At 41.3% G+C, this 144,179-nt stretch overlaps 2 protein-coding genes across 3 annotated transcripts; both read right to left on the bottom strand.

Annotated features, from left to right (window-relative positions):
* Positions 1-21,694: 21,694 nt before the first annotated feature.
* LOC105915360 (tubulin beta-1 chain) lies at positions 21,695-24,236 on the bottom strand. The gene is made up of 4 exons (XM_012849434.3): positions 24,094-24,236; positions 23,174-23,282; positions 22,934-23,044; positions 21,695-22,844 (listed from the first exon to the last, which is right to left on the bottom strand). The coding sequence occupies exons 1-4, from the start codon at positions 24,148-24,150 to the stop codon at positions 21,784-21,786; spliced, it is 1,338 nt and encodes a 445-aa protein (XP_012704888.3). The 5' UTR covers positions 24,151-24,236; the 3' UTR covers positions 21,695-21,783.
* Positions 24,237-58,404: 34,168 nt separating this feature from the next.
* Positions 58,405-116,902, bottom strand: glipr2 (GLI pathogenesis-related 2). Of its 2 annotated transcripts, XM_036144701.1 has the most exons (26): positions 116,832-116,902; positions 116,619-116,645; positions 116,285-116,494; positions 115,911-115,988; positions 108,274-108,423; positions 70,863-70,940; positions 70,010-70,036; positions 69,638-69,847; positions 69,255-69,332; positions 68,651-68,800; positions 68,077-68,154; positions 67,224-67,250; positions 66,852-67,061; positions 66,469-66,546; positions 65,865-66,014; positions 65,290-65,367; positions 64,437-64,463; positions 64,065-64,274; positions 63,682-63,759; positions 63,078-63,227; positions 62,480-62,557; positions 61,627-61,653; positions 61,255-61,464; positions 60,872-60,949; positions 60,268-60,417; positions 58,405-58,632 (listed from the first exon to the last, which is right to left on the bottom strand). In XM_036144701.1, exons 2-26 carry the CDS (start codon positions 116,623-116,625, stop codon positions 58,628-58,630), a joined length of 2,622 nt encoding a protein of 873 aa, XP_036000594.1. In that variant the 5' UTR covers positions 116,626-116,645; positions 116,832-116,902; the 3' UTR covers positions 58,405-58,627. The 2 variants fall into 2 exon arrangements, with proteins under 2 accessions (XP_036000594.1, XP_036000593.1); XM_036144700.1 differs by lacking the exons at positions 108,274-108,423; positions 115,911-115,988; positions 116,285-116,494; positions 116,619-116,645; positions 116,832-116,902 and adding exons at positions 71,437-71,586; positions 72,041-72,118; positions 72,424-72,633; positions 72,800-73,673.
* Positions 116,903-144,179: the final 27,277 nt, after the last annotated feature.

Here is a 144,179-nt window from a genome sequence, read left to right as displayed (position 1 = left end):
AAATTTTACTTTCTACTGTACAGTAGATGTGCTGCATGTCAAAGCTGGGCATTGTGTGTTATTTCCAAGAGGAAGTTTTTTTTCATCTTAAAACATGCGAATGTTCACTGCTGCTTCTCCAGACCCGTTCACATCTGTCACATGAGCTCAGAGGGAACCTGTTCTCATCTGTGAAAAGAACGCGACACCAGAGCTCAACCTGCCAATTCTGAAATACCAGTCGAGCTCCATGATGCCGAGAAAAGAGCACAGGTTCTGATGGAGAATGTCAGGCCACACTTATGAAGTTTGTTTTTAATGGTTTGGTCAGAGACATTTACACCAGTGGTCTGCCAGAGGCCACTTTGTAGGGCTCTGGCTGATGACTTCAGACCTCAGATGGTCATGTCCAGCTCTCCTAGACCAACTGCCTGTTTCCTGGAATCTCCTCTATGCACTGGAGACTGTGCTTGGAGACACAGAACATCTTCTGGCAACGACACTTATTGATGTACCATCCTGGTGGAGCTGGACCACCTGTGCAGCCTCTGTAGGGTCAAGCTATCGCCCCACGCTACCAGTAGGGACTCTGACCCTGGTCTGATGCTAAACTACTGAATAACTGATGAAAACAATGAGAAGAGGAAAAATTTATGTGGCCTCCAGCTGCAGAACCACTCCTGTTATTGGGGTCGACTCATTATTGCCCCTTTAGTTCACCTCTTGTTAATTTACTTACCACCAAAACAGCTGAGACTGATTAAAAACCTTCTCTACTACTCAGCTAACCATAACAATGTCACAGAAGTTTAATTCACTGGATATTATACTAATTATAATTTTTTTGAACAGTGTATACTGTATGTAGTATTTGACGTCTTTTTTTAACTGAGTTACTCTGTAATCCAAAATAGAAGTACTGTCTAAGTGAATAGACAGAGCTCCAGAAAATGTAAACTTTGAAACTGTTTTAAAATCATGGAACTTAGGGACATTTAATAGCTTCAAACAAGCTTACATCGGAGGCAACTGCACTTTGGCTCAGTTTTTCTGAAAAAGTTTCAACATGGTTCCAGGAGTCTTTGTCAGCTCTTGTGGCTCATTGTGGTCAAAGCAGGCAGCTTCTGTAGCTCAAACCTAAACAACAGTAGAACACATGACACTGAAATCTTCTGCAAAACTAATGAATGAAAGATTGTCTACATTCTCTGAATGAAGATTCCAAAATAAAAAACTGCATACTTTTAGCAAGAAATGTCACCAAATTGCATATAAATGCAGATGTTTTCCTTAAATGTTTTTTGTTTAGAGGGAATGTCTGCGCAGGTCGGTGACACAGAAATTGCGTGACCTGGTTGCAACCCAATATAAATTAATTGGCCAAATAAAACATAAGACTGAAATGTATTGACGAGCCACTCTGTGATATATAATAGTATGTTTTCCCCATGGACCAACAAAGCTATTACACATTTTTCAATGAGACTGGGTTGCTGCATCGGGAGACTCCATTAGCATCACTAGATGCTAATAGGAATTAATTGGAAATTCATGCTCTAATTTTTTAATTGAACCGAGGATTAGTGGCAGATTCACAACACAACCACATATGTGGACTTCACTGTGAGTACCCAGATGTACAAGCATAGTGTTTTAATACTAGGATTTCATAGATCAAGATGAAATGAAAATCATTTGATAACTGATTTACTGATTATTCAACTCAATATACAAAAATACCACAATCGCTGCATGTCAGCATCCATTTACCAAAGATAAACTGTTAAAGTTAGCTGTGAAAATTAAAGGAACAATGAGTAATATTGGCACCTAGTGGTTAAAATCAGAACAACACATACACAATGTCTTAAATGGAGACCCCCCATGTATTCAAAGGTCTGTTGTTGCACTGAATTTTTACCAACATAGGAAAGGTATTGTCAGGGTTTAGGTTTTGATCAGGCTTTTGTTTACTATTTTTTCAGTTTTTCCTTGTTTGGGCTTTAGTTATGATTTGACTTTATTTTCTGTTAGTTTTCAGCTCTTCCTTCCCCTCACTTAGCTTTCCCTTCACTCCCTCTGCAGTCAGCCACACCTGTTAGTCATTAACCAGCCAGACTCATTTCACCTGCCAGCCTCCCTACTTAAGCTTCCCTCTGCTGTCACTCCTCCTTGCCTGTCTACCTAAGTGTTCTCTGCTTGCTGCTGGAACCCTGCCATCTCTGCTTCTCTTATACCTCAGCTTGCCATGCATAATTTCAGTCTCATCGGTGCAACTATCCTGTTAAGACTCTACCTGCAAGTATTCACCTTACCAAGCTATTTAATCCGGTTGTTACTCTGACCAGCAAGTAGTGATGGTGAGATGAAGCCTCATGAGGCATTGAACCACTTGAGCCAACTGGTTCGAGAAAGGGTTCGTTTCTTGATGCTTCATGTGCACACGACACCACCTACTGGCCAGGTGTATAATCACAGCCAGCTGGATCTTAACACGTGTGATGCATTGATTTTTTGTCTATTATGACTCTTGGAAATGACTTCACAAAAGGTGTAGGACGAAATCATTTGTCTACATAAATTTTGTATACACATGTGTATAATAAAATATTGTTTGAATGTATTCTCTGTGTGTAATTATTCCCAAAATAGTAGTGACATGATATGGCATGTTGTGTTATAATGTTTTTCTATGACTCTAGAAAAATGGCATGGGCTTAATCAGGCAGAGGACAATGAAAGTGCTTGTGGAACTAGGCAGGGGGTAGTGAATAGGCTAATGCTTGTGTAACTTGGATGATTTCATGCATTTTTATTAAGAAACAACAATTTCCCCATAGTTTTTGGTTTCAAATGATTTCTCTTTTTTGATACTACTTCTCCAACCTTTGAAAAGACACGCTCACATGGCACAGATGATGCCGGGGTGCATAAATAAATAAGTGCAAGTATGTACAGATTGGGGTACTGTGACCAATGATTAGCCCAGTACTATACGGTCCCACAGTTTCCCCTCAGCAGCAACACTGAAGCACACAGAGGTTCCCGCTGCGTCTTTACGCACGATCCAGCTGCTGATGTCTCCTCTCTTTTCAGCTCAATGCAATTCTAGACAGTAACAGTTTATAACCTATATCACCTTTCACAGCAACAGGTTTCTCATCTCAGTCGACCAGACAAATCTTTATTGCTCTCCTCAGTGCGCTCTGGGCGGTGAGGTGGGAGGATTTTACCCGATGGTGCGCTGCGTGCGAGGGATAAACAGGGTGGAAATGCATAAATAAAAACTGTAAAGGGCTCCTATACAGTGATCATAGGAGCTGACCGGTCTGAGATCAGCCTCCTGATGTTACAAGTTCTTTAAAATGAAAGCGCACGGCAGAAGCGCATCGAAGCGCTGAGGCACAGAAATACGGTGCATGTAGTTAAAAAATGCAGAATTAATAAAAACAACTTATAACCAGACGTAGCGTTTTAAACTGCATCTGGTGAGCAGAACTGTTTTATGATCCAGAGTGCAGCCATCACTGGTTCTGAATGAAGGCAATATCTGGCAGCAGCTCTCTGCCCCCCTCCCCTCCTGTGTACGCGGTACAGGACCTTACCGGCTTACTTTCACCACTGTTAAGACTAAAATTATTCATAACTCTGATCGCTCCTCCTGCTGCTCTGTTAACATGAACTGCAGCAGGAATGAGGGCCACAAGCTGTGAAAGAAGCTGAAACAGCTCAGCAGAAGGCGGAGTTTTTATCGTCCGCTGCCCAGATGGGCGTTGGGATTTTTATGCGTGAAAAATGCCATGTTTGCGTGTGACCGTGTGAAGTCAGTGACGGTCAATGCGTGATAGTTGAGAGCACTGATCTCCTATCTATCTATCTCTCTCCTAAACTCTCCAAACACCAAACTAACTGTCTCAAACTAAATAACCACTATCCAAACTCTGCTATCCAAACTATCAAAACTCTATCCACTCTCTCAACTGACCGCAACTCGCCTACAACAACCCACATTTTGAATGGAGCCTGTGGGCTTTCTAAAAGCTGTCGAAGCCGCGCCAACATCTGAACCACTTCCTGAAGCAGTCACGTGGTACAGCCGGCCAGCGAGGCTTCGGACGTCATCGTTTTCGGTTCCTCCCCTAAATGAAGCAAGCCTCGATACGCGCGATACTCCATTACTCAACACACGCCTCAAAGCCTTGGCACATCACGTAACATCACTACTGTTAAGACTCTACCTGCAAGTATTCACCGTACCAAGCTATTTAATCCGGTTGTTACTCTGACCAGCAAGGTTCCCTTACTGCCGTGCTGTGGATTCTACTGCTGTGCTGGGAATCCTGCTGCTGTGCCCTGGTTCTCTCTCTGCCGCACTGTGGAACCTGTTACTGTGCTCTGGTTCTCTCTCTGCCTTCCTGGGGATCCTGCTGCTGTGCCCTGGTTCTCTCTCTGCTGTGTTGTGGATCCTGTTACTGTGCTCTGGTTCTCTCTCTGCCGCACTGTGGAACCTGTTACTGTGCTCTGGTTCTCTCTCTGCCTTCCTGGGGATCCTGCTGCTGTGCCCTGGTTCTCTCTCTGCTGTGTTGTGGATCCTGCTCTGGTCTCTAAGAACTCTGGTCTGGGCCGTCAGCTCCTGCTCTCATCTGCTCCCCTGTTTCTGTGCAGTTCTGCCTCTCTGGTCATCATCCACAATCCCATCTACCTTTCAATAAAAACTCTCAATTTTAGTCCCATGTGTGTGGTTCTGGGTTCATCAAAGACAAATCGTGACAGGTATATGATGTTGTATTTTGCTCTATTTCTGGTCCGCTTCTCTTACTGGCTCCCATGTTTGCAGGCTGCAGCTCTTTTGCCAAAATAAAATACCAAATGCTGCGCTCTGTGTTGGGAACTATCATATGATTGGCTCAGGGAGTAAACACAGGCTACACTCTGAACCGTAGTAGTTCCGGAACGTATCTCTAGGTTTGAAAGGAGAAAAACTTGACTAAGAAATTTTTGATTGAGAGGACTGATTGTTTATAGGGAATGTTAATTCCACCCCAGGTAATAAATGAGAATGATTTAGGTTGATTTTACAGTAAATATCTTAATTATAGCTCCTTTAAATGGTCCTTTGCTGCTTCCACAGCATTTAGGAGGTAAACCAATAAATGCACTGAACTGATCATCACCAATTGGGACCATTTCTTTAAAACCAGGACATGTTTCATTTTCTTGGCAAACCATCTTAGAAGCAATAATGAAGTAATTTTCCTTATTAGTTATTCAATCTCTGCCCTCTGTTTATCCAAAATTATTTCAGTTAATTTATTTCTGCCCAGCTCTACTAAAGTACCAGCAGTGCATTTGGGTCAAGTTAAAGTCTGAACTTTGGGCCATTGCAACACCTCGATTATTTTTATTATTTATTTATTTATTATTGATGTGTTTAAGGTCATTGTCTCTTTTCATGAGACAGTTCTTCAACCCTCAAGCAGATTGCCCCATACTGGATTCTAGAAACTGTACTGTAGAGCTTGTGGTGCATGTCCAGGTCCTCTGGCTTTAAAACAAGCTTAAATCATCAGTAGACAATCACCATGCTTGATAATATATGACGGGTGCAAGCTGATATACTGTGTTTGGCTCTCACCAAACATAGGCTACTCCTGTGCATTTTGGTCAACAATCTTTTTTTTTTATTCGTCCAGAAAACATTGTTCTGAAAGTCTTGTGCTTCAGGGAGATGCAGCTTTCTAAATGAGATGTTCAAAAGCCTGGATACTATCAATTAAGTATTATACTTAGTCAATATGGAATATCCATCCTGTCATGCTTGGCTTGATGTGTTTCACCCACATGCAGAAAACACTCGGGAAAACAGGTAGATTAGAAAAGGTTTATTGAACTAATTTGAGTACTGTCTGAGCTGAGCTGAGTCGGGACGGGAACCAAGTGGTGGCAGGACCGGACCAATCTGGGAAAATGGGAGAAGAATTAACAACTGGAGGGGACGAGGGGAATGTGCTGCTGGACGTAAGCTTACCACTAGGTTTGAAAGCCAGACCGGGGAGGAGGAGGTGTGGACTCAGCGCTTGCTTGGTGGCGGGGCCACAGGCGTCCGTGAGACCAGAGAGCGGAGGCAGAAGTGGGTCCGAGCAGCACCGGGATGTCCAGTGGTCCAGAGCAGCACCGGGATGTCCAGTGGTCCAGAGCAGCACCGGGATGTCCAGGGTTCCAGAGCAGCGGGAGTCACCAGTAGATGTCCGGAGGAAGCTGGATCCGGGAATGAGGAACTGACTCGAGAGGAACCCAGAGGAGCTGACACGAGCGAAGGACTTGGAGGTGTTTGACACAGGAGGAGGACTTCAGGACGAACAGAGGAACCTGGGGAACACAGAGGTAAGAGCGTTTCATTTCTTGCTGAGATCACGAAGCTAGAGGCCACGACTGGTTGCATACCACGACGGTAACACTCTGGCATCTTCCCGCTGTCTGTGAGCTACTTAAATGGAGCTGTCTAGTGCTGCTCAACCATCCGCAGGTGTGTGGGCTCCGCCCACTGGCCAACACCGAACACCTGTTGGAAAAAGCAAGGGCAGCAGAACCGGTAGTAAGCTACACAGCCCTGCTGACGGAGTCCTGACACATCCATCCATCCATATTCCTACATGCCTACCTTATGGGGTCGTGGGGGTTGCTGGTTTCTATCTCCAGCAGCCAATGGGCGAGAAGCAGGGTACACCCTGGACAGGTCACCAGTCTATCACAGGGCAACACAGAGACACACAACCATTCACACACACACTCACACCTAAGGAGAATTTAGAGAGACCAATTAACCCAACAGTCATGTTTTTTGGACTGTGGGAGGAAGCCGGAGTACCCGGAGAGAACCCACGCATGCACAGGGAGAACATGCAAACTCCATGCAGAAAGACCCAGGGTCGGACTTGAACCCAGGACCTTCTTGCTGCAAGGCAGCAGCGCTCAATATGGAATGGAGCATGTCTATTTGTATACTTAAGGATACATTTAATCAACCATAGAACCTGGTGAGATCAGATCATTTAATTTCACTTTCTATTTTGATTTTAGGATTTTGTTTTAAATGACCTGAGAAAAATGAAAACCACCCAGGCTGTTGACCCAAGTAGCAGAATGAAAGGGTGTTTCATCAAATCACCTGACCTCTACGACCAATATGGATGGTTTGAAAAGACATGGACACATAGATTGAAGGATAGAAGACGCTTCCAACCAAGAATGACAGTGAAAACAAAAGAGCAGGTGAGTTTTTGTGAAAGATCATGTGTAGCAAGAATAGGAAATGGTTGATGGTCTCCTTTACTAACAGTGGTTCTACGGAGTCACAAGTTATATTTTTAATCCAATCATTTCCCAAACACAGCGTGTGTAACACTGCAAGATTTTTGTGTTTGCGAGGCAGTAGAAGACAAGAAAAAGTAAGAGAGATCATAGACAGTCTCACTTCCTCCCACCCCAGGGCCCCATAATTGAGTGGAGGGGTTTGTTATATAAACAAGTACAGCTCAAGTTGAAAATGTAATAGCGGGAGAGCATGCATCATGCATTTGGAAAATGATATGTTCCAGTGGGTGAATGCTAGTGTCAAAAGGGTGTCGATGAAGAGCTGGTTATCGGCATGGATTGCCTGCGCTCCATGAATCCTCACCTCGCCTCTTCTTCACGCCACTGAACACAAGCGTCTCTAACTGTTCTATTTCTGTACCTTCTAACTGTATCACACTGATGCTCACCGTTCTACATTTGAAAAGCTTGCTAAAGTGTTAATCTGCAGGATCTTTGTCGTATTCCTGTCTGACGTTGTCTACATGTTTGCTGCTAAGTGCTCATTACTCCGGGTTTTGCTCTGCACTCCCCCTGAGATAAATTACTGAGTCTCGCACCCAGGAGTCTTTTTCCATGTCTTTCTGAAGTCTGTGTTTCTCCCAGTGGCAAGTCTTTGTGTCCTCAATTAAGTGGATACTGTTTCTCAACTAGTTTGCGTTTCAGGCAGAGCAGAAACTCAGAGGGAGAAGAAAGTCAGCCGTGATGACAATAATTACTCTGTAGAGATAGACTGAACATAAATATACTGTAGAGATAAGATAATGAACTAATTGTCTCATCCTCTAGGTGAGAAGAAAAATGTCAACATATTAGGAAATATAAATGGAAGAACTTTCTACACCCTGGCAGTGACGGGCTGAATCACAAACGTTCCACAGCGTTTAACTCAGTAATAGCAGTACCTTGTCACGGAGAAGGAAGGCCTGGTGATCAAGGATCACTGACAGCAACATAATCCTGCATGCACACAACTGGATTTACAGGAGAAAAGCAACCGATATCACTGAACCGTGGTGAGAACATTTTTTCACAAAATGGAGAATACATGGAACAGTGGTGAACCTTTCCAGGATTAAGCAGCCTAACAAAATTCAAGGACTCATCCTGTATGTCACCAAAGATCCTAAAATGACATCTAAAAAGCAGAACTTTGTGGATGGTTTGTACTCCGCTATATGTGGTGTAAACTAATGCAGCATTTAAGATAAAGAACATCTTACTAGGCCTAAAAGACTTGCTTAAATAATTAATAAGCTTAAGAAGCACTTTCTGCGGTTTGACCAGCCATCTGGACAATGTCTTCCACCCCATTCATGGAGCTGTTGCAGAGCAGGACAGCTCTTTCAGTGACAGACTGCTGCATGCTAGATGCTCAAAAAGAGCGCTTCTGCAAGTCGTTTCTCCCAGTTACTGTTAGACTTTATGATCTCTGCTGCTCACAACTAAATCAGTAAGTGGTTAAAACTTACTGATTTAGGTTGCATGGGTTCTGATCTGATCATAAATCATGGATCATTTACACCTTCTCTCAAGTGCTAATGTTGATTTGCAAATGCTTTAGCTACTCTAAGATGTTGCTGTACAGTCATGCATATTTTTCTGACATTGTTGTGTAACTCAGCTGCTGTATTCCTTACGAACTGAGCTCAGACTGCCGTAACATAGGCGCATATAATTCAATTCAATTCAATTCAATTTTATTTATATAGCGCCAATTCATGAAACATGTCATCTCGAGGCACTTTACAAAGTCAAATCAATAATATTACACAGATTGGTCAAAAATGTCCTATATAAGGGAACCAGTTGATTGCTTCAAACAAACAGCATTCACTCCTGGAGAAGCGTAGAGCTACAGGAAGAGTCATCTGCATTGTCCATGGCTTTGCAGCAATCCCTCATACTGAGCAAGCATGAAGCGACAGTGAAAAAATAAAACACCCATTAGCGGGAAGGAAAACCTCCAGCAGAACCAGGCTCAGTATGAACGGTCATCTGCCTTGACCGACTGGGGTTACAGAAGACAGAACAGAGACACAACAAGAGAGACAAAAAAGCACAGAAGCACACATTGATCCAGTAATCTGTTCTACATTAGATGGTAGTAGCGGGTGATCTGTCTTCTCTGGATGATGTCACAGTTAACAGAACGCCAGACCAGGTGTACCTACTATGAAGATAGAAGAGAGAGAACAGAAAGTTAAAAGCTGAAATGACAACAGTAATTTCAACAGTATACGATTGGTTATTTCGCTACACTTGTGGGGCTCCTTGAGTGACAGCCCCACAAGTGTAGAAGAAGAGAAATTATACGTTCTGTTGGTGGAAATGCACTGTTAAATTGTCCGGGTTCAGTTTTGATTTGGGTTTTTACTTACTATTTTTCAGTTCTTCCTCCTGTCTGGGTTTAGTTAGGTTCTGGCTTTTGTTATGGTTAGTTCAGTTTCCTCATACCACTCCCACTCAGCCTTCCCTTCACTCCCGCTGCAGTTAGTCACACCTGCCAGCCACTAATTAGCCAGACTCACTTCACCTGCCAGCCTCCCTACTTAAGCCTCACTCTGCTGTCACTTCTTTGCCGGTCCGTCATAATTCTACACCCTCTCTATGCCTGTCTGCTTGTTTGCCTTTTGGAACCTTGCCACTTCTTCTTCTTATGCAAGGTTAGTTCTGTTACCATTCTCTGGGTGACTTGGTGCCGAACTATGGACTCCAGCTGCGGGTCTCTGCGGGGCTGTGGATTTCAGCCGTGCTGTGGGTCTCTGCCGTGCTGCAGGTCTCTGCCGTGCTGAGGGTCTCCGCCGTACTGTGGATCCGTTACAAGTCTTCCGTCATTCACATCATGCCTCTGTCCCTGTCCTCCCGTCTTGGTCTTCGCTTGTCCCGTTCCTGGTTGCTGCGCTGCTGGACTCTGCACCTCCACTCCCATATAAATGGACTCTGGCTTCTCCTCTGTTGTGTAGCAGCGTAGCTTTTCCCTTCAGACTCTCCGCTCTGAACCTTCCAGCCAGCTCCTGCATCCTTCATCTCTGCCTGATAACAGATTCTGGTTTATCATGTCATCATCCATTCTTACAATAAACTCTCTAAAGACCAGCTCTGTGTGCGTGCTATGTCCGGGTTCATCCATAAACAAATCATGACATAAATGTGAGTCAGTTGATAGAGTCAATTAGTAGAAGTGTTTTAATAATTCTTATTACATGTTGCCACGTACTATTAAGTAAAAACTGACATTAATAATACTGAAGCGTAACAAAAAAGTAAAAAGAGTAGGAATTTTTAATGGGGCAAATACCTTTTCACAGCTGTATATGTATATATATATTAGAGGCACAATGACAATGCAGCCAAGTGTAACTTCAGAAACAGATTCTAGAGAACAGCAGGTACGTGCAAGGAAAAATGCAGGAATCATAGCGTCACCTTCCAAAAATAATGGACTAAATCATAAGTTGCCAAAGATTATCATTTTGTCTAAATCCACTTAATAAATTATTATTTGTGTGTTTTCTGAAAAAAAATTACTTAGGCCATTATTTAAGTAAGATGACGAGAACTACGGTTTTCATGGTTGATAGTTTAAGTTTAAATATCTTGGAGTTTTACTGAAAGACTTGAAGCACACTTACTTTTTGTTTTTGGGTAACGGGCAGTTCAGTTAATTAGACACTCAGAATCAGAACAGCTTTAATTTGAGACACATCATCGACCAGCAACACACACACTCGTCCACAAAGGCAAAAGAGTGCTCCTCTACATGTTAAAATAGAATAATGCCGTTTAACAATAACCACCTCTGCGGTTTAGCTACTATCCGAAAAGCTTGCACAGCATAGCACTCGGTAAATTGGAGATGGAGAGTCTGGTGTGAATCGATAAAAGCCATCAAACACCTGAGGGGTCCCCCAATTTTCCCACAAACCACTCCACCCCCTGGGCAGGGGGGGACAATAGCAGGGCATCAATACCTGCAATTGGGGAAAGAAGGGCAGAAAACAGTGGGCAAAGCACACAAGTGGGTAACCTCTCCTTCAGACAGCAAATGGACACACGATCGTTTGCATCAATTCAGTCCAATAGGAGATGGAGGACAGGATGGGTATGGGGTGCCATTAGGAGAGTATTGGTGTAGAAGGTGGGCGCCAGAGAGAAAGAAGGGGTGTGAAGGTTTTTAAAGCAGATAAAGATGGAGACGCGGGGGGGATTTAGGTGTTTTCAATTACCTCCAAATTCAGAGCAATTTCCTCCTCTTTCTGACCACACCTCCCACTGCGAGACTGATGAGAGTCCTGAACAAAGAGGTGTGGAGATCACGATTGTTTGACTGCAGGTTGGTGGGGAGAAGCAGGAGGAGGTCGGTTTTCATCTGTCTGCTTTGTTCAACCTTTCTCTGTCACCTTGCTTCTTTTACACAGGGGCCTTTTCTCTTTCTCCTCTCTCTCTTTCCTTTGCAGCGGACAGAAACTTCAGAGAACAACTCAACTTCTGTGGAGATGTTGATAAGCCACTTCCTGAGAGAGAGAGAGAGAGAGAGAGAGAGAGAGAGAGAGAGAGAGAGAGAGAGAGAGAGAGAGAGAGAGAGAGAGAGAGAGAGAGAGAGAGAGAGATACTGTGCAGCCTAAAGATAACATGCAAACTTTCATATGCAGATTATTCTCCATTCAGTAGGAAACATACTGCATCTGAATTATGCAGTGTTTGAGTTTGCTCCGAAGAGCGGCATTGAATGCCCGATCTCACTCCTCTTGATAGCATTCAGATAAAAATAAAAAATAAATAAACTGAAAAGCAAAAGGCTGGAGAGGTGTAATGTTTTGTGATTTAAATTCCTCACAGGAGGAGAAACAAGGAAATTCCACATTAAGGTTTGGTGAAACATATTGTAAAACAACCTTTTCTCATTTTTCTCACTCTACTGATTTCTACTGTTCTCCAGTTTTGCATTGCATTGAAATGACTGTTGTCATTTCAGCTTTTAACTTTTTGCTCTCTCTCTTTTTTCTTCATAGCAGGTACACCTGGTCTGGCGTTCTGTTAACTGTGACATCATCCAGAGAAGACGACTCACCCGCTACTACCATCTAATGTAGAACAGATTACTGGATCAATGTGTGTTTCTGTGCTTGTTTGTCTCTCTTGCTGTGTCTCTGCTCTGTCTTCTGTAACCCCAGTCGGTCGAGGCAGATGACCGTTCATACTGAGCCCAGTTCTGCTGGAGGTTTTCCTTCCTGTTAAAGGGGAGTTTTTCTTTCCACTGTCGCTTCATGCTTGCTCAGTATGAGGGATTGCTGCAAAGCCATGTACAATGCAGACGACTCTCCCTGTGGCTCTACGGTTCTCCAGGAGTGAATGCTGCTTGTCGGGATTTTGAATGCAATCAACTGGTTTCCTTGTATAGGAAATTTTTGACCAATCTGTATAATCTGACCCAATCTGTATAATATGATTGAATTTGACTTTGTAAAGTGCCTTGAGATGACATGTTTCACGAATTGGCGCTATATAAATAAAATTTAATTGAATTATTTATTTTTTTTCCTAATTGAGCTTTCAGTGTCAGTTTGTGCATCGATGGTGGGTTGTGTCTGTTGGAGTGGTGACCTGGGAGGCCTCCGACTTTCACCCACTGACTGCTGCGGTGGGCTGCAGCCCGGCTGGAGGGGCGTTAAAAGAAGGGTACAGGAAATGGATGGATGTTGGGAACACAATATCATGACACAAAACAAGGCTTGTTGTCTGTTTCAGGTTCTAACATTATAAGCAATGTTCTCCAGCAGGTGGAAATATCTCAGTACCTGAATAACCCATCTGCTGTCACCACATGCTTGCTCAGGATGAGGCAATGCAGCAAAGACAATTGCTTAATGCAATCAACTGAGCTTGGCTAAATAAATAAACTTTTTACCAACAACTTTTATCTTCACAACTCTCCTACTAAAAAAAAGTACATCTGCAATTGATAAATACTTTGTGTAAGTCTATCTGTTCTGTTTCTGGCCTCAGAGGTTTCTTTGAGAACTGCCTCTTCTCCTGTAAATCAGTGTGGTGTTAAACAATACACAATTCTACTCATGGGTAATAAGAATGGTTCCCTGTTGCACACAAGGGCTGTCACTAAAAGCTGTAAACACTTAATGAACAGTCTAGTTTATAACATTGGTGAACAAACAGTATCATGAAGTCCAAGGAACCCAACAGACAGGTCAGAGAGGAAGCCTGCAGCTATATGTTGGAGAAAAGTTATGCTGCACATTATTATTATAATGCTCATCGTTCTGAGGTGCTTTTCTTCAGTAGGGCTAGGTAAACTGGTCAGAATTAATGTAAAGATGGATGGAGCTAAAAACAGGGAAATTCTGGAAGAAAACCTCACAGAGGACGGAAAATAATTGAGACTGGGTCGAAGGATCACCTTCCAGCAGGACTATCATGCTACATATGGTGTCAGAACTACAACAAAACAGCTTAGATCAAAGCATGTTGGAATGGACAAGTCAAAGTCCAGACGTAAACCCAGATGATAGTCTAGACATGAAAACTGATGTTCACAGATGCTCGTTATGTAATCTGACTGAGTTTGAGCTATTTTGCAAAGAGAAACGGTAAAATCTTTCATTTTTCAGACGTGCAAAGCTAGAAGCAAACTATCCTTAAACATTTGGCGGTCATAATTTCAGTTAATGTGGTTCTACAAATCATCGACTTTGTGAAGTTGAACACATACAGTGATTTCCAGATTTTTATTTATAAAACAGTATAAAAAATATCCCTTATTTGTATTTCACTTCATCACCATGTAATTCTTGATAATTATCTTTCACATAAAATTGAAATAAAAGACATTAAGGTTTTGTGGCTGAAACATGAGAAAATCCGTCCGTCCGTCCGTTGTCTTCCGCTTATTCGGGGTCGGGTCACGGGGGTAGCAGCTTCAGTAGGGAGGCCCAGACGTCCCTCTCTCCAGCCACTTGGGCCAGCTCCTCCGGGGGAATCACAAGGCGTTCCCAGGCCAGCTCCTCACCCTATCTCTAAGGGAGAGCCCAGACACACTACGGAGAAAACTCATTTCAGCCGCTTGTATCTGGGATCTCGTTCTTTCGATCACGACCCAAAGCTCGTGACCATAGATGAGGGTAGGAACGTAGATCGACCAGTAAATCGAGAGCTTCGCCTTTTGGCTCAGCTCTCTCTTCACCACAACGGATCGGTACAGCGCCCGCTTCACAGCAGACGCTGCACCAATCCGCCTGTCGATCTCCCGCTCCATCTTCCCCTCATTTGTGAACAAGACCCAAAGATACTTGAACTCCTCCACTAGGGGCAGCACATTCTCCCCAACCCGGAGAAGGCACTCTACCCTTTTCCGGTTCAAGACCATTGTCTCGGATTTGGAGGCACTGATTTTCATCCCGGCCGCTTCACACTCGGCTGCAAACCACTCTAGTGAGAGCTGTAGCTCACGCCCTGATGAAGCCAATAGGACCACGTCATCCGCGAATAGCAGAGACGCAATCCTAAGGCCACCAAAACGGATCCCCTCAACACCTTGGCTGCGCCTAGAAATTCTGTCCATAAAAGTTATGAACAGAATCGGTGACAAAGGGCAACCTTGGCGGAGTCCAACTCTCACCGGAAACGAGTCCGACTTACAGCCGGCAATGCGGACCAGACTCTGACACCGGTCGTACAGAGACCTGACAGCCCTTATTAAAGGGTCCGGTACTCCATACTCCCGGAGTACCCCCCACAGGATCCCTCGGGGGACACGGTCGAATGCCTTCTCCAGATCCACAAAGCACATGTAGACTGGTTGGGCAAACTCCCACGCACCCTCCAGGGTCCTGCTGAGGGTGTAGAAAATCCATGAGAAAATCATTGGATATAAATCAGTTCTGTTTTGTCTTGTACAGTGCCTTGAATTAATTTTTATGAATTTGAAAACTTTGTAAGTGTGTGGGTTAAATTGAAGAAATTAGCCGATCCTAATCTGACCTGTAAAACTTCAGCATAACCACTTAGGTCACCATGATTTCTTTTTCTAACTGAGAAGGAGAGTGGAAATGGAAAATATGACCTGCTGCCAAGATGCGATTGGACAACTTTGGCCTTTTTAGATGAAAAAACAAACAAAAATAGACAACATTCTAACAGCGATGCAGTTACAGGATGTTTCCAGGTAATTGTGCTCCCTTTTCTCCAATGCAGCCATGCAGACAGACAAGAACCCCTCTACAGGAGACAGGAAGTGTCGTCTGCTTGTGTGCATGAGCATGCGAAACACCAGGTAGGAGTCTCTAGAAACTCCTTATTGCAGAGTCTGCCACAGACTCTGCAATAAGGAGCGTGTATGACTTCATCCTTCTGCACATTACCTGTGATACTACACAAGTTATTTTGGGATGATTGAGCTTATCTTTTCTCCCATGCACTTTCACATTAAACGCTAACCCTAACCCAGTTCCAGGGAGAACTCACAACTACCGATTTATTCATTTCATCATACCCCTTCTCCTTCTGTAAATCAGTGTGGTGTTAAACAATGCAAAATACTACACATGGGTAATAAGAATGGTTCCCCTGTGGCACTCAAGGTCTGTCAATAAAAGCTGTAAACACTTAAAGAACAGTTTAGTTTATAGCCATAGGTGCCTGGGACATTTCTGGAGATTTCAGAGAAAATCTCCAGAAATGTCAACACATTTACTAAATTCCAATTAGAATGCCTCTCCTGCCTGAGAGTGCATTGGAAATATTACATAAAATAGAGCTGACATGACTCAGTTGGCCAGACTTATTTATTCTAATGGGCTTTCTGAATAAGGTGCAACCATGACAAATTGAAAACAGATGTATCAAAGTCTGGCAACCTGCTACGGCTAAACATGCAGACATGTGTAAAAATGCACACATGAAAATGACACGTAGCCGGTTTCAAGTTACAGTACTTTAGTGCTCCCATGTGGTGAAAAGCAAACACGGCAGTGTTTTGTGAGGGCGCGTGAAGTCAGCCCTGAAAAAGACACCGGTTTATTTACATGTTCCAAGGCAACATGGCTTCTTTCTACCAGATCAGATAGAGAATGAGTTTTTGTGAATCAAATAATTTTGGCATGCAACTCTAACTAGTATAGAGATCACTTTCAGCAGGACAGCAACACTAAACATCCATCCATACATCTTCTAACACGTCTATCCCCTGTGGGGTCACATGGGGTGCTGGTGCCTATCTCCAGCTGTCAATGGGCGAGAGGCGGGGTACACCCTAGACAGGTCACCAGTCTATCAACACTAAACATACAAATGGAATATCTCAGATCAAAGCATAGTGTGCATTGTTAGATTTGCCCAGTCAAAGTCCAGACCTAAATCCAGCTAGAAATCTGTGGCAGTGTGTGAAATGAATGTGCATAGATGCTCTTCCTCTTCTTCTTCTTCTTCAAAGTGCTGTACACAATCATAAAATACAATGCAATTATAAAATAGAAAGGATTGAATATAAAATACATATTAGTATACAGACACAATAAAACTACGTGAAACCTCTCAGATTGTGCCAAAAGCCAAAGAAAAAAGATGGGTCTTAAAAAGAGACTTAAAAACAGTGAGTGAAGAGGCCTGCCTTATGCTCAAAGGAAGATTATTCCATAGCTTAGGAGTTGCCACAGAAAAAGCACGATCCCCTCTGAGCTTGCACTTTGTCTTTGGGACGTTAGATAGGGAGGGGCAAGGCCATTAAGAGCTTTAAAAACAAATAAAATAATTTTAAAATCAATCCTAAAATGTACTGGCAACCAGTGTATGGAAAATAAAATAGGGGAAATGTGTTAAAATTTTCGTGTACCTGTTAAAAGACGTGCAGCAGCATCCCAAAAGACCTGTAGCTGTACCTCCAGTGAGTGCTGGTTCTACCCAGTACTGACTCAGGGGGATTGAATATGATTGGACACTTCCATTCCAGGGTTTTCTTTGTAAAATGAAACATATCGTTTTCCTTCCACTTCACAAATATGCACGCATCGTTGTTTTTGTCAATGCCATTAAATCCCAATACAAACCTATTCAACTTTGAGGTTGTAGAAAGAACAACAACCTGTGACAACAGTCGTGTCCTTTTTGAAAAAATAGGCATTCCTGCAAAGAATGAATAAATACTGCAGAAGAATCTCATGTCTGGATCATTGTGTCCCACAAATGTGGAGGTTGGGTAACTATCTTTCATTTTCACCATATGACCACAGACACTGAGTTAGTCTATCCATAATGTCAATGAGTGGACGGGTTGTTGTAATTTAGAGAATTAACTGTTTGTGTTCCAATCAAATTTAGCACTCTGCTTGATTCAATAAAGCTCTAAACTACAGAATGTGTCAGAAAACTCAGTGTTGTTCTGAATCCGGTACCAAATGTTAACCGGCACATAATGTCCATTACAAAATCAGCCAACAATCATCCTAAAAGGATGGCAATAATCAGAGGATTTCTATCCAGGCCAAAAGACTATTGCATGCCTTTATTTTCAGTAGGTCAAATTGCTGTGATGTCTTTTACAGTTGTCAGTGAAAAACCTTCAGACACTTGCTGCTTGCCCAAACGGCTGCTTCCAGAGTCCTGACCAACACCAGGGAAAGGGATCAAACCCAGTAAGTCTTAATTCACGGCACCGGCTCTCCATTCAGGGAAAGGACTGATTGTAAACTGGTGTTATTGGTCTATAATGCACTGAATGGTTCAGACACCAAATCCATTTCAGAGCTGCTGGTTAGGCGAAACCATGTGGACCCCTCAGGTCTTCAGAGACCTGTTCACTCAGTGGTCTGGGGACCAGAACTGAGCAGGGTGAGGCAGCATTTAGTTGCTGTGTGCCAGGGATAACTTCCCGAGGTTCTGCAGAAGATGTTGGCTCCTTCTCCTAAAAGGAAAAAAACCTGCCTGGTCAGGTGATGTTACCTGGGTGAGGTCTCAAAATCCCATGAGCTGAACCTTTCAAAGCCAGAGTATTCCAAATTGATTTGAAGAGGTTAGCTCCAGGTAAGTCTGGCATACCAATATAAACTAACAAGGCAGAGTTGTATTGATCTTTTTTAGGGTAACATTTCTATGTGCAACCTGTGAACAGGCTGTTAAGATGGTTGCTTGAAGAAGCCCAATCTTTAAATGTTCTTATTGCTGTCTTTGAGTTTACAAAGACAGCAATAAGATACATAAAAATTCTAATAATGATTAAATAAAAGCTACATTTGCTTCTCCAGTGTAGTAAAGCAGTCATGTAAAATAACACAATGTGACCACGGTATAACGGAATAAGAATTTTACACAAGTTTAACTTAGTTTGCATGGAAGGTTGCTTTGTGTTAGCCTCATATTTCATAAGATCTTTGTGAAGGATTCTGATGATTGAACAAGATTTTAGCCTTATCATCTAAATAAGTTGAATTGACTTTTTCTAGTAAACATTACAGAATTGTTTGGTTTTAACCCGACAAACATACTTTTATGCGTACACTGGAAATTGAATGTTAACATAAAGTGAATATCTGGCCTGGTTCACTTTTTATTAGGGCTTGGACCTGCTGAGGGTTGACACACTGGAACCTACAAAAGCCAGCTGCACTCTCATGGAGAGGGAACATTTTGAAGAAACAAGCTCACCAGCAGGTGGCGCTAATAGAATTAGACTTCTGTTCCACTCTCATAAACTGAAAACATTCTGACTGACTGACGGTTAAATATGCCTTGGATAGTGGGGACTTTCTTCTTGTTTTACTCATGCAGGTTTGTAGCATTTGGGAGTTCATCTAACATTTTTATTCCTATCCTAACAGATAATGTGTGAACTGAATCATGCAAATAAACACAAAGAATTTATTCCGTTCAATTGCAAAATATTTATTCATCTCAAAAGGGAAATTAAATGCTGTTGTAACTCATGTTATTAGGGTTTCTTCGCCGTTTTGTTGCAGATGCTGATTGCTGCAGGCAGGAAAGATGAAGATGTTTAGTTAGTTATTCTTCATTTTATGAAGAATCCCTCTTTGTCATCTCCAGAGGTTCTAGAGGAGTCCCCAGACCAGAGCCGGCCTTCAGCTTCTTGAGCTTCTTTAAGTCAGCTGCTCTGATGCGCTGCCCCAACAGATGATGGCAGAGGAGGTCATACTCTCCACAACAGACTTACAGAAGATCATCAGCATCTTGCTGCAAACCCTGAAGGACCTACATTTCCTCAGTACAGTAGATAAATTAATTATTTGTGTGAAATATTGTTTTTGGAAATTAAGTTAAATTAAATTAAGTCCCATTTGTTTTCAATGCGTAAACTGTTTGTTGTACTTCAATTAAGCTCGTCATTATTTAGGTTACCTAACCTGCCCACTGCCCACTACTAGCTCAGAGTGATGCAGGCTTTCTCCAACTGCAGAACAGAGGCAAAATCAAGCAAGTGTGAAGTGCATCTCAGGGGTCATCTGTGCATAAAATGGATGGGCTATTGTCACATTAACTACGTTTACATGGACAAAGGTAATTGGAATAAAGGGCCGATCGGAATAAAAATGCGTCATGTAAACAAGCCGATCTCAATATTTTTGAACGGATTAAGCTCTATCGAATGAAAATGTATTCCGAATGAGAGGGGTGGTTTATGCCGATTGATAATCCGATCTACAGGCACGCAAACGCTGGTCAGAACCAAATGTGGCAAACTGACAAACTGAGTGCGCATGCGCTCCCGATGTAAATGTGACGTGTTTCTGCATTCTTGAGTGGCGGATATACGTCGGGAAGCAAAACTGTCGGGGCTCCCGATACAACCTTTCTATTCAAAATATTCAAAGAGCTCAGAATTATTTATTCAGTAACGTTTCAATCGTAATTAGATGCTGGTGCAAATCCAGGGTAGGGTACGGGCTCTCTGGAAATGAATGGGAGATGAGGAGAGATTGGAGTGGAGGAGCTGGGCGATGATTAATATCCTCAATCAAGCATAAAATAGAAACAGGAATAGCTTTGGTAATGAGCCAAAATGTTTTGACAGTGCTACAATTACCGTATTTAAGACAGAAATCACTGTATGACAGGATGGGCGGGGCCTGTAGTATCAATAAGGTATTGAGACCAGATGCCGTTATCCAGCCAATCATTCTAAAATATATTATTCCATATTGGAGGATTAGGAGTAAAATTATGGTTTTACAGCAGTTTGATCTCAAACACTACTGCTATGTTTGCTATTTTTGTTGTTCTACAAAAGCAGAAGTGTTTTTTTTAGGGAAATTTAATAACTGCGCATGTCAGATAGGTTCTATTCTGAATAAAGCCAGGTGCATATAAACGTACATCATTGGAATAATCAATTGCGTGCCCATGTAAACGTTACAATCAGGATTTTTATTTTTCTTGGGGGGGATGATCCGAATACGTTTCAATCTGCTCGTGAAATTTTGTGCATGTAAACATAGCTATTGTACAGTTTAAGTAGCCTATTCCCACTGTGCCGTGATTTGAGACTGGAAATGGAGCTTGCAATATTTTAAGCGTAGGGGAATCAACCCTGAAAACTGATACCTAGTTGGAGCGAAAATGTTTGGCCATTCGTACAGCGCTGACCCAGAGGCAACAATACCATATAGTAACCCGGTCAGACTGTGCAGCCTGCGCCTTGCTGGACCTGCAGCCTCCATCTTAGCGGTGCAGGAAGTGAACACAGCAAACCCCCAACGCCGCTCCCCAGAGGCTCTGCAGGGAACCGCCCCGGCCGGAGCAGCTCAGTCTGCTGGGAGGGGCTCCATGGCGCGCCAGGCATATGCAGACACTGAATGGCTCCATTCATGCATAGTGTAGCAAACGCTGTCGGCTTATTGGCGCAGACATTAGCTTATAGAACGAAAAATACTGCGTTTTCCAAGCCACAGAATATAGCCCTAGTTTTACCTCAAATTAACCAATTCGACTGGGCTCAATATCAGAATAAGCTTTATTAGCCCGATATGCGCACACGAATTGGACTTGACCATACCATGCACATATATATAATTCAGTGTCAAATTCCTTTAAACCAAGGCTTAAAAAAAAAAAAAAAAAAAAAAAAAAAAAAAAGTTGCCTTCATGTTCAATTTAAACTGTTCATTGAAACTGTTTTCTCCACTTTATTTAATTGCCATGTACTTTACATGGTTCATGTTCAGGACTTTGATCTTGTTATTGAAGTGTGCTACAAACAAAGTTTAATAAAATTAAGCTTTCCAATTATGCAGAGGCTTGTAGAAGTTTTTAGGGGAAAACCACTGCTAATGCATGTGCCCTCCACTGTACCCCTGCTAACCGACAGAAATGCAGAATATTAAAACCCAAGAAGCATTCCAATTCTTCGAGAACTTCTTTATTCAGAACACTGAAAAAAATGCAACAGGTCACAACTCAGAACAGGACAGACAACATCAACAGGAAAAGTTAAGCCAAATCTTCCTCGCCCTCTTCCTCAAACTCGCCCTCCTCCTCAGCAGTGGCATCCTGGTATTGCTGGTACTCTGACACCAGATCATTCATGTTGCTCTCTGCCTCAGTGAACTCCATTTCATCCATACCCTCCCCGGTGTACCAGTGGAGGAAAGCCTTGCGCCTGAACATGGCGGTGAACTGCTCGGAGATACGTTTGAACAGCTCCTGGATGGCCGTGCTGTTGCCAATGAACGTGGCGGCCATCTTGAGCCCACGGGGAGGAATGTCACAGACTGCGGTCTTGACATTATTCGGGATCCACTCGACAAAGTAGCTGCTATTTTTGTTCTGCACGTTGAGCATCTGCTCGTCCACCTCCTTCATGGACATGCGGCCCCGGAAGATGGCCGCCACGGTCAGGTAGCGGCCGTGGCGCGGGTCACAGGCAGCCATCATGTTCTTAGCGTCGAACATCTGCTGAGTGAGCTCTGGCACAGTGAGGGAGCGGTACTGCTGGCTGCCTCGGCTGGTGAGGGGGGCAAAGCCTGGCATGAAGAAGTGCAGACGTGGGAATGGCACCATGTTCACAGCCAGCTTACGCAGGTCAGCATTGAGCTGCCCAGGGAACCTCAGGCAGGTCGTGACGCCACTCATCGTGGCCGAGACCAAATGGTTGAGGTCGCCGTACGAGGGAGTTGTGAGTTTGAGCGTACGGAAACAGATGTCGTACAAAGCCTCGTTGTCGATGCAAAAGGTCTCGTCTGTGTTCTCTACAAGCTGATGGACTGACAGAGTGGCGTTGTAGGGCTCAACGACGGTGTCGGACACTTTAGGGGATGGAACTACGCTGAAGGTGTTCATGATGCGGTCAGGGTACTCCTCCCGGATCTTGCTGATCAGGAGAGTACCCATGCCAGAGCCCGTGCCACCGCCAAGGGAGTGCGTGAGCTGGAATCCCTGCAGGCAGTCGCAGCTTTCGGCCTCCTTCCTGACCACGTCCAGGACAGAGTCCACCAGCTCTGCGCCTTCTGTGTAGTGGCCCTTGGCCCAGTTGTTGCCAGCACCACTCTGACCTGCAAAGCAAAAGATTTACATAATACGTTTCGCTGTAAAGGACCTTCGTTAGTGCATCAAGTCTGGGTTTTAAATCCAAGTAACTCACCGAAAACAAAGTTGTCAGGCCTGAAAATCTGCCCAAAAGGTCCAGACCTCACAGAGTCCATTGTACCTGGCTCCAGATCCACAAGCACAGCACGGGGCACATACTTTCCACCTGCGGTCCAGACAGCACACGGTAAGGATCACGTATAACAGCAATCCAAAATAAAAAAAATTAATAAAAAAAAAAAAAAAAAAAAAAAAAAAAAAAAAAAAAAAAAAAAAAAAAAAAAAAAGTCCTTACCAGAAGCTTCATTGTAGTAGACGTTGATCCTGTCCAGCTGCAGGTCACTGTCTCCATGGTAGGTACCAGTTGGGTCGATACCATGCTCGTCGCTAATGACCTCCCAGAACTGGAATACAAAAGAATATAAATAAAAATTCTTAACTAAGCCGCTACAAATTGACCTAAAAAAAATAAAAAAAGGGGCAAAAAAAAAAAAAAGGGGGGGACCGCCATCTAGAGGCTGGCGTCCTTTCCCGCCGCGGCGCGCGCGGCTTAACCTATTGGCTGAGGAACTTATGAATTTCAAACTTCCCGGCTACGTCACTAACCGCCCTCTAAGATGCCGGGCGCCATTCAGCGCGAGCCGGCCTCAGACAGTGAGTCGACAGAAAAATCCAGACAATATAAACTCGACCGTTAATTATCTTTACATATTGACAGGAACGTCCAACAGACTGCACATCACGCGCCTTGAGCCTCTTGTCATATTGACGACCAGTTCAGCCCCCCCCCCCCTTTTTTTTTTTACGTCGATGTTTGAAAAGCATCCGAAGATTAAAAAAAATAAAATAAAAAATAAATAAAAAAAAATAAAATAAAAATGATAGTTGATAGTCCAGTGGTCCAGAAAATCAGTCACCTACTGTGATTGATTTCTGACCACAATGCACGAAAAATCGTCGACAAGGCAAAAACAATATAATAAATGAAATACAATCGAAGAGTTTTATCTTCATATACTTCGATACAAACAACAGTCTCCATGGCTCCCCATAAATACATTTGGTTTTAGAGAATGTTAACGGTCAATTCGAGGAAGCAGGCCGCAGTGATATTCCCAGGGTGTGGTTACTGCGCAGGAAGCACAAAGCGCCGCTTTTCCAACAAAGAGATTTTTTTAATAAACTCTTATCTCCAGCACCCACGACCGCGCTTACCTTGGCACCAATCTGGTTTCCGCACTGGCCGGCCTGAAGATGCACAATTTCCCTCATTTTGCAGATATCTTGTTCAACCACGACGACAACGCCTGTAACTGTTTCCCTGGAACTGCGCAGTCACTGACTCGGTTCCCTTCTTTATAAGGATCAACGACCGCCTGTCTCACCACGCTATTGGCTATCTGGCGGGTCTGTTTATGTACGATTGGACCAGTGAGCTGTCAATCAAACTCCTTGCTGCGACAACTCGACTCCTTCGCCAGCCAGCCCCGCCCCTCCTAACCGATGATGGCAGAACGGAAATGCTACGCGGCGAGCAGATTTTACTCGGTTTTAGGAGCTGCGCTGCCGCTGGCTCGAGCTCAAAGCAGCGTTTTTTAAGTGTCCCATCTTATTGACCAAGACACAGTGGCTTTGTTTTTTTTTACCATTCAGTGAAGAACTAAGTTAGATGCATTTTCATTTCCCCACACCACGTGGCTGACATAGCACAAAGGTCCAATTCAGAAACGTCATTAGCGGAAGTTGTTGCAATAGTACTAGCCATAGAGGCAGTAGACTACATGGGTTCCGCCTTGATCCAGTCAGTCACATTTCGAGTAGAACTACATGCTATTGTCCCACAATGAGGACGTTTGGGTGTAACAATGGCAAAAACACAGCCATACACTAGAATGGCAATGAAAGACAAGCTAATATAAAGTTAGATTTTAAAGCAAAAGGGAATTAATTTATCAGAAAGGCAAACGGAGAAAAAAAGAAAATATTGCACAATTATTAATAATATGTCATATTCAGATACAAATAATCAGATACTTATGCAATATTTAATCTAGTGTTCATTTTTACTTTATTTAGACCTTTCTGATGAGCTCGTTCTCTGTTGCCTTAGAGCTTATTGGATTAGCTTTTTTTGTGCTTGTTTTTTTCCCTGTTACTGAAAAGTGCATCATAGATAAACTCGCCTTGCCTTACTAAAAATTGTTTTTAACTGTCTGTGTCTCTGCCACTGTCACCCCCAAATTTCCCCATTGTGGGACAATAAAGGAATATTTTACCCATACTCTCTTAAATGCAATATTCATGTTATATGGGGGAAATGCAGCAGTCGATTTACACAGCGATGTGAGAAAATTATGCAATATCTATCATTCTACAAGTGACACCTCAGAGAAGCTAAAATGGGAATTAGTATCTGAGAGACAGTGTAAATGACCTGATCAGATCAGAACCCTTGCAACCCTTAACATGTTTGTGAACACTTATTACTTTGTGAGTGGCAGAAATTATAAAGTCTAACAGCAGCAGCTGGGAGCAAGGAACTGCAGAAGTGTTCCTTTAAGCTTCTAGGATACAGTAGTCTGTCACTGAAAGAGCTCTGCAACAGCTCCATGCATGTGGCAGGAGATATTGTCCATCAGTGATGTTATTTATCTTACAGCCCTTTTGTCTCCCACTTCAGCAGCTAGCTGCTCTAACAGACCACACCATAGAAGATGGCTGATGCCAGCACAGAGTCAAATAAGGTCTTCAACAGCACCCTCTGCACTCCAAAAGACCTCAGCTTCCTCAGCAGGTAGAGTCTGCTCTGACTCTTCCTGTAAAGAGCATCAGTGTGTATCATTTCATTGTAAGGTATTTAAATATTAATTGGAGCTTTACCTAATGGGTATGATCGATCTATCTATCTATCTATCTATCTATCTATCTATCTATCTATCTATCTTTATTGTTATTACTACGACATTGTAGATACATAGTGAAGAGAGCAAAACTATAAAGCAAGAGTTTACAGAATTATGGAGCATAATGTTTAAAAACATTAAATACCTCAAGCAATGTTTTATATTTAAACACTCCTACTGTGGTGGTGTTGTGGGCTAAGTTTTGATACAGAGGAACTGGGTTTTAATCCCAGAGAGAGGATGGTGGTCCACCACAGCAGTGTTGGGATTTACCTGAGGAAAAAAAAACAAGATTACATGGAGCCCAAAAGCCAATCTGCCTGGCTCATCCTAGAAGCACCTGAGGAATAGCCTTTTATCGTACCCTAAACAGGTATATGGGGAGTGGTGGCTTAGTGATTAGAGAACAGGGCACTTGTGTCCTGGAGGTGCCGCAAGGTGCTGGGTTCTAATCCCATGGACTGCCACTCTGGTCTTGAGCAAGACCCTTAGCCCCAGATGCTCCCTGGGTGCTGCACGGTGGTAGCCCCTGTCCCCTATGGGATGGGTTAAATGCAGAGGACACATTTCATGGTATCTTGCAATTAAAAATAATTTTTGCAGTAAATCATAAGAGACAATTTCTCACTTTGAGCACACGAAATGCGTGTGTCGTTTATTTCGATAGGAAAAACACTGCACGCCAAAATGGCGCTGTCCAGCAACAACAAAAGCCTGGGGCTACACGTCATCACCCTTCTTAACATTTAAAGGGACCGCGATCCCTGAACAGCTATACTTACATGAAGTAACTACAGGCAGAACAAAGTGCTGTGTCTAGTATGAAAGGTATGTAGAACCATACTTAATAACAAAGGTGAATTATGTCGATCACATTCACTACACGTGATTATAATAATCTTTGTACAAAAAAGACCAGCAACAGGCTGGGTGAGGTTTAAATATCGTCATCAGTCAGTCAACTTCTCTTTTTCTTTCCAACAATACCCACTTTTTACACTTTTTCTGCACACCTTTGTGCCTATTTAGGTTTTTTCATGGACCCGCTAAAACAAGTAGCACAGAACATTTCCTGCGTACATTTTTATGTAGATCAGTTCTTGTATGTGCATGTTAAGTCTCATTAAATCTGATTCTATGTTCTGTCAGCGTAGGCCTGTATGTTTCAGCAACCACATTGCTGGCAATTCATGCCTGACAGTATGTTAGGCATGCTCATGATTTACACTGTCTGCATTGTAAGGTGATCCACAAAGGCCCTGTCTGTTAGCTCTGTGTTATAGCGTTCACAGAAAGGATGAGTCAAAACTCAAGCAAATGAACAGCTAGTTTCCATATCTGCACTTTGGCCTGGTCTATTCATGTATGTGTGCTGAAATCTCTCGATACGGAGACACTGGGGAGGGACGATCACAAAATGTTGCCCTTGGATGTTGCAGCATAACCAATATAGTTGGAAACCCGGGACAAATCCACTGGATTCCCAACGTTATGTCGATTGTAATACTGTTTAGACTACAGATCCAAATTAACGTCCTGTTCCATGTTAGAACACTGGCAAGACTGTTCAGATAATCTTACTATACTTTCATTACAAATGGAGTCTTCTCTTTTTGTCTCAGGAACCGGTCATTTTTAATGATCCCAGCTCCTTTTGCTTGGTTGCAGACTGTTTCCTTTGAGCTGAGCCTATTCAATTATTCATTGATCTTTCTCTGTGGGGAGGATGTGTTTGTGTGTGGTGTAGGTTTACAGCAATGGTTTGAATCAGGCCAGCAGGAAATTAAACAGATGAAAATTTTTTCTGAGAGGCAAAATATGTGCTTCCAATACATGAGTTAATCTTCCTTTTTAAAACTGAGCACAGTGCTGCGCTGCGATGACGGAGCATGTCCAGTGCAGAACGTCTGCAGTGGGAAACTGCATTGATTTAGCTACACCTCATGATTCAGCATTTCTCAGGACACTGCAGCATTCCGCACTCCCACTCTAACAGCATGAAATAAATATTACAAAAGACACTTAGACGTGCATCCGGGTCCTTCCAGAACTAGACCACTTTGACTGCTCAAACTTGATCCCTGTTGTTCTACATTAAACAGAAATACTTAAATACACAGGTTGGGATTTGTGAAACCCTCATTCCAATAATGGAAAAAAATGAAGATACTTTAGTTTTTCTAAAATATTGTCATAATATCTTGTCGCTTCTCATGAACCAATACCATGGATATATTGTATTCTATCATTTTACTGCTAGCCACGTAGGTCCTAGTTTGCATGTAACAGGAGGATAAATGTGTTCTTTATGCTGTTGTAATAAATATGATAACAATTCTAATTAATTTTTTTCTATTGGTCAGTGGCATCTTGAGCTTTAGCAACCATTGATAGAAGCAGGAATTTGTTGTGTCACACCCGTAATGTGTCATGCACCATCATGTTTAAAAATTAAATACATGGATTTGGCAGAAATGTAAAAGGAATGAAGCCCTAATAGTAAAATAAAATCTGCATGAAATTTGGGATACAGAATGGGATAGCCAGAGCAAGGTTCTGTTATGTGGCTCTTAAGCAGTTGGAGTGAACAGGCATTGTAGGGAGCAGCTGGTGTAATGTCAGTTCAGGGAGGCACTGAGTCACTGCAGCAGGAAAAAACCGGTCTGACTAATGCTTTCAAACCACAGCCCTCTCAGGCCACACGAGACCCCAGTAAACACATGTTTGGACAATGTGTTTTTGTCTTACTGCAGGTTACACCCTGGGAGCTTTTAAAACCCCCTGGGAAACACAACAGCTCGTCTGGAGAAAAGCAAAACTTTAAAGAAAAGCATATCTGACCTATGAGAACTCGTTATCATTTGGATTGAAAAGGCTTTGAACACAGGGCATTCGTACTGTTTGCTCCAGATAGTATTGTTTGGGTCTAGAAAACTAGCTTCAGACAGTTATAATACTGTAACAATTTTAAATGGGTGGCCAGGCAGGGCCATGTGACCACCAAAATCACGAGTCATAATTTCATTTAAGGAGTTTTATTATGCTGTTGTCATATATACATTTGCCCTCAAAAGTGTGCACAAGTCCTCATGTCAAAGTTTTACTTTTGTAAATAGATTTAAAACCTTTTTCACATATATAATGACATTTCCCCAGTACAATTCAAATGAAAAACAAACAAATGTATTGAAGTAAAAAAATTATATATATAAAAAAAGTTAGAATAACCTGGTGTGGATGCTCTTAAGCTAAAATCGTTTTAATTTCAGCATTCATGATATTTGAGTTCTCTTCTCATCGAATAGAGACAGTCTGATGAACCTGGGATACATGTCAGCTCTCTGAATAAGATTTCTCTGACATTTGCTCACATGCATCCTTTGACTTCAGCCTAAGGATGCAAATGAGCAAATAAGCAAATAAGCACTCTCCTGACACGGGAAAACAAAGTTTCAGCTCATAAAACAAATTTTAATATTAAAAATAACACACAAGTACACACAAAATGCAGTGTTCAAATGAAAATTGTTCATTATAAAGGGGAAAAATCCAAACATTGTCGTTTTGATTGTTATACTACTGATCTCAGGGGCCATTACACTGGAACCCTTCCACACCTGCTGCTGGGGTCTGGCTGACCCTGGCAGTCTCAGACCTCCAGAGCCCATGGCTGCTCCTCATCTCAACCTTCTACTGAATTAGGCACAATGATTCATCTCAATGCAAAATGCAACAGATCGGACGAAATCCATCGTGAAATAGTGAAGAAGAAGTTTAGAGAAAAAAACAAAAAAAAAAAATATATAATATCTTCATTCTGTCTCACGTGTTTGTCCAGCTTTTGGCCGCTTTGGTGCTTCATGACCTGGAGGCGGAAAGGAGAGAAAATATAATATAAATATAAAGAAGACATGCTGTACTTTTAAACTCCTTGCTGCAAGTAAAAAAGATCTGTGTCTAAATCTCCCCCAGGCAAGCATCTGTCATTTCTGTTTTTAGTACAGTGAAAATTAGAATTTCCCCACTGAGGTCCGATCAAATAGCACAATTTGTTGCTGCTGTTGTTCTTAGCTTTTATTTCTGAATCTAATTTCTTGTCCTATATAGGAAAATGTAAGTTTGACTTTGAACAACTGAAATGCTGTTCATCGTCAAGCAACCAGAGACTTGTAACTGAAAGAAGAGGGTAAAACTTCTTAGCACTGCCATTTTTCATCTAATATGCTACTATGCCATTATCAGTAACTTAAAATATGCTTTAAACATTTCTGACTCAAACTCATTAACTCAGGCATTACTTAAAAAAACTGAATTGTAAAATGTGTTGTTATTGTGTGTTATTTTTAATATTAAAATTTGTTTTATGAGCTGAAACTTCGATTTCCCGTGTCAGGAGAGTGCTTATTTGCTTATTTGCAGCAACTTAAAAAAATACAAGCTTCCACAAAAGCTGCAGATCATATTGTTTTGTTCACATTCATCACTGTATTGTTTGGCTCATCCACGAAACAGAAGCGGTCCAAACTACAACTAACAATTACGTCTGCATAGACAGGACCTACCTTCCCGCCATCCTCGACTTGTGCAGATCAAGAAAAGGGCAGCTGACATCTCTGCAGACCCCACACATCCTAGACAAAGTATATATATATATATATATATATATATATATATATATATATATATATATATATATATATATATTATATATATATATATATATATATATATATATATATATATATATATATATATATATATATATATATATATATATATATATATATATATATATATATATATATATATATATATTTCCCTTATTATATATTTATAGTCAAAATATCTTCATTGAGATAATTGATTCTGAAGCTAAGTTCATTGTGTGCACAAACATGGAGATTAAAGATGATTGTGATTTTAAGATCTGCTACACCAAAAATCTCTCCAAAAAGATTTTTCTTTAAAATGTCGAAAAGTGGCAGGGGTGACACTTCTGCCACTATCATCAATAACTTTCAAATATTTCCTACCATTAAATTCCGAAAAAAAAAAAACCAAATGTCCACCAATGTAGAACCATTTGTTTAATCACATGTTCAGGTGCCGTCCTGTCCCTATGGTTCGGGCATTTGTCAAGCTTTACTCCACAATAAGTCTCATAAACACTATGGCTGGCCTTGCAGCACCTGTTCAAAAACCATCTGCAGCAAGCTGTAGAAAGATGTAGCCACTTTAAAGAGAAATACACAATAAAATCAGAGAGGACCTTAAGTTAAAAGCTGAAAAAAAACAGCTGGTAATAAAAAATAGGCAAGTAGCAGGAGGATGTAGTGTGATGAGAAAGTGGTCATCATGTCGTCTAGTGGCCTATAAGTCTATAACAGCATAACTACAGAGATAGCTCAGGATAACCTATGTCTTATCAAAAAGGAAAGTTTTAACCTTTAGGAGGAAAGTTTTAACCTCCTAAAGTTTTAACCTCCTAAAACCTGAACTCGTTTGTGACATAAATTTAAAAGAGGAGCTCACAGTGGAAACTGTCAAGTACCCAGACGCAAAACTTCCTTCGGACAATCAGCTTTCACTGTACAAGGTGCCAAAACATGGAATACATTACCTGCAGAACTGAAGGTGTCATGGTTGAGTTTTGGTTTGGCTTTGTTTTTCTGTTATTTTCATTTTTTCATCTCTTTTGGGTTAGGTTTGACTTTATTTATTGTTAGTTTTCAGTCATCAGTTATTTTCTGTCATTTTTCACTTCACCTCCTCAGCAGTCAGTCACACCTGTTATCATTTACCAGTCAATTAGCCAGACCCTGTTTCCACCTGTGAAGTGTTCTATTTAAACCTGCCTCTGCCTTCAGTTCAGCACTGGGCCGTCATCATTCCACACCTCTCCATGCCAGTCCCCGGTTTGCCTTGGAAGCTTTGTTTTGCTCCTGTTGTTAAGGTTAGTCCTGTCAGTCACTCTAAAGACTGTTCATTCACTGTTTGTTCCTGGAGAGGTTCTGCTCTGTGTCCTGGTGTCTCCAGAGAACTGCTAACTGGACTAGCCATCCTGGAAAGGCTCTGCTCTGTGCCCTGGTGTCTCTCAAGTTCTGCTAACCTGACTAGCCGCCCTGGTGAAGCTCAGCTCTGAGCCCTGGTTTCTCTCAAGTTCTGCTAACCTGACTAGCCGCCCTGGTGAAGCTCAGCTCTGTGCCCTGGTGTCTCCAATGAACTGCTAACCTGAGTGCTATGAGGCCTGCTAGCCGAGCAGCACCTAGCAAGTGTGGACTCTCTGTCTCCGGGCCGTCAGCTCCTGCCATCATCTACATCCCTGACTTTCTGCAGTCCTGAACCTCCGGTCTTCATCACTCATCACCCAGCACACTTCTTTCAATAAAGTCTCAAACTTTTAGTTCCGTGTGTTTGTCCTGAGTTCATTGGTAAACAAAACCCTGACAGTACGGCCCAGTCAAAAGGTGAACTCAGGCGCCATGCGGAACTTACCTGCAGGAGTTGACGACCCGGACATCCTCGCATATGTGGAGATGTACGAACGCCAGATGAGGGAGAGGTATGCCAAGATGGCTTCCGCCCGGGACCCTGCGCCACCCGTCCGGACCGACTCCACTCCCCAGGTGGTTTACGTGGGCGTTGTTACGGCTACCCCGGAACCCAGGAAGAGAAGCCACTCAGCCTCTCGTCGTCTCGGTCATCACCTCCATGACTCGCAGCTGGCCCCTCGAGTGAGGCTCATCGTTCCACCTAGCGGAGCTCCACGCATCAAGGAGAGCCAGCTGTGGGATTTCTTCTACGGTGACCGAGACGACCTTCTGCCCTGCTGGCCAGCTGCCACCCCCGAGATTGCCCCAGATTCCTCATCTGTCCCCTCCCGGCGAAGACAGCAGAACCACCGGCACGGAGGGTCCGTCAAGGCTCAAGAGGAGGATCCGCCTCCAACCCCGGCGCCGCTCTCTGAAGCCTGTAGCCCGGCGCCGCCGCCCTCCGAAGCCTGTTGCCCGTCACTGCCTGAAGTAGCCGAGGAGATGGTTCTGCCGGCCACCGTAAGCTCCGCTCTGCCGGCCACCATAAGCTCCGCTCTGCTGGCCACCGTAAGCTCCGCTTTGCCTCAGTCCGAGGCCTCCGAGGGAGCCGTTTTGCCTCAGCCCGAGGCCTCCGAGGGAGCCGCCTTGCCTCTGTCCAAGTCCCGTGAGGAGGTCCAGGAGGACCTGCCTCCGCCCAAGCCTCGTGAGGAGGTCCAGGAGGACCTGCCTCCGCCCAAGCCTCGTGAGGAGGTCCAGGAGGACCTGCCTCCGCCCAAGCCTCGTGAGGAGGTCCAGGAGGACCTGCCTCCGCCCAAGCCTCGTGAGGAGGTCCAGGAGGACCTGCCTCCGCCCAAGCCTCGTGAGGAGGTCCAGGAGGACCTGCCTCCGCCCAAGCCTCGTGAGGAGGTCCAGGAGGACCTGCCTTCGCCCAAGCCTCGTGAGGAGGTCCAGGAGGACCCGCCTCTGGCCTCGGTTTCCACCGAGACCTGTAGCTTGGCACCGCCTCCAACTTTTCTGTTCGGCTGGAGCCGCAGACTGCGGACTTCGAGCCGCTCGACTCTGCCTCGTCGGGGCCGTCCACCACGGCGCCCGCCTCTGACTTCTCTGTTTGGCCGGAGCCGCAGACTGCGGACTTCGAGCCGCTCGACTCTGCCTCGTCGGGGCCGTCCACCACGGCGCCCGTCTCTGACTTTCCTGTTCGGCCGGAGCCGCCGACCGCGGTCTCCGGGCCGCGTGACTTTGCCTCGTCGGGGCCGCCCTCCTCGAGGGTTTAGTCGGGCGATGCTGCTCCGCCGCCTGCCTCGTCCAGGACGACCTCCACAAAGACTTTTCTTTTTTGCTTAGCAGCCGCCTTTGCCTGCGCCCTTAAGGCCAGTGCTTGTTTGGTGTTTTGTTAGAGCTCGGCCTTAGTGTTGATTTATTTAGCATTCATTTGTATGAGAGTTATTTCGGAGGTTTCCTTGTTGTCTCAGAGTTCTTAGTTTTTCCATTGCTTTGTTTTTTCTAGCACTGTTTAGTATTCTAGACCTGCCTTTAGTTCCGGGTTTGCTCTAGTATCCTTGTTTGTTTTTTGCCTTAGTCTTCCAGTTTCTGTTTTGTGTTACTTTAGCTATCTAGTTTTTACATTAGTTTACCGTTTCGCTGAAGTGGTCCCGGCCATGGGCCCTGAGGGCCAGAGGCCCCAGGGGCGCCCCTCCCCCGCGACGAGGGCCCCGGCTGCCCCCCGGGGGGCCAGGCCCCGCGAAGAGGCCGCCGGGAATGGGCCGGCGCACGCCCGGGAACCCGCCCCGAAGCCAGCCAATGTTAAAACCTTTAGTTCCCAGTGCTCCTTAGGCTTCTTATCCCTGGTTTTGAGCTTTACGCTCCTTACTTTGTCTGGTTCGAGCTTCCTTGGTTTTTATTTTGGCCTCCTAGCTCTTAGTCCCCTGGCGTGTTTGACGCTCTCCATTCTCCGGAATTTTGACGCCCTTAGTTCCTGGAATTTTGTTTCCTGGCGTATTAGGATGCCCTTTGTTCTTGGTTCCCTGGTGTTTAGATTTCTAGCGTTTAGATTTAGTGTTCCCGGCGTGTTTAGACGCGCTCTGTTCTTGGTTCCCCGGCGTGTTAGGACACCCTCTGTTTTCGGTTCCCCGGCGTGTTAGGACACCCTCTGTTTTCGGTTCCCCGGCGTGTTAGGACGCCCTCTGTTTTCGGTTCCCCGGCGTGTTAGGACGCCCTTTGTTCTCGGTTCCCCGGCGTGTTAGGACGCCCTTTGTTCTCGGTTCCCCTGCGTGTTAGGACGCTCTCTGACTCTTGGTTCCCCGGCGTGTTAGGACGCCCTCTGTTCTCGGTTCCCCGGCGTGTAAGTACGCCCTCCGTTCTTGTTCCTAGGCGTTTTAGATGTTCCTGCTTCCCTCACATCCCGACGTTCTCTTCCCCAAGCCCCGGCGTTTTCCTCACGCCCCGGCGGGTTTCCCTTTGGCGCTGTCGTGCGCCCATTCCTTCCCTTTGGCGCTGTCGTGCGCCCGTTCCTTCCCTTTGGCGCTGTCGTGCGCCCGTTCCTTCCCTTTGGCGTTAAGTACGCCCGTTCCTTCCCTTTGGCGTTAAGTACGTCCGTTCCTTCCCTTTGCCGCTGTGGTGCGCCCGTTCCTTCCCTTTGGCGCTGTGGTGCGCCCGTTCCTTCCCTTTGGCGTTGTCGTACGCCTGTTCTTCCCTTTGGCGTTGTCGTACGCCTGTTCTTCCCTCTGGCGTTGTCGTACGCCTGTTCTTCCCTCTGGCGTTGTCGTACGCCTGTTCTTCCCTCTGGCGTTGTCGTACGCCTGTTTCTTCCCTCTGGCGTTGTCGTACGCCTGTTTCTTCCCTCTGGCGTTGTCGTACGCCTGTTTCTTCCCTCTGGCGTTGTCGTACGCCTGTTTCTTCCCTCTGGCGTTGTCGTACGCCTGTTTCTTCCCTCTGGCGTTGTCGTACGCCTGTTTCTTCCCTCTGGCGTTGTCGTACGCCTGTTTCTTCCCTCTGGCGTTGTCGTACGCCTGTTTCTTCCCTCTGGCGTTGTCGTACGCCTGTTTCTTCCCTCTGGCGTTGTCGTACGCCCTGTTTCTTCCCTCTGGCGTTGTCGTACGCCTGTTTCTTCCCTCTGGCGTTGTCGTACGCCTGTTTCTTCCCTCTGGCGTTGTCGTACGCCTGTTTCTTCCCTCTGGCGTTGTCGTACGCCTGTTTCTTCCCTCTGGCGTTGTCGTACGCCTGTTTCTTCCCTCTGGCGTTGTCGTACGCCTGTTCTGCCTTGTGACGTTGTCGTACGCCTGTTCTGCCTTGTGACGATGTTCGCCTGTCATGCCCGTTTTTGCCTGGTGGCGATGTTCGCCTGTCAACGTCGGTTAGACGCCTTTTGTTTTGCCTACCAGCATCTGTTAGACATCCTTTTTAGTTCGCCCTAGTGGGTAGTTTTGGTTTGATTTTAGCCCACCATCCTACTTTCCCTCCACCCACCCAGGTTAGATCAGCTTGGTTATGACTCTTGCCCACCATCCTGCCTTCCCTCCACCCACCCAGGTTAGATCAGCTTGGTTATGACTCTTGCCCGCCATCCTGCCGTCCCTCCACCCACCCTGGTTCGGTCACTTTGTAGTTTGTTTTGTTTGATTTTAGGCCGTCCGGAGTCCGGCCTTGAGGGAGGGGGGTAATGTCATGGTTGAGTTCACCTCCTCAGCAGTCAGTCACACCTGTTATCATTTACCAGTCAATTAGCCAGACCCTGTTTCCACCTGTGAAGTGTTCTATTTAAACCTGCCTTTGCCTTCAGTTCAGCACTGGGCCGTCATCATTCCACACCTCTCCATGCCAGTCCCCGTTTTGCCTTGGAAGCTTTGTTTTGCTCCTGTTGTTAAGGTTAGTCCTGTCAGTCACGCTAAAGACTGTTCATTCACTGTTTGTTCCTGGAGAGGTTCTGCTCTGTGTCCTGGTGTCTCTCAAGTTCTGCTAACCTGACTAGCCGCCCTGGTGAAGCTCAGCTCTGAGCCCTGGTGTCTCTCAAGTTCTGCTAACCTGACTAGCCGCCCTGGTGAAGCTCAGCTCTGAGCCCTGGTGTCTCTCAAGTTCTGCTAACCTGACTAGCCACCCTGGTGAAGCTCAGCTCTGTGCCCTGGTGTCTCCAATGAACTGCTAACCTGAGTGCTATGAGGCCTGCTAGCCGAGCAGCACCTAGCAAGTGTGGACTCTCTGTCTCCGGGCCGTCAGCTCCTGCCATCATCTACATCCCTGACTTTCTGCAGTCCTGAACCTCCGGTCTTCATCACTCATCACCCAGCACACTTCTTTCAATAAAGTCTCAAACTTTTAGTTCCGTGTGTTTGTCCTGAGTTCATCGGTAAACAAAACCCTGACAGAAGGGAGTGTCAAACTGGGTCCTTTTTAAATATCAAACTTAGGGCTGGGCAAGTTAACGCGTTAATTTCGCGTTAATTCATTAGACTATTAACGGCGATATTTATTTTATCGCGCATTAACGCATGTTGCTCACATGCTTTCAGTCAGTGTCAGTCAGCAGGCGCTCACTGCAGCGCGCTGTCACGGCAGCACTCTCCCGCTCCCCCTCCCCTCTCGTACATGGCTCAGCGGTGCCAGCCAATCAGCACGCAGGCTCAGCCTGGCCCGCCCACTCAGCTCTCACACAAACTTAACAAACAAACAGCTGAGAGAGACCGCAGCAGCGAAAAAACATGAACAGGGGAAGTAGCACCGTTTGGCTTTATTTTAATACCGTAAATGAAATCAAGCTGTATGTTTTGTAAAAAGCCGGTTCATTTCAGTGGAAACACAACAAATTTATCTAAGCACGTGAAAAAACATGAAAACGTCGAGCCCCAGAAACGGAGAGAGGAGACGAAACTTCTCTCATTGCCCCGACAGACCCACAGACGTCTCTGACTGAGGCGTTTCAGTCCTCCAGGGAACATCCAGGTAGATCAGTGGATGGATGGATGGATGTTACTGGAGCCCACACATAACATGTAATCAAGACCTTGAAAGAACCCAGTACATATATTAAAGTGTTATTTAAGATAAGATAACATTAGCTAATCCTTTTTTTATCCCACGATGGGGAAATTTATAGGATTAAAGCAACAGGCAGGTGCACACAACACAGACAAAATTACATAAGGATTGAAATATATAAGAGGTGGATTAGCGAAAAAACACTGAACATAACATTATTATTATTATTATTATTATTATTTAATTGTAATAATAAAATAAAAACCACAAAACCCAAAAGGTCAACAGTTTCATGATACATCAAGCTTAGGGACTGGCTAATATACAGTAGGTCAAAAAAGGTCATATTTTGGCTGCAGTGCTTGCTGTTCTCTTATGAAGAAAAGATCAACTAGTGCACTAAATTCAATAGATGGGTTGAAAATATCCAGTATAAAATAAGTGCTACAAATGTTACAACACTTTTGTTCATATGGCAGCAGAACATTAAAATAAAAGTGCTCTTTACACTACTTTTGAATTCATTCTTGGAGTTTGTAAATACAATGCGATTAATCGCGATTAATCAGGGCGATTAATCGCGATTAAATATTTTAATCGTTGCCCAGCCCTAATCAAACTTAAAGACTTTTTATTGAAAGGTCTGGTATGTGAACATTAATAATTTAACTGACCTGATTTTCTATCTGTGATGTTTTAGTATGTAATTTGTTTTGTTCTGTTGTGCCTTGTGTACAGTCACTGTGTTTTGTGTAAAATCCTAACTGGGGACAGGTATTGAGAATTAGCCTTAGCTAAAATGTGGTAGTGTGTGACATGTTTTATGAAACATACTTGTCCCTATCAAATAAATGAATAAATAAATAAATTAATTAATTTCTTCTCGCTGTTTGGGCTGATTGGAACCTGTTAAGTGTAAAACATTCTGTCAAGGAGTGATATTGAAAAACTAGTCCATGCATTTGTTACTTCAAGGTTGGACTATTGTAATTCTTTTTTTTTTTTCTCAGTGTGGCAATAGGTCTCAATGTCTCAATGCCAGATAGAGCTCGACAGATTTTGCTTTTACAAGTGGAGCGAACAGCTTTCGCCATAGTGCTCTACTTGATTTATGCTTGTAAATAGCTTTATTGTGATTCCTGCAAGGAGAATTTCAAATTATATGGACATTACAATGGGAGAGTAAAGGAAGAACAAGAAGTGAAAGAGAAAGAAAAGAAAAAAAAGAGTAGAGGTGAAAGAAGAGATAAAAGGGAGAGAATGATAAAACCTTCTCCGTCTGCTCCGTCACCTGGAAAGAGAGATGCAAAAAGAACAGCACAACCAACAGACATAAAGCAACAGATACAATCGAATAACACCTAGATGCCATTGCTAAATCATATATATTATTATGTAAGCTGACATGTGTAATGTGATACTTGAAAAAAGAAAGTGAAAGAACTTAAATAAATAAATAAATTATAAGATTACTGTATATAAGTGAACACTTAATACCTGGGACCCAGCACCTGTGGGAGTATGTGAGAGTGCACTAGTTTAGGTGAAAATTATCCAGAAGGAAATAGCTTGATAGTTGTTGTGGAGAACCAAAGGCCCACCTTCCCCGAGCACAGAGGCAGGAGTCAGGGGACCCATAACCCCGGACTCCCAAAGGGGTCCCTAAAGCAGGGTGCCCAGAAGGGGCCGACACAGGATATCTGCAACCCCCCCCCCCAAGGAAAGAGTAGAGACAACCCCGAGGAAATCCCCCAGCCACCGCAATGCCGACGCCCCCAAGAGCCGCGGGGACGAGCCCGTGGGCTCCGCCGGCAGCTAGCCCCGCTGAAGTGGTCCTGGCCATGGGCCCTGGGGGCCAGAGGCCCCAGGGGCGACCGGCCCCCGTGAAGGGGGCCCCGGCCGCCCCCCGGGGGACCAGGCCCCGCGAAGAAGCCGCCGGGAGTGGGCCGGCGCACGCCCGGGAACCCGCCCCAAACCCGAAGCCAACCAATGTGCCAGAGGGCCAAGGCACCTGCCAACGAAGCGGAGGAGGGCAGGATGTGGGGGGATGGGCTCCGCACCTAGTGGAGACTTGAGATGTTCTTGGGAGAGGGAGCGGACCACACCCATACCTGAAAAAAAAAAAAAAAAAGAAAACTCATTCGCACCATCCATCCCTTGTGCCCCACTCACCACACACAGATAAAAAAAAGGACGCTGTACACACATGTACACACATTCCCACATAACACTCCAACACTGACCAGAGGGGGGGGTCACCCCAAATCGACTATACAACTGCTTGTGCCCGACACCCGGCCCCACCCCCGGACCAGATGCCCCCCGGACCGGGCCCCCCAAAGAGGGCGGGCCAACACGACCCGTACGAGCCACCCAGCCAGAGCCCCCCTTTCCCCCTAAATACCTAATAAACCCCCTCCATCCCCCACCATACCCTTGCCACCCCTGCCCCCCGCCCCTCCTGGGGGGAGCGGAGGCGTCAGCCCCAGACCAGGCAAGCCGCTGACTACCAATTGTAGCCCCCAGCCAAGACCCCGGACACAGTGGCCCGCACCTCCTCCGGGCCCCAGACTCCTTGCCACCATCGGAGAACGGGGGTGTGCAGAAGACCCCGATCCTCCCTACGCCCGCTCAGATGTTGTGTTGTTGCATGTTGTTCTCAAGTGCATTTAAAAACTGGGAGCGCCGAAGGGGGTGCACGGCACAGCCCACCCCCCTCCGGAAGGAAGCTGGTGCCAGCGCACCCCCTCCGGGCAACTGCCCAGAACCCTCAATGTCTAAGTGGGAGAGGAGGTGAAGGGAGCCGTCCGAGGAGAGGCTCACACAACATAAGCCCCCCCCCCCGACGTCTTCCCCCCACCCCCCCATACCATGGCCTACATGAGTGTGTGTTGTGAAAATGTTTGGAGTGAAAGTGTCTAAAATTGGGGAGAGGGGCGTCACCAGAAAGTGGCAACCTCCAGTAATGCCCTCTCCCCCAGGACCTACATGTGTGGCGGCGTGATGGAGCAGGCAGAGGGAAGAGTCCGGGGATGGGGAGCAAATGACTGGGAAGCTATCCCAGGGAGCCAGCTCCTCTACTGACTCCAATAGGCACCCCCGCTCCCCGAAAGCCCCACCCAGAGAAGGGGGCCTCACCAGCGGCACCACCGTAGCCCGGGGCCAGGGAGAGGCCGCAGGGCCCGCCAGCCAACCACCCACCAGGACCAACACCTCAACCCCCCCCCAGCCCACTAACCAAGCATACTGGGTTTACCCCCCCCCCCAAAAAAAAGAACTAAATAAATAAATAAGTAAATAAATAATAATAATAATAATAATAATAATAATAATAATAAATAAATAAATAAATAAATAAATAAGAGGGGGGGACCCTGGCCAGCCAGCCCGCACGAGCCATCCCAAACCCCACCCCCCAAGCAAAACCCGCACCGGAAGACGACACGGACCAGGACCGGGACAGGGGGCCGGACACAAGCCCACCAGAACGTCCAACCCCCCCCCCCCCCCCCCCCCCACACCCGTAGATTTAATCCCTCCCCAACACTAACGTTCAAACAACTCACCATACATTCAATAGTAGACATCCAGGCTGGGTAGGTCCCTACTCCCCCTCCTTCCCCCTCCCCCCACTAGCAGAGTGCCTATCCAATGAAGGAGAAGAGCATCTGCCCTGAGATGTTAATGACCATGCCCCCTACCAGCTCAACAGGCCCTGAGGCCCCCCAGCGCACCCGAGGCCCCGAGGGCGGCGCGCCCCAGGGACCCCTCACCCCCAGACCCATCCCGGCCCCACCCAGCGGCAGCACAGCTACCAGGTCAGTAACCCACGTCCTTCAACACGCAGCTCCCAAAGAGCGCCGCAAGCGGCTGCTGTAGGCCACCCGTAGGCCTCCCAAGCTCCTCCCAGATGGGGGCAACAGACCCCGGAGTCAGATCCACCAGGCGCCCCACTCCAAGTGCCCCCAGAGCCCCAGGAACCCCTCCAACCAGCCACTGTGCCCTGCAGGAAGCAACCCACCGCCCCTTATTCCACTAAGTGATGGTGTTGATCAGAGGAGCCCAAAGAGACCAATCAGATGTGGAAGCAGATGCTGTCTCTAGATTAATATGATCCAACAAAAGATCTCTATACTGATTGATACTGAGATTTTCTTTACTTTTCCAATTCATGAGGATAGTTTTCTTTGCGATACATAAAGCAGTGAAAACCATGTAAACAATTTCTTTTTTCTCAGGACTTTCCTCAAAATTACAGAGCAAGCAAACTGATGGGGAAGGTGTAATTTTACAGCTCAAGCACTTTGATAAGTCCTTACATATCTGTGTCCAGAACCTCTGGACTGGTGTGCATAACCATAACGCATGAATATAATTATCAGGATGATTGCCTATGCAGTGTGGACAGATATTAGATTGTGCCAACCCCATCTTGAATAATCTTTGTCCTGTGTAGTACTCTGTGAAGGATTTTGTATTGTATTAGTTGTAAGTTGGTGTTTCTAGTCAATTTGAAAGTTCTTAGACATATCTGAGCCTAGAAATTTTGTTCAAAGGTGCCTGATAAATCCTTTTCCCATTTCATAATGGGAAGAGATATCGAATCATCTATTTTAGTCAGTGTCCTGTATGATTTAGATAGTAGTTTGGGGGGGTTAAATCTAGGAACTCTAATATATTAGTTGGGATTTGTAAACCACCATTAATATGCTTAGATTTATTTTTAATTATAGATTTAAGTTGTTCATATTCCAAGAATTTATTATGACTAATGCCATATTGCATATTGAGTTTAGCAAAATTGATGAACTCGGTTCCGTCAAGTAGATGTTCCAGATATTTAATACCTTTATTCTTCCAGTATGTAAAGTTTATCATTTTGTAATTTTGTAGGATATCTGGGTCATTCCAGATAGGTGTACGACTGCATGGGATAAGGGATGACTTTGTAATTTTAAGGAACTCCCACCATGCTGTCAGAGTAGAACTAATGTTGATATTTTTGAAGCATGTATGCCGTTTTATATTTGAGCTAATAAACGGCAGATCTGAAATCATGATGTTATTGCACATTTAAAATACTCATCTAAAATACTTTTTTTTATCCATTTAGAGATGTATTGTAGCCTATTTGCTAAGTAATAGTTATGGAAGTTAGGCAAATCTAATCCTCCCCTGTCTTTAGTCTTCTGTATTGTCTTTAAGCTAATACGTGGGGGTTTATCTTTCCAAAGAAATTTAGAAATGGCAGAGTCTAGAGATTTAAACCAGTCAGATGATGGTTTATTGGGGATCATTGAAAATAAATAATTAATTCTAGGTAGGACCATCATTTTTATTGAAGCTACCCTACCCATAAGTGTGATTGGAAGCGATTTCCATCTTTCAAGGTCCTCTTCTATCCTGTTTAAAAGTGGGGCATGGTTAAGTTTAAGTAAATCCGTTAATTTAGACGACACAGTAATACCTAAATATTTAATATTTCCTGATTGCATTTGTAAATCTAGGGAGTTTTCGAGAGAGCAATTAATTGACAGTACCGTAGATTTAGACAGGTTTAACGAGTAATCTGATAGTTTAGAGAAAGATTCTAGTATTCTAATTACTTGTAAAAGAGAATTATTTGAATGCTGGAGATAAAGTAATACATCATCCGCGTACAGACTAATCTTATGCTCTATTTTCATGCATTTTATACCTTTTACAGCTTTTGTTTGTCTGATTGTTGCTGCTAGAGGTTCTATAAAGATGGCAAAAAGTGATGGAGAAAGAGGGCATCCTTGCCTGGTGCCCCTCTGTAGACAAAAACTGGAAGATATTTGATTATTTGTCCTGACACAGGCTGTTGGAGAATTGTATAGAATTTTTAACCAATTTATGAATAAATCGCCAAAACCGAATTTATGAAGAGTAGCGAATAAAAATTTCCAATTTACTCTATCAAATGCTTTTTCTGACTCTAAAGACAATATATTGGTTTTAATGTTTTTACTGTAGGAATAATCAATTAAATTAAGTAATCGGCGTGTATTTGTGGATGACTGCCTTCCTCGGATGAAACCAGTTTGATCTGGATGTATTATGAGAGGAGTTACTTTGTCTAATCTTTTTGCAAAAGCTTTACAGATTATCTTAATATCCACATTAATTAGGATATGGGATGATAACTAGTGAGCAACACAGGATCTTTGTCTGGCTGGAGCAGAAGGCTGATGGTGGCAGAATTCATATTAGCTGGAAATCTACCTTTTTCCTGTATTTCCTGCAATATTCTGTGGAACGTTGGAGCTAGAATATTCCAGAACTCTTTATAAAACTCAGTAGGGAATCCATCTGGACCTGGAGCCTTTTTATTAGACATGCTTTTAAGAGCTTCCTGGATTTCAGCTGTTGTCAGCGGGGAATCCAGTGTCATTCTTTGGTTATCTGATAATTTAGGAAGTGTAATTATATCCAGAAATTGCTTAATATCCTTCTCTGATGGATTTATCTGTGGTGTGTATAAAGATTTGTAGAAATCGCGGAAGGTATTATTTATACACTCCGGTTCACTTACTGTATTACCAGTTGAATCTGTAACTGCAAATATAGTAGTTTTCTCCTTATTTATTTTAAGCTGATTAGCTAGGAAGCTTCCTGACTTATTGCCATGTTCAAAATTTTCTTTTCGAAGTCTTTGTATTAGAAATCTATTTTGCTTTTCAATATAGTGGTTTAGTTCTAATTTTACTTCATGGATTTTACCTAACTTTCCTTCTTCTTGAGAGGATTCTAGTAACTTAAGTTTTTCTTCTAATTCCTGAATCTTTTTGTTTTCTTTTTTCTTTTTATGAGATGAGAAAGAAATTATTTTACCTCTCATCACTGCTTTTCCAGCTTCCCACAATATTGATGCCGATGTACCTGGTTGATCATTGTATTCTAAGTATGAAGCCCACTGTTCTTTGATGAATTTAAAAAATTCTTCATCTTTAAGCAGTGATGTATTAAATCTCCAGCTTTTGTTTTGTGGGGTTATTTTTTTTATTAATTAAGGTGAGAGTAACAGGAGCGTGATCACTGATAGCAATAGGATGAATTACCGTCTCTGAAACAACCGACAGCAGTGAGCTACTTATTAGAAAGTAGTCCAGACGAGAGTACGAATGGTGAACATTTGAGAAAAAAGTGTATTCCTTACCATTAGGATGAAGAGAACACCATGCATCGCAAAGACCAAAATCACTCATGTATTGTTTGACTACACTTACTGACTGCCATCTACGCTGAGACCCTGTTGTATTCAACCTGTCTATATCGTTATTTAAACCAAAGTTGAAGTCACCTCCTATAATTAGTGAACAATCCCCGTGTTTTGAAAGTGCAAGGAAGAATTGTTGGAAAAAAGAGGGGTCATCAACATTTGGACCATATATACTGACAATACATAGCTTCTGGTTATGGATAGCTATTTTAATTATTATGTATCTACCTTCAGGATCTATAGTTTTATCTAATATTTTAAAACTAACGTTTTTGTGGATTAAGATTGCTACACCTCTCTGTCTAGAGTTATAGCCGGCCGCAAACACATCAGGGAACTCAGTTGAATTAAGCTCACTTGCATTTGTAGCTGATTTGTGGGTTTCTTGCAATAAGACAACATCTGCCTTTAATCTAGTAAGCTGGTTAATGATCTTCATTTTTTTCTCTCTGGTGCCAGCCCCATGCACATTCCATGTCACAAACTTTACATTCGCCATAGATGTAAGTGAGAAGTTAGAAGGTGCAAGCCCTTGAGAAAATAGTCATACATAGACCCAGGTAGCATCATATGATGTGCTATTGTAATTCTTTACTATCAGGAAGTCCACAAAATGCAGTTCAAAGCCTTCAGCTGATCCAAAATGCTGCAGCAAGAGTTCTGATGAAAATCAACAAGCGGAATCATATTTCTCCCATTTTAGCTTCCCTTCATTGGCTTCCTGTTAAATCAAGAATAGAATTTAAAATTCTTCTTCTAACGTATAAAGCCCTTAATAATCAAGCTCCATCATATATCAGAGCTCTGATTACCCCGTATGTTCCTAACAGAGCACTTCGCTCTCAGACTGCAGGTCTGCTGGTGGTTCCTAGAGTCTCTAAAAGTAGAATGGGAGGCAGATCCTTTAGCTATCAGGCTCCTCTCCTGTGGAACCAACTCCCAGTTTTGGTCCATGAGGCAGACACCCTGTCCACTTTTAAGACTAATCCTAAAACTTTCCTTTTTGACAAAGCTTATAACTAGAGTGGCTCATGTTACTCTCAGCTACCTTTATAGTTTTACTGCTATAGGCTTAGGCTACTGGAAGACATCAGGACCTAACTTTCTCACTCTATAGAGTTCTACTGTTCTTCAATTATGCATTATGTGTTGTCATTTCTGCTTTAACTTTCTGTTCTCTCTCTTTTATCTTCATAGTAGGTACACCTGGTCTGGCGTTCTGTTAACTGTGACATCATCCAGAGAAGACGGCTCGCCCGCTATTACCATCTAATGTAGAACAGATTACTAGATCAATGTGTGCTTCTGTGCTTTTTTGTCTCTCTTGTTGTGTCTCTGCTCTGTCTTCTGTAACCCCCAGTCGGTCGAGGCAGATGACCGTTCATACTGAGCCCGGTTCTGCCGGAGGTTTTCCTTCCCGTTAATGGGGAGTTTTTCTTCCCACTATTGCTTCATGCTTGCTCAGTATGAGGGATTGCAACAAAGCCATGTACAATGCAGACGACTCTCCCTATGGCTCTACGCTTCTCCAGGAGTGAATGCTGCTTGTCGGGACTTTGATGCAATCAACTGGTTTCCTTATATAGGAAATTTTTGACCAATCTGTATAATCTGACCCAATCTGTATAATATGATTGAACTTGACTTTGTAAAGTGCCTTGAGATGACATGTTTCATGAATTGGAGCTATATAAATAAAATTGAATTGAATTAAAAACAGAGAATAATCTTTTTACATGGTGTAGATTCTCAGGAAAGCAATGTCCACATATGTTTACGTAACCTTTAAAATTCAATACATCACAATAAAGTCACAATTGATCAATGTTATTCAAAACTTTTTATTCAGTGCCTGAACACAGTAATATTTTTCCTGAGTTCAACAAAAAGAAAATTGTGCCATTTTAAACAACATGGCTCTTTCAATTGCTGTCCAAAATTGGAGGGAGTTCACATATGTCTGTAAAAAAAGTAAAAAACATTCCAAACATTTTGTATTGCATCTTAAAGAACAAAATGTAGTATTGTGGTCTAGACAACCCGAAATGCTATCTCCACATGTGTAAAAGCCAGGTCCTAAGAGGTTAAGCCTAGTCTTAAAAGTAGACAGGGTGTCTGCCTCACGGACCAAAACTGGGAGTTGGTTCCACAGGAGAGGAGCCTGATAGCTAAAGGATGTGCCTCCCATTCTACTTTTAGATACTCTAGGAACCACCAGCAGACCTGCAGTCTGAGAGCGAAGTGCTCTGTTAGGAACATACAGGGTAATCAGAGCTCTGATATATGATGGAGCTTGATTATTAAGGGCTTTATACGTTAGAAGAAGAATTTTAAATTGTATTCTTGATTTAACAGGAAGCCAATGAAGGGAAGCTAAAATTACAGAAATATGATCCCGCTTGTTGATTTTCATCAGAACTCTTGCTGCAGCATTTTGGATCAGCTGAAGGCTTTGAACTGCATTTTGTGGACTTCCTGATAGTAAAGAATTACAATAGTCCAGCCTTGAAGTAACAAATGCATGGACTAGTTTTTCAGCATCACTCCTGGACAGAATGTTTCTAATTTTGGCGATATTCCGGAGGTGAAAAAAGGAAACTCTGGAAACCTGTTTAATATGGGATTTAAATGACAATGTCTTGGTCAAAAATAACACCAAGATTTTTTACTTTATTACCAATTCAATTCAATTCAATTCAATTCAATTTTATTTAAATAGCGCCAAATCATGAAACATGTCATCTCAAGGCACTTTACAAAATCAAGTTCAATCATATTATACAGATTGGGTCAGATTATACAGATTGGTCAAAAATGTCCTATATGAGGAAACCAGTTGATTGCATCAAAGTCCCGACAAGCAGCATTCACTCCTGGGGAACCGTAGAGCCACAGGGAGAGTCGTCTGCATTGTACATGGCTTTGCTGCAATCCCTCATACTGAGCAAGCATGAAGCGACAGTGGGAAGAAAAACTCCCCATTAACGGGAAGGAAAACCTCCGGCAGAACCGGGCTCAGTATGAACGGTCATCTGCCTCGACCGACTGGGATTACAGAAGACAGAGCAGAGACACAACAAGAGAGACAAAAAAGCACAGAAGCACACATTGATCTAGTAATTTGTTCTACATTAGATGGTAGTAGCGGGTGAGCCGTCTTCTCTGGATGATGTCACAGTTAACAGAACGCCAGACCAGGTGTACCTACTATGAAGAAAAAGAGAGAGAGCAAAAAGTTAAAAGCTGAAATGACGACAGTCATTTCAATGTAATACAATGCAAAACTGGAGAACAGTAGACTGAAGAACAGTAGAAATCAGTAGAGTGAGAAAATTAGACCCTGATGTCCTCCAGCAGCCTAGGCCTATCACAGCACAACTATAGAGATAGCTCAGGGTATGAGCCACTCTAACTATAAGCTTTGTCAAAAAGGAAAGTTTTAAGATTAGTCTTAAAAATAGATAGGGTGTCTGCCTCACGGACCAAAACTGGGAGTTGGTTCCACAGGAGAGGAGCCTGATAGCTAAAGGATCTGCCTCCCATTCTACTTTTAGAGACTCTAGGAACCACCAGCAGACCTGCAGTCTGAGAACGAAGTGCTCTGTTAGGAACATACGGGGTAATCAGAGCTCTGATATATGATGGAGCTTGATTACTAAGGGCTTTATACGTTAGAAGAAGAATTTTAAATTCTATTCTTGATTTAACAGGAAGCCAATGAAGGGAAGCTAAAATTGGAGAAATATGATCCCTCTTGTTGATTTTCATCAGAACTCTTGCCGCAGCATTTTGGATCAGCTGAAGACTTCGAACTGCATTTTGTAGACTTCCTGATAGTAAAGAATTACAATAGTCCATCCTTGAAGTAACAAATGCATGGACTAGTTTTTCAGCATCACCCCTGGACAAAATGTTTCTAATTTTGGCGATATTCCGGAGGTGAAAAAAGGAAACTTTGGAAACCTGTTTAATATGGGATTTAAATGACATGTCTTGGTCGAAAACAACACCAAGATTTTTAACTTTATTACCAGAGGCCAAGTTAATGCCATCCAGATTAAGTGATTGATTAAGAACTTTATTTTTTGAAGACTCTGACCCAAAGATTACAACTTCTGTCTTGTCAGAATTTAAATGCAGGAAATTTAAAGTCATCCAGCTTTTGATGTCATCAAGACATGACTGCAGTTGAAGTAACTGATTGGATTCATCAGGATTTATGGATAAATATAGCTGAGTATCATCAGCATAACAGTGGAAATGAATCCCATGCTGTCTGATAATTTTGCCAATTGGAAGCATATATATAGTAAATAGAATTGGTCCAAGGACTGAACCCTGTGGTACTCCACAAGTGACCCTAGAGTTTGAGGAAGATTTATTATTAACATGAACAAACTGGAATCTGTCCGACAGATAAGATTTAAACCAGCCTAATGCTTTTCCCTTAATCCCTACAGTATGCTCAAGTCTTTGTAGGAGAATATTGTGATCAACTGTATCAAATGCAGCACTGAGATCTAACAGGACAAGTATAGACACAAGTCCATTATCTGAGGCCATGAGAATATCATTGGTGACCTTCACCAGAGCTGTTTCAGTGCTATGATGAGCTCTGAAGCCTGACTGAAACTCCTCAAGTAGGTCATTACTTTGTAAATGTTCACATAGTTGATTAGCAACTACTTTCTCAAGAATTTTAGATAAGAAAAGAAGATTAGATATAGGTCTGTAATTTATTAACTCATCTTGATCAAGAGATGGTTTCTTAAGTAAAGGTTTAATAACAGCTACTTTAAAAGCCTGTGGTACATATCCATTTACCAAGGACCATTTGGAGTAAAACTGAGAATGTAAGAGGTTTTTGATGTGCAACTCACAGAACACAATTTGTGTACTTGTACTTAAAATTTGAACAGGTGTAAAAAAAATAGTATTCTACAAATACAAAACTTAGAATTTAACTCCCTCTGGAGCTTGATTATTAAGGGCTATACACACGAGAAGGTGAATTTTATTTTCTATTCTTGATTTAACAGGAAGCCAATGAAGGGAAGCCAAAATTGGAGAAATATGATCCCTCTTGTTGATTTTCATCAGAACTCTTGCTGCAGCATTTTGGATCAGCTGAAGGCTTTGAACTGCATTTTGTGGACTTTCTCATAGTAAAAAATTACAGTAGTCCAGCCTTGAAGTATCAAATTCACGGACTAGTTAAAATAGAGAAAGGGTTCAATACTTTTTCAAAGGAACATTAATACCGTTTACATTACTTTTGTTACCTTAATCCCTACAGCCTTTATAAAGGGACGATGACTGATCGTATCAAAAGCAGCTTTAAGATCTAACGCACAGTTCACAGAACGAATACAGAGCTTCATGTTCAGGAAGCCTTTTCTGCTGCTGTAGAAGCCACTAGGACATACCAATGAATAAAAGATGCTAAAATTACAAAGTGAAAAAGAACACAAAGCATAAAACACAATTACCACAAGAAAGCAAATGAGCTCAACATTTTAGAAGCATCCTTTGATCTTAACAATCCTATTGGAGGGTGTGTATGAACATTCAATATTTTGTGCAGGTTCCGGTAGAAAATAAAAACCACAACACATGGGACCAAACCCACCTCAGCTTTGTTGACTTCGGTTGTTCTTTTCATGTTTTTGTGCGTCACATAATGGACTGATGGCGGTAAAGACCACGACTGAAGCATCTAAACATTAACTTTTCTTGGTGTATGGAGTGGCTAAGAGCTTCATTTCTGAGCCCAGGAAGCTTCAAGTGCAGGTACTGTGTCGCAAACAGCTGAGTACCTATGAGGACTGCATGCGTTAATACTTTAAAGGGTATAGCATCTAGAAGAGCTAGAACACTTTCCTGAGAACATGCAATCTTCTCTGAGATTCTTCAATCGTATCATCTGAGTTATTTTATCTGGGGGGAACTAAAAACATACAGACCAGGAAACATTTGTAAATTTTTTTTACTCCTTTTTTTATTCCCAGGCTTTGCCATTTAATCCCATCCTGCTCCCATTTCATGTATTTCTACATTTAACTATCAGGTTATTTTTCTTTTCAATTAAGCAATATTTATGAATTATGAAGACAAATATTATTATTGCTAATGTTTCACATTGAATTTAACTAGAATAAAAACAACACTTTCTTTACATTCTATTTCAATAAATTTTGTTTTTTGATCTTTATTTGGCCATATTGACACTCAATTTTGCCCCTGATGAAATCACTGCTAGTCAAAGCAGGTAACATCCATGAGGTGCACACAAATGAACAAAAGGTTTAAAATCAAAATAAGTAAGTATGAGTAAAGAGGTCACGCAAAGTAAGATAATATAACTGCAGTTTATGTTTATAGAAATTATGGTAGTTTGGAAAATAGTATTGTGGCCTTGACTCATTGTAATATGCGCTACTGAATTCCGGAGATACCCTCAGTGTCCTTGTCATAGTATGAGGTAAGATCACTTTCAAAATAGACTTGTACATAAAAGGACAGATGTGTGCATATTAGTCAGAAGTTGTGCATAACAAACATTTGTAAACTCATAATAATTGAAATCTCATGCAAAAGATACAACATATATAGTTACAAATAGTTATAAATAGTTACAACTTCAATAACTAATAAATACAAATTTCAAGTTTAAATTTATGCTTTACTCTTCATGAACACAAACAGCAGCAGCTGCTTGACAATACAGATTTTTTCTTTGAGAATACAAATTCACAACAGTGGTCTGACGTCACGGTTTTGAAGGCTGGTTAATCGAGCACAGAGTGCGAAGATAGGAGCCGCGCATGCGTTCCTCAGACTGAACTTTCCCAGAATGCACCGCGGCCGCAGCTTGATTCGAGACAGCGCAGAGATCACAGTGGTAAGTTAAACACTCCCTTTTCTGCTGCTGTTCTTCAAAAGTACGTTTGTAGATTGTTTGAGGTGAGAACATTATACTTTTAAGCTTCCCTATTTACAGAGTTGTTGCGTAATTTAAAAAAAGTCTGATTTATTTGTTTTGTGTTTATCAGACTGATGCGTGTTGCTTTATTAACTCAATAATTGCTGGAATAAATTGTAAATGTCTCCCAAGGATGACAGCAGCATATAAAATAGGGCTGGACGATAATTTAATAACAATATATATCAATCGAAAGACTTGCGGCACAATAGGGGAAAAAGGGTCGATAAAAGTTGGTTTTAGAGACAGTTTTCCTTCCTTCCTGTTGGCCTATTATATTAGTTGATGCTGCAGTCACTGCTTCCTCTCAACCAATCGTAATCGCGGACCCAGGCCCATCGTCACAAAGCGCCGCCCTCTCAAACCACAACACAACCCCATCTTGAGTTGACGACCCGGAGATCCTGAAGCAGCTGGAGGAGTGCGAGCGTTTCTGGAAGAGGACGTGGCTCAAGAAGGCTTCAGGCCAGGTTGCCGCGCCACCGACTCCGCCCCTGGTGATTTCCTCAAGCATTGTTACGGCAGAATCGGACCACAAAGAAGCTAGCTACCCGGTAACTCGTTTTCTCGGTCACCAACTCCGTGATTGTCAGCTGGTCCCTCGAGTGAGGCTCGCCATCCCCTCCACAAGAGCCCCACACATGAAGGAGTACCAGCTGAGGGACTTTTACTACGGTGACCGAGATGACCTTCTGCCCTGCTGGCCAGCTGCTACACCTAAGACAGCCCCGGATTCCCCATCTGGCCCCTCCTGGCGAAGACGCCGGATACGGCAGCGCGAAGGGTCCGTCAAGGACGCGTTTCCGCTTCAGCTTCCGCCGGAAGTCGCCGAGAGAATAGCTTCACCCTTGTCCAAGCCTCAAGAGGAGGTCCAGGAGGACCTGCCTCCGTCCAAGTCCCACGAGGGGGTCCCGCAGGACCTGCCTCCGTCCAAGCCTCAAGAAGGGGTCCAGGACGACTTGCCTCCATCCAAACCTCAAGAAGGGGACCAGGAGGGCGTGCCTCCGTCCAAGTCTCAAGAAGGGGACCAGGAGGACACCAAAACCCATAGCCCAGCAGCTCCTCTGACTGACTGGTTTAGCCGGAGCCACCGACTGCGGTCTCCGGGCCATCTGACCTTGCCTCGTCGGGGCCGTCCACCACGGCGCCCGCCTCTGACTGACCTGTTTAGCCGAAGCCACCGACTGCGGTCTCTGGGCCATCTGACCTTGCCTCGTCGGGGCCGTCCACCACGGCGCCCGCCTCTGACTGACATGTTCAGCTGGAGCCGCTGTCTGTGGTCTCCGGGCCATCTGACCGTGCCTCGTCGGGGCCGTCCATCACGGCACCCGCCTTTGACTTTCCTGTTCAACCGGAGCCGCAGATTGCGGGCTCTGGGCCGCTTGACTCTGCCTCGTCGGGGCGGTCCACCATGGTACCCGCCTTTGACTTTTCTGTTCGGCCGGACCCGCCGACTGCGGCATCTGGGCCGTCTGATTCTGCCTCGTCGGGGCCGTTGTTGCTCCGCTGTCTGCCTCAACCAGGAAGACCTCCTCGAGGACTCTTTGTGGCTTAGAAGCCGTCTTTTGCCTGCGCCCTTAAGGCCAGTGCCTTCTGTTATTTTTTGGGCTCGATTTCAGTTTTGGTTTGCTTACGATTTTTTGGGGTTTAGAGTTATTTAGGGGGTTCTTTGTTTTCCTTAGAGTACTTGAGTTTCTATTTTGCTTTGTTTTTCTAGCTCTGTTCTGGTGTTCTAGGTTTGCCTTTAGTCTTCCGGTTTTTGCTTTGATTATTTCAGTTTTGCTTTAGAATCCTATTTTTTTTTTTTACCTTGGTTCTCCAGGTTTTGCTTTGTATTCTTTTTCTAGCTTTAGTTATCTAGTGTTACATTGGTTTACCTGTTCTTGCCCTAGTTTCTTTGTTTTGGTTTTGATTTTCTAGTTTTGGCTTTGGTTTTTCTATTGTTATCCCTGCCCTAGTTTTCTGGTTTTGCTTATAGTTTAGTTCTTGCCTGGTTTTCCCGGTTTTGTGTTTAGATCCTTATTTTGTCCCAGCGCTCTTTAAGTCCCAGCGCTTTTAGGTTCCAGCACTCCTTATTTTGTCCCAGCGCTCTTTAAGTCCCAGCGCTTTTAGGTTCCAGCACTCCTTAGGTCCCAGTGCTTCCTCAGTTTTGTTTTGGCCCCCCTAGCTCCTTAGTCCTTAGTCCCTGGCATGTTTTGACGTCCTTCGTTCTCTAGTATTTAGATGCCTGTGTTTTTGGCGTGTTGATGCCCTTAGTTCCCTGGTATTTAGGTTTCGTGTTTCCCGGCGTGTTGGGACGCCCTCTGACCCCTGTTTAGAATTTGTGTTTCCCGGCGTGTTAGGACGCCCTCTGACCCCTGTTTAGATTTCATGTTTCTCGGCGTGTTAGGACGCCCTCTGACCCCTGTTTAGATTTTGTGTTTCTTGGCGTGTTAGGACGCCCTCTGACTCCTGTTCAGAATTCATGTTTTCCGGCGTGTTAGACGCCGTCGTCACCTAGTATTTAGATTTCTTGGCTCCCTGGTGTTTAGATTCCTGGCATTTAGATTTAGTTTTCTCTGCGTGTTTAGACGCCTTCAGGTACCTATATTGTTAGGTTTGCCGGTTTCCCTCACGTCCCGACGTACGCCTGCCCTTTGGCGCTGTCGTGCGCCTGTTCCTTCCCTTTGGCGCTGTCGTGCGTCCGTTCCTTCCCTTTGGCACTGTTGGCAGTCCATTCCTTCCCTTTGGCGCAGTCATGCGCCCGTTCTTTCCCTCTGGCGTTGTCGTACGCCTGTTCTTTCCCTCTGGCATGTCGTACGCCTGTTCTTTCCCTCTGCGTGTCGTACGCCTGTTCTTTCCCTCTGGCGTTGTCGTGCGCCCGTTCCTTCCCTTTCGCGCTGTTGTGCGCCCGTTCCTTTCCTTTTGGCGCTGTCGTGCGCCCGTTCCTTCCCTTAGGCGCTGTCGTGCGCCTGTTCCTTCCCTTTGGCGCTGTCGTGCGTCCATTCCTTCCCTTTGGCGCAGTCATGCGCCCGTTCTTTCCCTCTGGCGTTGTCGTACGCCTGTTCTTTCCCTCTGGCATTGTTGTACGCCTGTTCTTTCCCTCTGGCATTGTTGTACGCCTGTTCTTTCCCTCTGGCATGTCGTACGCCTGTTCTTTCCCTCTGGCATTGTCGTACGCCTGTTCTTTCCCTCTGGCGTTGTCGTACGCCTGCTCTTCCCTCTGGCGTTGTCGTACGCCTGTTTTGCCTGTCCTGCCAGTTTTTGTCCTCTGGTGTTGGAACCCTGTAGACGCTCTTTGTTTTGCCTGCCATGGGTTGTTAGAAACCCCTTTTGTTTGCTTCTCTTTGTTTTGTCTTGGTCGGGTAGTCGTATTTTTTTCTCTTGCCTTGGAAGATTTGTTTGCTCTCTTGTTTAAGGTTAGTCCTGCCAGTCTCTCTAAAAACTCTGTTCTCTGCTGTTTGTTCCTGGAGAAGCTCTGCTCTGTGCCCCAGTGTCTCCAGAGAACTGCTAACCTGACTAGCCGCCCTGGAGAAGCTCTGCTCTGTGCCCTGGTGTCTCCAAGAAACTGCTAACCTGAGTAGCCGCCCTGGAGATACTCTGATCTGTGCCTGTAGTGCTACGAGGTCTGCTAGACGAGCAGCACTAAGCTTCCCTGACCACCCAGTTATTAAGGACTCTCGCTCCGGCCCGTCAGCTCCTGCCATCACCTACATCCCTGACCTTCTGCTGTCCTGAACCCCCGGTCTTCATCATCCGGCATCCAGCTCACTTCCTTTAATAAAAACTCTTAAACTTTAGTCCTGTGTGCGCTTCCTGAGTTCTTCAGTAAACAAACCCTGACAGCCCTGGCAATCCTTTTTAACCTTACTGTGGAAAATGGAAATCAGCCTTTGTTTTTCCATTTTAAACAGGTGGTGATACAGCAATTTTAACCAATCATAGGTCAATATCTAATCTTTCAGAGCAGGATTTTTTTTTAGAATCGCTTATAAGTTACCAAGTAAAAGAGGTTTTATATCACAATAACATCATCTCATCTTTTCAGGTTTTAGAAAGATGCATAGTACCACAACAGCTGCGCTGAAGGTGGCTAACGACATGATTGTTGATCTTGACAAGAGACATTGCTGTGCAGCTCTTTTCATAGATTTGTCAAAAGGATTCAACGCTGTAGACCATGAATCTTTGACAGTCGGACATCTTTTATTTTTTAGTAGATCTCAGAGATAGAACACAATGCATTAAATATGAGGATATTCTTCCCGAAGCTGTAGCTGTCCACAAGGTGGTGCCACTGGGCTGTAAATAAGGTAATCTTTTATTCATATTCAATATATGACAGTAATTTCACAAACAATATCCATCCACCCATCCATCCATCCATCCATCCATCCATCCATCCATCCATCCATCCATCCATCCATCCATCCATCCATCCATTTTCTGACCCGCTTAATCCCTCATGGGGTCGCGGGGGGTTGCTGGTGCCTGTCTCCAGCGTTCACTGGGCGAGAGGCGGGGTACACCCTGGACAGGTCGCCAGTCTGTCGCAGGGCACAAACAATATCCTTAGATTTCTATCACCTGAAGAACATTTCCAGGATTAAAGGACTAATGTCTTAAAAGGATCTGGAAAGGTTCTAGTTAAACTGTTCTACTGAAACAGCATTAGTTAAACTTTTTTAGTCCAACTGTTTATTGATGTTCTTTTTTTGTTTCTACATTTTATTCCTACTTGCTTATATTCTGTTTTATTTTCCTGTATTTTAATCATGTAAAGCACTTTGCATTGTCTCTGTACTGAATTGTGCTATACAAATAAATTTGCCTTGCCTTGCCTTAGTAGAAATATCAAAATTATAAGACTGGTCAATCATCAGTGAAACTAAACAACTGCAAGAAACATAAAATACTTGTGGTGTCACAAATTTAAGGCATACATAGACTACAACCAGATCAGATGATATAACTACGTATTAAATAAATACATGAATATACAAACAGCAGCACATTAGTATTTTTTACCAAGTATTTTACAAACATTTTCATAAAAGACTAATTATTCCAATGTTATTGGAGAAATACTTTTAATTTAGCACATATCAACACATTACATAATTGCACATTATCTTTTATAATGAATGTCAATACTTGGTTGTCTTTTCACATAACCCGATTTTATTAAAGTGATGCTTGTACCACTAAACAACTGTTCTTTTTAATTTTCACCATAATACATAAACATTGATAACAGGATTTGCACAATGCTTTGGATAACAACAACCGTAAATTTTCTTAACTGACATGTAATGTTATTTGTTACTTTGATAAGCGTTGAGAAAGTGTCATTATAAGCTTAGAAACCCAACATGAGCTAATTGTTTCTATCATTTACAGTAATGAGTGTTTAGTATCTGATACAATGGAGCTGGACAGTGAACATACGTGGTCTAACTATCGAGTTGCATTTATAGCTTTGTGAAAGCCTGTGGGAAAGTGGATGGTTGTTATAAAGCTCAGTTCAGTTCTGATTAGAGAACGTCTGGCCAACTTCTGCATTGTGCAATTGCAATATTTTCTTCTGGCATATTAACACTAATCACTTGTCTCAATCAAGTGTGACAGTGAAAAAATGCTTCCATCTTTAAGAAGGACAACAGAGTTGTTTCTTTGTTTTGTTTCATGTATGTATGACCATCAACCACAGCACCATTTATAGCTATTCTCTTGTACCACAGAGTTTAAGGGAACCTCTCTCACTGTGTGGAGAGAAGCTTAGTCACTGGGAGATAATAATCTTATGTTTGACCAATGACAGTTGCCTCAGTTAATTTTTTTGTACTGATATGTTGGTTTTCTCATCTCATTTCATTGCAGAAATCTTTAACTTCTGCAGAAGTAACTGCCTTCCTAAACAAGGGAAAGCACTTTTATTTTTTTTAGTATTGGACTATGGAGATTGTTCGTATATGATTGCTTTGTCACAATGTCTTAGGATTCTTGACCCCGTCTATCTCTCTTCTCTGAGGTTCATTGCATACTGCAAAACATCAACAATTCCCAAAATATCAACAATTGGACTTCTGCCGGCCTATATCTGTATTGTAATTGCACAGAGAAATGTTGACTCATGTAACTTTTGCCCTAACAATTTGCTGCTTCTTTTGATTCCTTTTGCTCGGACTGAATTTGGGAAGAAGGCTGTTGTTCACTGTTGTGGGAAAGATAACTGATTCCCCAGTTACCTATTGAATAAAATGAAACAGTGATTCCATCAAGTTCCAAGAATAAGTTGAGAAATTGAGAATCAGAGCAAAGACAGAGAGAGAGAGACAAACTAATCACACACCCTCAGCTCTGCTTTCCTCCGAATCCCACCTACCTCCTTCTCACACTGCTATACCGGCTGACCAGAGCAAATGTAATACAATCATCTCAAACCCAAACATTTACAGTCTCACACAGAAAACACACAAGCGTTGACCTTGATTTAACCAGGGTAGAGTGGAGCCATCTTCTCCCTGAGTATAGCTGCTTACATGTTTTGAAGAAGATAGGTTAGTTAATTTAGGTTAATTTCAACAGAAAATGTTGAAATTAACTGAACTTATCTCAATGAGTGCTTTTAATTCAAAAATAAACACTTTCAAGGCTGATTCAATAACATGTTTTTCACAGTTTTTTGTTTTCTTTTAACTTTGTGCCTTTTGTGTTTTTATTTGTTGCTGCCTCTGGACTCCATTGAAAAGGTTAACTTTATCCCAGTTTGTTAAATCACTGCTGCACTTTATCCTGTAATTTACTGTAATTTTCAAGCTGTATGCAAACACAATTTCGTTCTGTTCTCACTCTGTACATACAAAATGACAAATAAAGTTGTCTAAGTCTAAGTTAAATAAAGGTTAAAAACACAACATTTTAATGACATTTTTGATTATAAGCTGTTGTTTTGTTCATTTTTCCCAGATCACAATTTAATATTTAACACACCATTCAATAAGACCATTTAATATGTAACAGTTCAAAAAGACCCTCCTTTCCCATCAGTCCAAGTGTGCAGAACACTTCTTTCTCAGCTCTGTCTCCACAACACTGGAGGCAGTTCTCCCTCTGCTGGCAGCAACCTGTACAGTTTTTAATCTGCAACAAGACAGGGAATACTGGTAAAGCATGAATCAGGAAACAAGGAAACGCTTTAAAATTGCAGACAGATAAGGATGTGTTGGCACTGAGCCCCGGGCTTTCATGAGCCTGGCAACCAGGCAACTCTAGACTCCGCTCTGAATTGACAAAGTGATATTTACATAATTTACTGTTGTGTTTTAAGATATAACTATAATTTTGAAAAAAAAAAAAAAAAAAAATCAGTATAGTTAAGAGAGCAGGATTTAGATTATAAAGTAACCTACTAATAATTTACTTGCAGGATTGGGACTACTAATGCAGGTTACGAGAATCAAACATAGTTTATTGAATGAAAGTAATTAATCAAACAACCTATCAGTTGCATGACTTTTTGTAGCACCTGAGCAGTATCAAACTCCAAATAAAATCAAACCTTCTAGTACCACCACCACAGATGAAACAGATGTTAGGAAGGGTTTATGTACTTCTAGTGGTAGGTGAAATTGTATGCACAAGGTAACTGCATACAGTTTAAATGTGTATGGATCAGTGATTATTCATATTGTGATCAATGTATAGATGCCTGCTAACCAGCAGACCATTAATCATTGCATTATTTTTGTAGCATCCGAGCAGCAGCATCAAAGTCCTATTGAAATGAGACCTACATATGAAACTGATGTTATGGAGGGAACAAGTACTTCTGACAGTGGTAGGTGAAATTGTTTGCACAAGTTAAATGTGCATGCAGAAATTATTCATGTTGTGATTCATTGTATAGATTCTGTAATTGCATTATTTTTGTCGCATCCGAGCATCATCATCAAAGTCCTATTCAAATCACACCTACAGTGGAAATAGAAGTTAGGGAGCGAGCAATTACTTCTGAGACTGGTAGGTAAGCCTGTGTTCACAATTGAAGGCTTTGTGTTCACCAATGCACTAACTGTAGTTAGTGCTGAGATCTATGTATGTTTGTGTGCTTTCTCTCTGGTAGAAATTACTTGCAAAAAATGTACTTAATTAAGTACTAGTTACTTGGTGTGATTTTGATGCCATTTTAGATTAGTCCTTTATACATAAACCATATCATAAAGTCAAGAGACAGCACACAATTGACATTTTAGATAAATTATCTCGGGTGTGTGGGTGGGTTGAATTTGAAACTCCCAAGAAGAAAATTATCCCAGCACGCCACTGCATGTGCCTGAGATTAAACCAAGTAAAATGAGTGGATCAAATAAGTAAACAGTTCCTTAAAAACATTGCAATGGCAATATCCTGTGACATGTCTGTATCTGATTTACTCTGTGATGTGAGCCTTCAAATATCAAGTTCTTTTTGAATCCTTGGGGAAAACTAGACCCAAAACACCCTATGACCCTGTGTCCTTCACTGAAGATGTGTTCAAGCTGCACCGTCAAGGTGTTTCAAAATCTGCATAATGAGGTGGTGTGTGTGAGACAATCTGATGGAGTAGGCAAAAACAAGCATAGTGTGTTGCCTAAACAGCCTCTCATAGTAACATAGAACCCTTAATAAGCCTCATCCTCAGGTAGCTGGAAAGCACAGATTCTTCTTTTCTGTTTAGAGAGTAAAACAGTGTCTTTGGAAGGAATGTAAAATGTTCAAATGCTGCTAATGTATTACCTTTTGGAAGGACATTTTTCTCATAGTAACCTGGGTTGGTGACGTTCCCTGCTTCTCGGTATTGCCCAACCACAAAGACAGTACGACCATCAGTTGCTAGGCCCACACCAAGCTCTTTGCTGCTTTTCCACACCACCTGGGTAAAATGTCCTGCAGGATGAAAGCCAGAAATCAGGTAAAACCTGAATGTCACACTTCCTGTCTAACATTCAACCATGTTTTTCCTGAGAAAGAAGATAGTCATCCGCTGCCCCTTCAGGTTTCAATTATATGTCAGTAATCATTTTTAGAATCTTTTCAGGATTGCCAATGTGGACATATCTATTCGAACAAAATGGTATCATTTTCACAAAACAGTTGTTAAAAAGCAAAACAAAAATGTTAGAACTTATTTTTTTAACTTTATGTTTAGGTCTTTAACAAAATAAGACAAATGACAACAGTACTAGAAGTCCATGTCAGTTCATTTTAATCCCCTGCTTGGTTCCGGAGGATAAAGATAAATTAGGGATGAAGGTATTGTGCAACGTCTTTCTCATTTATACATTTTAAACAGATCTGTGTCTCAGTTAGGATGGAGGTTTCTGAGTGTGCTGTGTTTTACCAGTCCTTGGTTGGTGTTGAGGTTTACTGAAGTCATAATCCTTGATTTCTCCGTACCAGGCATCTACAGCTTCTTTTCCTAAACATTAGAGCATAAACGGTTGAAAAACAAAACAATGTAAGAAACCAAAATGGAACACCAATGACTGCTAAATGGCTTATGGAGACTCTAGATTCATTTATACAGAACTTTGGCCTCTGTTTGTTTTAAGTGCTTTATAAATAAAGTTGGATTACATTGTATAGCTTCTTATTTTAGTGACCAAACACAGAGCAGACAAAAATGTATCCTTTTATGTCTTTATTTTATAGAACTGTGACTATGATGCATTGCTTTGAAATCAAAGCTAGTAAACTATGGTGTTATGTAAAAGGATAAGGCACCTGTTGGTTTCACAATTCTGGTGCTTTGGGAGTAGAAGACATTTTCTCCATCATCAGTCTTACTGTGTCCCAGGGTCATCTTTTTCAGACAATGATCAGCCCATTTCTGTGCTGCTTCATTCAGTTCGTCATTGTATTCCAGTGGTGGAGCATGGTGCAATGCCCTGTAGGCATTGTGGGTTTCCAGGAACTCTTTCTTAAAGCTGGCATCTGAAATAGAAAACAAAAACCCAGTCCTGAACATTAAACTCACTGGAAACAGGTTACTGTGCTAAAGCCAATAACATGAAACATTGGTGATACAAACGAGACGAGTCACAATGCACATTCTAAGGTTTGGTGTTAAAAATCATTGAGAAAGACTGCACTTACCCAGCGTATTTTGTTTGTTGATAGAGTCTGAAACAGAAAAAAATGAGTTTCAATAAAAGTCAGTCTGTCTGTCTAATCATTTCAGAATCTTTTTAGCTTTATCAGTTTGGAAATATTTCTTCTAAAAAATGGTTTAATTTTCAGAAAACAATTGTTGAAGAGCAAAGCAAAAATGTTAAAACCTAAGTATCTTTTTAACTTTATGTTTAGGGCTTCCACAAAATGGGAAAAATGATAAAAGTAGTAAAATACCATGTCAGTTAGTTTTAATCCCAAGTTTGTGTTATAGCAAATTAATCTTGAAACAGAAACTATTCTTTAACACGTTTAATCTAAACAAGCCAGAGAAATGGTACAGATCAGTACTGATGCTTAAGACAGATTTGCCACAGGATAAATGAAATGAGGAAGGGAGCCCCAAATGAAGGCTACATCGGTATTTGATAGAATATAGGTACGCTCCCATGCAGGTGGCAGTACCCTCATCACATGACATCAGTGGAATTATGTGTCATCACTTGGGTGTTTTCTGATAGTCCAAGACTATCTAGGTAAGCATGCTGTCCCCGGGAAAATTGACCCGTTTTCCTTCAATCGGTCCCCTTTTTCCAAATCTAAGTATGTAACTTCTCTGATGGCCACAATGTCTATGAATCATCTGTTTTTGTCCAAGTAACTGCTTTCAACAGCTTCAGCAACCAGTAGTTTCATATAATATGTAACACTAGGTTCCTTCTGGAGCATAAGAGTAGATTAGGGGTAAAGTTATTGTGCAACTCCTTTCTCATGCATACATTTTAAATAGATCTTTGTCTCAGTTAGGATGGAGGTTTGTGGGTGTGCTGTGTTTTACCAGTCTTTGGTTGGTTTCCAGGTTTGCTCAAGTCATCATCCTTGTTTTCTCCACAACGGGCATCTATAGCTTTGTTTCCTGAAATATTACAGTTCAAAGTTTAGTGTTAAAAAAAATCCTTGGAAAAAGACTGCACTTACATGCCATTTTTGTCTGTCGATAAAGTCAGAAAAAGAATGAAACCAAGTTTGAAAGAAAATGTGTCTGTCTGTCCAGTTTTGAGCCTGGATGGTGGAATAAATTCCTTCCTCTTGGTACTTATGTATAAATAGTTAACTATTCTCTCTGTTGTGTTGAGACTGCCAGCTACTCCCCACAACTGTGTCCATGCTGGATTGCTCTAGTTTATCTCTTACTGTATATTTCTACATAGTGTGATGGTGTGTGAAAGAGACTGGTGGTGTGTGTGAGACAATCTGATGGAGTAGGCAAAAACAAGCATAGTGTGTTGCCTAAACAGCCTCTCATAGTAACATAGAACCCTTAATAAGCCTCATCCTCAGGTAGCTGGAAAGCACAGATTCTTCTTTTCTGTTTAGAGAGTAAAACAGTGTCCTTGGAAGGAATGTAAAATGTTCAAATGCTGCTAATGTATTACCTTTTGGAAGGACATTTTTCTCGTAGTAACCTGGGTTGGTGACGTTCCCTGCTTCTCGGTATTGCCCAACCACAAAGACAGTACGACCATCAGTTGCTAGGCCCACACCAAGCTCTTTGCTGCTTTTCCACACCACCTGGGTAAAATGTCCTGCAGGATGAAAGCCAGAAATCAGGTAAAACTTGAATGTCACACTTCCTGTCTAACACTCAACCATGTTTTTCCTGAGAAAGAAGATAGTCATCCGCTGCCCCTTCAGGTTTCAATTATATGTCAGTAATCATTTTTAGAATCTTTTCAGGATTGCCAATGTGGACATATCTATTCGAACAAAATGGTATCATTTTCACAAAACAGTTGTTAAAAAGCAAAACAAAAATGTTACAACTTATTTTTTTAACTTTATGTTTAGGTCTTTAACAAAATGAGACAAATGACAACAGTACTAGAAGTCCATGTCAGTTCATTTTAATCCCCTGCTTGGTTCCGGAGGATAAAGATAAATTAGGGATGAAGGTATTGTGCAACGTCTTTCTCATTCATACATTTTAAACAGATCTGTGTCTCAGTTAGGATGGAGGTTTCTGAGTGTGCTGTGTTTTACCAGTCCCTGGTTGGTGTTGAGGTTTACTGAAGTCATAATCCTTGATTTCTCCGTACCAGGCATCTACAGCTTCTTTTCCTAAACATTAGAGCATAAACGGTTGAAAAACAAAACAATGTAAGAAACCAAAATGGAACACCAATGACTGCTAGATGGCTTATGGAGACTCTAGATTCATTTATACAGAACTTTGGCCTCTGTTTGTTTTAAGTGCTTTATAAATAAAGTTGAATTACATTGTATAGCTTCTTCTTTTAGTGACCAAACACAGAGCAGACAAAAATGTATCCTTTTATGTCTTTATTTTATAGAAATGTGACTATGATGCATTGCTTTGAAATCAAAGCTAGTAAACTATGGTGTTATGTAAAAGGATAAGGCACCTGTTGGTTTCACAATTCTGGTGCTTTGGGAGTAGAAGACATTTTCTCCATCATCAGTCTTACTGTGTCCCAGGGTCATCTTTTTCAGACAATGATCAGCCCATTTCTGTGCTGCTTCATTCAGTTCGTCATTGTATTCCAGTGGTGGAGCATGGTGCAATGCCCTGTAGGCATTGTGGGTTTCCAGGAACTCTTTCTTAAAGCTGTCATCTGAAATAGAAAACAAAAACCCAGTCCTGAACATTAAACTCACTGGAAACAGGTTACAGTGCTAAAGCCAATAACATGAAACATTGGTGATACAAACGAGACGAGTCACAATGCACATTCTACGGTTTGGTGTTAAAAATCATTAAGAAAGACTGCACTTACCCAGCGTATTTTGTTTGTTGATAGAGTCTGAAACAGAAAAAAATGAGTTTCAATAAAAGTCAGTCTGTCTGTCTAATCATTTCAGAATCTTTTTAGCTTTATCAGTTTGGAAATATTTCTTCTAAAAAATGGTTTAATTTTCAGAAAACAATTGTTGAAGAGCAAAGAAAAAATGTTAAAACCTAAGTATCTTTTTAACTTTATGTTTAGGGCTTCCACAAAATGGGAAAAATGATAAAAGTAGTAAAATACCATGTCAGTTAGTTTTAATCCCAAGTTTGTGTTATAGCAAATTAATCTTGAAACAGAAACTATTCTTTAACACGTTTAATCTAAACAAGCCAGAGAAATGGTACAGATCAGTACTGATGCTTAAGACAGATTTGCCACAGGATAAATGAAATGAGGAAGGGAGCCCCAAATGAAGGCTACATCGGTATTTGATAGAATATAGGTACGCTCCCATGCAGGTGGCAGTACCCTCATCACATGACATCAGTGGAATTATGTGTCATCACTTGGGTGTTTTCTGATAGTCCAAGACTATCTAGGTAACTATGCTGTCCCTGGGATAATTGACCCGTTTTCCTTCAATCGGTCCCCTTTTTCCAAATCTAAGTATGTAACTTCTCTGATGGCCACAATGTCTATGAATCATCTGTTTTTGTCCAAGTAACTGCTTTCAACAGCTTCAGCAACCAGTAGTTTCATATAATATGTAACACTAGGTTCCTTCTGGAGCATAATAGTAGATTAGGGGTAAAGTTATTGTGCAACTCCTTTCTCATGCATACATTTTAAATAGATCTTTGTCTCAGTTAGGATGGAGGTTTGTGGGTGTGCTGTGTTTTACCAGTCTTTGGTTGGTTTCCAGGTTTGCTCAAGTCATCATCCTTGTTTTCTCCACAACGGGCATCTATAGCTTTGTTTCCTGAAATATTACAGTTCAAAGTTTAGTGTTAAAAAAAATCCTTGGAAAAAGACTGCACTTACATGCCATTTTTGTCTGTCGATAAAGTCAGAAAAAGAATGAAACCAAGTTTGAAAGAAAATGTGTCTGTCTGTCCAGTTTTGAGCCAGGATGGTACTTATGTATAAATAGTTAACTATTCTCTCTGTTGTGTTGAGACTGCCAGCTACTCCCCACAACTGTGTCCATGCTGGATAGCTCTAGTTTATCTCTTACTGTATATTTCTACATAGTGTGATGGTGTGTGAAAGAGACTGGTGGTGTGTGTGAGACAATCTGATGGAGTAGGCAAAAACAAGCATAGTGTGTTGCGTAAACAGCCTCTCATAGTAACATAGAACCCTTAATAAGCCTCATCCTCAGGTAGCTGGAAAGCACAGATTCTTCTTTTCTGTTTAGAGAGTAAAACAGTGTCTTTGGAAGGAATGTAAAATGTTCAAGTGCTGCTAATGTATTACCTTTTGGAAGGACATTTTTCTCATAGTAACCTGGGTTGGTGACGTTCCCTGCTTCTCGGTATTGCCCAACCACAAAGACAGTACGACCATCAGTTGCTAGGCCCACACCAAGCTCTTTGCTGCTTTTCCACACCACCTGGGTAAAATGTCCTGCAGGATGAAAGCCAGAAATCAGGTAAAACCTGAATGTCACACTTCCTGTCTAACATTCAACCATGTTTTTCCTGAGAAAGAAGATAGTCATCCGCTGCCCCTTCAGGTTTCAATTATATGTCAGTAATCATTTTTAGAATCTTTTCAGGATTGCCAATGTGGACATATCTATTCGAACAAAATGGTATCATTTTCACAAAACAGTTGTTAAAAAGCAAAACAAAAATGTTACAACTTATTTTTTTAACTTTATGTTTAGGTCTTTAACAAAATGAGACAAATGACAACAGTACTAGAAGTCCATGTCAGTTCATTTTAATCCCCTGCTTGGTTCCGGAGGATAAAGATAAATTAGGGATGAAGGTATTGTGCAACGTCTTTCTCATTTATACATTTTAAACAGATCTGTGTCTCAGTTAGGATGGAGGTTTCTGAGTGTGCTGTGTTTTACCAGTCCCTGGTTGGTGTTGAGGTTTACTGAAGTCATAATCCTTGATTTCTCCGTACCAGGCATCTACAGCTTCTTTTCCTAAACATTACAGCATAAACGGTTGAAAAACAAAACAATGTAAGAAACCAAAATGGAACACCAATGACTGCTAGATGGCTTATGGAGACTCTAGATTCATTTATACAGAACTTTGGCCTCTGTTTGTTTTAAGTGCTTTATAAATAAAGTTGAATTACATTGTATAGCTTCTTCTTTTAGTGACCAAACACAGAGCAGACAAAAATGTATCCTTTTATGTCTTTATTTTATAGAACTGTGACTATGATGCATTGCTTTGAAATCAAAGCTAGTAAACTATGGTGTTATGTAAAAGGATAAGGCACCTGTTGGTTTCACAATTCTGGTGCTTTGGGAGTAGAAGACATTTTCTCCATCATCAGTCTTACTGTGTCCCAGGGTCATCTTTTTCAGACAATGATCAGCCCATTTCTGTGCTGCTTCATTCAGTTCGTCATTGTATTCCAGTGGTGGAGCATGGTGCAATGCCCTGTAGGCATTGTGGGTTTCCAGGAACTCTTTCTTAAAGCTGTCATCTGAAATAGAAAACAAAAACCCAGTCCTGAACATTAAACTCACTGGAAACAGGTTACAGTGCTAAAGCCAATAACATGAAACATTGGCGATACAAACGAGACGAGTCACAATGCACATTCTACGGTTTGGTGTTAAAAATCATTGAGAAAGACTGCACTTACCCAGCGTATTTTGTTTGTTGATAGAGTCTGAAACAGAAAAAAATGAGTTTCAATAAAAGTCAGTCTGTCTGTCTAATCATTTCAGAATCTTTTTAGCTTTATCAGTTTGGAAATATTTCTTCTAAAAAATGGTTTAATTTTCAGAAAACAATTGTTGAAGAGCAAAGAAAAAATGTTAAAACCTAAGTATCTTTTTAACTTTATGTTTAGGGCTTCCACAAAATGGGAAAAATGATAAAAGTAGTAAAATACCATGTCAGTTAGTTTTAATCCCAAGTTTGTGTTATAGGAAATTAATCTTGAAACAGAAACTATTCTTTAACACGTTTAATCTAAACAAGCCAGAGAAATGGTACAGATCAGTACTGATGCTTAAGACAGATTTGCCACAGGATAAATGAAATGAGGAAGGGAGCCCCAAATGAAGGCTACATCGGTATTTGATAGAATATAGGTACGCTCCCATGCAGGTGGCAGTACCCTCATCACATGACATCAGTGGAATTATGTGTCATCACTTGGGTGTTTTCTGATAGTCCAAGACTATCTAGGTAACTATGTTGTCCCCGGGATAATTGACCCGTTTTCCTTCAATCGGTCCCCTTTTTCCAAATCTAAGTATGTAACTTCTCTGATGGCCACAATGTCTATGAATCATCTGTTTTTGTCCAAGTAACTGCTTTCAACAGCTTCAGCAACCAGTAGTTTCATATAATATGTAACACTAGGTTCCTTCTGGAGCATAAGAGTAGATTAGGGGTAAAGTTATTGTGCAACTCCTTTCTCATGCATACATTTTAAATAGATCTTTGTCTCAGTTAGGATAGAGGTTTCTGGGTGTGCTGTGTTTTACCAGTCTTTGGTTGGTTTCCAGGTTTGCTCAAGTCATCATCCTTGTTTTCTCCACAACGGGCATCTATAGCTTTGTTTCCTGAAATATTACAGTTCAAAGTTTAGTGTTAAAAAAATCCTTGGAAAAAGACTGCACTTACATGCCATTTTTGTCTGTCGATAAAGTCAGAAAAAGAATGAAACCAAGTTTGAAAGAAAATGTGTCTGTCTGTCCAGTTTTGAGCCAGGATGGTACTTATGTATAAATAGTTAACTATTCTCTCTGTTGTGTTGAGACTGCCAGCTACTCCCCACAACTGTGTCCATGCTGGATTGCTCTAGTTTATCTCTTACTGTATATTTCTACATAGTGTGATGGTGTGTGAAAGAGACTGGTGGTGTGTGTGAGACAATCTGATGGAGTAGGCAAAAACAAGCATAGTGTGTTGCCTAAACAGCCTCTCATAGTAACATAGAACCCTTAATAAGCCTCATCCTCAGGTAGCTGGAAAGCACAGATTCTTCTTTTCTGTTTAGAGAGTAAAACAGTGTCTTTGGAAGGAATGTAAAATGTTCAAATGCTGCTAATGTATTACCTTTTGGAAGGACATTTTTCTCATAGTAACCTGGGTTGGTGACGTTCCCTGCTTCTCGGTATTGCCCAACCACAAAGACAGTACGACCATCAGTTGCTAGGCCCACACCAAGCTCTTTGCTGCTTTTCCACACCACCTGGGTAAAATGTCCTGCAGGATGAAAGCCAGAAATCAGGTAAAACCTGAATGTCACACTTCCTGTCTAACATTCAACCATGTTTTTCCTGAGAAAGAAGATAGTCATCCGCTGCCCCTTCAGGTTTCAATTATATGTCAGTAATCATTTTTAGAATCTTTTCAGGATTGCCAATGTGGACATATCTATTCGAACAAAATGGTATCATTTTCACAAAACAGTTGTTAAAAAGCAAAACAAAAATGTTACAACTTATTTTTTTAACTTTATGTTTAGGTCTTTAACAAAATGAGACAAATGACAACAGTACTAGAAGTCCATGTCAGTTCATTTTAATCCCCTGCTTGGTTCCGGAGGATAAAGATAAATTAGGGATGAAGGTATTGTGCAACGTCTTTCTCATTTATACATTTTAAACAGATCTGTGTCTCAGTTAGGATGGAGGTTTCTGAGTGTGCTGTGTTTTACCAGTCCCTGGTTGGTGTTGAGGTTTACTGAAGTCATAATCCTTGATTTCTCCGTACCAGGCATCTACAGCTTCTTTTCCTAAACATTAGAGCATAAACGGTTGAAAAACAAAACAATGTAAGAAACCAAAATGGAACACCAATGACTGCTAGATGGCTTATGGAGACTCTAGATTCATTTATACAGAACTTTGGCCTCTGTTTGTTTTAAGTGCTTTATAAATAAAGTTGGATTACATTGTATAGCTTCTTATTTTAGTGACCAAACACAGAGCAGACAAAAATGTATCCTTTTATGTCTTTATTTTATAGAAATGTGACTATGATGCATTGCTTTGAAATCAAAGCTAGTAAACTATGGTGTTATGTAAAAGGATAAGGCACCTGTTGGTTTCACAATTCTGGTGCTTTGGGAGTAGAAGACATTTTCTCCATCATCAGTGTTACTGTGTCCCAGGGTCATCTTTTTCAGACAATGATCAGCCCATTTCTGTGCTGCTTCATTCAGTTCGTCATTGTATTCCAGTGGTGGAGCATGGTGCAATGCCCTGTAGGCATTGTGGGTTTCCAGGAACTCTTTCTTAAAGCTGTCATCTGAAATAGAAAACAAAAACCCAGTCCTGAACATTAAACTCACTGGAAACAGGTTACTGTGCTAAAGCCAATAACATGAAACATTGGTGATACAAACGAGACGAGTCACAGTGCACATTCTAAGGTTTGGTGTTAAAAATCATTGAGAAAGACTGCACTTACCCAGCGTATTTTGTTTGTTGATAGAGTCTGAAACAGAAAAAAATGAGTTTCAATAAAAGTCAGTCTGTCTGTCTAATCATTTCAGAATCTTTTTAGCTTTATCAGTTTGGAAATATTTCTTCTAAAAAATGGTTTAATTTTCAGAAAACAATTGTTGAAGAGCAAAGAAAAAATGTTAAAACCTAAGTATCTTTTTAACTTTATGTTTAGGGCTTCCACAAAATGGGAAAAATGATAAAAGTAGTAAAATACCATGTCAGTTAGTTTTAATCCCAAGTTTGTGTTATAGGAAATTAATCTTGAAACAGAAACTATTCTTTAACACGTTTAATCTAAACAAGCCAGAGAAATGGTACAGATCAGTACTGATGCTTAAGACAGATTTGCCACAGGATAAATGAAATGAGGAAGGGAGCCCCAAATGAAGGCTACATCGGTATTTGATAGAATATAGGTACGCTCCCATGCAGGTGGCAGTACCCTCATCACATGACATCAGTGGAATTATGTGTCATCACTTGGGTGTTTTCTGATAGTCCAAGACTATCTAGGTAACTATGTTGTCCCCGGGATAATTGACCCGTTTTCCTTCAATCGGTCCCCTTTTTCCAAATCTAAGTATGTAACTTCTCTGATGGCCACAATGTCTATGAATCATCTGTTTTTGTCCAAGTAACTGCTTTCAACAGCTTCAGCAACCAGTAGTTTCATATAATATGTAACACTAGGTTCCTTCTGGAGCATAAGAGTAGATTAGGGGTAAAGTTATTGTGCAACTCCTTTCTCATGCATACATTTTAAATATATCTTTGTCTCAGTTAGGATGGAGGTTTCTGGGTGTGCTGTGTTTTACCAGTCTTTGGTTGGTTTCCAGGTTTGCTCAAGTCATCATCCTTGTTTTCTCCACAACGGGCATCTATAGCTTTGTTTCCTGAAATATTACAGTTCAAAGTTTAGTGTTAAAAAAATCCTTGGAAAAAGACTGCACTTACATGCCATTTTTGTCTGTCGATAAAGTCAGAAAAAGAATGAAACCAAGTTTGAAAGAAAATGTGTCTGTCTGTCCAGTTTTGAGCCAGGATGGTACTTATGTATAAATTGTTAACTATTCTCTCTGTTGTGTTGAGACTGCCAGCTACTCCCCACAACTGTGTCCATGCTGGATTGCTCTAGTTTATCTCTTACTGTATATTTCTACATAGTGTCATGGTGTGTGAAAGAGACTGGTGGTGTGTGTGAGACAATCTGATGGAGTAGGCAAAAACAAGCATAGTGTGTTGCCTAAACAGCCTCTCATAGTAACATAGAACCCTTAATAAGCCTCATCCTCAGGTAGCTGGAAAGCACAGATTCTTCTTTTCTGTTTAGAGAGTAAAACAGTGTCTTTGGAAGGAATGTAAAATGTTCAAATGCTGCTAATGTATTACCTTTTGGAAGGACATTTTTCTCGTAGTAACCTGGGTTGGTGACGTTCCCTGCTTCTCGGTATTGCCCAACCACAAAGACAGTATGACCGTCAGTTGCTAGGCCCACACCAAGCTCTTTGCTGCTTTTCCACACCACCTGGGTAAAATGTCCTGCAGGATGAAAGCCAGAAATCAGGTAAAACCTGAATGTCACACTTCCTGTCTAACATTCAACCATGTTTTTCCTGAGAAAGAAGATAGTCATCCGCTGCCCCTTCAGGTTTCAATTATATGTCAGTAATCATTTTTAGAATCTTTTCAGGATTGCCAATGTGGACATATCTATTCGAACAAAATGGTATCATTTTCACAAAACAGTTGTTAAAAAGCAAAACAAAAATGTTACAACTTATTTTTTTAACTTTATGTTTAGGTCTTTAACAAAATGAGACAAATGACAACAGTACTAGAAGTCCATGTCAGTTTATTTTAATCCCCTGCTTGGTTCCGGAGGATAAAGATAAATTAGGGATGAAGGTATTGTGCAACGTCTTTCTCATTTATACATTTTAAACAGATCTGTGTCTCAGTTAGGATGGAGGTTTCTGAGTGTGCTGTGTTTTACCAGTCCTTGGTTGGTGTTGAGGTTTACTGAAGTCATAATCCTTGATTTCTCCGTACCAGGCATCTACAGCTTCTTTTCCTAAACATTAGAGCATAAACGGTTGAAAAACAAAACAATGTAAGAAACCAAAATGGAACACCAATGACTGCTAGATGGCTTATGGAGACTCTAGATTCATTTATACAGAACTTTGGCCTCTGTTTGTTTTAAGTGCTTTATAAATAAAGTTGGATTACATTGTATAGCTTCTTCTTTTAGTGACCAAACACAGAGCAGACAAAAATGTATCCTTTTATGTCTTTATTTTATAGAACTGTGACTATGATGCATTGCTTTGAAATCAAAGCTAGTAAACTATGGTGTTATGTAAAAGGAAAAGGCACCTGTTGGTTTCACAATTCTGGTGCTTTGGGAGTAGAAGACATTTTCTCCATCATCAGTCTTACTGTGTCCCAGGGTCATCTTTTTCAGACAATGATCAGCCCATTTCTGTGCTGCTTCATTCAGTTCGTCATTGTATTCCAGTGGTGGAGCATGGTGCAATGCCCTGTAGGCATTGTGGGTTTCCAGGAACTCTTTCTTAAAGCTGGCATCTGAAATAGAAAACAAAAACCTAGTCCTGAACATTAAACTCACTGGAAACAGGTTACTGTGCTAAAGCCAATAACATGAAACATTAGTGATACAAACGAGATAAGTCACAATGCACATTCTAAGGTTTGGTGTTAAAAAAAATTCTTGGAACAAGACTGCACTTACCTGCCATGTTTTGTGTGTCGATGAAGTCTAAAAAGGAATCAAACAAAGAATCAGAAACCTTAAAATAAAAATTACTAATGATCTCAAACAGATTATTGCCTAAATTTAATGGCCTGATCTTAATGACAAAGCTACTACAGATAATAACTGTATTAAAAAATAATAACAAGTATTTGTATGCCAAGGGTCTGGCTGGTTTCATCCGGTGAGGATACAGCTTTTCTTACTGTGCCCAAGCTGCTATTTATGCACTAAAGTTTAACCTACACTCCCGCATTGCTGCTAGTAGGAGGAGTTCAACACACTGCTCTTCCTTGACATTTGCATATCTGGTTATCTACGAGGAAATCCACCATTTGATCGTAGATGTATTTGTTCTTTTTGCTTGTTTTGGCAGCTGATTATGTTAGGTATGAGTGCATAACTCATAGGACTTTAATGATGTTGAAAATAAGCTGCAAGCATGAGAGCAGAATTGAGGAAGGAAGTGTTCAGAGAAAAACAGCTGCTTAATAGTTTGGCTGAAATTCTTTCTTGTTGTTTATGCAGGTGGGACTCTACCTGCAAAACATTACCTACCCACTGTCACTACCTGTTTATAAAAGCTAAAGAATGATCTTCATACAAATGTGCAAAAGGTATCAATAGTACCTGAATAGCATTACTTTGTGATAACAACCTGTACCTTTATGTACTTGTGCCTAAATGTTTACCCCAAAATCCTGCAAATGAGAGCGGTTTAGACAGAAAGGTAGGAGGGGATTCGTTGGAATCTAGTTAACAGCAGCCTAATCCCTTGTTCTGTACAGACTTGTTAGTGTCGACTATGACTACGACTATGACAGTTAGAGACTTGATATTAAACATTTGTCTCATACCAACTCTCATCAGAACTACTTTATAGCACTTTGCACTCACTGATGTACATAAACTTACCTAAACGCTGTCTCTTGGGCAGAGGCACTTAGCATCTCAGATTTCAAACAGGTTCTTCTTCTACGGATGAGGTTGTTTTGCAGTTGTTTGTGTAATAGGTTTCCTCTTAAACCCAGCAATGAGAGCTCTTAAAATCAAGGGTTTGTAACTGGTGGGAAACCATCATCTACACCTTTTTCTTGCTCCAAATCCCAAGAGACACAGAAAAATGGTATATTCCAATAAACAATTAGGGTTTACTTATCTAATCATGATTAAAAGCTGAAATTATAGTATAAATAGTATTTATTATACTATATCATAGTAGTACAATAAATTCAACTTATGTTATAAATATAAATATCTGAGTACTGTCAGATGCAGGGGCGGTACTAGCCATTTGGACAAATGCTTTGTGATGCCCCCCACACTAACCCCACCCTGTCCTGCTTGCCTGTGCTGTCTGCCACCATCACCTGTTTTAAATAAAACTCTTAATAGTAATGCTGCTCTGTGTTTGGCTGAATTATTATCACCCTGTGCGTGATCATTACAAGGAAATTACGTATAAAATTGTAACATGATGCTAAATACTCAAGAGTAGAATACAAAGGTAAATATCAGACTAAATATTGACCGAAGGAAAAACAAATAACTCCAGCCTATTTACCTAATGCACAACCATAGAATATGTAACGTTTCTATGCGTACAATTCTATAACGTACCAAGCTTATACAAAGTGCACTATGTATCATAGTCCAGCAGCATCCCACCGAAGGCGTGTGCAAGTTTCCTTAGCATTTGGGTACAGTGTAAACAATTAATGGCTGAGACTAAAAATCTGCATGATGTAGACAGTTTAAACCTACTGACATGTGAGACAGGCCCCCAGGGGACTGCCCATCACAGCAGATGGTGGTGGGGGGTGCCAGCACCGCAACAAAGCTAAGATTCCCTTCTCACATCTTCCTCTTTGTCTGTGAGCCCTCGTCATGAGTGGTTCGCACTGAGGAGACAAGCTATTGGCCCACATGGGGTTTGAATACCCACTAACTAGCTCAACTAGGAATGTAGCTAAGTCCTATCTTCTGTGTAAACCCATATCTTAGAGTTACTCTAAACTATGCATTCCACTGTGGCAAATAAAAAAGAATCTAAGAGATACTTGTTTTGGAGCATGCAGTTCCACGGAAAGGATGTAAGATTCTGCACACAAAGGGCGGTCAATCTGGCTCCAAAACAAGTCTCCCTTGCATTCTTCTTTATTTGCTACAGTGGAGCATAGCTTAGAGTTACTCTAAGCTATGGGTTTATGCCTTCCTTGTCAACAACTACCATGATTCACATACAAAACAGAAATCAAAACACTTTTAGATCCCATTGACAATCTGTCTGTCTTTCAGGTAAAACCACATGAAAGCTATGCTCAGAATAATAGTGTGGCAAATGAACCTGTTAGTTCAAGATTAGCAATGAAAAATAAACACACTAACAACTCCATATTCCAGAGCAAGATGAGGAAAGAATATTATTTTCATATAGGAGAGAGTAGTTCCAGCATTTGCTTAATGTTGTTGTCTTTGTTTTCAGACCTATGTCTAATCTTCTTTTCTTATCTAAAATTCTTGAGAACGTAGTTGCTAATCCACTTTGTGAGCATTTACAAAGTAATAACTTACTTGAGGAGTTTCAGTCAGGCTTCAGAGTTTATCATAGCACTGAAACAGCTCTGGTGAAGGTCACTAAAGATATTATCATGGCCTCAGATAATGGACTTGTTTCAGTACTTGTCCTGTTAGATCTCAGTGCTGCATTTGATACAGTTGATCACAATATTCTTCTACAAAGACTTGAACATACTGTAGGGATTAAGTGGAAAGCATTAGGCTGGTTTAAATCTTATCTATTGGACAGATTCCAGTTTGTTCATGTTAATAATAAATCTTCTTCAAACTCTAGGGTCACTTGTGGAGTACCACATGGTTCAGTCCTTGGACCAATTCTCTTTGCTATATATATGCTTCCCATAGGCAAAATTATCAGACAGCATAGGATTAATTTCCACTGTTATGCTGATGACACTCAGCTATATTTATCCACAAATCTTGATCAATCCAATCAATTACTTCAACTACAAGCATGTCTTGATGACATCAAAAGCTGGATGACTTTAAATTTCCTGCACTTAAATTTCGACAAGACAGAAGTTGTAATCTTTGGACCAGAGTCCTCAAAAAATATACTTCTTAATCTATCACTTAATCTGGATGGCATTAACTTGGCCTCTGGTAATAAAGTAAAATATCTTGGTGTTATTTTTGACCAAGACATGTCATTTAAATCCCATATTAAACAGGTTTCCAGAGTTTCCTTTTTGCACCTCAGGAATATCGCCAAAATTAGAAACATTTTGTCCAGGGGTGATGCTGAAAAACTAGTCCATGCATTTGTTACTTCAAGGCTGGACTATTGTAATTCTTTACTATCAGGAAGTCCACACAATGCAGTTCAAAGCCTTCAGCTGATCCAAAATGCTGCAGCATGAGTTCTGATGAAAATCAACAAGAGGGATCATATTTCTCCAATTTTAGCTTCCCTTCATTGGCTTCCTGTTAAATCAAGAATAGAATTTAAAATTCTCCTACTAACGTATAAAGCCCTTAATAATCAAGCTCCATCATATATCAGAGCTCTGATTATCTCGTATGTTCCTAACAAAGCACTTCACTCTCAGACTGCAGGTCTGCTGGTGGTTCCTAGAGTCTCTAAAAGTAGAATGGGAGGCAGATCCTTTAGCTATCAGGCTCCTCTCCTGTGGAACCAACTCCCAGTTTTGGTCCGTGAGGCAGACACCCTGTCTACTTTTAAGACTAATCTTAAAACTTTCCTTTTTGACAAAGCTTATAGTTAGAGTGGCTCACGTTACCCTGAGCTATCTCTATAGTTATGCTGCTATAGGCTTAGGCTATTGAAGGACATCAGGGCCTATTTTTCTCACTCTACTGAGTTCTACTGTACTCCAGTTTTGCATTGCATTGCATTGAAATGACTGTTGTCATTTCAGCTTTTAACTTTTTGTTCTCTCTCTTTTTTTTCTTCATAGTAGGTACACCTGGTCTGCCCTTCTGTTAGCTGTGACATCATTCAGGGAAGACAGATCACCCGCTATTACCATCTAATGTAGAACAGATTACTGGATCAATGTTTGCTTCTGTGCTTGTTTGTCTCTCTTGTTGTGTCTCTGCTCTGTCTTCTCTAAGCCCCAGTCGGTTGAGGCAGATGACCATTCATACTGAGCCTGGTTCTGCTGGAGGTTTTCCTTCTCGTTAATGGGGAGTTTTTCTTTCCACTGTCGCTTCATGCTTGCTCAGTATAAGGGATTGCTGCAAAGCCATGGACAATGCAGACAGCTCTCCCTGTGGCTCTACGCTTCTCCAGGAGTGAATGCTGTTTGTCGGGACTTTGATGCAATCAACTGGTTCCCTTATATAGCAAATTTTTGACCAATCTGTATAATCTGACCCAATCTGTATAATATGATTGAATTTGACTTTGTAAAGTGCCTTGGGATGACATGTTTCATGAATTGGCGCTATATAAATAAAATTGAATTGAATTCAATTTGTTCTGAAACAAGGTCCATGCTGGCTGTCCACAGAGCAGGATTTAACGTCTACATGTAACAGAAAATATCAAAGTTGAAGCATTGGTGGTAGGTAGGGCTGCTTTTGAGAGTATTACAAAGTACAGAACAGCAAATGGAGGATAGAAACTCCGTGCCTTCCAAAGGCCTTCCACAAGATTCATACCACTTGACTTATTCACATTATGTCATTTCACATTTTTTTGCAGATTTTGGTATACGTTGTAGTGATTTAAAATTTCAGACCAAACCATAGTGGCACATAAGTGGGAAGGGTAATTGTACTTTGTCTACAAACACATCCATTTGCCTTGAGCACGCAACGTGTTTTGCTGTAATGACAGCTTCAAATCTTTTGTGGCATGTCTCTACCAGCTTTGCCCACCTTCAGACTGAAGTTTTCCAGCTCAGTCAGATTGCATAGAGAGCTTCATTTATTTTCAAGTCTTGACACAAATTCTCAATTGGATTTAGCCCTGGACATTGCCGTGGATATATTTTGATATGAACCATTGCATTGTAGCCCGGACTGTATGTTTAGGGCTGTGTCCTGCTGAAAGGGGAACCTCCACCGAAGACTTCTGTGCCTCCAGCAGATTTTCTTCTTGCTTAGCTCTTTTATCTCCCCACTCATTTTAAACAAACTCTCATTCTCTGCTGAGGAAATCTTCCCCACAGCTTTATGCTTCCACTTCCATGTTTCATTTTGGGATTCAGGTCTAGTCCACACATAGTTGGATTTCTGGGAAAACAAATACATTTTATGCAGTTAGCCTTTTCATCCACATGTAAACTCTGTCTGAAAACTCAGGAAAAAGCACAGATTTCTACAAGACTCAGTTTTTGAGTCTGCGTGTGTACATGTTTTTTTTATTTCTATTTATCTATATTTTGTATTCAATGATATATACAAAGTGAGTGTCCAAAAAAAAAAAAAACATGATCCAGAGGGTAATATAGTCGAAGCATAGCCTTATACAATTATTATAGAGTTCTAAATAAATTTTAATTTATGCAAATGTTGGTGGTTTTTAATGCCCTATGATTATCAGTCTTCTGACATTTTTATGTAAGAGAGAGCATCAATATAGAAATGAGTAAAGTTGGGTTATTGCTTACTGTACTTGCATTTGTGGATGTAAAATTTGGAAAGAATAATGAATAGATTAATAATAAAAATGTCAGTATTCCATTGAAGAAGCAAAAAACTAAATTTTCAATTTTCTACAAGGCTATCACAAAAAGAAGAAAATACATCAATGTCCCTCTTAAATTCTGTCATAAAGTGGTCAGCAGGGTAATACTTGTGGATAATTTTGTATAAAACCCCCTTCCGTTTAATTGTTATTAGATATTTGTTGGGGACTGTCTATACTTTTTCACATGAAATCTCACTTACAAATTGATCCCAGTAAGATATAACAGGAGTAATAGAAGTTTATCCATTTTGGAATAAGACACATTTTGGAATAAGACACAAATGTTTTCATTAAGTTTTAGGAAAAACATATTCTTCCTATTTCTGAATTTAATGTACTGGGGAGAGAGACAGAGGCTCTGAATACCCTTTAATAATAGCTCTGAGCTCCTGTTCCATAACTATTCCGGGGTCAACAGTTGAAACTGTATCATGGATAGGAAAGGAGCTTTGAACTGACTTTAAATTTCCTGCATTTAAATTCTGACAAGACAGAAGTTGTAATCTTTGGGCCAGAGTCTTCAAAAAATAAAGTTCTTAATCAATCACTTAATCTGGATGGCATTAACTTGGCCTCTGGTAATAAAGTTAAAAATCTTGGTGTTGTTGTTCGACCAAGACATGTCATTTAAATCCCGTATTAAACAGGTTTCCAGAGTTTCCTTTTTTCACCTCAGGAATATCGCCGAAATTAGAAACATTCTGTCCAGGGGTGATGCTGAAAAACTAGTCCATGCATTTGTTACTTCAAGGCTGGACTATTGTAATTCTTTACTTTCAGGAAGTCCACAAAATGCAGTTCGAAGTCTTCAGCTGATTCAAAATGCTGCGGCAAGAGTTCTGATGAAAATCAACAAGAGGGATCATATTTCTCCAATTTTAGCTTCCCTTCATTGGCTTCCTGTTAAATCAAGAATAGAATTTAAAATTCTCCTTCTAACGTATAAAGCCCTTAGTAATCAAACTCCATCATATATCAGAGCTCTGATTACCCCGTATGTTCCTAACAGAGCACTTCGCTCTCAGACTGCAGGTCTGCTGGTGGTTCCTAGAGTCTCTAAAAGTAGAATGGGAGGCAGATCCTTTAGCTATCAGGCTCCTCTCCTGTTGAACCAACTCCCAGTTTTGGTCCGTGAGGCAGACACCCTATCTATTTTTAAGACTAATCTTAAAACTTTCCTTTTTGACAAAGCTTATAGTTAGAGTGGCTCATGTTACCCTGAGCTATCTCTATAGTTGTGCTGTGATAGGCATAGGCTACTGGAGGACATCAGGGCCTATTTTTCTCACTCTACTGATTTCTACTGTTCTTCAGTTTTGCATTGTATTACATTGAAATGACTGTCGTCATTTCAGCTTTTAACTTTTTGCTCCCTCTCTTTTTCTTCATAGTAGGTACACCTGGTCTGGCGTTCTGTTAACTGTGACATCATCCAGAGAAGACGGCTCACCCGCTACTACCATCTAATGTAGAACAGATTACTAGATCAATGTGTGCTTCTGTGCTTTTTTGTCTCTCTTGTTGTGTCTCTGCTCTGTCTTCTGTAACCCCAGTCGGTCGAGGCAGATGACCGTTCATACTGAGCCTGGTTCTGCCGGAGGTTTTCCTTCCCGTTAATGTGGAGTTTTTCTTCCCACTGTCGCTTCATGCTTGCTCAGTATGAGGGATTGTAGCAAAGCCATGTACAATGCAGATGACTCTCCCTGTGGCTCTACGCTTCTCCAGGAGTGAATGCTGCTTGTCGGGACTTTGATGCAATCAACTGGTTTCCTTATATAGTACATTTTTGACCAATCTGTATAATCTGACCCAATCTGTATAATATGATTGAACTTGATTTTGTAAAGTGCCTTGAGATGACGTGTTTCATGATTTGGCGCTATATAAATAAATTGAATTGAATTGAACTGCTGTGCAGAAATTGGGCAGTCTTTATCTCCAAAGTCATTACGTGACAGAAACGCACATAGATCAAGCGTGTCAAATTCTGACCTACAGCTTTCTGAAAATGAACTACAAAGTGCATGCTCTCTCCTTACTGGACATTTTTGTATATTTCGGCGAGGGAGGCTGTGCTTATACGTCATTTCACTTAAAGGATTGTAGGATACTTTAAGGCTTTTCGGCCATTGACATTATATACATAGACACCTCGGCTGCCATCTTGGATGGGTCTCTTATGTGCCCCCAGTACATTTATTTGTACTGAGGAAGTTATTAGGCCAACTAAAAGAAATCATAACTCTCTGAATTTTTACCTGATTTTCACATAGTTTGGTTTGTTACAAACGTGAGAGATGTGGTTATGACACAGGATGCTGTGACACATAAAAACACATGTTTTGATGCTGAAATATGTTGTTTTATGATATTTAACAAAGACAGACATAAGGTATAGCACATATGTAAGTAAATACGTGCTTTCATGCTAAAATACTCTGTTCTATGCTCTTAAAACACTGTATTGCATATTAAGAAATATATAAATGAAAACATTTTATTTTTTAATAAAAAACAAGTTGGATTGTTCATTTATATTTATTTTCTTCTCTCTCACACATGTACACTTTTCAGCCTTCACAGCAACAATGATTAAAATTCCAGTGTCTTACACTGACCTTCTGGCAACTAGGGATAGAGCTGATTTATCACAGCTGCTTCCATGTGCTGGCACTCCAAGGTCCAATATGGCGGTGAGGCAGGATGAGCTCCAGCATGTAATGAAGCATCTACATATATAATGTCTATGTTCTTAGCACCGGTAAGAGACGTCGAGGGGCTCCTAGGAAAAACTAGCCACGAGAGGAAGCTTACAGGCTCCTTATCAGACATCCTTCATACTGACCGCACTAGTCGGACAGCACTTATCATGGCAACCGCTGAGGCACTTCTGCTTTGGCCAAAAAAGTCCTTACTCAATAAGGCTATTCAGATGGAACCAGAGACTTTTGAGGGCAAACCTGCACTCCTATATAGCCCGATAATGCCTGAAGGGATGGCATCAAAGAGTGTAGCATATTGTTTAGGTGTAACTGGAAACTGATAAGTAGTTAGAAATTCTTAGTAAGACATCAGTTGTCCATTGTTGTTAAACAGATGAGTTACCAAAACAATCTTTTACTCTTGCCAATTATGAAAAAGGATTTGTTTTTGTATAAAATGCTCTGATTATTCCATACTATATATTTGTGGGGTGAAAATTTGTGCTTATAAATCAGAGACCATGCTAATAAGACCTGTTTGTGGAATCTGTCTACAATATAATTGCATCATAAATATAAAGGTTATGCCGCCACATGTGATAAAGAATTAAGTTTCAAATCAAAATTGCATTTTTAATTAAATGTTTGGCCCAGTTAAAAGTATTGTTTAGCGTGATGATATCCAGGACATTAAGCCCTCCATGTCCATAATTATTCGATACAACACTTTTCTCAATATAATGTATTCGGTTCTAAAATAAATTATTTTGCCAAAAATTATGCACTCACCCTTCAAATGGGTCTGGAAATGAATTTAATGAGGGTAGAAAACAGCCAAACTCCAAAGAGAAACTGAAAATATTAGAAGAGTGCAAAGCACTTCCAATTACAATATGTACTGTTTACTGTCAATACACCTGACCTCTAAGTGGTACAACAGGCTAAACGGATAGAAAATAACGCTACAACATGGAAACTTTAACACAAACTCTAGATGTGTGTCTGGGGATTTTTCTTTGATGGAGACATGCTTATTTGTCATTCAGTTAAGTTCCGTCAGCTGGATAGAGTAGTCAGAAATTGTGCTGAAGTAAGAGCGGTGATACTTCAAAATAATATTACTTAAGTTAAAGTAAAAGGTTCTGTGCAGTAACACTAATCCCAAAAGTATATTTTATTCATAAAGCTACTCAAGTAAATGTAACTGAGTAAATAGTTACTAGCCACTTCTGACCATGACATGATGGCACCTTTGTTAAAGGTCCAGTCATTAGATTTTCTAACTACTAAATATTCCACATTCCACTGGTAGTAATAATGGATCAAAGTGGAAACATTTGGACATAACAGCAACACAGCCACAATGTTGTGAGCTATGTTAAACCACGGAGCAGGATCAATAAAAGGTGCACAGTCCATGTGTTTCCATGGCTGGGCAGCCACGTTCGAGTCTGGCATTAATACAAAGTGTTGCATGACTACCACTTGACTCTAGAGCAGTGGATATATGCTTTCTACTCCAAATTTGTTAGAACAGTTTAGGGATGGCCCCTTCTTCTTCCAACATAACTTTGTAATCATGCAATGTTATAAAGACATGGATGAGTGACTATAATCTGGAAGAACCTGACAGGTCTGAACAGAGGGTTGAACCCAACCTGAGAGGACTCCTACAGGGGAAACCAAGAGCAAGGCTTTAATGTCCAACATCAGTGTCTGACTTTGCAAATGTAGTTCTTAAACATTGTTTTTTTTTTCTTTCAAAAACACAGTCCTTGATTTTGTTGGAAGCTTTCCCAGAATAATTTAAGCTATTAATAGCTGTAAAGGGTGGGCTGACATCACATTCAACCCTATGATTAGGGATGGGATGTTACTAAAGTTCATATGTATGTGAAGGAACACGAGCGAATGCTCTTGATAACACAATCTTGTTTTTTTCCCTTACAGTGCTTAAGAGGTGGTTGACTAAAGCCTTCCAATACAAAGCTCCTGTAAACGTGTTTCCTCTTCATCATATCTGAAGCAGGGTTGTACTCTGTTCTGCTTCCGTGGTGTGGTTGGAAAATAACTGCATTTATTTTTAAGAGAACAGGCTGCACCTCATTTAGATTGTTTGTGTTGGAGTAAGTATAGATTACCCACAATCTGTTCAGCGAGCAACAACATTTATGGGGTAGGAACTCTAGGGCCATTTTGTTTGTGAATCCATTTTGACATCTGACTGCCAACTTGTCTGAAAAGCAGACACCTGCATAAACACATATTGTTGCAAACTGGTTTTGCAGGATCTTTACCCATTTACAGCATTGCCATTTTGTCTTATCAAATACTCAGAGATCAACTGCCAGTTAGTGATCTATGTTCCAGGGAAAGAAAACAGAAAGCAGACACGCCAGCACTCAACCAGCAAATAGCTGACACCAGAGATGTTGACACTTGCAAAACCCAGAAAAGCAGTTAGAACGGAAACCATCTGTGTTATTTGTCTTCCTGCACAACACCACTTTGTGCCTAAAGTGGAGACAAACCTACAAAATATGTCTGAAAATGTGAAGAAGAAAAAATACAGAAGCTGTACTGATCTGTTTTCTGACTACTGGAAAAAATAAAGTTGGAGTCTCTTCTAAGACCTGTTTAGATGTGAATTAAATCTCAATCTCAAACTAAAGTGCTGAGCAAATGAATGTTTTTATTTTGTAAATAAATTGTAAAAGTATGGAGTATTCTGTCTTTTATAATTGAAAACCCCTAAATAAAATTTATTTTAGAAGACATCTAATTTGTATAATGTAGCTGTGTGTGAATTAATCTGAGTATAAATCTATCTGTCCTGCTTTGGGCCTCTGAGATTTGTTGAAGAACGTAGTGAATAACCAGCATTTAGGTTCGCTAACGATGTCCCAAACTGAAAATACAAAGAGTAAAGCAAATATACAAGCCTTACAAGACTTGGTCCTTAATAAGTAGCAATGATTCATTCATTTGTTCATTGTAACTGCCGGCAGAGGAGCCGTGGAGATCCTGTTAGGTGTAGATTCACAAATAGGACTTTTTCTGGAGGTGAATTAAGAAGAAAGTCATTACAGAGCACCGCAATCTATGTAGGGGGCATATACACATGCAGAAGAAGCTGCACCAGTTGTAAGAGACCAAAACTGAACATTTTGGCTCACATTCAAAGCATTATGTCTGGTGTAGGACTCCACAGTGGGACAGTTGGTAGCAGCAAAAAGGGTACAAGGTTTGAATTCTGCCCTGGGGTCTTTCTGCATAGAGTTTGCATAATTTTTCGCTCATGTGTTTGTTCTTCTCAAGTACTCCAGCTTCAACCCACAGTTCAATAACATGACTGTTTTAACTGGTTTCTCTAAATTGCATTTAGGAATATGTGTGTGAATGTATGCATGGTTTTCTGCCTTCAGTATCTCTGAGTTGCCCTGTGGAAGCCTGGCGGCCTGTCTAGGTCCCAATCAAGTATTGAGAGCATAGAAATGAACATATTTTCAGCATCCTGACATTTCTGTTTTAAATATTCCTTTTTATTAACTTTATGTAATATTTAAATTTACTGAGATGCTGAATTTTAGTTGTTTATTATCTATAAGCCATAATCAATAAAATGACAAGAAAAAAAAGCTTCACCTTCTGTGTAATAATAATAATAATAATAATAATAATATTTTTTTTATTAGTGTCCTGTCTGGCAATGTAGCAATAAGTATTGTTGTCTTGATGTCAAAAAGAGCCCAACAGATTTTACTTTCACAAGCGGAGCCGTACTAATAATAATTATTTGTAATATATGAGTTTTACTCTCTGAAATGTTTTTTTAAGGAGCAGTGCTGCAGTCATTCTTTGCCTGATGGTCCTATGGAATAGGCACACTCAAGCCTCCTGAACCTCTCTGTGAAATGTCTTCTTGCCAGCTCATTCATCTACTGTCTACATCCAGGTTGATCTCCGTCAGACGCCTTCCCAGTAAACTTCTAAGGAATCCATTGCTGACATAACTGTTGGCAGGTATCTCCCATGGCTGTCAACGCTTGCTCCTCCGGCGTGCCCAGTCTCCATCGCCTGGGGTGACTCCACAGCATCTTTACACAGTAAGCCACTTACGCTCTTCCACCTGCAAGATTCTACACTTCACAAACCCACCTCTGATTGTTTTCTCCATTCCACATCACTAAGAACCTACGAGTCTCTACCTGGTCCACTTCACCCTCCAGGAATAACTCCTATTTAAATAAATATATTGAAGTGTTTGTTGTGTCTCACTGGTAGTTTTCTGCATGTGGATCAAGAAAATTCCCTAGATCATGTCATATAGAACTTTTTCACAACAGTCTAATTGTTTGAGCTCTATTTGTACACACACAAAATAAAAACCAAAAGCAAAGACCCACAAGCACTTTCTGTGACTGGCAAGCGTATAGGGTTAAAGCTAGTAGTAGCTCCTTAAACCTAGTAGTGCTGAAAGCCTGAGTTCCTTTAAAAGATTAAAAACACATCTGTTTAGGATTGCCTTCGACTGTTCTAATTGAACTGTATTACTGAAATATTAGTTTACTTTGTATTCCAACTGTTTTTACTTGTTTGCTTTAATTTTTATTTGCCCATGCTCTATTTTGTTTCTGCAATTTATTCCTGCTTGCTTATATTCTGTTTTAGTTTCCTATATTTTAATCATGTAAAGCACTTTGCATTGTCTCTGTAATGAAATGTGCTATATAAATAAATTTGCCTTGCCTTGGCTTTAGTGGTTTCATCTATGAGAGAAACACAACTACACAGATAAGCTCTGTAAATGCTAAAGGATGAAGGAGATCATGTACAGTCAGTCACAGTAAAAGCTTAACCAATAGCTATATCTATGGGAAAGACAAGGTTAACCACTGAAAAACAAGGCCAAGTGTGTCATCACTTTTTATCTCCTTTTTATCTCCTAGCCAAAACCACAGAAAGTTGGATTTATTTATTTCATTTATTTATTTATTTATTTTATTTTATTTATTTTTGATTTTGGAAAGATGCCTACCATCACCACAGTGGACTTTGACACGCTTCTACAGAAGATAGCTGTTATGGAACAGAAGATCCGTTGACTCGAACTGAGTTATGATGTAAACGGCGCGTATGGAAATGAAACAACCCTGACTGTGACTCCGAACGGCGACCACCAGCCCAGCAACTCATTGAACAAACAGCTCCCTGAGGAAAATGAGAATCCCTGGACCACTCTGGGTGCAAGACCAAAGGATCAACGAACCCCCCACCTAGACAAAGGAAACTGGCCGATATTACAGAGAACTGTCCCAGGACAAATGAAACAACAGGGGCTGTTCCCACAACAAATGATAGGAGTAAGCCTGCTGGAAATGTTGGAATTCCGTTACGAAACAGATTTGCTCCGCTCCAAGATGTGACCCAGGAGAATCACGACAACATTCAGAGGTATGTCAACACTAAGGTACCAGAGAAAAGACATGCCACAGGGCCAAGGACCCTGATATTAGGCAATCAATCTGTAAGTGGGATTAAACATTTTTGTAACAAAAAAACACAGAGGTGCTGATTTACAACCCTTTGAGCTGTGGCCTGGTGTCTGATATATCAGACATCCTTCCAAGGATGAAAAACTCATAATACAAGCTGTAGGCCTGGGCGACGCCTTCCAGAGAAAATCAGAAGTATTGAAAGAGGATTACATTTGTCTGTTGAATTTAGTTCATGGCCTTAGTGTGAAGGTGTTTCTCAGCGGGCCTTATGTACCCATTAATTGTAGAGACGAGATTTTTTCCAGAGTTCTGATGCTAAACAAATGGCTGGAGAAAACATGCAAACAAACAACTGTAACCTACATAAACAACTTTAACATCTTTTGGAAGAGGAGACATCTGTTCAACAGAGATGGTTTCTCTCTAAATAGGTCAGGTGCAAAACGGCTGATTTCAAACATCTTCCATTCTGTGAACCATGCACCATCAGCTTTGTCCCAAAACAAACCTCATCCAGTACCAAAACAAATGATAAGCCCAGTACAGCCCAAACAAGCCAAGATAAAGATGGTCAGAAAGATGACACAGCAAGAGGCTATGTCAGAGCTACAGGAGGATTCATCCCAGATCTCAGCAGGACAAAGAGAGGACCAAAAACCTCCATCGTCACGAACACCGGTCCAGACTGGACCCGCCTCCCCTTCTTCTCCACAAAGCCCAGAAATTCCTTTTCTGGAATTTTCTCACAACATGAACAAAGTATTTAAGATTGGCCTACAGATGACATCCTCTCCACATAGCCATTGTGCTGTGACTAAACCATCATCTTCCAAAGGTCTCAGATCCTCTACGTATCACAGAACATTCTGGTACTGAGGACTTCCACATTGCTTTGCTGTGATACATATCGGGCCCTGGCCGCACGTTTATCAGACATAACAGTTTCCAGCATCAGCTTGGGCCTTTTGCCGGAGATTATGGAATATCTGTGATGATACATGGCAGAAAAAGGAAAAACAGAAGGATAAACAGGAACAAATACTTAAAAGTCACAAACTGTCAGATGCAACCTGTCACAGAGACATCAACCACCAAGTCATATAAACTGGGTTTATTAAACATTGGATCTCTGTCAGGAAAATCCCTTTTAATTCAATGACTTCATTCAATGACTTCAATTATTAATTATTAATAATTGTGATGTAAGGTTTTTAACAGAAACATGGTTACATGAACTAAATGAAGCAGTTATTCTGTTGGAGTCGACTCCTCCCAACTACAATTTTCTTTGTGAGAGCAGACAGCAAAGGAAAGGTTGAGGAGTGGCAACGTTGTTTAATGATTCACTAAAGTGTAAAAAGGTGTTTTTGGGAAAATTCGACTCATTTGAACATTTGGCTCTCCAGGTAAAGAGCCCGGTACAAACTATGTTTCTGAATGTTTACAGACCTCCTAAGTCCACATCAAACTTTTTTTAATGATTTTAGTGACCTCATGTCTGTGATATGCGTTGATTATGACTGTTTAATTATTGTGTGAGACATCAACTTTCACGTTGACAACCCTGAAGACAGAAGTGCAAAAGAACTGTGTGACACACTTAGAAACTTTGATTTAACTAAACATGTTAAACAGTCAACACACAAACAGGGACATATTTTAGACTTGATCATCACTAAAGGTCTAAAGATTTCTAAGGTCAATGTAACTGATGTTGCCGTATCTGATCACTTTTCTGTTACCTTTGAAAGCATAATTTCCAGTGACTCATTTAGCCAAAGGGACATCGTAAGAAAACGCACCATTAAGGACAATGCCACGGAAACTTTTATTTACTCTGCTACTTCAACCTTGGGCTGCAACTCAGTAGATGAGCTAGTAGATAACTTTCATTCTAAAGTCTTAGACATCATTGACTGCATTGCTCCAGTTAAAGTGAAAGTTCTTTCTGGGAAGAAAAAATCTCCTTGGAGAAATGCTCTAGCGGTTAGAGGTGAAAAAAGGGAGTGTCGAAAAGCTGAACGCAGGTGGAAAAGAACAGACTGCAGGTTCACTATGACATCTATAAAGAGAGACTTTACAGATATAACTTACAATTGAAAAATGCAAGAGAATCTTTCTTCACTGAGATCATTAAGAAAAACATTAATAATGCTCGTGTCTTATTTGCCACAGTCGACAGGTTAACAAATCCTCCTGTGTCCGTGACTTCCGAACTCCACTCCACCAGGGCCTGCAATGAATTTGCAAACTTCTTTACTGAGATCCTAAAAATTAAAGGATCAGTTTGTACTTCCATATCAACACCAGAACCAAAGCTGTATCCAGCAGGAACCTATCCTGACAAAATGTCCCAATACTGCCAAATAAACCACAAAAGCTTAGAGCAGATCATTCAGCAGCTAGGTTCCTCCTCCTGCTGCCTTGATGTTCTCCCCACAGCTTTCTTTAAGAAAGTTTTGCCTGTCCTAGTGTCTGAGTTGACTCAGATAATAAACACGTCCCTTCAGTCAGGTGTTTTCCCCCAGTCCCTAAATACAGCAATTATCAAACCACTGCTGAAAAAAAAAAACAATATAGACAAACTACTACTCCAGAACTACAGGCCCATCTCAAACCTCCCCTTTATCAGTAAGATTATTGAAAAAGCTGTGTTTCAACAATTAAACACCTTCTTAACAACGACCAGCTGCTTTGATGTTTTCCAGTCAGGTTTCCGTGCTCACCACAGTACAGAGACCGCCCTTATCAAAGTGTTTAATGACATCCATATAAATACAGACTGTGGAAGAACCACTGTGCTGGTACTATTGGACTTCAGTGCAGCATTTGATACTGTCGTTCACTCCATCCCGTTAGAACGCCTGGAGAACTGGGTCGGCCTCTCTAGTACAGCTCTTAAATGGTTTAAATACTACTTAAAAGACAGGGACTTTTTTGTATCAGTAAGTAACTTTACATCAAAGATGACAAAAATCACATGTGGGGTTCCCCAAGGGTCCATTATGGGTCCCCGCCTGTTCAACATCTACATGCTCGCTCTAGCTCAGATAATAAAAAACAACAACATCAGCTACCATAACTACGCAGACGACACATAGCTTTACATCACCATGTCACCAGGTAACTATGAACCAGTTCAGGCACTGAGTAAATGCCTAGAAAAAATCAATGCCTGGATGTGCCAACATTTTCTTCAATTGAATAAAAACAAAACAGAAGTAATAATATTTGGACCAATAGAGGAGCGATCAAAAGTTAGCACACAGCTTCAGTTGCTTCAGCTAAAAATCACTGATCAGGCCCGAAACCTGGGTGTAGTGATGGACTCAGACCTGAACCTCCAAAAGCATCTAAAGACAATTACAAGGTCGGCTTTCTATCACCTGAAGAACATTTCCAGGATTAAAGGACTAATGTCTCAAAAAGATCTGGAAAGACTAATCCATGCGTTAATTTTTAGTCGAATTGATTACTGCAATGGTGTTTTCACAGGCCTGCCTAAAGTGGATCAGACAGCTGCAGCTGATCCAGAACGTTGCTGCACACTTTCCTCACTAAGACTAAGAAAGTAGAACACATAACCCCAGTTCTAAATTCCTTACTGTCACGATTTGTCTATGGATGAACCCAGAACCACCACACGGAACTTAAAATGCAAAGTCTTTATTGAAAGGTTGAAGGGGTATGGATGGTAGACAGGAGAGACAAGACTGCACAGGAACAGGGATGTAGATGATGGCAGGAGCTGATGGTCCGGAGAGAGATAGTCCTCAATCACTAGGAGGCTAGGAAAGCTCAGTACTGCACAGCTAGCAGGCCTCGTAGCAACACCAGGCCACAGAGCAGAACATCTCCAGGGCGGCTAGTCAGGTTAGCAGTTCTCTGGAGACACCAGGGCACAGAGCAGAGCTTCTCAAGGGCGGCTAGTCAGGTTAGCAGTTCTCAGGAGACAACAGGGTACAGGGCAGAGCTTTCCCAGAGTGGCTAGTCAGGTTAGCAGTTCTTAGGAGACACCAGGACAAAAAGCAGAGCTTCTCCAGGAACAAGCAGCATAGTACAAAAGAACTAATCTAACCAGGGTGGGCGGAGGGAGGCTAAGAATGGCGAGCCAGAAACAATACCAAGACAGATGAAACCAAGGTGAACTAAAACAAAGAGCATCCAACAGATGCCAGCCGAACAACAAGGGCAAACAGACAAAATTGCCGACTAACGCTACAGGACGAAACAGGCAAGATATGCGTACGACAACGCCAGAGGGAAGAAAAGGCGTACGACAATGCCAGAGGGAAGAACAGGCGTACGACAACGCCAGAGGGGAAGGAACAGGTGTACCCACACGGGCGTACGGAAACGCCAAAGGGAAGGCCCGCCGGGGCGTGAGGGAATTGCCGGGCCTTGGGGAAGAGAACGCCGGGGCGTGAGGGAAACGCCGGGGCGTGAGGAAAGAGAACGCCGGGGCGTGGGGGAAACACCGGGGCACAAGGGAAGCAGGAACATCTAAAACGCCAGGGAACAAGAACACAGGGCGTACTAACACGCAGAGGAACCAAGAACAGAGGGCGTCTAAACACGCCGGGGCACAAGGGAAGCAGGAACATCTAAAACGCCAGGGAACAAGAACACAGGGCGTACTAACACGCCGAGGAACCGAGAACAGAGGGCGTCTAAACACGCCGGGGAACCGAGAACAGAGGGCGTCTAAACACGCCGGGGAACCGAGAACGGAGGGCGTCTGAACACGCCGGGGAACAGAGAACGGAGGGCGTCTAAACACGCCGGGGAACCAAGAACGGAGGGTGTCTAAACACGCCGGGGAACCAAGAATGGAGGGCGTCCTAACACGCCGGGGAACCAAGAAGCCTGAGACAGAAAGCGTTCTAACACGCTGGAAAATGGAAAAATCCCAAAACACTGGGGACGTAGGGCGTCATATCATGCCGGGGAACAGAAGAATTTGGGGCCAAAACAAAAAACTAGGAGGTTCAAACCAGACAGAGTAAAGGAGCGTAAGAGCTCAAAACCAGGGACGAGAACCTAAGGGGGCGCTAGGACCTTAAGGAGCGCTGGGAGAGCACAGGGATCCATAAAGCGCACAACAAAATAAAGAATCAAACCAAGAACTAGAAAATAAAGGCAAAACTAGAGCAGGGATAACACAAAGAAAAACTAAAGCTAAACCATTAAACCAAAACAAAACACTAAAGCAGAACCTGAAACTAAAGCTAAAGTAGAAATTAAAGCAAAACAAGAAAACTAGGACAGGAACAAGTACACTAACGTGAAAACCAGAACACTAAGGCTAAAATGAGAAAGCTAAGCAAGGCTAGAAAACTAAGGCAAAGTCTAGAATCCTAAAACAAAGCAGGGAAAACTAAGACAAAACAGAGACTAAGAACCCTAAGAAAACAAAGAACCCCCTAATTAATTCCAAACTGAGGTATCCTAAATAACTCTAAACTAAGGTGAGCTTTAACAAAATAAACAGATGGCACTGGCCTTAAGGGCGCAGGCAAAAACGGCTGCTAAGCAAAGAAAAGTCTTCGTGGTGGTCGTCCTGGATGAGGCAGACGGCGGAGCAGCAGGAGGGCGGCCCCGACGAGGTAAAGTCAAGCGGCCCGGAGTCCACAGTCTGCAGCTCCGGCCGAACAGGAAAGTCAGAAGCGGGCGCCGTGGTGGACGGCCCCGACGAGGCAAAGTCGAGCGGCCCAGAGTCCACAGTCTGCGGCTCCGGCCAAACAGGAAAGTCAGAGGCGGGCGCCGTGGGGTACGGCCCCGACGAGGCAAAGTCGAGCGGCCCGGAGTCCACAGTCTGCGGCTCCGACCGAACAGGAAAGTCAGAGGCGGGCGCCGTGGTGGACGGCCCTGACGAGGCAAAGTCAAATGGCTCGGAGACCGCAATCGGCGGACCCGGCCGAGCAGGAAAATTTGACGCGGGTGTCGTGGAGGACGACCCCGGCATGACGAACCAGAAACAGGAGTAGCACCAACTAAGGCCTCAGACTGAGGCGGAACTACTCCCTCGGAGGCCTCGCCCTGAGGCGCAACAACTCCCTCGGAGGCCTCGGGCTGAGGCGGAGCAACTCACTCGGAGGCCTCGGGCTGAGGCGGAGCAACTCCCTCGGAGGCCTCGGGCTGAGGCGGAGCAACTCCCTCGGAGGCCTAGGGCTGAGGTGGAGCAACTCCCTCGAAGGCCTCAGACGGGTGCTGAACTACTCCCTGACACTTACACTGGCTCCCTGTATCTCAGAGAATAGACTTTAAAATACTCCTGTTAGTCTATAAATCCCTGAATGGCCTAGCACCTAAATACATCACAGATCTGTTATCAGTGTGTCAATCATCCAGAGCACTAAGGTCTTCTGGCGCCAGCCTTCTCTGCATACCTAGAACCAGAACTAAACAAGGAGAAGCAGCATTTAGTTCCTATGCTCCACTTATCTGGAACAAACTTCCAGAAAACTGTAAAAGTGCGGAAAACCTGAGTTCTTTTAAATCAAGATTAAAAACACATTTGTTTAGGACTGTTTTTTACTGTTCTAGTTAAACTGTTCTACTGTAACTTTTCTAGTCCAACTGTTTCTTTTTTGTTTCTACATTTTATTCCTACTTGCTTATATTCTGTTTTATTTTCCTGTATTTTAATCATTTAAAGCACTTTGCATTGTCTCTGTACTGAATTGTGCTATACAAATAAATTTGCCTTGCCTTGCCTATAGAGAGAGCATGAAGTTGTTTGCAGCAGTAGCTCAGCTCATGCCGCCTTCCAGGAAGGTGCAATAGCTGAACAGAACAAAGAGCCAGATGTAGCTAATATGGTCAGGACATAAAGTTAAAAGGTAAAATATCAAATACTGAAAAATTGGAGACTGGAAGGAGAATATCGCAGAGTGTAGTTATGCTGCTACAGGCATATGATGCTGGAGAATATAATCACAATTTTTCCACAGAGACAGGTCAGGATTAGAGATGCGCTGATTCGATACCTGGATCGGATATAAGCTCCGATATTGACCAATTAGCTTGGTCGGATATCAGATGAATGATGCTGATCCAGCATTTCGATCCGGTTACTTATTTTTTATTAATATCATACACAGCAACACAGTCTATGTTCATCACGCAGAGCACGCACAGCAGCTAGTGATGAGCAAACATGGAGCAAGGCCTGGACCGAGGGGTGGTGATAAAGTTGGTCAATTCAACAACACAAACTTACAAACCCCTCCAAAAGCACCATGCTAACGAACACGCATACCTTTTTAGAAATGTCTGTCAAGCCTCATGCCTTCACTCACATGGCAAGGTATACACTTCATTCATTTAACAGTAGTATTGGATCAGTCTCGAGTAAGGGCCGATAAGTTCAGCCCAGGCATTAGTATCAGATTGGGTCGTAAGAAACTGGATCGGTGTATATCCACTCAGGATAACTTAATCCGCTCTGACTAGAAGTTTTGTCAAAAAGGAAATTTTTAAGCTGAACAAAGGAGTTCCAGTGGGTTCCAGCAAGCTATAGCTACATGTTTATGTTCTAGATAAAAGACAGATAGAGCTTTTTCCTGGCATTACTCTCAACCAACCAGTTACCATGTACTGTAAGCTGTCTTTGATACCCCACTTTGCTGCATTTCTCAAACTGTGAACTCTGGAGATTTTTTTACCCACATTATCATCCTTATCTCTAAAAAAACATTTATGAAAGAAAGAAAATGCTTTAGTTGGAGGCTGTCTTCCAGAGTTGTCCTGTTTAGTTCCATCCATCTTTCTTTTATCTCTGACCAGTGTCCCTTTAACTATTGAAAAGTATCACCACAGCATGATGCTGCCACTACCAGGTTTCCCCATGGGGATGGTGTGTTCAGGGAAACTATTAATTTTCTGCTAGACAGTCTTCATGTACGTCACCAAGTTCAGCTTTGATCCAGGTACACAACTGAAAGAAACATTTTTTTTCTTTTTTTAATAAAATCGTCTTTGAAGGTTCGTCCAAATCAAAGTCTTGCAGTTGGCTGAAGAAAAAAAACGAACAAAATACCAGTTTACAGTTAATGCTTAAAGTATCTGATTAGGCTTGAAGTATGGAATTAAATACAGCACAAAATGCAGACATCTTTAAAATTACAATCGTTTTCAATACTTTTTAAAAATACTTTATATACTACTCTCTTTACACCTGCATGAGAAGTACACACATTAGATCAGCAACCAAGAAACAAAAAATAGCAGCATGCCGTGTGAATTCAAGGGAACCATAATAGCCTATGTCATGACAAGCTCTGTTTTCATTGGTTATTTTCTAACTAACCACAAACAATGTGTTTCAGTTCCATTTTAACCAAACCAGTTACATTCCAACCAGGTCATATTGTTGTGGAGGTATTTCTCCTGAAACGTCAGTAGGAAAGAACTTCAAAGAATAAAACCTGCCACCTAAATTAAAAAAGCAGTGCATACATTTCTTGCCAAGCATTTATTTGGAAATTTACTACCACTGATTATAAATTTCCCTTGACAATATCTACTTTTACTTCTCATAACACCAAACCCTCTAGATTAACTTTTGTCTCTTTTGGTGGCCTTAGGATCGCGTCTCTGCTCTTTGCGGATGACATGGTTCTGTTGGTTTCATCAGGGCGTGATCTACAGCTCTCACTAGAGCGGTTCGCAGCCGAGTGTGAAGTGGCTGGGATGAAAATCAGTGCCTCCAAATCCGAGACCATGGTCTTGAGCCGGAAAAGGGGTAGAGTGCCTGCTCTGGGTTGGGGAGGATGTGCTGCCCCTAGTGGAGGAGTTCAAGTATCTTGGGGTCTTGTTCACAAATGAGGGGAAGATGGAGCGGGAGATCGACAGGCGGATTGGTGCTGCGTCTGCTGTGAAGCGGGCGCTGTACCGGTCCGTTGTGGTGAAGAGAGAGCTGAGCCAAAAGGCAAAGCTCTTGATTTACCCGTCGATCTACGTTCCTACCCTCATCTATGAGCTTTGGGTCATGACTAAAAGAACGAGATCCCGGATACAAGTGGCCAAAATGAGTTTTCTCCGTAGTGTGTAAGCTCAGTCATCCGGGGAGGACTCAGAGTAGAGCCACTGCTCCACCACGTTGAGAGGAGCCAGTTCAGGTTGCTCGTGCATCTGGTTAGGATGCCTCCTGGACGCCTCCCTGGTGAGGTGTTCCGGGCATGTCCCACCAGGAGGAGGCCCAAGGGAAGACCCAGGACACGCTGGAGGGACTATGTCTCTGGGCTGGCCTGGGAACGGCTTGGTATTCCCCCAGAGGAGCTAGCCCAAGTGGCTGGGGAGAGGGATGTCTGGGCCTCCCTACTGAAGCTGCTACCCCATCGACCAGACCCCGGATAAGCGGAACACGATGTATGTATGTATGTATGTATGTATGTATGTATGTATGTATGTATGTATGTATGTATGTATGTATGTATGTATGTATGTATGTATGGATGGATGGATGGATGGATGGATGATGTTAGAAATAGTAGTAATTGTTGTAATGTTAATATTCTTTTTTCACCATTTTATTAATTTCTTAACCACACTTACAAAAAGTTTTTTTAAACCAGAAACAAAATTCAAACCTAGAACAGAGTATAAACCCACTGGTTACTTTGTTTGGTACACCACTTTACTAGGTACACCTAATAAAGTAACCAGTTTCTTGTCAACAAGAATAGCAAATTACATGGCTGCCACTAAATGCATTTAGACACCCAGAAGTTTGTTGAAGGAAATTTGTTGATATTCAAATTCGGCGTGGGAAGGGTGAAGTATGAGAATTTAAAGTATATGACATGGTTGTTGGTGCCTGACAGGATGGACTGAATATTTAATAAACTACAGATCTATTGGAATTTTTATGCACAACAATCCACCTGGTCTTCAGAAAAGGAAATCTCAACCAAATGAGCATTTTTTAAATGCTAAATCCTACTTAAGAACTGTTGCTGACCATCTTCATCCCTTTATGACCACAGTTTGCCCATGTTTTGATGGCTACTTGCAGCAGGATATTGCATCATGTCAAAAACTTCAAATCATGTCATACACCAGTGGCCTCAGCAGTCAACATATCTCAATCCAATAGAACACATTTGAGATGTGGTAGAACCAGAGATTCCCGTTGTAGATTTGCATCGGACAAATCTGCAGCAACTGAGTTATGCTGTTGTTTTATTATTGCGCAAAATCTCTTAGGCACCAAGTTGAATCTATATCACCAAGAACTGAATTCAGAACGTAATTCAGAGGGCTGAAAGAGTACAGCCTGGTATTAGCCAGGTATACCTAATAAAGTGGCCGGTAAGTCCCTAATTGTAAAGGTTTAAATGTGCTGACTGTCCAATAATTCTGATAAACATTTGGCTAAAATTTAGCTTCACTGCCTCACGGCATTAGGTAGGCGTAACAGTGAGGAAAACAGCTATATTTAACACGTGGCAAAGATTGGTGATTGAAATATCTCATTTTTCTCTGCAGCACCCTGAGTAGAAAGCAGCTACTCTGAGTAGTTCTACCTCATGCTGCCATACTCAGCGCTAAGGTAACTAAAACTCAACATCCTATCAACCCTGAGTTAAGAACCAGCACGAGCATGAAAGAAGCCCTCATCAATGGAACACAGATAAGGTGATTCACCATGGCAACAGCAGGTTATAAGAAGCCCAGAAGTGCACATTTCCCGCAAGCGGAATTAGAAATCTTCAATAAACGCATAAGGACAATATTGAAGGAGTCTTTATCAACTCGGGTGGCTCGCAGTTCAGCAACCTGCAGTTGGAGTGCTGCTGTTTTTAAAGGACATGGAGGTACATCCTGCTAGGCGCATTCAAGGTCAGATGCAAATCAATGACCCGCCGTCACTGTTCTGGGTCATTAGAAGCTATTGCTTGGTGTGAGCGGAGTACTTGGTCACCTGAATCATAACGAGACTGCTGATGTAATCTCTTTGGAATATGTTGGAAGATTATGCTGTAAACACTGAGGAGTTGGAAGCACAATCCACCCCCTCCTGTTTAATGATGGAATTTCTCTTTCAGTGATCCGCTGCAAGTTTTGTAGCGGATCACTGGTCAGGCTCAAAAGCTTCTTCTTCCAAGTGAAAGAAAGGATTTCATCATATCTGTTAAATTTGATCATGACTGTGACTCACACGCTGTTTGTTATTCAATGGTCAGTGCATGCAGTCGCACAATAACATTTCCAGTGCCTTAATTGACAACATTATCTGAATTCCAAACCATCATAAAAACAGCCATCCAGTGATGGTAATCTGACAAAGTCTGAGGTATTTACTCTATTTTTATTGGATCTACTCATACTACAATACAATGTTAATGTAAACCACAGTTTAGTTTCAATGTTGTGTTTGTTCTGTGCATTTCAACGCTTCAAGTGCTTTTGAATAACACTTTATTCAGATCTGAACTGCTGAAGATCTTCCAGCACATTCAGTTGAAAAGAATTATAGATTGACTAAAGTGTTTAGCAGCTATTTTTGCTGTAATTTGGTTTGTGTGTAAAGTCTTGTAAATTAAATATATTATGAAAAAATGTTGTCCTTATGAAGTCCTTATTTTTCTTTTGCTGAAGAGTTTTACATATTAAATAATTGACATAATATCAAAAAACAAGTTTCTTTTGAAACATTTATTTTAAATGGTATTGTTGATCATGACCATATCTAAACATTTACAAATACAATTCGAAATCTATCTATCACACAATGTTTTAAAATCATTCTTAAAAAATATATTAAACTCTGTGTAGTCGTAGCTTTTTCTGGTATGTATAACTCAGTTTCGAAATTCAAAAGCAATCAGTTTGAAATGTGGCATGCTAGCAAGGAACAATCCTGGTTTGGAACTACCAGTCAGAACTCTGCTCCTTGACTTTCAATAAATTGAACCATTAGTAGATACAGGTCTTTGCCATATGGTTGTGATGGTGCAAGGGGATTGATGATGGATTTGACAGATTCTAATTCAGCAGGCGATAAGGGTGATAGAGTTTCTGGAAGTTGGACTCTGTGGGGTTCTTGTCTGACGCCATCAAACGTTTCTCAGTCAGTATCAAACAACTGCAGGTTCTGTATATAAAAATAGATAAATTAAGATTGAAGACAAGAATAAAGTGAGTTAATGTGAGTTGTTCAAACCTCCAAGTCTTCCTCTACATCAGCTGGGTTTTGCATGTGTCCCATGACCCACAGCTGGTTCGGGGTAAGTGTTATGGGAGTTCTAAACAGATAACTGACCACAAGATCAAAGGTTTAGCTTTTATCTACAATTTAGGGTTCATCTAATTAAGTAAGGCCTGTTTTAGGTACCTATGCGCACATTATTTTAATCTTACATTAGACTAGGTAAGCTAAGCCTGTTCAGTAACCAAGGTCGAACCCGTCTATTCTTCCCCACCCTGAATACCCTCCTACTCCTTTCTCCACTCACCCCTCCGATGGACAATAATCCACCACTCCAAACTAACAACACCAGGAGCAAAGGCAGGAGAGGTTCAGTGCGGGCAGGGGAACCCCAGAAAACGCTACCCCCAGGGGTAGCGTTTTCTGGGGTTCTGTTAAGGCCCCCCTCTCAGGGAGATCTGCTCTCGGCCAACCTGAGCCTGAAAACCCTGTATTGAATCTAAGTTTTAACATTACCAGCTAATATTAAAGGATCTTTAGAGCCAATCCGATCCTGGTTCTTCCTATATCAAATCAAAAGGTGCATCAACCATAGATCTTTGTGTGTCTGAAGCAAACAGTTTCCATTTTTTCCCCATACAACCATATTGATCAACATGATGCAACATTACAGTGTAGATGTCATCACACCAACAGTCAAACATGTAAGTCAGTGGAACAGAGCAGTTAAACAAACAGCAACACAATACAAGAAGAGTCCAAAACGTCAAGAACGCAAAGTTAAGAAAGCCTTCAGGCCTTTCATGGCACAAGGCAGAAATTAATCTAATCGCGCTTAGAGTCTCTTCAGGCAACTCCTCCCGTTGAAGAATAAGGAATCAGAGTTCTCTGGCTTCTTCATCCCCAGTCCTCTTCTTGGTTCCCCCTCGCAGGCTGGACGATTGAGCTGGATGGTAATAAGCGTTCAGTTCTAGATGGGCACTGAGCATTTTATTTTGCATTTCTCTCCACAGCAGCTCGTCCTGGGTGCCATGCCTCAGGGGTCTCCCCACCCCCTGTGTGTGTGGAACGTCTCTCGTTGTAAGGATCTCACCTTATGTTCCGTTCAAGATGTTCTTTACACAACAGGAGTTCCAATGTGGGATTTCTTTGCTGTTTTGATGTTCCTCAGAGAAAACCTTCATTCATTGATATCACCTTCAAGCTGTTACCCTTTTATCATCACAGCCTCCCAGCAATCTTGACCAGTTCCAAAATGTCTCCATAATTTAATCTAATTAAATTAATCTTACTTATTTTCTATATGTAAGAGGATAACGATTAATTTATCCTGATCTAAAAGCCTTCTAGGTTAAAGGTTTGCTAAACTCAGTGTTATGTGTTTTTCCCTTAGGATGTTTAACTGGTTAAAAAGACTATTGAGTTATTTGTGTTCAAGTTGAAAGATATTAAATCTCCTTAAATAGTGTAACCACTGTACACTTATGCTTTAATCCTAAATTTACCTAAGTAGGATGTGTCATTATGCTAATTTTATTGCAACCTTTTCCATTTTAGCCAGTAACCTTTCTTTGCGTTATATTGATGCCTGCCAGAATAGCAGAAATCAGCTTACTCTAAGATGTTCATTAAATGAAATGCTATTTAAAAGTTCAGATCACTCTACTTATATAGTGAAAACTAATTAATTAATTAATTTATTAAACTGTTGATATAATACCCACTTAATTTATTAAGTTGCTCTATTATTCCATCAAGTTACTTCTTTAAAAGTTTTCACCTTTACATAATCCTAATGTGTTTCGTAATGTGTGTTTTGTTTTAATTGTGTACAACAAAATCTGAAGTGAAATGCATGAAGTCGTGTCTGCAGAACTCATCTGTGTTTTTGTCTAAGGTTGTCCGATGCTTCAGTCATATTCCTTGCCATTGTCCATTTTCAGTCCAATGTCTGAGTTCAGCAGCACAACTTTCTCCTTCCCTTCAAGCCCATCCTCCAGTCCTCACACCTGCAAACAGAATTAATTCTGCCAGCATTTTTTGCCAAAGAAAACGCTCCATAGGTTGAAAAGAAATTACAGCAAAGCAGTTACAAACATTTTAACTACAGTGTTCCCTCTAAAATGACAACCATAAAAGAAATAAAAGGAGAAAAAATAAATCAAACTTTGCCTCTGACAAAAAAAAAAAAAACTCAAAACTGGATCAGGCTGAAGTCAATGACATCACCTGTTCTCCTTGTCCCAAGGATCAGCCCCCATGGCACTGCGGCACTGTTTTGGTATTCTCTTGCATCTGAGAATGTCTAAAATGAGACTAAATCTGTTAGCACATTCCTATCATATTGACCAGGTTTCTTTGCAAAGAAAAAGAAGCAGAAAGATAGAGCTGTTAATAGCAGAAAGCAACAAACATCTTTAAGACACCACCTTTCCCGCTGGAAGATCTCATGGCATAACTTGGTTAAAACTAAGTATAATTTAGTGTCCAAATCCGATTATGAATCCTTACCGCACTGCTAGCACTGTCTTCTCAGAGTCTTCTGTTGGCAGAAAGGTGGCGTCTCCTTTAATCTGAAAGCAATAACTCAGAGAAAAACAAGAGTGTTAATAGCATGCAGTTAAAATCCTGGTCCCCTTAGTGTCACTTTAACGTGATGTTGTTCTGCTGATCCTGGGAAATTATAGCTATTCCTCACCTTTACTTTGAAACTCTGTTCAAAACATCTCCAAAAGAAAGAAAACAAAAAAATAACCAAAAAACTAAAACAAAATTGTCTCCCAAGGAGCACAATTATTTATTTTCCAACATGACATGGGTTTTGACTTATTACAAACTTTTTTTATATCCTTCTGGCCCTTTGACCATGTGCATTTGCTGTTAGTAATACTTTTATTCATATATACCTTTTCAATCTAAATTGGTCAAGGGTGAAACTTTAAAGCAATGATTTTTCCTTTTTAGTTTATTTTTGAACTATTTTTTTATTTTTCTCTGTAAATGATAAGAGTTTTCTCCGTAAGCACATTGAGAAGGCTACCCAAAACAACCCAAGATTAGAATTAGAATTTAACCCTTCAGAAGCTGGCTTTATTTTTTTTCCCTCTGACATAGTTTTCGTGCCCCAGTCTTGCCATGACATTCAGATGTTTACATCATGGTCAGAGTTGTTTATCATATCTATTGTCCTGTTTCAGGTTAAACTATCCCTCTGAGGATCGCCTCAGCTCAGCATAACTAATAACATCAGATGATTTTGTAACTGATGACGAGTGTAACGTGGCCTTCGGATATTTTGACGCTTTTCAAAATTTCTCATTAGTTGCAGTCAAATCCCAAGTAAAAAGAAATAAAATAAATTAATAGAAAACCCTTAGGAAAGCAATTCATATTTAGTTCCATACAGTTTGTTCAAAGCACAGTTTTTTCTCATCTATTTAAATAAAAAATCATGTATATCTAAATTTCTTTCAACTGGACTGGTTTGTGATAAATCATTATTATTATAAGCAATGAGATCTCAGTAATTTTAAATTACTTTAGGGTTAAAAAACAAATGATAGGATCTCTGCCTAATTTTGCAAAACAGTAAATTCAATATGCTTTATGTAAAGTTTATTACCAGTTCCAATTTCTAACAAAGCTGAAATATTTCCGTTCAAGCCATGTTAATCTCTCAGTGTATCGATTTAATTTGGGTCGAACATTAATGTGGAAAAAAAAAACTTTGTTATTGAAGTCTCTCTTTTCTTTTCCCTTTTAGTTAACATAGTCCATGCTTAAAAATGTCATTTGAATTACGGCGCTGCAGTTCTCCTAAAACAAATGAACATTTTGAAACCATGAACATTAATTTTAACCGAATTAATTCACACAGATGAACGTTTAGTTACATATGATAGATACATACATACGTACAGTTACATACAAACGATGACATTCAGACAGACAAACACATGCAGGCCTGCTTTTTCACTATCTTAAATAGTTATATTTTTTTCATAAATTTTAAACGTCTATGGCAACGCTGAAAGATGTTTTAAACGTGTTAAGTTCCCGCTTAGTTTAAAAAGTGGACAGCGTGCGCTGGCTACGACCCCCGAATGTTTCGTCCACACACAGTTTTACGCTTCAGTCCTGCAAGGATACAACTCTGTGTCTCACAGACATCTGGACACTTACCCATTTTTGTAAGTTATACGTCGTTATTAGCAGTTCAGAACACTTTTACCCATAACGGGAGTGTCTCTTGTCAGTCCCCTTGTAAACGCTTCCCCGGTGCAACGTCCTTTTAGTTCCGTTTTCTTTTTCTATTCATTTTATTAAAGTTTCGCTTTTATTTTTCTCTCTTGATTTTATTTTTATTATTTAGTAGCAGTACTGCAATTAAATAATAATAATAATCCCTATGTGAGAAATCTGCATGTTTAATCAAATCATTTCAAATCATTTATGCATGTCATGCTTCTGGGCCCCTACTTTTTCAGCATGAAATCGAACGTCCCACCCTGGGGCAAGGCTTGACCCTGAGAACTCTGCCTTTGACCCATTACATGGACTCTTCTGCTTCCAGACTTTTTTAAAATTATTTTTATTTTTTTATTTTATTCTTTTTTTTTGTTTTTATTATTATTATCTACTTGTCCTTAGCACGATCGACCAACTAAAATGAAAGGCCTCACATCTGATGGTCGGCTTTTTGGTATAATGGTCGGGGTCCCCACTTATCAAAGCTGCGAACGTCTTCGCAACAGTCAAGGACTTAAGCATCCCTGCCGCTTTCACCCACTACACTAGAGGACAGCCTCTTGTACAAAACCAAGACAAGATGACTTTAATTGACCAGCTGCAAACTGCTCAGCCCGGTCACCCGTTCTCCAGGTGAAAATCACTCTGTCCCTCCTCCTCCCAGCATGAGAGTCCGTATTTCAACTGAAAACGTATTTTAATTAAATTTTGAATTTTAGTTTAATGTTAAAACCTTAGTCACTGTTCTGTATTGCAAATCCTGTTTTATATACATATAATTAATTATTTCTACTGGCTTTTACTTTTACTACCTTTTAGGTTCACAGTTTTAAATTTAAAAATGTCTTGAGGTATTCTTTAAATGGGGTTTAAATTTTAAAAGCTTGCAAGCATTTTTGAGCAATTGCATTTTTTAAAAGAGCTGGAAAATAATCCCCTTACCGTCTCATGAAAGAAAGGTTCGGATCTTCGCGCCGACGCCCAGAGTTGCTCCGAGACCAGGAGCTCCTCCACATCCCTTGAATATCCATTCGGGGTACCAGAGGCCAGATAACCTCTCCGGGCTGGCGAAAGCTGCTCCTGTCCCCGGACTCCCCGGCTCGTTCTTCATGCGTTACTGAAGAAGGAGACGGTGGAGTGATATAGTTCCAGCACTTTTATTGAGAAACAGAGCATAGATCACATAGATGGAAAGTAATCGCACCCCACGGTTCCGCTGCGGTCTGCGTCTGCCCTGTCTCTGCTCGTCTCACTTTTCGGCTCCCCCTAATACTGCACAGTGACCTTCCCATGAGACAAAACAAAGGCAGTCTATCGTAAACAATCAGTATCCCTCAGCAGCTGCAGCATTTGGCCTTGCAATCAGCAAACAGTGGATCTTATACACAGACATCAGGTCTCCAGGCCTCCTCTGTCCGAGTGGTGTGAGGCCATAGTGACTTCAGAATAATAATTCTTATAACAGTAAGTCCACCTTCAGACTTCAAACGATCGTCCCATTCTTCAGTAAAAGTATGTAGTGCATCTGCCAGTCGAGGGAGGAACACATAATGTGCACAAAGCATTTGAAGCATGGCTGTGAAGTTCCTCGTAGTACAGCTCGACATTGGCCCAGATGTCTCGCCACAGACGTTTGATTCTAAATCAGGTTAAAACTTGTTTCTGGATTTAAATTCAATATTTACCTTTCGATGAATGTAGAATTATTTTTACTTCTTGTCTTTCTTTTTGGACTAAAAAAACAAGGAGTGTAACTTGGCTCTTAAGTGCACTTGATGGGTTCTGTTTTATAGAGTTATGCTTTTAATGTAAAAAAAAAAAAAAAAAAAATCCAGTAAGCAATTTGCAAGTAAAACCTTGTGCATTCCTTGTTTGTGACCATTTTCACAACATAGGCAACTGGCACTGTATTGACTTTAAGTCAACCAGAAAGGGTGGCGATGGTTAAAACTTTTTTATTTTTTTTCATTGCAGATGCATCCTTATTATAAAAATGTAATTTATTTTATTTGCTTATGGGCATTTTGTGTTAATTTCTATTACTCATAAAATAAGCTTTGGTAAAATCTGCATAATGTGCCAATGTTTAATCTGATTACTCGATTGTCAGAATAATTGAAAGAATACTTGATTACTAAAATAATAATTTGTAACTGTAAATACAAGGATTCCACCCTCTGTTGCATATGACATTCTTTTCAGAAAGAAGACGTGTGGATAGAAAATCATCACAGGGAGAGGAATGTTAGCTTAATATCTCTGCATTTGCTGTCTAATAGGCCATTCAGGTGATATTTAAAAAACTATATTTACTATAATTTTTATTCAACACAACCTATGCAAGCATGTATAGCAACTGTGAAAGTACATGGTCAACGTAAGAGAGGCATACTTAGAGAACTTAGAAAACAACTAGATTTACAAGGGGATACATATTAGTTTGTATATGTGCATGCTTCCATTAACATTTTCATACAGGGTTTACAGGTTTTAGCATTTATCAAATATTTATGGGCTTCAATTAAAAAACATTAAAGTCAGGGGATGGTCTTATGACTCTTGAATAGAATTGCTTTATTGCCCCCCTTGGGGGAACCTACGTTTCAGTACAACTCATCAACAGAAAGGCATACATGGGAGACAGGTTCACTGAGGCCTTGGTGCCTTTTCCAAGGTGCTGCCTTTTGCATTGTATAGAAAAGGAATACATTGGGATGGCTAAGGGAAAAATCAGTCTCCTACTGTACCCTCTGTCTCTTAGGATGTACAGTAGGAGAATGCAGATTAAAAAAAAAACCTCAGCACAAAAAAAGCAACATATACACCGGCAGAACGTACACAGAGGCAGGGAGTCAGAGGAGAATGTATTTATATATGCTCATGTATGTATGAGTGTGTGTGCGCGTCAGTGTAGGCCCATGATTGCCCAGTAGCCCTCCAGCCATAGTTCTAGATGATATGTTATCACCATGAATGACTTGAGAATAAAGTCATTCATGGCTTTTCCCAAACAGATTATGTTAGAACAGAGTTTGTCTTTTTTGTCCTTCAATAACAGTAAAAACACAAATTATTCCAAAATATTTTAGCTTTATGAATTCATAGAAAATGTGGTCTATTGTTTCTATATTGTTTTAAGAAAATGTGCATTTTGTCACAGGTGTTTGGTTATTTAATAGTTTTTGGTTCCTTTGATTGTGCATCTTTCAGTTAGTGTTTAGTTTTTGTATAGTTTACATGTGTTTTATTCCCTTCTAGTTAATCACGACACATTTATTGTTCAGATCAGGTTGTCAGTAATTCTTCTGAGGGGTAAATTGTATTTTATATTTTAAAATGTGTTTCTTTAGCTTTGATCTGAATTATTGTTTCCCACATACCCTATTTTACCCCTGTTCTGAGGGGCGTCTGAGAGCAACTGGTTTTGCTGTAGTCTCTGTAAATGCAAAGAAGGAACTTGACACCCCACCCCTCTCCAGGTCACAGAGCGTTCTACTCCACCCCTTTTGGCCATGTAGCAAGCTGGGAGACGATGTAATGTGTGGATTAATACGCCCAACAACCGAACATTTTCACTTTTTAAGGGATAAAAAAGTGGATTTTGCACCATATGTCCCCTCTGACATGTATCCGTTTGCATCTTTCAAATGTACAATAGACCATATGTTATTCTTCATCCAATCTTTTTAAAATAATGACTTATTTTGATATAGACTCTATTATTCCATATATTAGTGTTACAAGTAGTTATATACACATAGCATTCTCCTGTATTGCAATTGCACTGAGAAATGTTAATTCATGTAACTTTTGTTCTCACAGTTTTCTGCTTTTTTGGTTTGTTTTGCTTGGACTGAGTTGGGCAAGAAGGCTTTTGTTCACTCAGCGCCCTCCTCCTGGAACTTGCTTCAGAGGAAAAAAATTTCTCAAGGCTTATTCTATAACATGCATGTTTTTAATTGTTTGTTTTTCATTTGACTTTGCAACTTTTATGTTTTTATTTGTCACTGCCTCTTGCCTTGGACTCCCTTCAAAAGGTTCTAATCACAATGGGACTATATTCCAGTTAAATAAACGTGAAAGAGACAAACAAACAAAAAACATATAATTTAATTGCATTTTATTCTTTTGGAAACTTTTGCTTTGTTCATTTTGCCCGGATCACTAAGATAGTTTAACATTTAACACACAATTCAATTTGTCACAGTTAAAAAAGACCATCCCTCCCTTCACTCAGCCCAAGTGTGCAGAACATCTTTTTTTCAGCTCTGTCTCCACAACACTGGAGGCGCTACCTGCAACAGTCCTCCCTCTGCTGGCAGCAACCAGCACAGCTTTTAATCTGCAATAAGACAGGAAATACTGGTAAAACATGAATCAGAAAACAAGTAAACATATTTAAAAGCACAGATAGATAAGGACGTGTTGACACTAAGCCCCAGGCTATCAAAACACCTTCCTGAGAAAAGATTTGCTAGCTGGCAGAAAATACATATTATTCTCCAGTTAGCTCAAGGCGGCACATATTTTTAAGCAGGGAGAATTACATGTGCCTGAAGTTAAACCAAGTAAAATAAATGGATCAAATGAGTAAACACTTCCTTTAAAACTATTGGAATGAAGATACTGTGTAACCTGTTTATGTCTGTTTTACTCTGTGATGTGAGCCTTCACATGTTGTGAAGTGCTTTGCAAATCTCTGTAGAAAGCTAAATAATAGCTGTCTGTCTAGGTTTGACCCTGGATGGTGAAATAATTTCCTTCCTCTTGGTACTTATGTATAAATAGTTAACTATTCTCTCTGCTGTGTTGAGACTGCCAGCTACTCCCCTCAACTGTGTCCATGCTGGATTGCTCTAGTTTATCTCTTACTGTATATTTCTACATAGTGTGATGGTGTGTGAAAGAGACTGGTGGTGTGTATGAGACAATCTGATGGAGTAGGCAAAAACAAGCATAGTGTGTTGCCTAAACAGCCTCTCATAGTAACATAGAACCCTTAATAAGCCTCATCCTCAGGTAGCTGGAAAGCACAGATTCTTCTTTTCTGTTTAGAGAGTAAAACAGTGTCTTTGGAAGGAATGTAAAATGTTCAAATGCTGCTAATGTATTACCTTTTGGAAGGACATTTTTCTCATAGTAACCTGGGTTGGTGTTGTTGCCTGCTTCTCGGTATTGTCCAACCACAAAGACAGTACGACCATCAGTTGCTAGGCCCACACCAAGCTCTTTGCTGCTTTTCCACACCACCTGGGTAAAATGTCCTGCAGAATGAAAGCCAGAAGTCAGGTAAAACCTGAATGTCACACTTCCTGTCTAACATTCAACCATGTTTTTCCTGAGAAAGAAGATAGTCATCCACTGCCCCTTCAGGTTTCAATTATATGTCAGTAATCATTTTTAGAATCTTTTCAGGATTGCCAATGTGGACATATCTATTCGAACAAAATAGTCTCATGTCTACAAAACAGTTGTTGAAGAGCAAAACAGAAATTTTGAAACTTATTTTTTTTAACTTTGTGGTTAGGTCTTTAACAAAATGAGACAAATAATAAAAGTACTAAAAGTCCATTTCAGTTAGTTATAATCCCCTGCTTGGATCCGGAGGATAAGGATAAATTAGGGATGATGTCATTCTGCAGGTCTGGGTGTGTGTCTGGTCTCTCTCTCTTTTCTCTGCAGGGCGTGACGGGCAGGTGCAGTTAATCTCGGCTAATTTGGTGCCTACTTAAGGAGCCGAGACCAGGAGGGGGCCGTCAGTTCTTTCTCGCTTCCAGCGTGGTACATGACCAACCTAACTCCTTTCTGAGTTCCTCCAAGCCTGCCCTAATTCTGTGTCTTTGATCTCTTTCAAGAACCATTAACTCAAGTCCAAGAAGCCATCAAGCCCGGACCCCCTTTGGAATCTGGATTCCTCTGCCCGCCTTGGTCCTCCTCTTTGTGCCCACCTGCCTGTCCACTAGTGATGGCGAGATGAAGCCTCATGAGGCATTGAACCACTCAGCCAACTGGTTCGAGAAAAGGTTCATTTCTTGACGGTTCATGTGCACACAGCACCACCTACTGGCAAGTTGTATAATCACAGCCAGCTGTATCTTAACACGTGTGATGCATTTCATTTTAGTCTATTATGGCTCTTGGGAATGACTTCACAGAAGGTGTAGGACGAAATCATTTGTCTACATAAATTTTGTAAACACATGTGTACAATAAAATATTGTTTGAATGTATTCTCTGTGTGTAATTATTCCCAAAATAGTAGTGACATGATATGGCATGTTGTGTAATAATGTTTTTCTGTGACTCTAGAAAAATGGCATGGGCTTAATCAGGCAGAGGACAATGAAAGTGCTTGTGGAACTAGGCAGGGGGTAGCGAATAGGCTAATGCTTGTGTAACTTGGATGATTTCATGCATTTTTATTAAGAAACAACAATTTCTCCACAGTTTTTGGTTTTAAATGATTTCTCTTTTTTGATACTACTTCTCCAACCTTTGAAAAGACACGCTCACATGGCACAGATGATGCCGGGTGCATAAATAAATAAGTGCAAGTATGTACAGATTGGGGTACTGTGACCGATGATTAGCCCAGTACTATACGGTCCCACAGCTTCCCCTCAGCAGCAACACTGAAGCACACAGAGGTTCCCGCTGCGTCTTTACGCACGATCCAGCTGCTGATGTCTCCTCTCTTTTCAGCTCAATGACAGTAACAGTTTATAACCTATATCACCTTTCACAGCAACAGGTTTCTCATCTCAGTCGACCAGACAAATCTCTATTGCTCTCCTCAGTGCGCTCTGGGCGGTGAGGTGGGAGGATTTTACCCGATGGTGCGCTGCGTGCGAGGGATAAACAGGGTGGAAATGCATAAATAAAAACTGTAAATGGCTCCTATACAGTGATCATAGGAGCTGACCGGTCTGAGATCAGCCTCCTGATGTTACAAGTTCTTTAAAATGAAAGCGCGCACCCAAACGACAAGTAACGTAATTTTGCGCACCTGAAAAAAGCGCACGGCAGAAGCGCATTGAAGCGCTGAGGCACAGAATTACGGTGCATGTAGTTAAAAAATGCAGAATTAATAAAAACAACTTATAACCAGACGTAGCGTTTTAAACTGCATCTGGTGAGCAGAACTGTTTTATGATCCAGAGTGCAGCCATCACTGGTTCTGAATGAAGGCAATATCTGGCAGCAGCTCTCTTCCCCCGCCCCCCTCCCCTCCTGCGTACGTAGTACAGGACCTTACCGGCTTACTTTCAACCGCTGGTTAAGACTAAAATTATTCATAACTCTGATCGCTCCTCCTGCTGCTCTGTTAACATGAACTGCAGCAGGAATTACTGATGGCCACAAGCTGTGAAAGAAGCCGAAACATCTCAGCAGAAGGCGGAGTTTTTATCGTCCGCTGCCCAGATGGGCGTTGGGATTTTTATGCGTGAAAAATGCCATGTTTGCGTGTGACCGTGTGAGTCAGTGACGGTCAATGCGTGATAGTTGAGAGCACTGATCTCCTATCTATCTATCTCTCTCCTAAACTCTCCAAACACCAAACTAACTGTCTCAAACTAAATAACCACTATCCAAACTCTGCTATCCAAACTATCAAAACTCTATCCACTCTCTCAACTGACCGCAACTCGCCTACAACAACCCACATTTTGAATGGAGCCTGTGGGGTTTCTAAAAGCTGTCGAAGCCGCGCCAACATCTGAACCACTTCCCGAAGCAGTCACGTGGTACAGCCGGCCAGCGAGGCTTTGGACGTCATCGTTTTCGGCTCCTCCCCTAAATGAAGCAAGCCTCGATACGCGCTTCACGGAAACGCCCCCTCCATTACTCGACACACGCCTCGAAGCCTCGGCACATAACGTAACATCACTACTGTCCACCCTCCAACACAAACTGCACTGGAGAGAGTGCCACAGGAGCACACCTGAACCCAGGACACCACCCTCCCTGGCTCTTGCCAAGCCTCAGCCTCCGTGAGTTCAGCTTTTTCCATCTTCCCATCTGACTCAGACCTGTTACTCACCACTACCCCTCATCTTTTCCAGCAGAACCCAGAACGATCCAGTCAGACACCATTACCAGTTCCTTGCTCAATTAAAAAAAACATTTATTACTTAAACTGTCTCTGTGGTTACCCTGATTCAGAGTCGTTCTTCTGTCTATCTGCCTCTCAGCCTGTTCGGACGCTTTTTTTCTCTGCTCTCTGCTTGCTTGCATTTTCCTGCCTTTTACTTTTTATCTCCTTTTTATCTCTTAACCTAAACCACAGAAAGTTGGATTTAGTTTTTATTTATTTATTTTCTTTTTATTTTTTTTTACTTATTTTTTGATTTGGATTTTGAAAAGATGCCTTCCTTCAACACAATGGACTTTGACAAGCTTTTACAGAAGATAGCTGTTATGGAACTGAAAATCTGTTGACTTGAAGTGAATTATGATGTAAACGCCGCAAATGGAAATGATACGACCCTGCCCGTGATTCCGAGCGGTGACCACCAGCCCAGCGACTCAGCGAACAAACAGTTCCCTGAGGAAAATGAGAATCCCTGGACCACTCTGGGTGCAAGACCAAAGGACCAACGAACCCCACGCCTAGACAAAGAAAACTGGCCGAGACTACAGAGAGATGTCCCAGGACAAGTGAAACAACAGCGGGCTGTTCCCACAACAAATGATAGGAGTAAACCTGCTGGAAATGCTGGAATTCCTTTACGAAACAGATTCACTCCGCTCCAAAATGTGACCCAGGAGGACAAAAACCAGAGGTATGTCAACGATTTTCGTTCTAAGACATCAGAGAAAAGACATGCCACAGGGCCAAGGACCCTGATATTATGCAATGGTTCTGTAAGGGGGATTAAACATTTCTGTAACAAGAAAAATACAGAGGTGTTGATTTATAACGATGGGAACTGTGGCCTGGTGTCTGATTTAACAGACATCCTTCAGACAGACCTTCCAAGGATCTTGAGAAAACGTCCGACCTTGGAAAACCTCATAATACAAGCTGAAGCCCTGAAAGACGTCAACCATATAAGAAAATCAGAAGTATTAAAAGAGGATTACATTCGTTTGTTGAAACTTGTTGATGGCCTGAATGTCAAGGTTCTTCTTAGCGGGCCTCACCCACCCGCTAACTGCGGAGACGAGATTTTTTCCAGAATTCTGATGCTAAACAAATGGCTGAAAAAAACATGCAAAGAAACAACTGTAACCTTCATAGACAACTTTAACATCTTTTGGGAAAGAAGACATCTGTTCAACAGAGATCGTTTCTCTCTAAATAGGTCAGGTGCAAAACGGCTGATTTCAAACATCTTCTATTCTGTGAACCATGCGTCATCAGCTTTGTCCCAAAACAAAGAACATCCAGTGCCAAAACAAATGATAAGCCCAGTGCAGCCCGAACAAGCCAAGATAAAGATGGCCAGAAAGATGACACAGAATGAGGCGTTGTCAGAGCTACAGGACGATTCATCCCAGATCTCAGCAGGACAACGAAAGGACCAAGAACCTCCATCTTCACAAACACCGGTCCAGACTGGACCCGCCTCCCCTTCTTCTCCACAAAGCCCAGAAGTTCCTTTTCTGGAATTTTCTCATAACATGAACAAAGTATTTAAGATTGGCCTACAGATGACATCCTCTCCACATAGCCATTCTGCTGTGAATAAACCAGGATTCTCCAAAGGCCTCAGAGCCTCAGATCCTCCTCCTCCATGTATCACAGAACACTCTGGTACTGAGGAACTCCAAATTACTTCGCTGTGATACAGATTGGGCCCTGGCCACACGTTTATCAGACATGAGAGTTCCCAGCATCAGCCGGGGCCTTTCGCCGGAGATTATGGAATATCTGTGATGATACGTAGCAGAAATAAGAAAAACAAAAGGATAAACAGGAACAAATACTTAAAAATCATAAACTGTCAGATGCAACCTGTCACAGAGACATCATCAACCACTAAGTCATATAAACTGGGTTTATTAAATATTAGATCTCTGTCAGGAAAATCCCTTTTAATTAATTACTTCATTATTGACAATAATCTTGATGTAATGTTTTTAACAGAAACATGGCTGCATGAATTTAGTGAAGCAGCTATACTGATGGAGTCGACTCCTCCAAACTACAATTTTCTTTGTGAGAGCAGACAGCAAAGGAAAGGTGGAGGAGTAGCAACATTGTTTAATGATTCACTAAAGTGTAAAAAGGTGTTTTTAGGAAAATTTGACTCTTTTGAACATTTGGCTCTCCAGGTAAAGGGCCCGGTACGAACTATGTTTCTGAATGTGTACAGGCTTCCTAAGTCCACATCAAACTTTTTTAATGATTTTAGTGACCTGCTGTCTGTGATATGTGTTGATTCAAAAGAACTGTGTGACACACTTAGAAACTTTGGTTTAAGTCAACACGTTACACAGCCAACACACAAACAGGGACATATTTTAGACTTGATCATCACTAAAGGTCTAAAGATTTCACAGGTCAATGTAACTGATGTTGCCTTATCCGATCACTTTTCTGTTACCTTTGAAAGCATAATTACCAGCGACTCATTTAGCCAAAGGGACATCGTAAGAAAACGCACCTTTAAGGACAATGCCGCGGAAACTTTTATTTAAGCTTACTCTGATACTTCAACCTTGGGCTGCAACTCAGTAGATGAGCTAGTAGATAACTTTCAGTCTAGAGTCTCAGACATCATTAACTGCATTGCTCCAGTCAAAGTGAAGTTTTTTTGCGGGAAGAAAAAATCTCCTTGGAGAAATGCTCCATCAGTTAGAAGTGAAAAAAGGGAATGTCGAAAAGCTGAACGCAGGTGGAGAAAAAATAGACTCCAGGTTCACTACGACATCTATAAAGAGAGACTTTACAGATATAACTTACAACTGAAAAATGCAAGAGAATCTTTCTTCTCTAAGATCATCAAGAAAAACATTAATACGGCTCGTGTCTTATTTTCCACAGTTGACAGGCTAACAAATCCTCCTGTGTCCGTGACTTCCGAACTCCACTCCACCAGGGCCTGCAACGAATTTGCTAACTTCTTTACTGAAAAAATCCTAAAAATTAGAGGATCACTTTGTACTACCATATCAACACCAGAACCAATGCTTTATTCAGCTGGAACTATTTCTGACAAAATGTCCCATTTCAGCGAAATAAACCACAAAAGCTTAGAGCAGATCATTCAGCAGCTAAGTTCCTCCTCCAGCTGCCTTGATGTTCTACCCACAGCTTTCTTTAAAAAAGTTTTACCTGGCATAGCGTCTGATTTGACCCAGATAATAAACACGTCCCTTCTGTCAGGTGTTTTCCCCCAGTCCCTAAAAACAGCAATTATCAAACCACTGCTGAAAAAGAACAATTTAGACAAACTTCTACTCCAGAACTACAGGCCCATCTCAAACCTCCCCTTTATCAGTAAGATTATTGAAAAAGCTGTATTTCAACAATTAAACACCTTCTTAACAACGACCAGCCGCTTTGACGTTTTCCAGTCAGGTTTCCGTGCTCACCACAGTACAGAGACCGCCCTTATCAAGGTTTTTAATGACATCCATATAAATACAGACTGTGGAAGAACCACCGTGCTGGTACTATTGGACCTTAGTGCAGCATTTGATACTGTCGATCACTCCATTCTGTTAGAGCGCCTGGAGAACTGGGTCGGCCTCTCTGCTACAGCTCTCCACTGGTTTAAATCCTACTTAAAGGACAGGGACTTTTTTGTATCAGTAGGTAACTTTACATCGAAGATTACAAAAATCCCATTTGGGGTTCCCCAAAAAAAGTTAGCACACAGCTCCAGCTGCTTCAGCTAAAAACCACTGATCAGGCCCGAAATCTGGGAGTAGTGATGGACTCAGACCTGAACCTCCAAAAGCATCTAAAGACAATTACAAGGTCGGCTTTCTATCACCTGAAGAACATTTCTAGGATTAAAGGACTAATGTCTCAGCAGGATCTGGAAAAACTAATCCATGCATTTATTTTTAGTAGAATTGATTACTGCAACGGTGTTTTCACAGGTCTGCCGAAAAAGTGGATCAGACAGCTGCAGCTGATCCAGAACGCTGCTGCCCGCGTCCTCACTATGACTAAGAAAGTAGAGCACATCACACCAGTTCTAAAGTCCTTACACTGGCTCCCTGTATCTCAGAGAATAGACTTTAAAATACTTCTGTTAGTCTATAAATCTCTAAATGGCTTAGCTCCTAAATACATCACAGACTTGTTATCAGCGTATCAACCCTCCAGACCACTCAGGTCTTCTGGCTCCAGCCTTCTCTGCATACCTAGAACCAGAACTAAACAAGGAGAAGCAGCATTTAGTTCCTATGCTCCACTTATCTGGAACAAACTTCCAGAAAACTGTAAAAGTGCAGAAAGCCTGAGTTCCTTTAAATCGAGATTAAAAACACATTTGTTTAGAATTGCCTTTGAGTGTTCAAGTTAAAATGTTTTACTGTTTTCAAATGTTCTTTTTTGTTTCTACACTATCCCTACTTGCTTTTATTCTGTTTTATTTTCCTATATTTTAATCATGTAAAGCACTTTGCATTGTCTCTGTACTGAATTGTGCTATATAAATAAATTTGCCTTGCCTTGCCTTGCCTTCTCTAACATGACAGATGATGGTATTGTGCAGCTTCTTTTTCATTCATACATTTTAAATAGATCTGTGTCTCAGTTAGGATGGAGGTTTCTGAGTGTGCTGTGTTTTACCAGTCCCTGGTTGGTGTTCAGGTTTATTGAAGTCATAATCCTTGATTTCTCCGTACCAGGCATCTACAGCTTCTTTTCCTAAACATTAGAGCATAAACGGTTGAAAAACAAAACAATGTAAGAAACCAAAATGGAACACCAATGACTGCTAGATGGCTTATGGAGACTCTAGATTCATTTATACAGAACTTTGGTCTCTGTTTGTTTTAAGTGCTTTGTAAAGTTGGATTAGATTGTATAGATTCTTTTAGTGACCAAACACAGAGCAGACAAAATTTATCTTTTTTCTCCTCATTTTATAGAACTGTGAACATGATACATTCCTTTGAAATCAAAGCATGTAAATTATGCTCTTATGTATAAGGAAAAGGTACCTGTTGGTTTCACAATTCTGGTGCTTTGGGAGTAGAAGACATTTTCTCCATCATCAGTGTTACTGTGTCCCAGGGTCATCTTTTTCAGACAATGATCAGCCCATTTCTGTGCTGCTTCATTCAGTTCGTCATTGTATTCCAGTGGTGGAGCATGGTGCAATGCCCTGTAGGCATTGTGGGTTTCCAGGAACTCTTTCTTAAAGCTGGCATCTGAAAAGGAAAAAAAATCCAGTCCTGAACATTAAACTCACTGGAAACAGGTTACAGTTCTAAAGCCGATAACATGAAACATTGGTGATACAAATGAGATTAGTGTTAAAAAAATGGCACTTACCTGCCATTTTTCTCCTGTCAATAAAGTCTGAAAAGGAATGAAACCGAGTTTCAAACAATCAGCAACTGTCAAATAAAAATTACTAATGATCTCAAACAGATTATTGCCTAATTTTAATGGCCCAATCCTAATGACAAAGATTCTACAGATACCTGTCTTAAAAAATAAAGAGAAATATCTAAAAGTGCACTTAGAACTTTTATTAACACTCACCTGCGTTTGGATGCCAAGGGTCTGGCTGGTTTCATCCGGTGAGGATACAGCTTTTCTTACTATGTTCAATTTGCTATTTATGCACTAAAGCTTAACCTATTCTCCCGCACTGCTGGTAGTGGGAGGAGTTTGACACACTGCTCTTCTATCTGTTTACCTGGGAGGAAATCAGACATTTGATCGTACATGTTTTCTTTTTGCTTGTTTGGGCAGCTGATCATGTGAGGTATGAGTGCATAACTCATAGGACTTTAATTATGTTGTAAAAGAGCTATAAGCATCAGAGCAGAATTGAAGGAAGGTTCAGTGTGACAAACAGCTGCTTAATAGTTTGGTTCAAATTCTGTATTTCTTTTTATGCAGGCGGGGACTTCACCACCAAAACCCTACCTACTCATACAACACAAATGAGCAAAAGGAGTCAAAAGAACCTGGATATCATTACTTTGTGATAAAAAAACTGTACTTTAATGTACTTGTGTCTACATTTTTATCCCAGAATGCAGAAATCAAAAAAAATGTGTGGCTTAGTGAGAAAGGTATGAGGGGAGTCGTTGGAATCTAGGTAACAGTAGCCTATTCCTGTGTTCTGTACTAACTTGTTAGTGTCAACTTCCTTTTATAAAAGCCCCAGACTGTGTATGTAGAAACCTTAAAAGAACATCATATTCCATGGAGGAAAACCCATATCTTAGAGTTACACTAAGCTATGCATTCCACTGTAGCAAAGAATGTAAGGGTTACTTGTTTTGGAGCATGAAGTTCCACAGAAAGGATGTAAGATTCTGCACACAAAGGGCGGTCAATCTGGCTGCTAGTTATTAGACAAACGTGTAACAGATCCAGTGTGACCACCCTTTGTGTGCAGAATCTTACATCCTTTCCATGGAACTGCATGCTGCAAACAAGTATCCCTTACATTCTTTTTTATTTGCTACAATGGATTGCAAAAGACTAAACTGGCTTTGATAAGATTTGGAGAAAAAAAGAGTTGGAAAAACACTGCCTTCCTTGTCAACAACCACCATGATTCACATTCAAAAGAAAAGTCAAAACACAGAGGTTGGCTTTTAGATCCCATTGATTATGTGTCTGTCTTTCAGGTAAAACCACACGAAAGCTATGATCAGAATGATACTGTGGCAAATGAGCCTAGTAGTTCAAGATTAGCAATGAAAAATAAACACATCAACAACTCTATATTCCAGAGCAAGATAAGAAAAGAATGTTATTTTCATATAGGAGAGAGCAGTTCCAGCATTTGCTTAATGTTGTTGTCTTTGTTCTGAAACAAGGTCCATGCTGGCTGTCCACAGAGCAGGATTTAATGTCTACATGTAATAGAGAATATCAAAGTCGAAGCATTGGTGGCAGGTAGGGCTGCTTTTGAAAGTATTACAAAGTACAGAACAGAGAATGGAGGATAGAAACTCATGTGATTTACCGTGACTTCCAAAGGCCTTCCACAAGATTCATACCACATGACTTATTCCCATTTTGTCACTTCACAGTTTTCTGCAGATTTTGGTATATTTTCTAGTGATTTAAAATTTCAGACCAAACCATAGCAGAACATAAGTGGGAAGGGTAATTATACTTGGTCTACACACACATCCATTTGCCTTGAGCACGCAATGTGTTTTGCTGTAATTACAGCTTCAAATTTTTTGTGGCATGTCTCTACCAGCTTTGCACACCTGCAGACTGAAGTTCTCCAGCTCAGTCTGACTGCATAGAGAGCTTCATTTATTTTCAAGTCTTGACACAAATTCTCAATTGGATTTGTTTTGCCATGGATATGTTTTGTTATGAACCATTGCATTGTAGTCCGGAGTGTATGTTTAGGGCTGTTGTCCTGCTGAAAGGGGAACCTCCACCGAAGACTTCTGAGCCTCCAGCAGATTTTCTTCTTGCTTAGCTTTTTCATCTTCCCACACATTTTTAACAAACTCTCATTCTCTGCTGAAGACAATATACCCTACAGCTTCATGTTTCACTTTGGGATTCAGGTCTAGTCCACACAGCTGGATATCTGTGAAAACGAATACATTTTATACAGTTAGGCCTTTCAACCACATTTAAACTCTGTTTTACATCTCTAAAAACGAATGATTCTGAAAACTCTGGCCAAAGTGCAGATTTCTAAAAACTCAGTTTTATAGCATGTGTGTGTGGGTAAATGTATTTTCATTTTATTTTATTTATTTTCTCAGCACTCAAGGTCACCTTACAGACTCAACAATAAAACACTCAATCCAATAAACATTGAATCAACAAAGAGCAGGAATAAGACAAAAAAGAACAGGAGAAAGGATGGGATCCTTACAATCAAAAATAAATAAATCATAAACAGTATTCCTGTCTATAAAGATAAGTTTTTAAGTGAGTTTTAAAAGTAGTTATGGACGTGGAGTGTTGAATGTAGTGGGGCAGAGAGTTCCAAAGATATGTAGCTGAATGACTGAAAGCTCTAAACCCCATGGTAACCAGACGAGCATGTGGAAGGATGAGCTGAATGGAAGAAGAGGACCTGAGAGAGCGAGTGGGTATCTTCATATGAAGGAGCTCTGTGAGATACTTGGGGGCACGTATTGATAGCTATAAATGTAAGGAGAATAATTTTATAAATTATGCAATATTTAAAAAGAAGCCAATGAAGTTGCTGCAGGACAGGTGTTATGCGACTGATAAAGGGGGTTCTAGTAATGATACGGGCAGCAGAATTTTGGAGTAGTTGTAATTTATGAATGGATTTGTCTGGTAGCCCATAGAGGAGAGAACTGCAATAATCTAAGCGAGAGGTAACCAGGGTGTGAACCAGAATTTCAGCACTGTTAGCAGAGAGAGTTGGACGTAAGCGAGAGATGTTACGTAAATGAAAGTATGCTAACCGAGTGATAATATTAATGTGGGCCTGAAATGACAGAGTGCTATCTAGGATGACACCCAGACTCTTAACTTGAGGGGAGGGAGACACAGATGAATTATGGATGGAGATGGAGAAGTCATTTATTTTGGAGAGGATGGATTTGGTGCCAATAAGAAGGAGTTCAGTTTTGTCACTATTAAGCTTGAGAAAGTTTAACGAAAACCAGGATCTGATTTGCTGAAGACAATTTGATAGGGAGGTGGGAGAGAGGGATGTAGTGGGTTTGGTGGATAAGTAGAGCTGGGAGTCATCTGCATAGCAATGGAACTGGATGTTATGTTTACGAAAGATATGGCCAAGAGGGAGAAGGTAAATAATGAACAAAAGAGGTCCAAGGACAGAGCCTTGCGGGACACTAGAGGAAAGGGCAAAGTGGGATCGGAAATTTCTGAGCTACGGCCAGAGAGATATGATTTAAACCAGTGCAAAGGTGTATGAGATAATCCAACGGAAGCTAATTGGTCGATAAGGATGGTGTGGGAGATGGTGTCAAAAGCCACACTCAGGTCCAGGAGCGTGAGGATTGTTAGTAATCCAGAATCCGCAGCCATAAGGAGGTCATTGGTTATTTTGATAAGAGCTGCTTCAGTACTATGAAGGGGACGGAAACCAGAATGGAACTGTTCATAGAGACTATTGTGGGTGAGGTGGTCATGAATTTGAGAAGCAACTGTTTTTTCAATAATTTTTTTAAAGAAAGGGGAGGTTAGAAATTGGTCGGAATTTTTTAAAGTTGCTGGGGTCAGCCCCAGGTTTCTTAAGAATGGGGGTTATTGCCGCTGATTTGAGGGCTTATGTAACAATACCAGTGATAAGCGAGGAATGGATGATAGCAGTTATAAGAGGAGTCAGGGAATGAATGCACATTTTAACCAATATAGTCGGAAGAGGATCAAGTTGACAAGTTGATGATTTAGGTTTGCAAACAAGGTTGGTTATTTCAGCATCAGATGGGAGGGTGAAGGTAGATAAAGGAGGAAAAGAAGATATTTGAAAATCAGACGATAGTTCAAAGGTTGGGATCTGAGGGGGTAACTGTTATTATATATGATCAATTTTAGCAGAAAAAATTGTCATAATAGAATTACAGAAGTCAGTGGAGTAAAAATGCAATGGTTGAGAATTAGGTGAATGAAATGTTTTTTGCACAAGTGAAAAAAGTGCTTGAGAGTTACCAGAAGCTGAACGGATTAAGTTTGTATAGTAGTTGGACTTAGCAGTGGAAAGATAATCTTTATAGGAAAGTAAATGTGTATAAAACATTTGTTTGTGAATGGCCAAACCAGTTTTTCCAGTTGACGTCCTCTAGCTTTCATTTTGCGATGCTCAGAAGTAAACCAGGGTGCAGATTGGGAAAAGGAAACAGTCAGTGTTTCTATTGGTGCCAGGGTATCAAGGAGATACCACAATCATAGTGATTGAGCAATTCATCAGGGGTGGATGTGAAGTCAATATTGGGAAGTCTGTCAATTCCAAAGTCTACAGCTGCTCGGTCAATGGATTTGATATTACGGAAAGAAATAGAACGTGACAGTTTTGTTTTAAACAGTGTCGCCTTAAAGTTAAATGAAATAAGTTTATGATCAGAGATGGGAATGTCAAGTGCAGTACAGTTAAAAGGAGTGACACCAAAGCAGCACAGTAGATCCAAAATAGTACCCTTTGTATGGGTGGGGAAATTAACAAACTACTGCAGTTCAAAACTATCAAGACATGATATAATATCTTTTGTGAGGTAATTATTGTCTTTATGAATATGTATATTAAAATAACCAAGGAGAATAACATTAGGGGAAAGAGGTGATATAAGTGTAAGAAAAGCTAAAAATTCATTATTGAATTCTGAATTGGGCTTAGGTTGACAATACACAGTGGCTACAATGATAGGGGATGGACTATTTAGTTTAATTATAAGAGACTCAAATGACTGATAAAGTGGCCCAGAGACAGGCGAGACTTTCCAACTCTCGCAATATATTATTACGAGACCTCCCCAGCGACCTACAGCGCTGGGGTTTACAGCTGTAAACAAACCCGGGGGAGTTGCTTCATTCAACTGGGAAATGTAAGAGAGAGTGTCATTATAGCTGTTGTTACCCTGAACAATGCACTTTCATCCAAACCATGATAATCATTTATTTATTTACTTTTCCTTAACGTCACAGTTGTTTTTATTTAAAAAAAATGTTATTGAAATATACTCATTTGTCATTATTATTGAGAAATACGTATTATTTATTTTCTATTAGCATTACCTTTGTTGCTATTATTTAAATTCCGTTGTGCTTTCTAGCACAATGACAATGAAACAAGGAAGGAAAGAAATTCCCAAAGCCATAGAGGTCCTTCCAGAAGTTCTTAGTTAAGAGCAAGTCCAAAAAGGTGCTGAATTGTCTCGACATGACCACCAATTCAATTTAATAAAATTTTATTTATACAGCGCCAATTCACAACATGCCATCTCAAGACACTTTACAAAGTCAAATTCAATCAAAGTTTAATTTGATTAAATTCCACAAAAAGAACAATATACATCAATGTCCTCTTAACTTGTGGATCATTTTAAATGAAACTCCTCTTCATCTTATTTATTAGATATGTATTGGGGATTGTTCATACTTTTCAATGAATCTTCACTTACAAATTGACCCCAGTATGATTTAACAGGAGTGATGGGGGTAAATTCTGGAAAAAGACACAAATGTTTTCATTACACTTTTGTTAGATTTTTTCCTACTTCTGAATTTAGTGCACTGGGGAAAGAGACAGAGACTCCATCCGAATACCCTTAATAATAGCTTCTGTTCAGTAACCTTTCACAGGGTCAATAATAAGAACACTATAATGGGAAGGAAAGTAGCTTCTGACTGCTGTGCCGATTTCGGACAGCCTTTAACTCAAACGTCATTACTGAGTGCTTATACTGTGCTTATATGTCATGTAATAATCCAGGGGATCAGAGCTCTGATTACCCTGTATATTCCTAACAGAGCACTTCGCTCTCAGACTGCAGGTCTTTTGGTGATTCCTAGAGTCTATAAAAGTAGAATGGGAGGCAGATCTTTTAGTTATCAGGCTCCTCTCCTGTGGAGACAACTCCCAGTTTTGGTCCTGAGGCAGACACTCTGTCTACTTTTAAGACTAGGCTCAAAACCTTCCTTTTTTCAAAGTTTATAGTTAGAATGGTTTAGGTTACCCTGAGGTATGTCTATACCTATGCTGCTATAGGCTTTGGCTGCTGCAGGACAACAGGATTATTAAAGTATATCTGAATCTGATTCTAATTCTGATACATATGGATTTGGCGTTGTGCATTAAAGTGGCACCAGGTGAAGAACAGCAGTGAGGTAGTGAGATAACTTTAACGGACGAAGTCTCTTATTTAACACAATTATTGCACAGGTTATTGCACAGGGTATTAAATAGTGATTGTACTTTAGTAATTGCAGTTATAGTGCAGCATTGTAAAGTCTGATGGCAGCAGGGATGAATGACCTGTGGTAGCGCTCCTTTTTACAAACAGGGTGTGTAAGTCAATCACTAAAGGAGCTGCTCAGCTCCACCACAGTCTGGTGCAGGGAGTGAAAGGTGTTGCCCATGATGGATGTAAGCTTGGACAACACCCTCCTCTCGGCCACTTCTTCCACCGAGTCCAGAGTGCAGCCCAGGACAGAGGTGGCTCTTCTCACCAGCTTATTCAGTCTCTTTCTGTCCTGTCAGGGGCCCAGCAGATGACAGTATAGATGAGGGCTGAGGCCACCACAGAGTCATAGAAGGTTTTAAGCATGGGCCGGCTCACTCCAAAGGACCTCAGGAGGCGGCTCTGGCCCTTCTTGTATTGGGCATCTGTGTTATGTGTCCAGTCCAATTTATTGTTGACGTGAACACCCAGGTATTTGAAACTCTCCACAGTTCCTCCTGAAGTCGATCACCATCTCCTTGGTCTTACTGGTGTTTAGACACAGGTGGTTGTTCTCACACCAGTCCACAAAGTTCAAGATGACCAACCGGTACTCCAGCTCGTTCCCTTCAATGGCCGAGTCATTGGAGAACTTCTGAAGATGGCAGCTGTCCATGTTGTAGGTAAAGTCCGAGGTGTAGAGAGTGAAGAGAAACGGAGACAGGACGGTGCCCTGGGGCACATGCTGAGGGCGGTCAGTGAGGTAGTTGATGGTCCAGGCAGCAAGATGTTTGTCCACTCCAGCGTCCGTTTTCCCATGGTTTTGTTGAAGCTCTTTGTCTCAACAGGTAAACGCCCTTCATTCAAAGTCCGCCTTCACCTTAGGCTAGTGAATTAGCCTGTGATCTCGCAGAAGCTATCTTGCACATGGCAAGTAGGGGCAGGAGGCCATACATCATCAGAGCCGCCATTTTGTGCGTGGCATCGAGTAGCTACCCTAATCGGTGTTGGCACTGGTTTACTAGCGTTGCTGAAGTTATCCCGAGGCCCTTAGCTGCAGTCTGTTGTGAAGTTGCTCGTTGCTAACTGACTAGCTTTTGTTAGCCGATCGCCACCTTGAGGCCTCGAGTTAGATTGATTTAGAAGCTGAGTATTGCATTAACTAACACTGCTAGCAGCTAGCTTTGCCAAAGCGTCCGCCATGTTAGTATCATGCCGTTTGTGTTTACCCTTTTCCTACTTCAGAGCTATTTAGCCAAAATTCCTTCAATGCTGTTACATCAAATTGCTGACATGTTGATTGTGATCGTTCAGAGTCGGAACCAGTAAAATTTCTAATCAACCATGAATTGATTACAAATTGCTACCTCTACAATTAATCCATTTTGACTGACTTTTATTTTCATTTGTTAAAATTTTTCATGTTTTATTTAGTAGCGAGTAATGTTTCTTGTACTGTCATTAAACAGAATAATTACTGTAACAGGAAATGATCAATTTAATAAATAACAACTAATTCAATCGCAGTTGTTTGTGATTATTTTGAATCAGTAATTAAATGGTCTCTAGAGTTACCAAATTACCTCCTTTTGAGTTAATAACTGAATATACTGAGACATTTTCATTGGCTTGTGGTGAATCACTAATGGTTAAAACTCCAATTAAAATTATAATTAAAGTTATCAAGTCTAACCTAGTCAACAACTGGTTAGACACCCCTTTTTCTGGGCTAAATAAGTTAATAACTGTTAATTAATAAGATAATTGTTAGTGATAATCATTGCAGGCTCATAGCCCTCGATCACAACCATTTGAAACAATTTTCATTATAGCTATCCTTTGATCTTGAATTGCCAATTATAATTCTTAATAATATTAATAATCAAACATGTATAATTGCATAGCATTCCCTAACATGTAATTGCACAAACATGGATATGCATGGATACATTATTTTCCCACAAAGGAACACATTTTAAGTTACTAGAAAATGTAACTTTTCGATGCAACCTCAGAACCCCTTCCAAAATACTGTAGTATTTTAACATTGCCCTGAGTTGCGTTCAAATTCAAGCCAATATATATATATATATATATATATATATATATATATATATATATATATATATATATATATATATATATATAGTTTTTTTTTATATATATATATATATATATTTATATATATACATGTCCTTGCAAAAACAAGGACATGTATTGATGAAGTTGTTCAATAAATTATTTCCCTTCTCCTGAGAGTGGTTCTTGCATGTGGGTCAAAAGTCTTAAAGCAAACAGGAGAGAACACTCAGACCAAAATGACCCGGCAGATGATCTCAGGAGAAGCATTTCTGAACAAGAATCACTTCTCAGAAACCATGACGCCATTCTCAGATCCCCCAGTCAGCAAGCAGCAAGCCACCCACCAGCTTTGACCAGATCACTACTCTCCTCCAGCAGCAACTCCTGCGTCTCCACCAGTTCGCCAGCAGATGTCGCCATTTTACCACCCCAACTCACTCAGCCAACTTCCACCACCTGATACATCAATAAGATAAAATAAAATAAGATAAGATAGGCTTTATTGATCTCACATTGGAGAAATTCACTTGTCACATCGGCTCAGTAGTCAATAATCAGAAGAAGGTGCCAAAAGTAGGACAAGGTACATCTGTTATATACAGTGTGTCCTCGTTTACACAGTGGATCAAAAAAATACGTAAATAAGAAAAATAAGAATAAAAATACAAAATAGAAATAAAAATAAGGCAGAGGATGTCTTATTTACATTCACGGTGACTTATATACATATGTATTGATCCAACCCAACCTCTCCTGAGCTGTTTTCCAGTTTTGTGGATTCCTTGCCCTAGGAATTTCTGTAGCTCTTTTGCCTCCTTTTCTAATGATGATAACTCATACACTCTTAAAACATATGTGTCAGACTATCTAAATGCACATTGCTGTAAACGAAGCCTCAAATCATCATTGTTCAATAAGCACCTTACTACGTCATTATCTGTTATCTGTGACTCTCCTGAACGCTATAAAAAACTACTCTGTAACCCTTGTTCATTGCCTGTTTGCCAGTTTGCCTTCATTATGTGTAATGTGAACCAGAGTGGTCAAAGAGAAATTTCCCCACGGTAACATGTGGTGACAATAAAACACTCTTGACTCTTGACTTGACTCTTAATATCAACACAAATTGAGACAAAACCCAACACAATAATGTGTCTATATAAGGGCAACACATTTTGTGTTCAATTTGACACACGTTTACCACACGTTTGTCACTGAGTTAAAAATATAAACCAGTGGCATGCACAGACATTTTGGAGGAGAAAAAGGGCACTTTGTGCTCTTGGAGCTGTCAGCTGGCTTTGTAATATGAGGTTTATCACAGGCACAGTTTGAACATCATGTATATACACCTATTTTAAATTAATAGCCATGTGTTGTCTGATGCAGGTTTTGAATAATGTTCAACACTGCAGGTTGGTTTCTCAATCAATCAAACTAGCCACCACAGAACAAAGCAATAAATTGCTGCACCAACTCAAAACAAGGATGTATGTTAGGTGCATTTTACAAAATTCCTAAGATCAACAAAGTAACATAATTACTATAAATTGATTAAAGGTTAGATTAGTGACTCATCAGTATTTAAGCTAAGCTTTCTGGCTCCAATTTACATATTGTTTACCTATCATGGTTTTGGGTTTTTGTGTTTATTTTTGGACTATTCTGGACTGTGTATTGTTTCATCAGCTTAGTCACCTCCCAGCCATCTGTCACCACCCAATCAGCTCAGTCCACTCCTCGGTCCCCAGTTAATCAGTTAGATCAGATCCACCTGTTACACTAATTGGAGTCCATTCTGCTCGCCTATTCCCCTGGCTACTTATACCTGCCTCTTCCATTCACTTACTGCTAGAACGTCCCTTCTTGTCCCATTGCCGCCCAGTGTTAGTGTCCCAGTGTCTTCGTATCATCCTGCCTGACTATTCCATGGACCTGCTCTTGCCCAGTCTTCTCTTGTCTGTTTTACTAGTGCTCTGTCTGGTGAAGGTCAATCTTGGATTCTTTGTGCTGTGGTCTGCATTACTGGGAAATATTTGCTACTTTAGATCAAGTCTGCATCACCCACAACTTCTGGTCAGTTATTTCATCTATTCAAGTCAGCTCAGCTCCTGCCTTTACCACAGGTTCAAGTTTGTCACTGCCTGCTTACATCTGGTGAAGTTTGGTTCGGCCTATGTGGCTGCCTCATTAGCCACTATTCATTCATTTGAATAAACCTTTTAAAATGTAACTCTGTTGTCTGGTTCTCAGAACAATATCTTACTTTTCCTTTTACACAGTGAGCACTATGTGTTTGTCTTTAAACATAATACTGGACTTTTATCACAAAATATCATCTGCACCGTATAACTTCATATTGTAACAAAAGAGGTTACCATGACAAATTTACCAGGAATGGGTTACATGAGTTATCTTTAGAATTCTGAGTAACTACTGACTATTCGTCTTAAATCTATGGTCAGAAAAAGCTATCGAATATTCATTGTCAAAATTAAACCGACAGCAGAAAATATGGTCAGTGTATATAAATTACGACTGAGACTAACTCCAGGTCCTAAGATCTGATGACAAGAGGCCTGCTATTTACATAATACAATTCACTGTCCGTGTCATATTTGTACACACACAGAAATAGAAAATACAACCTAGCTGACATAACTCACATTTAATGAACCTAATTAAAAGGAGTTATTAATAGTCAATACTCAGCTCTTATGGCCTAAAATGTATTTAAAATGTTTAACAGACAGAGCTAAATTGTCTTCAGTATTTGCAATAAGAACATAAGCCAAATAGAAGACATAGGGGACAATTCTAGCAAATATAATAAATCCATCCATGTGATACATTTAAATCAAATAATTCATTGTAATTTAATTGCTATATTTTAAATGTTCTCCAGGTTTCTGGTGACAGTGGCCATAGAAGACGTAGCAGGTAGGTATCCTCAGCTAGCTTAGAGACATTTGAAATTTAAACCTTTTCATCTGAGGTTTAGAAAGCAAATGCACAGGTTTTGTTTGTTAGCTGGAAGGTTAGACGGGCCTTCATTAGGTTAGGGCTGTAAAGCACAGCCAGGGAGGAGAGGGGAGGAGGCGCTGCTGCAATAGCTGCACCACCGCGTGTCTGTCCACCTGTCTGCTGCGAGCAGGGCGTTCACTTTGAGAGAGGACGGGCACCGGAGTAGTTCTTATCGGGCAAATTTACAGAAAATGTGGTGCACTGATAAAATAAGCTTCTAGGGGATAGGCAAGCATTTAAATACATTTCTTGCCAAATAATGTTGGTTTGAGCTAACCCTAACAGTCAAGACCGATCGATATCAAGGCAGTATGCATGACTTACAAACTACAACACTGTAAATTATCATTATTGTTGTCATTAAGGGATTATATGCATACTTATTAACAGTTTATTGAATAAAACATACTTTGTCTTTGATTTCCCACTTCAACGACTTCCTACAATGGCGGTCAATTCAGTTTTCTTCAAGTGAAAAGAAGTGAAGTAACACTTAGAAAACAATACTAAATGTGTTTGCTTCGTGATAACACAAAAATTTATTAAAAAAAACAACACATTTGTTGACTTCGCCATTGATTTTGCCATTGATTTCTGTGCCCTTGCAGTATCTTTTGGCTGGAACATTAATGAACTTGAGAGTGAGTTCTTCGCAGCCTTCAACAATTTGCTTAAGGATGAACTAGCCCTCATATATGTTCCCATCTCTGTGGAGTTGATCACCTTGACAACTCAATTTGACAACCATATGAGATAGAAATATTCACCATATCGGCGAAGCAACCCTTCAAAAAACCCTGGGTTCATCATGCCAGCAGCCATCCACTTCCACCTCTGCCACGATATCACCTAGCATGAAGCGCCAAAGCAGCAAATAGCTGGACGTACAGAGCCTCGTGTGCTTTGGTGCTTCATAACCTATCAGAACTAATCCCAGTAGGCCAGAGCCCACGCTGATCGGATGCACAAAGCTAACATCTCAAGAATGTCACTGCAGGATCAATGCGAATGTTTGCATCTACTGTGGAGAATCGGGCCACCTCCTTACACAAGAATTCTGTTTACACATGTTGTGCAATTATACACTGTTTAAAGTTATTTAATGTTTCATAAATAACCCTCTGTCTGTTAAGTATTGTCTGGTGATAATCAGCTCTTTAGCTGATATCAAGACAATGGTTGAAAGGGATGAATTCGAGCACTAGCCATCTTTTAACAGCAAAACCTGCACACACATAGAATAAAAGGAGTGACAACTTCTTTTCAAGTCCAAGAATTTAATAACAGAAATAAAATGAACATCCAGAGAACATCACTATGTAATGTTGTTTACCTGAATTAGCACAATATTTCGATGAATAAATCCTCTCTACTAGGCTAGTGAAATTTAACTAAACTACTAAGCAAAATGAAGATAAAAAGAAGCTAAGCTAAGGAACTATTTACATGCAAAAACAAACAAAAGACAAACAAAAGTGGTTGATCATAATCAGAATACTTCAGTGAATCCTGGAATGGAATGGAGTTAAAACATTTGCCATGTATTTCAATCCATTCACAATGCAAAGCCCAAGTTGAACAAAACATTATTTGTTGAAATAATATTCTGAGGACCGGCTTGTCCTTTAAAATCATTTAAACCCTTACGACCGAGTTTGTTAATGTGATTCTCCCTCCGGGCGCATGGGGTCGCTGCGGTAACTCGGTGGCTAAGAGGTTACAACATAAAGTTGCCGAAATTGCCTTGAAAACCGGGATTAATATACCATATTGGTGCAGGAATAAGGCTTATAACACCATACAATGCTATATTGCTAGCCTTTGTTCAAAACGCCAGGTATACACGGTTTACAAGACATTTCCCAATAAACCTTTTTAACTTCACCCTCAGACCGATAATAATCTCAATTTAGGTGTGTAATGCAATGTTATTACAATAATCTCTGAAGTGCTGTTGTGGGTAACAGCACTTCAGAAATTATTGTTCTGGGTAAGAATTATGTAAAGTATGTTTTAGTAACTTTGCCTGAAAGATGAATTCTCACATGAATTATTTGTGCTATCACAAACCCACGAGAATCCATCTTGTCCCACTCCCGCTTCAACCGTTTGTGTCCGAACCAAAAACGGTTTGGGCCAATCATGTTGCAGTATTGAGGTTTAAGGCGGGACATAGCCGTGAAATGAAAGCAAGAGCTGAATCAACACAAACATGGCAGCACAGCAGGACACATGCTTTAACGGTTTGTTTTGTATGTAAGTGTGTGACTGTATATGTAATTTTAGAAAAGTATATTTGTAATGAAAAATATCCAGCTTATTGCCATCAGGGTCTATGCTATGGGAGCAAAGACGCTCATTCCGGACACACCAGACACCCCAGTCCAAGGACCCCCAAGACCCAGGCACCCCCCAAATATGCCACCACACCCTACAGGACACATCCAACAGCCCCCAACTCCCGGTAAGTGATGGAGCCAATCAGAGGAGACTAGAGAGATCGATCTGATGTGGAGGCAGATGCTGTCCCAACACTAATGTGATCCAGCAAAAGATATCTACATTGATTGATACTGAGAATTCTTTTTTTTTTTGCTTTTCCAATTCATGAGGGTGTACCCTGCCTCTCGCCCAGTGAATGCTGGAGATAGGCACCAGCAACCCCTGCGACCCCATGAGGGATTAAGCAAGTCAGAAAATGGATGGATGGATGGACTTCATGAGGATAGCCGTGCAAACTGATTTTTCGGCAAAGTGCTATCATCCAAGTTACCCAGCAAACAAACTGAGGGGAGGGGAAAATTTTACATCTCAGGCAATTTTACAAGTGCTTATACATCTTGACCCAGAAACTCATAACAGGTGTACATAACCATAGTGCATGAATATATTTGTCTGTATTATTGCTTATTGCTTTTTTTACCAAGATGGCGCTGCGCAGGCAGCAGCCGGTCACATTGGCTTGTATCTTTTCTTTTCCTACTTTCTCCTCTTTATTGTATTTTTCGGATTGTTTTTATATTAGTGAATACCGGATCAGGTATTCTGAGCGTAGATGCCCTGAAGAAGCAAACTTTTGGATTTTAGTGCTTATTTTTCTGTTACTTTCGGCACATCTCGATGCCGCAACGGGAGACCACTTTGTCCGCGACTCCGAGCGTCCCATTGTCTACACGCGGAATCAGCTTCTCGGACCACGTGACTCCACGCCCTGCGGCCCTGCTCATCACCACACTGAGAAACCAGACATCCCCGCAGAAATACAGAGGAGACAGAGAGGCTGCTGGGGCGGCAGGACGAAGCGGCGGAAGAGTTATTTACCATCGATTGTCATGGGAAATGTAAGATCTCAACAGCCTGACTGAATGCATCACTGGCTACATGAACTTCTGTGTGGAGGGCATTGTGCCTAATCAACGACAGTGCTTTCCAAACAACCCCCCCTGGGTGACCCCTGAGCTAAAAGTCCTCCTGAACTAGAAGAAGAGAGCTTTCTACTCAGGGGACAGAGAGGAGCAGCGTAGAGCTCAGTGGGAGCGCCAGTGGAGGATCAGGGTGGCAAATAAGGATTATGGGAAGAAGATGGAGGAGCATCTGCCGCAGAACAACGTCAGAGATGTGTGGAGAGGTCTGAAGAACATATCCGGCTTTGGGCAGAGGACCAGCAGGGCTGCAGACAGTGACACGAAGTTTGCAGATGAGTTGAACAGGTTCTTCACCCGGTTTGACTCCCCTCATACTGGCCCCCTCCCTGTCCTCAACTCTCCACACGTCTCCAACCCCCAGCCCTCCAGAGATCTACCTTCCCCCCACCTCCACCCTTTCCAACTCCCGACCCATCCACACCTTTGGTCCTGCCTTCCTCCCCCCTCACAGTCACACCAATGTAGGTGAGAGGTCAGCTGACGAGGCTGGAACAGAGGAAAGCCTCAGGAACGGACGGCATCCCCCCAGGCTGCTGAGGACCTGTGCAGATGAGCTCTGTGAGGTCCTCAGCTACATTTACAACCTGAGCCTAAGCCTGGGGGTGGTGCCCACCCTGTGGAAGACGTCCTGTGTGGTACCGGTTCCCAAAACACCGCACGCCAGGGAACCAGCCCACTTCAGACCAGTCACCCTGACCTCGCACCCGATGAAGACCATGGAGCGCCTCATCCTAGCACACCTGCGCACTGGCGCTCACCCACCTGGAGACCACTGGGAGTGCAGAGGTTTGATAAACATCATTAAGGTCATTCTGCCCTGGCAACAGCAATGGGAGTAAAGAGAGGAAACATCTGGATGAAGAGCGATAACATTGCTTAACTGTAGTGTTCCAAGATATGTCAAGTAGCGGAATTAATCGTTCTGTTTTTGTACTCTGAGCTAAACATTTAACAGAAGTGAAGTCCAGCCTGCCATGAAGCTGGACGTCACTAGCTCGCAATACACACCAATGGAAACACACAGATTCTTATTGTAACGCACACACATCTGTGACTTATAAAAAGGCCTGTTCATTGTATTATTTTTTAGAACTTGTTGCTTGCACCCGTTGTACGTGCAAGGTGTAATAAAGGAAGTTCTCGTTGGCAAGACAGCTAAATGATTCCTCCCCGAATCTTCTTTCTTTTTAAGGTTCAATAGTTAAATAATCTCCCACAGGAGCGCTGTGAGAGTCATGTTCTTTGACTTCTCCAGCCCTTTCAACACCATCAGACCGGTGCTGCTAAGGGGGAAGCTGGAGGACGCTGGGGTGGACAAACATCTTGCTGACTGGACCATGGACTACCTCACTAACCGCCCTCAGCACGTGCGGCTGAACGACTGTCAGTCAGAGGTGGTACTCTGCAGCACCGGGGCCTCCCAGGGCACCGTTCTGTCTCCATTACTTTTCACCTTCTACACCTCGGACTTTACTTACAACACGGACAGCTGCCACCTTCAGAAGTTCTCTGATGACTCGGCCATTGTGGGCTGTGTGTCTGAAAGGAAAGAGCTGGAGTACCGGTCGGTCATCATTGACTTTGTGGACTGGTGTGAGAAAACCATCTGTGTTTAAACACCGGCAAAACCAAGGAGATGGTGATTGATTTCAGGAGAAGACCCCTGCCTCACTCACCTGTGAACTTCCAGGGGCAGGACATAGAAACTGTGGAGAGTTTCAAATACCTGGGTGCTCACGTCAACAATAAACTGGACTGGACACATAACACAGACGCCCAATACAAGAAGGGCCAGAGCTGCCTCCTGAGGTCTTTTGGTGTGAGCAGGTCTCTGCTTAAGACCTTCTATGATGCTGTGGTGGCCTCAGCCCTCCTCTATGCTGTTGTCTGCTGGGCCACTGGCAGCGCATAGCGGGACAGAAAAAGGCTGAATAAGCTGGTGAGGAAGGCCTCTTCTGTCCTGGGCTGCACTCTGGACTCGGTGGAGGAAGTGGCCGAGAGGAGAATGTTGTCCAAATTCACATACATCATGGACAACACCTTCCACCCCCTGCACCAGACTGTAGAGGAGCTGAGCAGCTCCTTTAGTGACAGACTTAGACATCCTGTCTGTAAAAAGGAGCGCTACCGCAGGTCATTCATTCCTGCTGCTACCAGATTATACAATGCTGCACTATAACTGTAACCATAACTGTAATAACTAATGTGCAATAATCTATTTAATACACTGTGCTATAACCCGTGCAATAATCCTGAAAGAAGTGACTTCTGCTGCTATCACCACCTGAATAAATGTCAATACATATATATATATATATATATATATATATATATATATATATATACATATGTATATATATATATATATATACATATGTATATGTATATATATATATGTATATATATATATATATATACATATATATATATATATTAGTGCTGTCAAACGATTAAACATTTTAATCGCGATTAATCGCATAATGTCGATAGTTAACTCGAGATTAATCGCAATTAATCGCATATTTTATCCTTTTATTTCTGAAAGTGTAATAGCCTGTTTGGGCATTTTAATGTGCAATTTTGCAATAAATGACGCTAATAAAATACATGCTTGTACAAAACATATTTTTATGTTATTTGCACTTTTCAGAATTGGAATGAAAACATCCTGGTGCCAAATGTTAAACTCTGGACTATAATGGCTAAATGACTAATCATGACGCCCTGATGTTTACACCATGTGTAAACAAATGTGTAAATAAATACCTGTTTTCATGCTGATATTTTTTTTTGCCTCTTAAACAAAGCTAGTCATGGTATTATGCATAAACATATAAATTAATAAAAATTGTACATTTCAATAAAGTCATAAGTTTTGTTCATTTCTTCACTCTCTCTCACACATCTAATTCTGAGCTTTCACACCAACAACAATACAGGTCATTCCAGTCTTACACTTTGCTTGCAACTGGGCAGGAGCTTAATACCCTGAATGAGACTGTTTAGCAACTGTTTAGTAACTCCAGGTCCTTCGTTTGGCAACGTGATTCAGCCTTAGTTTGTCAAATACAGAGAAAACAAATTAATAAGCATTAAAGTATGGTTTATGGGTTGGGGTTTCTGCAATTTAATCAACGTGTAAAAGCTCATCTTCAGAACCAATGTCTGTTCAAAATGGTGATCTGCACCATGTAATCAACTTTCAGCAGTTATCACCGGTTATTGCACCGTAAACTGCAGAAAATACGTGCAGAGTTGCTCTGTCTGCCTTTACTACCGTTGGCTCCTAAGGCGGAGGAATAGTTCAGCTGGATACAAAGTGTGGGCAGTGCAGGCAGGTCTCATAATAACCACTGTTTCGTCACTTATTTTAGAGCCCAAATAAGCAATTTCACTTTCAGAAACGTGCCCAAAAAAACCGCAACCCGTGACTCATGAAATTTAGAAGCGCTTTCAGAAAAAAGAAGCCCAAAGTCGCATGTGTCCGAGGGTAAAATAAACCCTTCGGGGCGGGTGTGTTTTGCTACAGTTTTCTAGCACTCTTGAAACTACGGAAAGCGCTGAGGGTAAAAGAAACACAGTCCGGAGAGCGCGGCGGGGGAAAAAACATTAGGGAACAGTGTGTGTGTTTTAACGCGCGTGATTAACGGCGACAAAAAAATTGTCGGCGTTAAAATGGGTTTGCGTTAACGCCGTTAATAACGCGCATAACCACTGTTATGCTGATGACACTCAGCTATATTTATCCATAAATCCTGATGAATCCAATCAGTTACTTCGACTGCAGTCATGTCTTGATGACATCAAAAGCTGGATGACTTTAAATTTCCTGCATTTAAATTCTGACAAGACAGAAGTTTTAATCTTTGGGCCAGAGTCTTCAAAAAATAAAGTTCTTAATCAATCACTTAATCTGGATGGCATTAACTTGGCCTCTGGTAATAAAGTTAAAAATCTTGGTGTTATTTTTGACCAAGACATTGTCATTTAAATCCCATATTAAACAGGTTTCCAGAGTTTCCTTTTTTCACCTCCGGAATATCGCCAAAATTAGAAACATTCTGTCCAGGAGTGATGCTGAAAAACTAGTCCATGCATTTGTTACTTCAAGGCTGGACTATTGTAATTCTTTACTATCAGGAAGTCCACAAAATGCAGTTCAAAGCCTTCTGCTGATCCAAAATGCTGCAGCAAGAGTTCTGATGAAAATCAACAAGCAGGATCATATTTCTCCAATTTTAGCTTCCCTTCATTGGCTTCCTGTTAAATCAAGAATACAATTTAAAATTCTTCTTCTAACGTATAAAGCCCTTAATAATCAAGCTCCATCATATATCAGAGCTCTGATTACCCCGTATGTTCCTAACAGAGCACTTCGCTCTCAGACTGCAGGTCTGCTGGTGGTTCCTAGAGTATCTAAAAGTAGAATTGGAGGCAGATCCTTTAGCTATCAGGCTCCTCTCCTGTGGAACCAACTCCCAGTTTTGGTCCGTGAGGCAGACACCCTGTCTACTTTTAAGACTAATCTTAAAACTTTCCTTTTTGACAAAGCTATTAACTAGAGTGGCTCATGTTACCCTGAGCTACCTTTATAGTTTTACTGCTATAGGCTTAGGCTACTGGAGGACATCAGGATCTAATTTTCTCACTCTGTAGAGTTCTACTGTTCTTCAATTATGCATTACGTGTTGTCATTTCTGCTTTAACTTTTGTTCTCTCTCTTTTATCTTCATAGTAGGTACACCTGGTCTGGCGTTCTGTTAACTGTGACATCATCCAGAGAAGACGACTCACCCGCTGTTGCCATCTAGTGTAGAACAGATTACTGGATCAATGTGTGCTTCTGTGCTTTTTTGTCTCTCTTGTTGTATCTCTGCTCTGTCTTCTGTAACCCCCAGTCGGTCGAGGCAGATGACCGTTCATACTGAGCCCGGTTCTGCCGGAGGTTTTCCCTCCCGTTAATGGGGAGTTTTTCTTCCCACAGTCGCTTCATGCTTGCTCAGTATGAGGGACTGCAAAGCCATGGACAATGCAGACGACTCTCCCTGTAGCCCTACGCTTCTCCAGGAGTGAATGCTGCTTGTCGGGACTTTGATGCAATCAACTGGTTTCCTTATATAGGACATTTTTGACCAATCTGTATAATCTGACCCAATCTGTATAATATGATTGAACTTGACTTTGTAAAGTGCCTTGAGATGACATGTTTCATGAATTGGCGCTATATAAATAAAATTGAATTGAATTGAATTAAGTTCAAAGCAAGCATCTGAATTTGGGAGGGATGGCAATTTGAGGGACTTTGACCATGGAATGTTTGCTGGTGTGGTACAGGCTGGTTTGAATATTTCTGTCTACTGGGAGTTTTATAAAAAACTGCTTCTTAAGTTGAATTTAATTCAATTCAACTCAATTCAATGGACGAGAAACTGTCGAGAGACAGTGGCCACTAAGCGTACCACAACGGTTTAACACTCTGGCGTCCTTCAGCTGACTGCAACCTGCTTTTGAGCTCCAAGCCAGAGCTGCTGAAATGAGCTGCAGGTGTGCACCACGCCCACTTGTCAACTACAGTCACCTGTGAAGGAAAAAGAGAAGAGAACAGGCACCGCAGACAGCGCCGTCTACAGAACCCTGACAGCTTCTGTGCTTGTTTGTCTCTCTTGTTGTGTCTCTGCTCTGCCTTCTTTAACCCCCAGTTGGTCGAGGCAGATGACCATTCATACTGAGCCCGGCTCTGCTGGAAGTTTTTCTTCCCGTTAATGGGGAGTTTTTCTTTCTGCTGTCGCTTCATGTTTGCTCAGTATGAGGGATTGCTGCAAAGCCATGGACAATGCAGACGACTCTCCCTGTGGCTCTACATTTCTCCAGGAGTGAATGCTGCTTGTCGGGAGTTTGATGCAATCAACTGGATTCCCTTATGTAGGACATTTTTGACCAATCTGTATAATCTGACCCAATCTGTATAATGATTGAACTTGACTTTGTAAAGTGCCTTGAAATGACATGTTTCATGATTTGGTGTTACATAAATAAAATTGAATTGAAATTGAATAACTGATGCACCTTTCCTACTTTTGCACCTTCTTCTGATTATTGACTAATGAGCCGATGTGGCAAGTGAATTTCTCCAATGTGAGATCAATAAAGCCTATCTTATCTTATCTTAATTTATGGACTGTGAACAGATATTACATTGTGCAAAACCCATCCTAAATATTCTTTGACCTGTATAGAGTGCTCTATGAATTATTTAATATTGTATTAGCTGTAAATTTGGGTTTTGAGTCATTTTGAAAGCTCTTAAACATATCTGAGACCAGGGATTTTGTTCAAAGCTGACTGATAAATCCTCTACCCATTTCATAACAGGAGATATTGAATAATCTAGTTTGGCTGTATAATTTAGACAGTGTTATTTTTTTGGGGGGGTTAGATCCAGGAACTTTTATTGGAATTTGTAAACCACCTTTAATGAGCTTAAATTTAATTTTTATTATAGATTCCATTTGTTGATATCTTAAAATTTTGTTTTTATCAATACCATATTATATATTTAATCTATCAAATGTGATAAACTCTGTTCCCTCAAATATATGTTCCAGGTGTTCAATACCTTTACTTTTCCAGTAGGGAAAGTTTATCATATTACTTTTTTTGTAGGGTTTCAGGATTATTCCACATGGGTGTAAGGCTGCATGGGATAAGTGATGTCTCCATCATTTTAAGAAACTCCACCATGCTGTCAGAGAAGAGCTGATGTTGATATTTTTAAAGCCGTTTTATGTTTGAGCTGATAAATGGCAAAAATCAGAAATCATCACATATTTTAAGTTCTGTTCTGTGTCTAGCTAGGGCTCATCTGAGGGATCATGTGTCATTGTGAGATGTATTGTAGCCTATTTTCTAAGAAGTGAAGATTAAAGTTAGGCATATCTACGTTACTTAGGGCTGACAATGGCGTAGGAGTAAGCGAGTTCTTCCTGCAATTGCCAGGTTGCTGGTTCAATCCACTGCTCCAGCCATCCCAGTCGTTTTGTCCTTGAGCAAGACACTTCACATGCATTGCCTGCTGGAGGTGGTCAGAGGGCCCAGTGGCAACGATGTATGGCAGCCTCGCCTCTGTCAGTCTGCCCCAGGGCAGCTGTGGCTACTGACATAGCTCACCACCGTTAGGGTGTGAATGTGTGTGTGAATGGATGAATGACTAAACTGTAGTGTAAAGAGCTTTGGTGTCGTCAGACTAGTTAAAGTGCTATACAAGTACAAGCCATTTGCCTAACATATCCATTTTAACCAAGGATGTCAGACTCTTACTTAGCATGACTGGACAGGAGCTCACATCAATAAAAAAGGAACAAGGGGAGTACAAAGCATAGCATTTTGTTGATTAATGGAACAGCAATACACTTTGACTCATGAATAATTTTTATATTCATGTATTTATTTAGTGTTTGTTCTTTAAACTTGCACTCACAAAAAGTGCTGCCTCATGAAATGTTACAGCAAATAGCTGGTCTGTGTGACGTTGCATAGTTGCTGCTTGAACTAGCTTCAGCTAACTTGTTTACTAACCACTACTTACTGTTGTAAGCATTAAAAATCCTCTAGCTGCCTTAGCAAATCATAAAGGAGCAGCTGAATAATAAATCAGTCACAGAGCAGTAGTAGTGAGTTTAGCCAATGGGTGTGAGTCTCAGATGGGTGCCTATCTCCAGCTGTTATTGGGCAAGATGCAGGTACACCCTGTAGAGGTCGCCAGTCTATTGCAGGGCAACACAGAGACACACAGGACAAACAACCATTCATGCACACACTCACACCTAAGAAGAATTTAGAGAGATTAACCAATTAACCTAACAGTCATATTTTTGGACTGCGGGAGGAAGCCAGAGTACCTGGAGAGAACCCACACATGCACATGGATTACATGCAAACTCCATGCAGAAAGACCCAGGGTGGACTCAAACCCAGGACGTTCTTGCTGCAAGGCAGCAGTGCTACCCACTGCGACACTGTGCAGCCACATGAGCTTTCCTTGTGGGTATACATCATATACAAGGCAAGGCAAGGTAATTTATAAGGCACTTTTTAGTAACAATACGATTCAAAGTGCTGTATACCAGCATATTACGCAGACTACACCAATGCCTAGGACACTGCAATATGTTTTTATTCAGAAGAAGGGCCTGCATGATCTTCCAGTCGTCCTCTGATCTTAGAAATACAGTGATTACTATTCACTCATTGCTAGAACGTCTCTACACTATAAAAAAAAAGAAATACATTGATTAGCAGAATCTGATGCAAATAATAACACATGAAGGAACCCGTACAAAAAGTTTGGTTGTATTTAAACCCCTGAAGAGAGTCAGAGCTCAAAGCTGTGGGAGACTGAGGAAATCCCCCTCAGAACGTACATACATTTCTCAGATGAATGTTGTGACTTAAAAGCCACACTGCCTTTGTTCCACAACCCCAGTGGCATTTTTTAAAGCACACATTACCCCTTACCTTGAATAGACTTTGTGTGATGTGAATAGGCAATATAGTGTGTAATTGGGGTTTATCGGTATGTGTGTATTGCAGAACACTTGTTTTAAAGATACTTGTGCTAGAAGTATGGCCAAGGTGTAACAGAAGTGCTGCTCTCCACCAGATGCCATGAGCCACACATACTAGGGTTTGCCTTCTTGCCAGAGAAGTTGAAGTAAAGCGAGGAAAGTCTGTAGAAGTACCGTTGTCTGTTACTATATTGTAAAGTGCAGCAGACCAAGAGAAATGTGTAAATCCCTGAGGATAGTCATCCACAGAGGCTACCTTACAGCTGAGTAAGACAACAAATCTCTTTTGTGCATTCACTAATTGACTGGTACTAATACCTGATTAGAACTGTAAAGTGATTTACTGGTCATTTGGGGTTTTTTGTTGTCAGCTTGTGTGATATATTTGCTCTAGTTGGTGTCCTCTTAAGATGCTGCTAAGGTTGGATTAGAATTAGCAATGTACATTTATTATCATGAAACATAAACATATAAATATTTAATATACACATACAATGTCAGAGATTCACCTAAACAATTAACCCTATTATTATATTTCATCTAAAACGATTTTCAGTTGTTTGTACCCCTGGCCTGTTGTCTGCCGTAATCTTGATGAGAGGATAACAACAGGGTCCTTAGAAGTAACCCCCATACATGCACGCATGCCCCCCACTAACTCCCCAGAGGGCCCTACGGTCCTCCTGAACATCCTTTATTAACCTTTCTTCACCCATACCTGAGCTAAACTATGCTGGCTCAGATGCTTCAGTAATGAAAGAGATGTGCACAAAGCTGGGGTAGATCAAGGCAAAGCATACTTGGAAAGCCAATATAAAAAGAAAACATGACATTCTGTTTAGCTTTCAAAAATCATCACTGTCTGTCAGCTTAGCTCTGTTATTACTGCTGGAATCACACAGCAGGGGAGGGAAGACAGACCAGACAGACATATTTAACTGCCTAGCTGGAGTGGCATTATTAAAGGTTTCTGGTCTATCATAAGTGAAGGTCTTATAATTCATAGAAAACCAAAATCTATAAGACAACGTGACATGTAACTGAAAAGCAATAAAGATACAAATAACAATCCATCTTAAATCAGATTCTTTGGATAAGATTCTTCAGGATCTAAATTACCACTTTGAAAAGATTTAGATCAGGACGGATTTTTAACAGCTTAATAAATGATTAACCAAAACACTCAAGAGCTGTTAATTTGTGACAATTTTAGTGTCAAAAGACACAGTGAAAGCATGTTATGTTGCAAATGTACTGGTCTGATTTAAATCCACCTACAGCTATAGACTTTTGCTGTATTCCATGATGACATATATTGAAGCCAATTTAACTTTGTGCAGTAAAAAGCAGACAACTGGTCAATAAGATATCCTCCATCCTTTCCAGGGCTTAAGTGAGACCTGATCAGGGCTTTAAGCAAGGCTTTTTGGCTTGAAAATCCTCTGGGCCAGACAGAGCTAACTCTGATTTGAGGCAGACCCAAGGCGAAGAATGGATTTACCTGTCAGTTTAAAGTATAGACAAGGCATGATTACTGTAGAAACTTAGCTCAGTCAGTGCATGGTGGTGGCGCACGGTAGAGCATGCAGCCCACATTCAGAGGCCTCAGTCCTGAACGCAGTTTTCAGTCCCAACTGGTGGACCTTTGCTGTGTATCTTCCCACTTTCACTCAACCCTGTTTCCTGTCAGCCTACTGTCAAATAATGGCCACTAGTGCAAGAACACAAGCTTAGCTCAGTTGAGCAACAGCTTCCTGTTTATTGACATTTTTCCAAAATCACGGACAAACTGCCAGGTTGTACCTTACCTGAACATATTCTTAAACAACAAGAGAATATTGCCACTTAAAATGCACAACTAATGTTCTTTCAGAATATTTAAAATCACTATAAATGCCTGATAGCTGCAGCTATCAGTTATTTTTATTTTTTGGGGGGATTTTTTTTGCGGCTCTAGTGGCTTGCTTTTTCCGTAAGTAGGCTGACAGGAAGGAGGGTAGAAGAGGGGGAGAGACATTCGGCAAAGGACCGTGGGTCGGACTTGAACCCGGGTCGACCGCGTCAAGGACTAAGGCCTCTGTATATGGGTCGCGCTACCCGCTGCGCCACATGCGTGCCCCAGCTATCAGTTATTTTATAAATCTTAGACTTAGACTTAGACAACTTTATCATTTTGTATGCACAGAGTGCGTACAGAACGAAGTTTCGTTTGCATACAGCTTGAAATTTACAGTGAATTGCAGTAGATTACAGGATAAAGTAAATTACAGGATAACGTTACAGGGTAAAGTGCAGCAGTGATTTAACAGTACAACAATTAAAATGTAAACAATTAGGAACAAAGAGACAGTGTGCGATCCCAGTGTACAGGTGAGTATTTCTTAAAAAAACATTTGTATGTGCAGAAATGATTTGTGCAAGAATGCATTTTAGAGACTGAGAGTTCGGCAGCATCTGTAATGCTGGATCGCTTAATCTACTAATCAAGGATGGGCACAAATACATCAAAATGTATTTCCAAATAAAATACCAAATACCCACCTTAAAAATTTATCAAAATAAACTACAAAATACAGCAGCCAAAAAATGTCCGTCCATCCGTCTGTTTTCTTCCGCTTATACGGGGTCGGGTCGCGGGGGTACCAGCTTCAGTAGGGAGGCCCAGACGTCCCTCTCCCCAGCCTCTTGGGCCAGCTCCTCCGGGGGAATCCCAAGGCGTTCCCAGGCCAGCCGAGAAACATAGTCCCTCCACCGTGTCCTCGGTCTTTTCCTGGGCCTCCTCCCGGTGGGACGTGCCCGGAACACCTCACCAGGGAGGCGTTCGGGAGGATGCCCGAGCCACCTCTGGAGTTGCCCCCGGTGAGAGGCGCCGAGCTGGGGTGGGCATCATCAAAAATGTATCAAAATAAAATACTGTATTTTTGTATTTTCAAAATATTACAAAATACTTCATTCTAAGAGCCATTTTCTTCTATCCCTTCACTTGTACACTATCTGGAAAAACATATAAAAGCAAGAGACTCCTTCCATAATCAGTCAACAGATATGCTGACCCCTCATGTTAGACACCCCAATATAAACCTCTGCCCAGAGAAATATTCAGTAACTCAAGAACAGTGTTGGGGGTAACGCGTTAAAAGTAACGCGTTAGAGTACTCTTATTAGTTTTTTTCAGTAACGAGTAATCTAACGCGTTAGTTTTGCAAATTCAGTAATCAGTAACTCCGTTTTTTCCAAAATAAGCACTCGTTACTCTGTTACTTTAAGAATTTCCCTCGATAAGGAAAGTGAAGGTCCCTGCTTTTCTGCATTTAGTCAGATGCGGCTGCTTGCGTCTGTACCCTGCTCCTTGCCTCTGTGTGTGTGTGTGTGTGTGCACGCGCACCTGTGTGTGTAAGCTACTTGTGTTTGTACCCCGGCAAGATGGCCGAGAAGGTACGCACATTATTTTGAGTTAAACAGCGAAAAGGACAAGAACATGGGTACGGCAACACCGATGCATTGGCGCATGAGTCGAGCTAGTAGAGCAAAACCTGTGTCTATGCACGTATGCGCTATGTGACCGATACAGGAACTGTTTCGAAGTGACTGACCCGCCAAACTGTTTATGTTCCTTCTAAACTGCGCGCGTATGCATTTGCGCAAAGCATCTGGATTCAGCGCGCACAGCAAAGCTATGCTGCACAGTAAATAAAATCCAAGCTGAACTGTAAACAAAATAATAATAAACCAAGTTTTTTAAACCATTTTGCAACTCTGGTGTGATGGTGTACCACACATTGAATGGACATGGCAGCAAAAATTTGTAAAAAAATACATAAAAAAGCCAGAAACGAAAAAGTAACGCAATAGTTACTTTTACTGGTAACTAGTTACTTTTATAGTGGAGTAACTCAGTTAGTAACTCAGTTACTTTTTGGGAAA

Source organism: Fundulus heteroclitus, chromosome 12, assembly GCF_011125445.2.
Source record: "Fundulus heteroclitus isolate FHET01 chromosome 12, MU-UCD_Fhet_4.1, whole genome shotgun sequence".
NCBI lineage: Eukaryota > Metazoa > Chordata > Actinopteri > Cyprinodontiformes > Fundulidae > Fundulus > Fundulus heteroclitus.
Note: the sequence above shows the minus strand (reverse complement) of the source record. Positions and strands in the feature narration are given on the sequence as shown.

Excerpts from the sequence above, each read along its gene's own strand:
- LOC105915360 (XM_012849434.3), bottom strand. The coding sequence starts at position 24,150 with ATGAGGGAAATTGTGCATCTTCAGGCCGGCCAGTGCGGAAACCAGATT. Across the intron at positions 23,283-24,093 it reads GAAACCAGATTGGTGCCAAG|TTCTGGGAGGTCATTAGCGA; the intron begins GTAAGCGCGGTC and ends TTTGTATTCCAG. Across the intron at positions 22,845-22,933 it reads GCCTGACAACTTTGTTTTCG|GTCAGAGTGGTGCTGGCAAC; the intron begins GTGAGTTACTTG and ends TTTGCTTTGCAG.
- glipr2 (XM_036144700.1), bottom strand. The coding sequence starts at position 73,001 with ATGAAACCAGCCAGACCCTTGGCATACAAATACTTGTTATTATTTTTT. Across the intron at positions 72,119-72,423 it reads CAGAATTGTGAAACCAACAG|GAAAAGAAGCTGTAGATGCC; the intron begins GTGCCTTTTCCT and ends TCTAATGTTTAG. Across the intron at positions 61,465-61,626 it reads CAACAAACAAAATACGCTGG|ATGCCAGCTTTAAGAAAGAG; the intron begins GTAAGTGCAGTC and ends TTTCTATTTCAG.